This window comes from Peromyscus eremicus, chromosome 2, assembly GCF_949786415.1.
Source record: "Peromyscus eremicus chromosome 2, PerEre_H2_v1, whole genome shotgun sequence".
Classification (NCBI taxonomy): Eukaryota; Metazoa; Chordata; class Mammalia; order Rodentia; family Cricetidae; genus Peromyscus; species Peromyscus eremicus.
This window is the reverse complement of record NC_081417.1, coordinates 160,642,207-160,744,599: the sequence shown is the minus strand read 5'-3', so window position 1 is coordinate 160,744,599 and position 102,393 is coordinate 160,642,207. Positions and strand designations below refer to the sequence as shown.

Genomic DNA, 102,393 nt, shown 5'->3' with positions numbered 1-102,393 from the left:
GAGCAGGGTATCATGGGTCATGAGTGCTGCAGATCCATGTTTAAATTTAACTCCTTTGTATCCCCATGAACCCAAGAGACTTCCACGGGCTAGTACACGCTCATGCTTCTCAGACAAGTCCGCAGAAAGCTCACTGGGTAGGAAACATCTGCCGAATTACTGGGGGCTGCTCTAAAGACAGCTTTCTCATGCCTGCCGGGCCTGTTAGCACAGAAGCTGAGCTCTAAGTACCCCCAGTCAGAAGTACAAGACCTTTCTGTGACCTAGCAGGGGAAGTGATTTGATGTCATCTTTACCACACTGTTGGGTGAGGCTGTCCCTGGTACTTCCTGGTTAGAGGAGGCATAGACCTTGATAGGAGTGTCAAATACAGACACACTGAAACATCCCACCACCCAGGCTGGGTCAGTGATGGTCACGGCCCCAGAAACTGGAACTGGGCTTTGCCTAATCCCCTTGCTCCATGAGATGCCATATTCCCGCCTTTACACACACTAATTCCCCTGGCGTGTTGGGAGGCTAGGAAAATGGGCTTCACTCATAACACAGCTGACTCCCTTTCATTTCCTGGCCATCAGCGGCTGAGGGAGAGGCAATGTGTGGTTGTATGCATCCCAGGTTTGCCAGTACAGGCCTCAGGCTTCAGATCTGTTCTGAAGGTATTAAAGGCCACAGCTGGGGGTATGGTTCAGCGGTAAAGCACTTAGCACGGGTGAGATCCATAGTCTATCCTCAGGGATCCTAGCCTGCTGCTTTTCCAGCCCAGGCATTGGTCTCCTTGGGTCTGGATAGGCTCTGGGGGAGGAGAGTGATCCAGATGGAAGGTTCAGGGGAGGTCTCACAGCCTGATTGGAAACTCAAGAGCAGTGGTTCTCAACCTTCCTAATGCTGCCACCCTTTATTACAGTAACCCATGTTGTGGCAACCCCCCCAACTATAAAATTTTTGCTGCTACTTCTAACTGTAATTTTGCTACTGTTACAAATTGTAATACAACTATCTGGTTTCTGATGGCCTTTGGGGGCCATGACCCACAGGCTGAGAACCAGTGTTCTAAAGGCACACACCTCCAACCCCCCTCCCCGCCCGGTCCAAGGTCCATCTTACTGTGGGTAGGAGCCTACCAGTGCACTCTATCATGTGTGTATTTCACCTGAGGTGAGAAAGGACCCGAAAGGCTCTATGATGCTGGATTCCTTCCTTTACCTGCTGACTAGCATTCACTCTGCTGTCCAGGTCTGCCTCCCACCTCCAGTACTGGCCTCTGCACAAAGATTCTCAGAAGACAGAGCAGCAAGAAGATGAAGGCCAGCTGGGCGGTGATGGCACACACCTTTAATCCCAGCACTTGGGAGGCAGAAGCAGGTGATCTCTGTGAGTTCGAAGCCAGCCTAGTCTACAAAGTGAGTTCCAGGACAGCTAGAGCTACACAGTGTGACCCTGTCTGGAAAAACAAAAAATGAAAGCCATGACACCCAGCATATAGGAAACATTTTATTTTAAAAAGGAGGGGAGCACCCTAAAACCTTAGAATGCTGGACATAGAAGCCTATAGAGTAGACAAAAATAAATACACAAATCTGCCCCAGCCACTGGTGTGACTGAATGCTGGTTACCTAAGGAAGGCAACCTTCAGTACATAAGTCTCTGAAGTCATAAATATAAGAAATCCCTTACAGATCAGCATCAAAAACCAGGCACAGAACTTTTTATAACTTAATTTTATCCTGACATATAAAAGCTTTATACAAAGGCTTTATCCATGTGACAGGGACAATCCCATAGCCAAGTAACCCAGCTTTAATCCCTGTTAGTGTAGACATGAGTCAAGTGATGGGGGTACAGTCTAGAGCCCTTGGCAAAGGAGAAGCTGAGGGAGGGATCACAGTGAGTGCCTACTCTGCCTGTCCTTGGTCTTACAAACCCAAATATGGGTCGTGATGCGGAAACCTGAGCAGCTCTGGAGCACAGGTGGGCAAGCGTGCATTATAGTGTAGTAACCACTGCAGGTCAGAGAGTGCAGCGATACAGCTCTCCTCTGGGAAGGAAGCCTCCTAGCCTGTCCCTAAGAGGACTTCCGCAGCGCTGAGCTTAGTTCCTGAAACGCACACAGGACCCCACCCTGCCATGCCAAGGCACCCCAGAGTACCAACACCTCTGGGTGGCAGCTTTTAAGGCTCAGTGAAAGAGTTTACTAGGCCAAGAGAGAGGCACTACCGGGCTGGGCTGACAGCACCAGGAAACAAAACAAATTCCGGCTGCACACCCCACGGGAGCCCTAGGACACCAGTGGGCCTGGGCTGGGCCAGCACTGCCCCATACACTCAGTCTTTCCCAGGGCCAGGTGCCCAGCAGAGCATTTTAGAAATATGGATCTCAAACTAAACAGGATGACTTCTGCAGTGCATGGCACTGAACAGGAAGTAGGTAGGTACCCTGGAAATTAAGGCAGCCTCCTCTGCCACCTGGCCAAGAAGAGGACTGTAGGTATGTGATAGGGCAGGCTCTGTTCCTAGAGCCTCACCCACCCAAGTTCACCAAAGCACCCTGAACCTTGGCTTCGTCTCCAATAAAACTGTCCTAACGTCCTCTTCCCCAGAAAGAGGCATGATGATAAACTCCAGCAGAGAGGCCACTGGGTACCTTGAGCAGTCCCAGCCCCCAAACCCATGAATCCACTCAAAGTCAGGAAGAAATTCTGGGCTCCCCTGAGCTATGGCTCAGGTGCTCTGGTATTCATACACCTGGACCTGAGCTCTTCGGAATCTGAAGTTTTCTACACAATGGCAGGAAAATTCTAACAATGATGACCTGTACATCTTAAAGTCAGACAAAGACACTCGTCTCTTACTTCTCCCAACTCTCTACTTCTTTTAGAGTTCAAACTGCAAACATTTCAAACCTAGAACCAAGCCTTGGGGCCGTCCCGCTCAGTCTCCTTTAGAAGCAGGGAGTCTTTACTCCTAGGCCCAGCATCTGTCCACTCAGCCAAGTGTCAGGGAAGATTCCCGAGGAGCCACAGCAATCCAGCTTCGTGAGCTTTGGTCTTCTCCTCCAGCCTTGCCTCTGCAGGCTTGGGACAGAACCCCAGGGAGGGCCTCCTGGCCAGGTGAGACCATGGGCTATGAAAACAGACCCCTTCAAGCTCACACTGTGGCTCAGTCAAGTCCTGAAAGCCTACCCTGTATGGTGAGACCCCAACAGACGTGCGGAGCTAGGTGGGCTGACACCCCTCGGACTTGCACTGGCTGCAGGGATCCTTGGTACTAGGTGGAGTTTAAGCTCGCTTTTGTAGCCTTTGTCTTCCTGGGTCCCCAGTGTTCCAGGCCAGGCCACTTTCTGTCACAGGGACCCTGCCCTCTGCTCTGGGATCAAGCAGGCCCAGGAAGTGGCTGCAAGGAGAGGCACACTGCACGGTGAGTTGGATGCTACAAGCTGGAGGTAACTTTCCGGAAGGCAGAGATACGCGATAGTGGGGAAGCCACTGGTCCTTGACCACACAGGTCACCACCAGCTTCATCCCTAGAAGCTGTGACGTCAGCTCCGAATGTACAGAAACCTTCACATGACACGTCTAGGGGCTCAGTCAGCACCCAGGAGCCACTGCTCTTCTTGGTGACCCATTCCTCTGTAGGTGCCAGGCCCCCTGCTCCAAGGCCCTCCCTTGGGCCAGGCCTGGGCTAGTGCAGCTCGTCAGGGTTCTGTGGCAGCCTGTGGCGGCCTGCATCCATGTCACTGCTGCCACTGTTCAGCTCAAAGCCACGGCCCCCGGCTGGTGTCTGTGGCATGAACTGGCGGAAGATGCTCACGCTGCCATGCCAGAAGGTGGGCTCTGGAAGCCGCCCCACCACACTCCATGCCCGGGTCTCGGGGTCATATGCCTCCACCACGTCCGAGAGTTCAAATGTATTGTCATATCCCCCAGAGACATAGAGCTTGCCTCCCAGGACAGCCAGGCTGCCCCCGACATGTACCTGCAGGTCAAGGCAGAGGAGTGAGAGGCAGGCAACCGTGGCAAGGGAGACCTTCCTCTCTGACTGCTCTAGTAACTTCCAGGGAGCAGTCCAGCACATCATAACCACGGCACTGAGAACCACCCTCAGCCAGCTTTCCAGGGAGTATAAACGGGCTAAGCCAACACCTTCCTGTTCCCCAACAGGGAAAATGGGGCTTCCTATGGGGTCAGCATGGTCTCCAGGTGTGGACCACACCCAGCATCCCGCATCAGTCCGTTAGGGCAGGCTCATCTGTTCTTTCCATCTTACAGAAAGTATGCTGGGACAGCTATCAGATACAGCTGGGAACTGAACCTGGCAAGCAGAGATAGGAGATCCTGCCCAGACAACACCAGCATCAACGCCCCTGTTCATGGCACGCAGCACGTGTCCAACAAATGTATTCCCAAGGTCAATTCCTCAGGAAGTAGCTGGGGTAGGTAGTTCCCAGGGACCTGTCTGAACCTACTCCCTGTAGCCACAATGGCGGCTGGTGTTCACATAAACACACCAGCCCTGGGGCCTCTGCACTTGCTCTCTCTCTGCAGGGAACAACTTGTCGATTCCTCACCCTCTTCTGCTCAATGGCTTAGGTAAGGGTGCAGTGACCACAGCCTGATCTTGAGATCCTTTTTACCACCTGGACCCGGCAAGTTTCAAATGTAATGAGCTTCCATTAACTGAGAACACCTGGAAAGGACTAAATACAGGCCCCACCCACCATGACTGTCTCCCAAACGCTCCACCTTAATGACCACAGTTCAACTGCAAAAGCAGGACCAGCCTGACGTACAATCGCTACCACGCCTGCAAATTTACCTGATTCATAGACGGGATCTTGTCCCACTCATTCTTTGTGGGGTTGTAGACATCCACCTCGGCGGAGTCGTCCCTGTGGAAGGGATGGAGGGAAAGAGCCAGTCAGACCAAAGCAGCAGAACCTCAGGTGTGAAGGGTCCTCAAAGTTGCCGACTCTTCCGGGGACTTGTATGTACATGTTTGAGACAAGGTCTTGGTTGGTGGCCCAGACTGGCTTTTTTTTTTTTTTTTTTTTTAGTTTTTAGTTTTTCGAGACAAGGTTTCTCTGTGTAACTTTGCGCCTTTCCTGGATCTTGCTCTGTAGGTCAGGCTGGCCTTGAACTCACAGAGATCCGCCTGGCTCTGCCTCCTGAGTGCTGGGATTAAAGGTGTGCGCCACCACCGCCCGGCTTCCAGACTGGCTTTGAACTCACCAGGTTACCCTACACTCTGCCTTCTTTCCTGTTTGCCAGCAGAGACCACAGAGCCACACCTGGAAGGGGCTGGACAGGGCTCCCCAGCTCCTCTCTTCAAGGATGCTACCTGCCAGCCAGAGTCAATACCTTTGCCTTTTCCAGAAACAGAGGAGCATTTGCACAGTAGGGTCACTGATATTTATTGGTCACTGATATCCAGGCATTTAGGTGGGGCTGAAGTGGCCTCCTGTGTGGATGGCACATAAGTGAACCACAGGCTGGCAAACCCTCCCACTTCCAGTTGGAGGGCTGGCAATCAAAACTGATCACTGTCCAGGAGGAGAGCCAGCAGGTGTCAGGATCCTGCCCTAGGACAGGAACGGTGTTCTCAAAGGTGCTGGGCCAGCAGCCACTCCAGAGGGGCTGAAGCAAGGACCTGGCACTCTTCAAAGCTGTATTTATAGCCAGCCCCTCCCCCTTCTTGAAGGCACCAGGGAGAACTAGGGACAGGACAGGCAGTTTTATAACAGGATCCAGGCTGAGGAAGGTTCCAGGGTGTTCTCAAAGCAGACCTTCAGGTCCTGGCATTTAAAGATTACCAGGCCCCTCAGCCACTTAGATGACACACAATAACACTTGTGTTCCCTTTAGACCTTTAGACTCCTCAGAGCTCACCCTGAAGAGCGGCGACCTATTTTGGGGGCAGGGCAGGCAAAGGTCACAGTGCTGCTCAGCCAGAGAAAATGCAGGCCCAGGGCACACACCTTTGGGCTTCTCAGATCAAAGTCCAGGACTGAATGCAACTGTCATTCATTCATTCATTCATTCATTCATTCGTTCGTTCATTCATTTCCTCCCAGCCCCACAGCTTCAAGCAGACTCCAGACCAGGGAGGCTGGAGCAGGGAATATGCATGCACATGCATGCACGCACACGCACACACAGTACACAGGGAATCCAATTACCCACCCAAATGTTCAGTAGCTAGTCAGTCAAGGCACAAAATTTGGCTGTGACCAGATAGGTCATCAAAACCAGTGGATGGGGCTAGGGTAGAGCTGAGACATCTATCTCTGTCTCACTCAGACACATGCATGCTGCACATGTGGCTGGTGGATGCATGGGAACCCACTGGCTGACTAGCTAGGCACTGCCAAGACTCCACTATCCTTGAGGTAGCTTGATTAATTAAGGTAGCTTTCCTCATCTATGAAATGAGCAGTACAGGGATGCTGAGCCAAAAACAGTGTACCCAGGGGCTCACCTGACGAAGTACATGAGTCCATTCAGAGTCACGGTCTTGGGTGCAAAGGACCAAGGTGGGAGCTGGCCACAGTCCACCAGTGACCACAGGTCAGTGTCCGGGTCATAGCATTGTATCACCATGGTTTCCTTGCCTGCCAGGGAGCCAATGGCGTAGAGCCGGCCTCGGCAGGCAGTGGTAGAGCAGTTGTCCATGGGGTAGGTCATGGGCTGCAGAGCCTCCCAGGAGTCGGTGGCATGGTCATAGCGCTCTGTACTGTCAGCTGCCACTACATACAGTAGCCCGTCCAGGACAGAAGAGCTGTGGTACTCTCGGGCCTTGAGCATGGGTGCCACCTCTGTCCACTCGTTCACACTTGAGTTGTATCTCCACACGCAGTCATAGAGCCGGGAGCCATCAGACCCGCCTGTCAGGGCACACAAAGGGCAGATGGTCAGCCCACGTGCAGTGAGTCACCCACCTGTGCCTTGGGCTTCCGGACAGGCCTCTCCCTGCAGAGGAATTAGCCTCACTCCCTTCACCCAAAACACATCTGTCTCTGGCCTCGCCACGCTGTCACTGTCACTGAGGCAGTGCACAGGCCCACTAATTGCTGCCATCAAGGCCAAAGGATGCCGATCCCAACAGTCTAGACTGGGGACACGGCTAAGCTGGCAGAGCGCTTACTGTAGCATGCAGGAACCTTGGGCTTGCTCTCCAGAGAGCAGCACATGGGCAATCCCAGCACTCAGGGGTTCAAGTTGCTCTGGGCTATGAGACCCCATCTCAAGAAACAAAACAAGGACAGAAAGCACTGGCTGCTCTTTCAGAGGACCTGGGTTCAATTCCCAGCATCCACATGGCAGCTCATAGCCATCCATGACTAGGGAATCTGATGCCTTTTACTGGCTTCTGTGGGCACCAGGTATAAACATGGTGCAGACTACATTCAGGCAAAACACTCATACACTAAAAAACAAAACAAAACTGGGCAGTGAGCCAGACGGTGGTGGTGGTGGTGGTGGCGGCGGCGGCGGCGGCGGCGGCGGCGGCGCACGCCTTTAACCCCAGCACTCGGGAGGCAGAGCCAGGCGGATTCTCTGTGAGTTTGAGGCCAGCCTGGTCTACAGAGCGAGATCCAGGACAAGCACCGAAACCATACAGAGAAACCCTGTCTCGGGAAAACAAAAAACAAAAAACCATTCCCCTCCCCCCCAAAAAACAAAAACAAACAAACAAACAAAAAAACCCAAAACCCGGGCGGTGGCACTGTACAGCTTCAATCCAAGCACTCAGGAGGCAGAGGCAGGTAAATCTCTGAGGTCCAGGCCAGTCTGGTCCAGGACGGCCAGGGATAGGCAGAGAAACCCTGTCTCGAAAAACCAAAAATAAAATAATAAAAAACAAAACAAAGCCAGGCAGTGGTGGCGTATGCCTTTAATCCCAGCACTCTGGAGGCAGAAGCAGGTAGATCTCTATGAGTTCGAGACCAGCCTGGTCTACAGAGCAAGTTCCAGGACAGGCACCAAAGCTACACAGAGAAACCCGTCTCAAAAATCAAAAAAAAAAAAAAAAAAAAAAAAAAAAGACACCCCCCCCCAAAAAAAACCCACCACCACAACAAAACCAAACCACCCTCCGCCACACAGCCTTAGGTTTTTTTCTCACCCAACATCATCACACCTAACTAACTCAGACCATCCAGTCTCAGGTCTGGGCAGCTCTTCTGAGCAGATACTAAACATGGGATTTGGCCACCAAATTCTAGACTTCCTGGACGCTTTCAAACCTAGACTGTGCCAGAACAAGATAAGAAACCCACACTGTCACACAAGAGACCTAACACAGCAAGCCACACTGTCATACACCTCTGGGGTTCTAGTTTTGACCTTAGTGGCGGGCACAGGGGAATGTTTCACTTGAAACACTTAGCAAGCTACACATGTAACGGACACTGATTTTCTGTGTGTCAACAAGTCTTTAAAAAAAAAGAATAGTAATAGTGTAAAGTAGGTCTAAGATCATGAAACCCTCATGGTATCACAAGACTCCAGGAACCCTGGGGGCTGTGCCCTTGGCGTTCCTGGCTGGTGCCCTGAACAGGGCAGAGACATTCTGTCTTTTTGAGGGAAGAGTCTGAGGCACCTTTCACAGGGACGTTGTAAAGCAGCTGAAGCAGGCTTCCTGACTCCTCAGGAAAACCCCCACCAGCAGCTGAAGGGAATGGCGGAGCCACCTGCCTCAACCCGATTAGCTGTTCAGCTGTGACACTTATCCAAGGCGAGTCTGGCCAGTTCGGGGAAGCTCTCTGCTCAGAGTCACCAGCCAGACTTCAGAGGAGGTGGGGGCAGGGCGGCAAGGGCGGAGCCCTAACCAACACAGAGTCAGCCTCAGGTTGTTAAAGAGGGTTAGATTCCAACGGGCTGGCAGAGGGTTGATTCTGAGGCCAGTCAGGAAGGCTGAGGCCAGAGCTGAGGCTGTTCCTGAGACCCACAGGAAGATCAGAGTGGGCTTTGTGTGGAATGTGGAACACAGCCCCTGTGACGGCCCAGCCTCACGCCTCACGCCTGCCAGCCTGATAATGATAAGGGGCAGAGGCCCCAGTGGTCTTTCCTTATATAGCAGTTCCAGAGGCCATTCCCGTTGGCTGAAGAAGGAGGTAGCCTCAGTGTGACTGGGATTCATCCTTAGTGAAAAACGTGGGAGAAGCCCTGCACTGAGGCAGGCTGGGGCCCGCCTACAGTGACTTGGCAGTGTTTTGGGGTTTCAGCCAAGTAACTGGAAGAAAATCTCTCAACATGTGACCATGTTTACAGTCGTAGACTAGTGCAGCCTAAACACCATGTGATCCACAGTGCACCGCCTAGGTGCAGGCTCTAAGAAACCTTGTCACGGGTGACAAAGCCAGTGAGTCAGGAGGCCCCTGTGGCTTAGCAGGGAGGGAGAAATGCCCCTGCTTCGGGGAGGGAGAGATGCCTCACCAGGCGCCAGCCTGCAGCCTGTCCCCGCATTCCTTGGGGATTAAAAGAAAGCACCCATTGTGCCAGGTCAATGCCGGGTCTCTTCCAACCCAAAAGGGGGAGGCACCTCCGGGGCAAGGAGTTGGCTAAGCAAGGCAGGCTGCACCACGTAGGGCACAGAGATCCACAAAGCAGCTATGTCTCTGCTCCACAGGGGGCTCTTCTGGCTTGAAAGCAAATGGAAAAAGTCCCCGCTAAGGGCTAGGTCTGGCCACAGGATTCCAGGTCTTGAGTGTCTCTTTTGGAAAGCCCCCAGCACACTCACCCGTCACGTAGATGTCGTTACCCAGAGCCACGATACTGTAGCCCCCACCTAAGTGGTCGGGGAACTCGGCCAGGTAGCGCCACTGGCCTGTCTGCGGATTGTAGCAGTCGACGGTGACCAACTCGTCGCAGTCCTGGTCGCAACCTCCGACCAGCACCAGGATCTCGGCTAGGCCGGTGGACGGGCGCGGACGCATGCGAGGGCAGGGCCCGCGGTCGTGCCGATCGTAGCGTGCCGCCTGGAAGTCGCGGGCCTCGCGCAGCAGGCGCAGACAAGGCGGGCAGCGCGCCACCAGCGGCTCGGCCTCCACGTGTGCCAGCAGGTAGAAGCGGCGCACGAAGGGAAGGCGCACGGCCTCCAGCAGCTGCGGCCAGTGCGCAGCGCGGCGCGGCGGGTCCGCGCGGACCCAGCGCAGCGCCAGCTGGTAGGCCGCCTCCTCCTTGGGCACGCACAGCCCGTCGTCGCGCAGGTAGCGCAGCAGGCGGGCCAGCGGCAGCCTCTCCAGCTGCTCGGCGCCCAGCTCGCCCACGTGGCGCAGGATGAAGCGCTGCGCCGCGCTAGCCAGCCCGGAGCAGCTGAAGGCCTCGGCAAAGTCCTGCATGTCCAGGCAGTTGGCCAGGTCGAGCTGCTGCTGCAGAAAGGCGCCGCACGCCTCCTTCACGGCGGGGAACTGCAGCAGGTCCGCGGCGCGCAGTAGCGGCTCGGCGTTGTCGCCGCTCACGGCCACTCGGCCGGTGTAGCTGAAGTCCAGGAGCAGCTGCAGCATGTCGGGCGGCACCCCGTGCAAGCGCACGCGCTCGGCGCGGCTCTCGCGCAGCTGGCCCGCGAACATGGCGCGGAAGTAGGGACTAGCGGCCGCTAACACAGCGCGGTGCGCAGGGAAGTCGCGGCCACCCGCCGCCTCCAGGGTCACGTCCAGAAACTTGCGCTCGGCGCGCAGCTGACTCAAGCCGCGCAACAGGCTCAGGGCGTGCGCGGGATCGGAGAAGGGCAGCACGGCCAAGGGCGCCGGCCGCTCCATGTCGTGGGACTGTGGGCACAGGGACGCCCCGGCGCTCCCGGCACCGCCTCTATAAATACGCAGGCCAGCCGCGGCCTCCGTAGGCGGGGCCTGTCGGGGCGGAGCGGCACATGCCACGCCCACTTAGCCCATTTGTCCCCAGGGCTGCAGGCTGAGTCACCTCCGCCTACGCCAGCTCCCTCTCCGCCCTTCCGGGGGTTTCTAACCACCTCCGCTGACGCTCAGCTGGGAACAGCGGGTGACAAGTGCGGGCTCCTAGGTGTGCTAACCACCCTCCAGCCCAGTGGTTTGCAGAGCGAGGCCTGGAGGGTCGAGCTCGGCGCCCGAATCCGCAGTCACTCCTTCGGTTCCAGATTCCGTATTGTGCCCCTGGGAACCTCAGGACATCTGGGTACGATGACCCTGTTTTAATTCCTTTGGCTCCAGGAGTAGCTACTTAATCTCGTCAGATTTCAAAAGTAGTATTCGCACAATTCAGCACCAAAGCACGAACAAGTCTAAGGGTTTCCTGGTCGCCTTTTTTTTTTTTTTTTTTGGCGCGTTTAAGAGAAACCGGGCCAGATTCCAGGAAGGCGCTCCACTGTGTTCATGCCGGAGTTCAAAGCGCATCAGCAGTCAAATTTAGTCAGCTTAAAAGTAGTTTTACTTTCCGAGTCAGACTCCTTCAGGCTACTCACAAGGTGTAGGAGCAGGTCTGCTGGGAGTGCCCAGGCTCTCAGCCCTCCGGGTGGCCCAATGGCTCACGGTCTGTCAGGGGGAGTGCCTTAAAAAGCTGGAGATGGAGCAGTTTGGCATTCACAGTTCTTTTGAGTGGTGATGCAATGGGGGCTGGATGGATAGATGTAAAAGCAACTCTGGGAAATGGAGCCTACACTTGGAAGACATGTGAGTTTTGCTTTGCTTGGTTTCAGGGAAGTGTGGAGAAAGAAACATCAGGGGTTTGCTAACTAACTGTCCCCTACCTCCTTTCTGAAAGCATTCCAGCCTCAGGCCCTACCCATGGCGCCCTAGGGGAGGCCAAGCACCCTAAAGTCAGTCCTTTGTGATCCTTGAGCTGCTAGGTTGACAGCCTCGGCAGGAGACATTTTGTTTTATTCCATTTCTAAAACCTTTCAGGCTTCCTCTTCCACTCAAGAACCTCACCTCCTTTTCCTCTGAGAATTCATCTGCTCTAAATTTCAAGGTCAGCATGGTAGACACAGACTCTAAGGACGAAAACATGCAGGTACCCGGGCAACCGCCTGTTGCCCATAGAAGGACTGTTCACACAGCTATTAAAGGCAGTGCAGCATTCCTGGGCCCAGGAGCCTGGCCAATAGCTTACAAACACAGGCCTTCCAACAGTCTGAGGAGCCAGGAAGTGGGATGCTGGTAGAGGGAAGTAGTGAGTGTGGATTTTCTGTCAGAGATAGCACCCAGGGCCTCAGACACTCAAGGAAGGCACTTTATCATCCGAGATCTCCTCCTCTGCTCCCCACACTCCTAACATCAAAGGGCCAGCCTGCTTATGTACCCTTGAAGAATGATCCTGTACTGAGATGGGAAGATGTGCACGTGTGCATGCTAGTTCTGTCCAGTCAGATCACACATAGTGGGAGCTAATTATACAAACTGAGCCTTCTCTGTTCTTGGAGTTTCTCAGGCTTGGGCTTAATTTATTATATAGCTATATTAGCAACCCTAGATTTCAGTTTCATTTTGAACTTTTGTGTGTTGGATGTGTGTGTTCATTCATGTGCCACAGTGCTTGTGTACATCAGAGGACACTGGCCTCAGGTGCTGACCCTTGACTGTACCTTGCTTTTCTTTGAGTCAGGGTCTCATGATGTAACCTGGCTGGCCTGGAACTCACAGAGATCCACCTCTTCCTCCTGAGTGCCCGGACTGAAGGGGTGTGCCACCACTGCTGGCCTCCCACCTTGCTAAAGACAGGGTCTCTGTTATTTTTTTCACCATAGAAACCAGATAGGTGGGCTCTAAACCTGCCGGGATTCTCCTGCCTCCACCTCTCACCCCCAGGTAGCGTGCTGCGGTTACAGTGGTATCTACTAATCAGCTTTTACGTGGATTCTGAGAATTTAACCTTAGGTCCCCATTCTTAGCGGACAATCACTTTTACCTACTGAACCACCTTCCTGTTCTGTTTTTGGGATTTTGAGACATGTAGTCTAGGCTGGGCTGGAACTCACTATGTAGTCCAGGTTGGCCTAGAACTGGTGATCTGCCTTGGCTTCCCCAGAGCTGTGATTGTAGACATGTGTCACCAGGCCCATTCTGTATTCTTTAAGATGTAGGTTATTTTTGTTAGAGAAAGGAAGTGCAGGCAAGCAAACACAAGACCTGGGTAGGGGATATAGCTCAGTGGTAGAGCAGTCACTTAGCATATTTGAGGCCCTAGGTTTAACTCCTGGTACCGCACAAACAAAAATAAATAAGTGGCCGGGCGGTGGTGGCACACGCCTTTAATCCCAGCACTTGGGAGGCAGAGCCAGGCGGATCTCTGTGAGTTCGAGGCCAGCCTGGGCTACCAAGTGAGTACCAGGAAAGGAGCAAAGCTACACAGAGAAACCCTGTCTCGAAAAACCAAAATAAATAAATAAATAAATAAATAAATAAATAAATAAATAAGTGATAATAATAATTAAACTGGACCAGGCCCTTTGTTTGTTTGTTTGTTTGCTTTTTTCGAGACAGGGTTTCTCTGTGTAGTTTTGGTGCTTGTCCTAGATCTCGCTCAGTAGTCTAGGCTGGCCTCAAACTCACAGAGATCCACCTGGCTCTGCCTTTCCGAGTGCCACCACCACCCGGCCTGCGTCAGGCCTTTAATCCCAACACCCAGGAGGCAGAAGCAGGTAGATCTCTGTGAGTTCCAGGTCAATCTGGTCCAGGCCATCTTGGACTACCAGCCCCCAAATCATGACACAGAGACCCATCATCAATTATGAATGTTCCACCTTAGCTTAGGCTTGTCTCTAGCTAGCTTTTTTTTCTTTTTAACTTAAATTAACCCATTTCTATTAATCTATATGCTGCCCTGAGAATTGTTTACCTCATCTATGTACTGTCCATCCTCTTTCCTGCTTCCTCCATGTCTGTGTGGCCCCTGGTTGGCTCCCCTTTTCTCTCTGCCCTCCAGTCCCACCTATCCCTCTTCTGCCTAGCTACTGGCCATTCAGCTTTTTTTTTTTTTCTTTTCTTTTATAAAGACAGAGTTTCTCTGTTGTAGCCCTGGCCGTCCTGGAATTAGCTGTATAGACCAGGCTGGCCTCAAACTCACTGAGATCTGCCTGTCTCTTCCTCCCGAGTGCTGGGATTAAAGGCTTGCACCACCACACCACTGCTTTTTATTAGACCAATCAGATGCCTTAGGCAGGCAAGGTGAAACAGCAACACATATTTACATAGTTAAACAATTATTCTGCAACAAATGAATATAACACATCTTTATTTAAACAAATATTCTATTCCACAACAGTCTATATAGCTAGTTCCATGACAGGTAAGGTTACAATGAGACCTTGTCACACAAAAATTAATTACACCCCATTACCAATTTCTTTGCCCACAAACCTTGCTCCAGACAAACGGCTCACAGACCCCTCCTGGTTCTTGAGCCGCTGTCTGTTCTGGGTAAGTGCGGCATCACCCCTGTAAGAAGTTTCCCTTTACAGAAAATGGAGAGTATCACAGAAAACCACAACTGGACACAAGGATAAGCAGATTGTGGGGAGCCCAGCCCAAGGGTACATCAACATCACAGCTGGGGAGCACCCCAGAAGAAGGGCAGAGAGATTTTAAGAGCCAGCAGCACACCGGGAAGTCGACTGTCAAACAGAGTCTCCTGGGAATGGCTACGTCAGCAGGCCTGGAACAACGGCAACATCAGTGGACGTGCTAATATGGAAAGGGGAAATTTCACGAGGTCTTACCCCTAGACAATACAGGAACTGATGATGGCTTAGAATTAGTCCTTCCCAGCAGTGCCATGGTGGCACATGACTTTAATCCCAGCATTCTGGAGGCAGGGGCAGGCAGATCTCTGTGAGTTTGAGATCAGCCTGATCTGCAGAGCGAGTTCCAGGACAGCCAAGGCTACACATGGAAACTCAGAAAAATTAAAAAAAAAAAAAAAGAATTAAACCGGGTGGTGGTGGTGCACGCCTTTAATCCCAGCACTCGGGAGGCAGAGCCAGGCGGATCTCTGTGTGAGTTCGAGGCCAGCCTGGACTACCAAGTAAGTTCCAGGAAAGGCACAAAGCTACACAGAGAAACCTTGTCTCGAAAAACAAAAACAAAAACAAAAACAAAAAAAACCAAACAAACAAACAAACAAACAAAAAGAATTAGTTCTTTCAAGGGATGATTAACTGGTTGTCCAATACAGAGTGGTCAACCCTGAAACCATATACACACAATCAACAAACGACAGACTCAGCAGGTTATATTCATGTATTTTTGCGTGCAGGTGCACACACCCACACACCAATAATAACCAAGAAGAGACTATCAATTTGAGAGTAAGGGGGAGACAGAGAGGGAGTTGGAGGGGGAACATGGGAGGATCTGGAGGGAGGAAAGGGAAAGGGAAAAGTAATATAAGTAAATTTTCATTAACAATGTATAAAAATTAGGGGCTGGTGAGATGACGCAGTGGTTAAGAGCACTGGCTGTTCTTGGGAAAGTCCAAAGTTCAATTCCCAGCACCCACATGGTGGCTCACAACCATCTCTAGTGGGATCTGATGCTCTTTTCTGGCATAAAGGTGTATGTGCAGATAGAACACCATATACATAAAATAAATAAATAAATCTTAAAGAAAACCAATATATAAAAATAATTAAAATGGTAATTTCTTAAAATTTTGTTATTAAGCCAGGCGGTGGTGGCGCACGCCGGTAATCCCAGCACTCGGGAGGCAGAGGCAGGTGGATCTCTGTGAGTTCGAGACCAGCCTGGTCTACAGAGCTAGTCCAGGCCAGGCTCCAAAGCTACAGAGAAACCCTGTCTCGAAAAACCAAAAAAAAAAAAAAAAAAAAAAAAAAAGTTATTAAATATGTACAATTTTGTTAACTATATAGGACCTTTTCTTTTTTGTTTAAATTTTTATCAAATTTACTCATTTGACATGTTTTGCCTTCACGTCTGTCTGTGCACCACGGACTTGCTTGGTGCCTGAGGTGCTCAGAAGAGAATGTGAGACCCTAGAACCAGAGTTACAGATGGTTGTGAGCCACCCTGTGGGTGGTGCTGGGAACTGAACTTGGGTCCTCCAAAAGAGCAGGCAGTGCTCCTAACTGCCCAGCCAACTCTCCACCCACGCCCTGAGTTCTGAGTCCAGCCTGGGCTACAGAGTGAGACCTTGTCTCAAAAATAAACACAAACCCTTGTGACTTGTCTTCCTTGGGCTGCAGTGCAAGGCACTGGCCTCCAGGCCTTACATTTAGCTGGACAACATTCTAACTGAGCTCCACCCACAGCCCTTTCCTTTTCTGGCAGGAAGGAAAGTCACTAAGTTGCTCAGGTTGGCCTAGAACTTGTATACTTCCACCTCTGATGGTCAAGTAGTTGATATTATAGGCATCAGCCGTTACTACTGGCTGAAGCTAACATTCTTCTCACGATTTTTAGGTCTGCTGTTTTTTTTTTGGTTTTTCGAGACAGGGTTTCTCTGTGTAGCTTTGGTGCCTGTCCTGGATCTCGCTCTATAGACCAGGCTGGCCTTGCACTCACAAAGATCTGCCTGCCTCTGCCTCCTGAGTGCTTGGATTAAAGGCTTCACCACCACCTGGCTTTGTTTTTTTTTTGTTTTGTTTTGAGATAGGCTTTTTCTGTGTAACAAGCCTGGCTACCCTGGAACTAGCTTTGTAGAGGAAGCTGACCTCATGGTGCACCACCACTGCCTGGCTTAGATCTGTTTTTAAAATTATTAACAGTTTAGGGGGTGAAGAGATGGCTCCGGAGATAAGAGCACTTGTTCTTCAGAGGACCCACATGATGGTTCACAACTGCCTGTAACTCCAATCCTAGGGGATCTGATGTCCTTTTCAGACCTTTGAGGGTATCAGGCAAACGCATGGTATATACATACATACATGCAAGCAAAACAGTCATACATGCTGGGCGGTGGTGGCACACGCCTTTAATCCCAGCACTCGGGAGGCAGAGGCAGGCAGATCTCTATGAGTTCGAGGCCAGCCTGAGCTACAGAGTGAGTTCCAGGACAGGCTACAAAGCTACACAGAGAAACCCTGTCTCAAAAAACAACAACAACAACAACAAAAAAAAAACAAACCAAAACCCAAAACAAGTCATACATACCAAATACTAAATAAATCTAAATCTTTTAAAATAAAAAAAAATTATGACACCCTCAACTCTACAGGCAGTCATTTGAGACCATCCAAGTCAGTGTAGGAATGCAGTGAGAATAGAAAGGCCCAAATTTAGACCTATCAGCTGTGTATGGAATTTGAATGGCTTACTAACCCAGGCACGCTAGCTGGTTCCTCCTCCTCCTTGGGAGTCTCAAAGGTTCAACGTGGCAAGGTAGGACATTCACTCTGTGCAGCGCAACAATGACATCACACAGTGAGACTGAATCTGAGGGAATGCTGGGCTGTACTAAGGTGATTTAGGGCCTCGTTATCCAGGACCCGGTGTGCTGCAGGCTCCTGTTTGGAGAGAAAGGTGTAAACTATCAGATCAGCAGGAGTTCAGACATTTTAAAATCATGAAAATTCTAGTTTATCTAGAATAAAATAAAAATAAAAGATAATAACATTAAAAAACACAGGGCTGGGACTATATAGTTCATTGGGTGGAATGGTTTAGCATGCATGGGCCCAGGGTTCAATTTCTAGTACTGGGGGAAATTATAAAAAGTCTGTCCAGACGGCTGCTGCCTTTTTCTTTTTCTTTTTTCTTTCTTTTTTTTTTTTAGACAGGGTCTATGTGGCCCTGGCCACCTAGAACTTGCTATGTAGACCAGGCTAGCTTTGAACTCATAGAGATCTTGCATGCCTCTGCCTCTCAAATACAGAGATTGAAGGCATGTGCCACAATGACTGGCCCAAGTACCTTGGCTGTGATAATGAAATGGATGATATGTGTGATTCAACAGTGGTGCTATCTAAATAAAAACAAAACAAAATAAAACAAAGAACCTAGCCAACCAGCCAGCGAGCCAGCCAACCAACCATCCATCCATCCATCCAGCCATCCATCCATCCATCCATCCAGCCAGCCAGCCAACCAACCAACCAACCACCAACCAACCAGCCAACCAACCAACCAAACACTGGGCCTGTGAGGTAGCTCAGTGTAAAGATATTTGTTCCCAAGCCTGATGACCTGAGTTTAATCCTTGGAAGAGACAGTGGAAGGAGAGAATCAACTCCCACAAGTCCTCTGTCCCCACCCCTATTATGACACTCAAGCCCACCTACACTAAGAAGCACAAAGTACAATTAAATTAAAAAACTACTTGCACAGGCTGTGGTAGCACAGCCTGTAATTCTAGCATTCAGGAGTCTAAATCAAGAAGATTCTGAGTATGAGGCAGGTTGGGCTATATAGCAAAAGTGCCCCCTCACCCATCCCCCAAACACTCACTCATTCACATATTCCAAACTCTCAGTTTAGGGCAACCTGCTTGCCTGGCAATCCCTGGTTAAAAGAAAAACAAACCACTCCATTTTGGTGTTTGAATTCTAATTTTAGATAGGCAAGAAGTAACCTGGGGCCGGGCGGTGGTGGCGCACGCCTTTAATCCCAGCACTCGGGAGGCAGAGCCAGGTGGATCTCTGTGAGTTCGAGGCCAGCCTGGGCTACCAAGTGAGTCCCAGGAAAGGTGCAAAGCTACACAGAGAAACCCTGTCTCGAAAAACAAAAAAAACAAAAAAACAAACAAAAAAACAAACAAACAAACAAAAAAAAAAAAGAAGTAACCTGGGTCATTGTGAAAAGTTATCTTCATTTTTTGTCTCAAATATTTATTTTTTTGGAAAAGGGTCTTAGCTGGGCGGTGGTGGCACACGCCTTTAATCCCAGTACTCAGTAGGCAGAGGAAGGCAGATCTCTGTGAGTTGAGGCCAGCCTGGTCTACAGAGTGAGTTCCAGGACAATTGAGGCTACACAGAGAAACTCTGTCTCGAAAAACCAAAAAAACCCCAAAAAACCAAAACCAAAACCAAAAAACAAAGAAAGAAAGGAAAGAGGGTCTCCTTATTCAGTCCTGCTTGGCTTGGAGATAGACCAGGCTGGCTCCAAACTCAGAGATCCACTTGCCTAGGCCTTCAGAGTGCTGGGGTTAAAGATGTGTGCAGGGTTCTCTGTGTAGCTTTGGAGCCTGTCCTGGAACTCACTCTGTAGATCAGGCTGGCCTTGAATTCAGAGACCCGCCTGCCTCTGCCTCCTGAGTGCTGGCTGGGATTAAAGGTGTGCACCACCAATGCCTGGCTCTTTTTTTTTTTTTTTTTTTTTTTTTTTAAAGGGCTGGAGAGACTGCTAAGCAATTAAGAGCACTGGCTCCTCTCTCAGAAACCAGGTTTGTCTCCCAGCACCCACAACCTTTCGTTACTCCAGTTTCAGGGGATCTGATACCCTCTTCCAGCCTCCAGGAGCACCAAGCACATGTGGTACACAGAAATACACAGACACAATACTTGTGAATACACATATAATAAAAAATATTAATTTTGTTTTCGTGCATGTGCATATTGGTGTGGGTTCGAGGAGGCCAGAAGAGAATGGCAGACTCCCTGGAGCTAGAATTACAGGTGTTGGCCACCTCTCCAACTTTTCTTATCTTTGTAGTCTGCCAGTACGAACCTAACATAAGGAACAGACTTGATTTCTCTATGCCTCTGTACCAGTTGATGAGGCAGTTTGCAAAGTACTGACTTTAAATTATTCACAGACATTCTCATCCTATAACCCAGGTACTACACACTAAAGAAAGTGTGATTTGATGAGTCTACACCTACATCTACACACACACACACACACACTCTCTCTCTCTCTCTCTCTCTCTCTCTCTCCTGAGCAGGACGGGCAGGAGGATTCCTAAAAATATACTTTAGCTGGAGCAGGTGCAGAGCCATCAGAGAACCACTACGGGCAGAACAAGCCTCTGGTAAAATTTACACCCACACTCCAATCGCACAGTAAAGCGGAGCAGAGTGTTCCCCCAAGTGAAGGTATTGGAGCAGTGAGATCTAGGTAGGTGAGGATATACTTGGGAACGAAATTAAAATAACCACATCCTCAAATGACTGGGAAACCCGGGTATTCCTAGTATTTGAACTTGTCACAGCCTGGGCTAGTGTTGGGCCTCTTCCCCGCTCTTTCATGAGCACTTACAATGGTCTGAGAATTAGCATTCAACAAGCAGACATATGGTGACTCATGGATCTGGAGACATGACTAACATTGCTACTCAAGGAGCTGTCGGTCCTCTCGCCATGGGAGCCAAGAGTAGCAGTACAGTACACCTCAAACAAGCAGACACGGCAAAAAGCAGACTGTTTCCCGAGAGAATGAGCCTCTACCACAGCGGGCCAGTTTGGGTCAAAACACCTAAAATAAATGTAGGGAACCGAGATGCAGCTCAGCAGTTGAGAGCCCTTGCTTGGCTGGCAGAGGACCAGGGTTAGGTTCCCAGCAACCGCACCCTCTCCTGACCTCCAAATCACTGCACACATATGGTGCAGATGTCCATGTAAGCAGAAAACACCTATAAAAGCAATTTTAAAAGGTTTAAAATATCTTCAGTTACATGTATGTACCTGTGTGTGGCTAAGTACATTGAATGCAAGTGCCAGGGAAGGCCAGAGGCTCTGGACTTCTCCAGAGGTGGAGGCACAATTGTGAGCCACTTGATGGGGTGCTGGGGACAGCACGAAGCCCTCCATAAGAACAGTATGCCCACCTAACCACGGAGCCATCTCTTCAGCCTCCTCCCTTTTAAAGAGTTTAGTCGTGTGTGTGTGTGTGTGTGTGTGTATACACATGTATGTAGATATTCATGGTTGAGGATGTCAGAATTGTGAGCTTCCTGCCTCAGGTCCTTACTCTAGACCACTGAGCCATTCTTCCAGCCCCTAGGATGTATGGCTTTGAAAAAATTTAAGCAGTTTTTAGGCATGAACATACGATTTTATTTCACTCATACTAGGAAAGTACCAAGGACCTATATCCCGAGCTAGAGACCAGGGTTTTGAGACAGCATTTTGCTTTGTAATTCAGGTTGACCTGGAACTAGGGAAATTCTCCTGCCTCAGACTTCTCAGTGCTAGTACTTGGGTGAGCCACCATGATAGGCTGAGAATCATTTATCCACTTATTTTTAAGCAATGTTAGACAAATCCAGGGCTTTCTGCATGCTAGACTGCCATCGAATAGACAACTTCCTGTTTATTTTCCTTTTGAGGGAGGGTATTAAGACAGCCTCAGTATATATGTAGTCCAAGCTGTCTCAGAACTCCTGACTTGTCTCCATTCTCCCAGCTCAGCTTCCCTGATGCTGGGATTATAGCCATGAGCAACCACGACTGGCCTTAACTAGTCTTTTTCTTAACTTTTATGTTTATGTATGTGTAGGAATATTTTGCTTGCACGTGTATTTGTGCATCATGTTCATGTCTGGTGTCCAGAGAGGTCAAAAGAACACACAGGACCTATTGGAATTGGAGTTACAGGTGGTTGTCTGCCACCCTGTGGGTGCCATGAATTGAACCCAGGATCTCTGTAAAAGCAACAAGTGCTCTTAACCACTGAGCCATGTCTCCTTCCCCCGTTTCCTATTTTTAGAAGTTTTTATTATTATTTTTCTAGGTTTTTTTGAGACAAGGTTTCTCTGTGTAACCCTGCTGTCTTGAACTCACTCTGTAGACCAGGCTGGCCTCGAAATCAGAGGTCCATCTGCCTCTGCCTCCTGCGTGCTGGGACTGGAGGCATGCGCCATTGCCCAGCTCAGATTTTATTACTATTAGAGACAACATAGCTCTAGTTGGCCTCACATTCACAGAGATCCACCTGCCTCTGCTAATGAGTGGAGATTAAAGATGTTTGCCATTTAGGTTTACTATTATTTTATTTATTATTTATGTTCTTTTCAAGACAGTGCCTGCCTCTGCCTCCCAACTGCTAGGATTAAAGGCATGCAGCACTAAGCTCCACTACTTACTTCTACTTTAAAATACGTGCATATGTGTGTTTCTGAGTGTGGGTTTGTGCATATTGAAAGTATTACCCATGGAGGCCAGAGGAGGGTGTTGGATCCCCTAGAGCTACACTCAGCTGTGGGGTGTCTGATGTGGGTGCTGGGGACAGAGTCCTCTGGAAGAACAGTGCTTGCTCTTAACCACTGAGCCATCTCTGCAGCTCTTCAGCCAGTTTCTTGATGTGAGAATGACTTGATGTGAAATATTTACCACAGACATTACATAACCAAGATTGACCTTGTTGTACTCCCAATTCTTTCCTCTATCTTCCAAACTCAGATTACAGGTGTGCATTATGCTAGTAGTGCTCTTTTTTAGATTTATGTGTAGGAGTGTTTTTGCTAGCATGCATGTCTGTGCACTATGTGTGTGCTTGGTGAACTCTGAGGTCAGAAGGGGTGTTAGGTTCCCAGGAACTGGAGCTACGGAGGGTTGTGAGACCCATGTGGGTGATGGGAATTGAACAGAGTCTTCTGCAAGAACAAGAAATGCGCTTAACTGCTGTTGGTGTACCTTTGAACTACCAGAGATAACCATATCCTAACCTAGAGCCTTGCACATTATAGCTAGGCAAGTGCAGAATTTCTAGCCACAATCTTAGGTGCTCTACCCCCAATCTCTTGAGACAGGGTTTCCCTAAACTGTTCAGGTCAACCTTAGGATCTCTCTGTAACCTAGGAGGGGGTTTGAACTTTCAGCAATCCTGCCTCAGCCTCCTGAGTGTGGAACTGCAGACACCACACCTGACTCTTAGGTCTTTTATACAGGAAAAACTAAGTCACATCAGGTGAGTCTGACCATGGGCAAAACTAGTCAATCTCCAGACATTTCTCTGGACACAGACTATGTAACATCCTAATTCTTTATCTACTTGCTTTTGACCACTCTGAAGGAAGTTATTAATGAGGTCCTACGGGCTAAGCCCACATTCACTGTAGTAATTTCTTCTGTGCATTACTTCCCTCAACAGGGCTTCAATATCGCAGAAATCACCAAACAACAGCAAACTACCTTTATTGAGTCAGTCACTGTGGTAGAGAGTTTATTTAGGTTTAGAGAATTGAGGCTGGTTTCTGAGATGAACTCCGTTTTTGTTAGGGTCTCTGATCGCTCAGGGTGGGCTCAGGGTGGCCTCCGGTTAGGTAGTAACTCCCTCTCTCCTTCCTTCCCCCTCCTCCCTCCCTTACCCACAAAGTCTCAGCATGCAGGCCTGACTGGCCAGCAATTCACTGTGTAGACCAGGCTGGCCTCAAGTCCCGCGGGCTCCTGCCTGCTGGGTATAATGGGTTACCACACCTGGCTAAACCTATTCTCTTAATCACTGTTTACATAAAAATTGGCTTAACCACGGAAACAGCAATAATCGCTGATAGAGCTGTTCACAGGCTCTCAACCTCGTCTTTCTCATTCGGATTTAAAATTTTACGTCGCTCTTTTGACAGCTTTTAAAGTTGTCAAATACATGACTGAACAATGTGTATTCTGCATACGTACATTTTCCCTTCTAAATGATCATTAACGTTAAAATAGCAGTTACAGCCTTACGGTAATGTCACCCAGGCGCTCCGCTCAGCGTTCCGGGCCGATCTTCCACACCCACGGAGACCCTGGTCTGGTCTCGGTGCACTGCCCACTCACCCAACACCACGGCCCCCGGAGTCACCGCGGGCACCACGCACCTCGCGCGTCTACACCGCACCCGCCGCCTCTCGGATCCCAGGAAAAGCGTTTAACTCCGGAGGCGAAGCCTTTCCCGTCGCCGCAGCCCTGAGGACAGCGAGGAGGAAAACAAAAACCCGGCGCGTGTGTGGCGGCGCCGCGCCGGCCCGGAGTTCGGTTCCATCTTAAGCTGCTCCCACTGGGTGCTCGCCAGTGACCCTCCAGGCCTAACGCCGCGGTCGCCCGGAACCTCCAGCTAAACGCCCGCGGCCACGAAAACAAGTGCGCTCCGCCCCCGCAGACGTCAGCGGCCCGCCCCCATCCCGCCTTAGGCGCCGGGACACCCCCGCCCCACAAAGGCCGAAGCCGAGGCCCCACGGGAGAAAGCGGAGCTCGGGCCACCGCCCTCCGAGACCCAGGCCGCCGCTCGACCCCGCCCCCGCGCAGCCCGCGGCCTGCCGCCCCTCCCCCACCAGCCGGGAGGTGGGAGCCCCCGCGCCTCCCCCGCTCCTGAGGCCTCGGGAGTCCTGTCAGCGCCGCCCCGCACTCGTCCGCTGCCGCAGAGCCTCTTGGGAGTTGGAGTTCTGAGACAGCCTCTGTGCACCGTAGCGCCGCTCTAGGGACTACGATTCCCACAATGCTGCGCGCCGCGCGCGCCACACCCCCACATTGACGAAGTCCAGCCATCCCGGACTACAGTTCCCGACGACCCTCGCAGCGCTCCCGCCCTCCCTCCCGAGACACGAGCCGAACTGGGCGTCAGGTCGGGGAGCCGGTCGGGTTCCCGCTCGCTGTCGCCGCCGCCGCCCCCCTCAGTGTCTCTCCCGCCTCTCCACAGCATCGGTCGTGGGAGCTGCATCCTCCACTCAGTTCGCTGTGGAGACTCCAGTCCGGGATCAGCGAGCCTGCGACGCGACACCCCGACACCCCCGTCCCCTCCGGCCCGGGCGACCCCTCCCTGGACGGGTCCGCCCTCGCCCTCCGCGGTGCCGGAGCCCCCTGGCCCTGAGCGCCCTGCGGGCCCGCTCTCGCACTCCGGCCTCGGCACTCCCACAGCCGCCGCCCCCCACCCGGAACATGGACTCCGACTCCTGCGCCGCCGCTTTCCACCCCGAGGTGAGTGCGAGCTTCGCCTCGCCGCCCCTTCCCCGGCCTTGGCTGCGCTCCTGGCCGAGCGGGACCCCGGGAAGCCGTCTCGAGCCCGGCCGCCCTCCCCCACGTTCGCCCGGCGCCCCCAGCTCGGGCCCGCGCTTGTGCTCCCCGCCGGTCCTCCGCGGGCGCCGCGCCCACCGTCCGCCCCGAGGACATGGCCCTCCGCCGCCCCGGCTCGGGCTCGCGGGGTCCTTCCCCCCCTCCTCCCCGGTGCGGCCCGGCCCCCTCGGAACGGCTACGCGCGCGGTCCTGCCGCCCCCTCCGCCGGCCAGGCCGCGCCCCGCCCCCACGGCTCCCACCTCCGGGGGGTCCGCACTCGGGAGCCGGTCTCCCGCGCCCGCCCCTCCCCCCTTCCGGGGAGCGGCCCCCGCGCCGCGCCTCCGGGCCGGGGTCGGTGTGCGGGGCGTGCGGCGGGGGCGGGGCGGGGCGCGGAGGGTCCGCGGCGTCGCAGCTGCGGGCGGGAGGCGTTGGGGCCTGCGCGGCGCCGGGACACCCACCCCGGTCCCGCGGGCGTCCCGCACCCCGCGGGGTGGGCCCCGCACCTTCCGGGGCCTGCGCGGGCGGGCGGCGCGCGCCATCTGCTCCGGGAGGGAGGGCGGGTCCGTGGCCTTCGCGGCACCGCCCCGCACTCGCGTCCGCGGCCCTAACCGCCCCCCCCCCCTCCCCGACTGCGAGGTCCCTCGGGGCGAAATTAAAGTTCTCCCGGAGTTTGGGGCCCGGTTGCGCGGCCTTGTGGCTGCCCGAGTGCCGGGAGCGCGCGGCCCGCTCGGTCGCCTGCGGGGCTGGCCGAGGGGCGGGAGCGAGCGGCCTTTCGGAGCAAGTTGGAACCGTGTTTAAAAGTGCTGCGTTGCGCGCCCCTTTGCGGGAGGCTTTCGGAGGTCGGCCCCGTGCCCCTCTTCTAGGTGGCCGAGCACCTGAGCACGGGTGGGGGGTGGTGACAAGTTGCGCGAGCAACCGCAGGGAATGTTCCCGGAGCCTTCGATGCTCCGCCTTCTCGGGAGAAATCCCTTTTTGTGGTGGGTGCTCTGGCCGTTGAGAATGGCCCCTGAGCAGGCTGATTGGGCTTTCGTCTGAAGTGCGCACCTAAGCGGAGCAGTAGGCTCTCCATTCCGACTCAGTGCAAGGGACACTTGGGTGTCCGCCATCCCGCCCCTACCAGGAGAGCAGGATGCCCCCCTCCCTGCCTTGGCCTCATGGGAGTCAGGTTTGGAGAGCAAGGAGAGATTAAGCAGCTGGTTTTTGAAATCACTTAATTTTTGTTTAGAGCCGCAGCTGCAGTTTGTTTTCAAAGTGGAAAATCTGTAGCAAAAATGGAGATATTGGAGCTCCTGATAGGCCTGCAGGGACAAACAGATGAGGCGAGTGCCAAAAGGTGGACTGTAGACAAGCTTTTTATCTTCTAGCTAGTTTCCCAGTGTTCTTGGCACAGAATCCTAAAACTCCTCTTTCTACCTTAAGAACACTTTGTTGTTTCTTGACCCCAACTCACGTTATCTTGTTTCTAGACTGTAAATTCTGCCGTGTTGTGTGAGTTGGCAATAAAAGTTGCAGCTTGCTTTGTTTTGGTCAGCTTCCCCTCCTGGAGTCTCCTTCACATATCCTTTGTTCCCCTCAACAGGAGTACTCCCCCAGTTGTAAGAGGCGCCGCACTGTTGAAGACTTCAACAAATTCTGCACCTTCGTCTTGGCCTATGCTGGCTACATCCCCTATCCGAAGGAGGTAATTACTCTAGATTTTGGAGCATCAGACCCCCAGCACCTTGGTTTCCTGCTACAGGTGCTTCACCAGTCGTGGGTCTGGAAGCGCTTGGTGCCAGGTTTGGGTGGTAGCCTGGCTTCAATCAGTTTTTTGGGGACCTAGATGAGCTCAGACAGGGAAATGATTCCAAAGCTTTAGTAAGCTTGTCTAGAAGTAATTTAACAAATAGATTTTATTTATTATTTATTTATTTATTTTTTATTTATTTATCTATCTATCTATTTATTCATTCATTCATTCATTATTTTATTTATTTATTTATTTATTTATTTATTTTTTATTTATTTATCTTGGTTTTTCAAGACAGGGTTTCTTTTTGTCGTCCTGGCTGTGCTGGAACTTGCTCTGTAGACCAGGCTGGCCTCTGGCTCCCAAATGTTGGGACTAAAGGTGTTTGCTACCACGCCTGGGTTTTTTTGTTTTTTTGTTTTTCAAGACAGGGTTTCTCTGTGTAACAGGTCTGGCTGTCCTGGAACTCACTCTGTAGACCAGGCTGGCCTAGAACTCAGAGATCGCCTGCCTTTGCCTCTTGAGTGCTGGGATTAAAGACGTGTGCCATCACTGTCCAGCGATTTAACAAACTTACAACATTCATTACGTTCACTCTAGTACTCCCCACACTCAGAAGGATGAGACATGGGAGGTTTGTTTAAAAGTTTGGGGCCAGCCTGGGCCATGTAGTGAATTCCAGACCAGCTTGACTAAGGGACTCCTTTTCAAGTGTTAATGGCAACAACAAAGAAGTTTGGGGTTTTTTTTTTTGTTTTTTTTTTTTGTTGTTGTTTTTTTGGTTTTTCAAGACAGGGTTTCTCTGTGTAGCTTTGGAGCCTGTCCTGGAACTCACTCTGTAGCCCAGGCTGGCCTCGAACTCACAGAGATCTGCCTGCCTCTGCCTCCCGAGTGCTGGGACTAAAGGCGTGCGCCACCACCGCCCGGCCAGAAGTATTTGTAAAAGCTGTAGTTGGTTATGTGCCTGTGCTGTTTGTTTTTGTTTTGAGAAGGGCCGGTACTCGAGTGGCCAGGCCAACTGTCTTTAGGAAGAATGAACCAAGTGCCATTCTTTCTCCCCTCTGCCTTGAAGATGAGGACACCCAGGCCACAGAGGGGACAATCTCTTGCCCTAGGATTCACATCTTGCCTAGTTGCTGGGAATACCAGACAACTGGGTCTTGAGGGATTCTTACCCATGCCCCATATTCTGTGTACATGGAGGAGTTTTTTTTTTCTTGCCAAGGAAAGGCCGAAGGGGAGTGGGGATGTCAGCCTCTGTGGGATTCAGACTGCTGGGATCCTGTATATATCACACTAAGCTACAAACAGAATCTGGTAATTGAGGAAATAAAATCATGGCATGGATTTAGTCTTACTGCTGTATAATGCATACTTTGTACCACATAGAATGCTGCCAGTCTTGGCAAATAATTGAATGGTACGAACTGCAGCATTTAGCTTGCTATTTGGGGGCACTAATTATCTACTTAGATTTTGCAATATTTTGGGATGTCTCCAGGGTTTTTTTGTTTGTTCGTTTTTTTTCTTTTTTCTTTTTTTTTTTTTTTTTCCAGACAGTTTCTCTCTGTAGCCCTGGCTGTCCTGGAACTCAGTCTGTAGACCAGGCTGGCCTTGAACTTAGAGAGCTGCCTGCCTCTCTTAAAGGCATGGGTCATCATGCCCAGCTGTTTTTTTTTTTTTTTTTTTTTTTTTTTTTTTTTTTTTTTTTTTTTTTTTTTTTAAAGAAGGTCAAAAATTTGAAACTAACTTAAATTCATTTAATTATAAAAATACCTGTTGGGAGCCAGATATAGCAGCACACGCCTTTAATCCCAGCACTCAGGAGGCAGAGGCAGGTGTATCTCTTGTGTTCAAGGCCAGCCTGGTCTACAGAGGGAGTTCTAGGACAGCCAAGGCTACACAGAGAAACCCTGTCTCAGAAAAACCAAGAAAGAAATCTGTTAGGAGAATAAATGCAGGAGTACTTTTGCTTCTTCAGGGAAGACTAACCCTGAGTGGGTGTTGGTAGCAGTTTTTGTAGGCTCTTGGAGGGTGGGAGTCAACTCACGGCCCCTTGCATGCTAGGCAGAGCACTCTGCCACTCCAGTGCCCAGTTACTCCTTAGCCTTTTAACTGTGAGCTTTGTCCTGACTGCAGGACACACTCAGGAAAGGTGTCCTTCCGGTCTGCTGGCACCTTAATGCTCCTGAGGTTGTACCAGTGTGATGCTGGTTAGAGTCCCGGTCCAGTTGTACTTGATGAGTGCAGAAGGACTGACCTGCTGGGGGAGGGGGGCTCCCAGCCCTGGAGCCTGGTGAAATGACCACCATGCCCCTGTTGCTCTGTTTCAGGAGCTCCCCTTGAGGAGCAGCCCCAGCCCCGCCAACAGCACTGCTGGCACCGTCGACAGTGACGGCTGGGACACTGGTTTCTCTGACATTACGTCCTCAGTGCCCCTGCCAGTATCGGACCGCTGCTTCAGCCACCTGCAGCCTTCCCTCCTGCAGCGAGCAAAGCCCAGTAACTTCCTGCTGGACAGGAAGAAAACTGACAAGCTGAAGAAGAAGAAGAAGAGGAAGCGAAGGGACAGCGACATGCCTGTGAAGGAGGGATACAGAGGGGGCTTGCTGAAGCTGGAGGCTGCAGACCCGTATGTGGAGACCCCCACAAGTCCCACCGTACAGGATATTCCCCAGGCCTCGGCTGACCCCTGCTCAGGCTGGGACTCGGACACTCCCTCCAGTGGCTCTTGTGCTACTGTGTCCCCTGATCAGGTTAAAGAGATAAAGACTGAAGGAAAACGGACTATTGTCCGGCAGGGAAAGCAGGTGGTCTTCCGAGATGAAGACAGCACCGGCAACGATGAGGACATCATGGTGGACTCAGGTGAGTGGTTCGAGCAGAGGGCTAGGTCCTGGGGTTGGCTCAGGGTGCTTAGGATCTTTCAAAGGAGAAAGTGTGGAAGGGCAGATAGGTGCTTTTTTTTTTTTTTTAATATCCTGATATTCTCTGTAGCCCTGGCTGTCCTGGAACTCACTCTGTAGACCAGGCTGGCTTCAAACTCAAGCGATCCACCCGCCTCTGCCTCCCGAGTGCTGGGATTCTAGATACGCGCCACCTCTGCTCAGATAGATGCTCTTAAAAGAGTTGTTAGCTCCTGAATACAGCCCAAGACTTACTTCTCTCTAAGTCTGAGTGCAGAAATGATGTAGCCCCCTACATGGATCTCAGCATCATTTGGGGTGCAGTCACTGCCTTGAGAGAGGAACACTGGCTCAACGAGTTAAGCTGGAGTGATGGTTTGGCCACACTCAGACCATTATGTGCAGCTCCAGGTAGGAAGGCCTCAGGAGGTCCCCACATCTGAACTGTTGTTTCCTTCCAGATGATGATTCCTGGGATCTTGTCACCTGTTTCTGCATGAAGCCCTTTGCTGGTCGCCCCATGATAGAGTGTAATGAGTGCCACACCTGGATTCACCTGTCCTGTGCGAAGATCCGCAAATCCAATGTTCCGGAAGTGTTTGTCTGCCAAAAGTGCCGGGACTCCAAGTTTGATATCCGTCGTTCCAATCGTTCCCGAATGGGCTCCCGGAAGCTGTTTCTGGACTGATTTGGAGCTGGCAAGGAGAGGCGGGACTGGAAGGGCCTGGGCTCTGTGGCCTCCCTAGTTGAACACAGACCTCCTGGCTCTGGTGCGGGCAGACCCTGCCACTCAGGTGCCTAAGCAAAGGACTAGCTGTCCAGATAAAACTGTACATAGCCAGTGAGCAGATAAAATGGTGGTCAAAGCTGCTGCTCCGGCTGTGTTCTCTGTGTTGGAGGCAGACTGAGCACCAGGTCTGCTTCCTCTGAGAGTGCGGGCATAGTCATTGTTAGCCGGTTTCCACCGTTGGGAGCTGCTGCTAGCTGTCAGTCCCGTGTCTCCTCTGTGCTTGGGAGTGGTTCTGTTTCCCTGGCCTGTTTATTCTCCAGTGTTGGTCTTTTATCACAAGTGTCTATACAGCAGCCATCCAAGTTGCCTGCCCCTTTGTGATCTCACTGCCCCTGCCTCGTTGTACTTACTGGGCTAAGGAGCTGCTTCCTTAGTGGTCTGGTGTCCCCAAGAGGAGCCCTTGGTGGTGGGTGAGCGGTGATTCTTTGGTTTTTCACTGTTTGTTTGAAGGGACAGTATGTAGCCACTTCTCCACAGAGTGGGGGTTGAGGGTGGAGGTGTCCTGTGTTCATAACTCAGTTTCTTGTTTTGCACGATATAAAAAAGCAAACCATTTTTTCGCACGATACAGCCCAAAGTACTGGCCAGTGTCTTCCTAGATGCCCTTTCTGTGCCGTTGGTCCATGCCCCAGGGTGCCCAGCGCTATCCTCTGGAAGCCCTTGGTTCTCTGTTCTTCAGCTGCTCCAGTAGCAGCCCACAGATGAAGGTGTCCTCGGGACCTATGTGCTGTTGTTCATTTAGATAATGGCTCAAAAGAATCCGCCCTCCACACAGGCTGGCCTGCCTGCTGGGTTCCTGGGGCAAGGCGAGGGTTTGATAGCGCTGTACCATCGTCAGCTTGCAGCAGTCTGCAGTTTCCCAGGTGTGAACAAGAGCTCTAGCCTGGTGGAGGGCTGCCTCATCTCCCCGGACACTAGTGGTCCTAGGGGTGAAGGAAGAGGGAGGCCCTGGCTCTGCAGTGGCCTCCTTCACCACTCCAGTGCATGTTCTCAGGAGGGTTAACAAAGCAGTGGGTCCATCTCCTAAGTACTGTTTTCTGTTAGGCCTGAGGCAGGGAGTGTCCAAGTGGGTCCCATTTCTTTCCTGTGTAGCACCTGTGTGGGGTCATCAGGCACTCCCACAGTATCTTAAGACCAAAGGAGTTCAGACTGTGACTGCTAATCAGAGCTGGGAGGGGGAGGGCCTCAGTATATTTACACTTGTCCAGTTTAAGTAACTGTCTTAGTTTTTTGTTTGTTTGTTTTTAAAATCCTGTTGCTCATATTAAAGTACAGAGAAATGCTCATTGCTGAAGCTCAGTTGGTCCCGCAGACCTCAAGGGAGAACTTTGCAATAGAGAAGGAGCTGTTCCAGAAGGTCCTGTCCCCAGGCTATTGTCTGACTCTGAGAGGAGTCAATACCTAGGACAAGTTAGAGGAATTTGCCAAAGACCCGCCCCATGACAGTACTTGTCCAGTGTTTTCACCCTGACAATAACCAAAGTTCCAGTAGTTCTATTTTTTTTTTAAGTGCATTTAAAAATAAGTGGTTTTGTTGTGGAACGGTGTAGCTGGCCATTGTTATGTGTGCTCAGAGATTGATGCCTCTGGGATACATCGACCCTCATCTCAGTGTTTGCTTGCTTTGTGTTTTTAGGGGGCTCTTTCCCTGTGGGTGGTGTGGGAAGGCAGACACCTTGGCTTGGGGGTTTACTGAGCTGGGCAGCTGGAATCAGCTTCTTTATGCAAACTGGGCATGACCCTTCTAGGGGCTCCTGGTTGATGGCTGATGATGTGGGGAGGGAAAGGTGTCACCCCCAAAGTAGACCTCTCCCATCGGCTTTGGCCAGGCCAGACAACATCGTTTACATGGTTCTGTGTAATTATAAAGTTTATGTGTATAAAGCAAGCTGTTTCTGTGAAACTGTATATTTTGTAAATAAAGATATTGCTACTTTGAGGTTGGTGTCTCCTAAGGTGTCCTGTGCTGAAGGACACTGTGGTCCTCTCCAGTCACCAGCCCAGGTAGTGGCTGTGGCAAAGCTGATTGGGTTTTGGCATTTGGCACAGTGAAAAGGATCGTGACCCGTGGCCCGCTTGTCTGGTTAACTCCTAGATCCAGTGTGCACTTGTTTGAAAGGCTTCCCTTGTTCCTCAGTCACACTGGCTCTGCTCAGGTGGTGTGCCCACCCCTGACTGATCTGTACTCCCAAAGCCACAGTCTTTAGGCTCTGCGAGTTTGGGGTTGGGACTTTCCTTGGCCCCGGCATGGTGACAGGCCTTTAATCCCAGCAGAGGCAGGCAGATGTGAGTTTGAGGCGAGTTTCCAGTGCTAGGAATCCTCTGTCCACCAAGCCGACTGGTGGTCAAGTGGGTCCCTTATCTGGGAGGCTGATGGAGGAATCTCATGAGTTCAGGCTAGCCAGGCTCGGTACCTGACTTTGACCCAACCCCCCCACCTGCCTATCACCTCGGGGAGTTTTAAACTATTAGCCGAGGTGGGGGTTGACACCTTTTCTGGGTTTCCAAGGTTCATTGGGATTAAACTCTTGGAGGCATCCCTAGGCTCCCAACTTCTTCAGAGAGCGGAGCAAGCCAGGTCCAAGCACCGGGAACCTTGCAGACCCCGCCCCTCAAGCTCCGCCCCCGAGGCCGCGTACCGCCATCTTTGTTAGGGGCAGCGGGCCCATCTCCGAGATGCCGAAGTCGTGCGCGGCCAAGCAATGCTGCAACCGCTACAGCAGCCGCAGGAAGCAGCTCACCTTCCACCGGTGAGGGATAGGAGGCCGGGACCCGACACTATGGAGTTCTTACAGGCCCCAGTGCACCGGGCGGGAGCTGCGGGAGGCCCAGGGTGTGCGGGCGAGGTGGACCGGGACTGCAGGGAGGGGACGTCCAGGGCGTCAGTGGTGCTCCCCCAGCCTCAAAGCCTGAGCCCCGTCGGACCCTCTCGGTGCAGGCTTGGGCTGGCCCATCTCGCCTGGAAGCATTAGGTGCCCAGTGTGAACAGGCGGAGAGTGGCTGGCGTCTGGCCGTGTCCCTGCTCTGGCCCCTTGCTGCCTGCGTCACTTCGAGGGAGGCCCAGGCGGAGGTACATGGACTGGAGGAATGAGCTCCCTCCAGGATGGCCGGGCCGCGTGGCAGGGACTTTGATCTTGCGAAGGTGGTGGATACCCAGGCCTGTAGTCCCAGGACTCCTTTTCCCAGCACAACTAGTGCGTAGCCCTTTCCAAAGAAGCACCCGTCAAGGCTTCCAGCAATGTCTGTGCCTTCAGGCCTGGCAGCCTGCTCGCACCTGGTGTTCCCCTCCCCACCCGCCCCCTCCTCGGGCCCCAGAACGCTGTTTCAGTGCTTCTACTCAAGATTAGCAACCATAGAAAAATGCACACATCATTTGACAGTTCACAGAAGACTCTCCACTTACAGTCTCTTCTCACCCACCCGCAGGGAGATAGCTGTGGCCAGGTTTGAGCCTTAAGTCATGGAATCGGAGCGTGTGCTTTTCTTCCTTCTGGGCACGGTCCTCAGAGTCATCCTTGCCTCACACGCACAATCGAGCTCTTTTCTGCACAGTAGTCCATTGAACGAACACGTGTCAGAATTTATGTCCTGCAAATGAAGGGCCTCTTGGTGGCTGCATGGGCAGTTACCAAGGGACCTGTGTCTTCTGGTCATGTTTCCGTTTATTTGTGTGTGGGCACAGATGTCACAGTGCATGAGTGGAGGTCACAGGACAACTTATAGGAGTTGGTTTTATCCTCCCACCATATAAATTCTGGGGATCGAACTCAGGTCATAAGGCTTGACAGCAAGTGCCTTTTCCGCCTGAATCATCTTGCTGGCCCTAAAATGTGTTTATTGACATGTAGTTAGTGCACATACCGCTCAGCTTCCTAAGGACATTTTTCATGTGTGCATTCTGTGCCTTGCCTGCTCACCTGTGTCCCTTCTCCTAGGCAGTGTTGCTTCTACTTTTTTGTGTGGCCCAGGCTGGCTTTGAACTGGCCCCTCCTGCTGGAATCTGAGGCACGCACTGCCATGTCCAGTTCTTCCTTGTATGGCCATGTCATCTGCCTTTGTCTTACCTGACTGCTCATTAGCTTCTGACCGGACTGGTCTTTTCCCCATGTCCTAGGGCACATCTTGACCTCTGTCAGACTCCCTGTCCTTCCATTTGCCGAGTCCTCCCCACTTCCCACACATGCGCTGACATGTTCAAGATGGAGCCATCCAGAGCGTATCCAGAGTGCTGAAGTCTCCCAGGCTGGCAGGTTCTGCAGGGACGTCCCCAGGCACGTGTGCCCATCTGCCACTCCTGTACTTGGTAGTCTGAAAAGCACCTTGAACTTGACACCTAACATTTCAAACTTCTCTTCACCCAAACCTCCCCTTCTCTATGGCAAACACGAAGCTCCTTTTCATTGTTTCATGATCCGCAGGCAAACCTTGATACTTGGCTTTTTCTTTCTTTTCTCTTTTTTTTGGGGGGTGGGGTTAGGGGGAAGACAAGTCCTTGGCTGGCCTGGAACTTGCTATGTAGATGAGGTTTGGAACTCATAGAGATCTACCTCTCTCTGCCTCCCAAGTGTTGCGGTTGAAGATGTTTGACATCACACCTGGCCTTTTGTTGTTTTTGTTTTTGACACGGAAGTCTCATTGTGGTACACCAGATTGCCCTTGAACTCAAAGCTGTCCTCCTGCCTCAGCCTTCCAAGTGCTAGGATTGCAGAGTCAGCACTTTCTCCTGCTCAATCCTAGTTCTTACTGCAGCCTGGGTGGACATAGGCCCCCTCTCCTTCCCTCATTCAGAACCTACAGAGACCTCATCTATCTATCTAAAGTTCTGCGTCATGTGGCCGGTCCTTCTTCCTCCAGGTCCCTCACTCGCACCCATCCTCTGTAAAGGCCACAGGGTTTGTCTTCCACTTGCTGCAGGGTCTGTTCAAATGTTACCTTGGCCAGCTGTAACTCCCACAGGGCTTCCTCCGGCTTCAGCCCTCACAGTCCATCTCAGCTTGGTTTGCTGCTGTTTAGGATGTAGGATCCTGAAGGGCAGGGACTCGGTCCTGTGCACTGCCATGTTTTGGAAGGAAACCAGGGCCTGGGAAGTGGTGAGTGACAGGAAGGAGTGGTAGCTCCTGGCATGTGCTTTGGACAGATAGCTCTCTTGGGCTCTTTTTCCATGTTCATGATCTTGGGCTTCATATATATATGCTGGTAACAGCCATGGTGAGTGTCTGGATGTTAGATACGACTAACAAAGTGGATTACTGAGTTTACAAAGCTGTGCCATGGAATGCTGTGCCTGTAGGTTCCCATTCAGCCGCCCAGAGCTGCTGAAGGAGTGGGTGCTCAACATCGGCCGGGCCAACTTCAAACCCAAGCAGCACACAGTCATCTGTTCCGAGCACTTCAGACCCGAGTGCTTCAGTGCCTTTGGGAACCGCAAGAACCTGAAACACAACGCTGTGCCCACCGTGTTCGCTTTCCAGAACCCCACGCAGGTATGGTGCTGGTCTGACATCCAGCCAGTGGGACTGCGTGTGTGTGTGTGCTGAGTGAGGAGCTTAAAAAGAAGCTGGAGCTGGGCTGAAGGGGTCGCTCAGTTGGTAAGAGTACTGGCCCAGGATGGAAGCAGCCCTGGGTTCAAGCCCTCGCACTCTGTAAACTATGGTGGTGGTACTGTAATGTGGAGCCAGAGGCAGGAGGGTGAGGCCGGCATGGGGTACATGAGACCCCTCCCACGCCCCAAAAGAAGTGATTTAAAGCTCCTTTAACACTAAAGCACGTGTGCTGGGCCTGGGGTGGTTGTTCCTTTGGCAGAGGTGCTTGCCTGGCATGCACGAAGCCCAGGGTTGGATCTCCAACAAGACCTGGGCTGTGCATATGTGCAATCCTGTCATTCCAGAGGTGGAGGCAGGAAGATCAGAAGGTCAGTCATTCTTGGGGTTTGAGGCCAGTCTGAGGTACATGAGAACCTGTCTCAGAACAAACCAAAAAGCCAGGTGTGATGGTACACGCCTGTAATCTCAGCACTCAGAAGGCAGAGGCAGGACTGCCACCATCCCAGCCTCAAGTACATTCAGTGCATTCTAGGCGTGCTTAGAGTGACAGTGGACAGAGGCTGCAAGAGACCTGAGCAGGTTTAGGAGGTCCAGGGCTTCACTTCACAGCCCTCAGGGCCCCCAGGCTAAAGTGGCATTAAGAAGCTGCGGATAGCCACTGTGGGCACAGCCAGCAGCTAACAGAGACTTCAGATCTGCAAAACCTTCTGATTACATGGCGCTCGCTGTAGGGCCAGTGTTCACTGAGGATGGTTGCCAGTCTCCAGGGTCCTTGGAACCATGGGGACCCGGTCAGGTGCTGCTGACCCCGGATTTGGGAACGTATCTAGTGAAAGCAGGGGTAGGCACAGCTGGGTCCAGTCAGTATTGTTAGGTGTGCCCCACTTCAGGCTGCGCAAAGGGACTGGGGTGTCCCAGGCCCCTGTCTGGCCCACTGTTAGGTCCCACTGTGTCCTGCCTGAACCAGAGCTGTCTTGTGGCTGGTGAGGGAGGAGATGCTGAGTGTACCAGCTCTCCATACATCCCAGGGTTGCTATGGAGGGCAGCTCCCAGTCAGGCAGTGCACTCACAAGCTTGAGTTTGGTGAACTCGGAGTTAGAGCATCTGAAGACAAAGCAGAGTGTTAGGTTTGAGTTCAGGGTACTTTCCTCCTCAGAGGGAAGCTGTGGCCTCGGGCTTCCCTGTCCTCTGGCATCAGACCTCAGTGGGTCACAGGCTGGAGTCCTGGAGTAGGTGGGAGAATGAGACAGGGCTCTTACTGCGGATGCACAGGACTTGGTCACAGCCCCCATGTAGGGATTACTCAGGGATGGACAGTGGCAGCTGTATGAGGATCCGGTGTCTGCCGGCTCAGCCATCTTGACTCCGCCTGCTGTTCCCAGGTCTGTCCTGAGGTGGGGGCTGGTGGGGACTGCACACTGGAAGAGTTTCAGCCTCCAGACACTGAAGGCCCTGTGAAACAGGTAAGACCCGGGGTACAAGCTGGTCTCAGAAGTGCCCCCCAGAGGACCCCACAGAACAGGAGCAGAGGGATAGGTGGCGGACTTCAGAGCTTCTCCTAAGACCACCCAGACGGCGGTCAAGCACCACCAGGATTTCACCAGGGAACGAGGGCTGGGGCTCAACCCGAAGGGTAATGGGCATTTGTGACCCCAGCTCAGATGCCTTCTTGCTGGGGACACAGGGCCACCCGGACAGCTTTTCCTTGGCACTCACTGACCTCTGTCCTCAGGTCTCACCAGAGAGAACAGAAGCAATGGAGGCTCCTGGACTGCCAGCCAGCCCCACGGGGTTGAGAAGGCCCCCTCTGGGACAGCCCTCTGATCACAGCTATGCCCTTTTGGACTTGGATACCCTGAAAAAAAAACTCTTCCTCACACTGAAGGAAAACAAGAGGCTCCGGAAGCGCCTCAAGGCCCAGAGGCTGCTGCTTCAGAGGACGTGTAGCCGCCTGAGAGCCTACAGAGAGGGACAGCGGGGACCGCGGGGACCGCGGGGACAGCGGGCCAGACGGCCAGCACAGCGGAACTGAGCCCAGGCCGGCTCTGGGATGTGCGGATGGTGGCAACACTCTGGCAGGAAGCGGTTTTCAGCTCTGCTGTGCACATTCCCACTCGCTTCTGATGCTGCGAGGTGTCTTGAGACGGTGGGACTGGATGCCTTGACAGGCAGTCATCAGGGGAGGGGCCAGCGCCGGGGGAGGGGCCAGCGCCGGGGGAGGGGCCAGCGCCGGGGGACCGGAGGCACAGCCTCAGGTCTGCTAGGCTGAGGACCGCGGCTATGGGGCCAAATGTTAGGAGTTGTCACAGTCCTGCCAGAGTTAACTCCAAGGGAGAGGTAGCGGTTCTTGCAGTCCACCTCCAGGAACATGTTTAGCCTGTGGGGTCTTCCTCACCTCCCCAAAGGTCCCCCACATTAGCCTGTATTTCTGAGTGACTCTTTCTGGCTTGGTTTGTGTAAACATGGAATAAATTATCTGAACTCTAGGTTTAGGTGTGCTGCTTACACTCTTTCCCTGATACAGGACAGACAGGGTGTGACTACCACTACTACAGAACTGACTTAAATAAACATGGGGTGTGGGCTGCAGAAACTTTTTTTTTTTTTAGGTCTTTCGAGACAGGGTTTCTCTGTGTAGTTTTGGTGCCTGTCCTGGATCTCGCTCTGTAGACCAGGCTGGCCTTGAACTCAAGAGATCTGCCTGCCTCTGCCTCCCGAGTGCTGGGATTAAAGGCGTGCGCCACCACCGCCTGGCCCAGAAACATCTTAATGGTTAAGAGTACTTACTGCTCTTTCAGAGGATCCAGGTTCAGTTCCCAGAACCCATATCATCATATGTAATGATGGCTTGCCACCATCTCTAACTCCAGTTCTGGAGGATTTTTCTGCCCTCTTCTGGTCTCTGAAGGCACCATGTAAAGATACGGTGCACACATGCAGGCAAAATACCCACACATGAAGAATGTGTTAAAAAGTGAAAACGATAAAAATCTATCTGAGAAGAGGTAACTCCAGCACTCAGGAGGCTGAGGCAGGAGAATCATGAGTTCTAGGCCATCCTGGACCACACAGCCAGACCGTGATGAAAAAGCAAGCACAAACCTTGCATCTAGCTTCCTTCTTTTGAGGTTCTGTATCTCAGGTGAATAGTTAGCACAGACTGGAAGGAACCCCAGCTTCAAGCTGCAGCCAGTGGTCTAACTGAAGCAGCAGGATGGGAAAAGGCCTGGGGCACTGCGGCCATCTACTGACCCTTTCTAAACACACACACACCAAAGCGGCCTCAGCTTTCAGGTCAGGTTTATTGTCGGGCAGGGCTCCCACAGCCAGCGTCACACAGAGGAGGTGGCAGTGCCCAAGAAGCCACAGCACTGAGTCTGGCTCATGCAACGGTGCAAACCGCACACCAGTCTGTGGGGCAAAGAAACATCCTCTAAAAAAAAGGAGATAAATACAACAGAACTGAACCGCTTACAACTGAAGGGTTGTGAGAATGTGAGGCAATACCTGCCTTCAGCAGTTACTGCTGCGGGGCCAGGTTCAGAGCCACTGCTGGTGTCACACCTGCTCAGAGGGGTAGAGCCCGCAGTGACATCTAGCAAGTGTGCGACAGAAGAGGTCTGGGAACTGAGACTCCTTAGAAGGGACCCCGTGAGGGCCTGGCCCGGCGAGCAACAGCGCCACCTGCTGGGGACTCACTAGAGGTGCAGGCACCTGGGCCGGCCTTGGGTCCACACCCAGGATTTGGCAAACTGGCAAAGCTCCCCTCCTTCCAACACCATCTTCCAGAGGAGTGGTTGTAGGCAAGGCAAGACAGGTGTCTCGTGGTGTGGGGTGAAGGGGCCACCGGCAGCAGCAGGGTCTGTTTTCTTAGCAGTGTGGGCAGTGTGCCTGGACAGTGCACCCTGGGACCTAGGGTCTCCCCATTCTGTCCCAAGCCAAGGCCTGGAGGAATGATTTGAGAAGCTCTGAAGTGGGAAGAAAGACACTAGTTTCCAAAGCTGTTGTTCTCAGATAAAAAGAAGTTTTATAAACCCACAGTCCTCTCCAGTCCACTCTGTAATGTTCCAGAAGAGAAAGGTGGTTTGTGGGAAGTCTACTGAGCAGCCCGTGACACACCTTCCTCCTTTCCATGTTCCCCATGTGCAGCGTGGACTTCAGGAAGGACAGTCTCAATGTGAGGATAGAATGTTCCAAACACCTCCAGAGAGCTGCTGTGCACGGCCACTCGTGGTGAGGACCAGGACTGGGTGACCTGAAGAGTCAGGTTGGGCCCTGCCCTCCAGGAACATGATCCTTGGGGAAAGATATGGCCGTGCTGTGGTCTGGCCAGGGTGGGGCTCCTCAGTCCTTACCCACAGTACCCACGAAGCTAGGCTGTCTGCATGTCCCTTCACATAATTGATACAGTGCCACCTTCTTGAGGAATAAACTAAAAACATCTCATGTCTGGGTTTTCCCTGCTTCCAAATTTGTAGACTCCCAGGAAAGTATTTCTGTAGCCTTTTTGCTCAGGTTCTCAAGTAGTTTATCCGTCTGTATCGATCCTGTGAGCTGGAAAGAAAAGCACAGCGAAAGGCCAAGTGAGCTTCCTCCACACCTCCTGCACCAAGGCTGGGCTAGGAGCACCTGCTGCTGAGTTTCTCAGGTTTTGAGGCAGGGGTTTTCTATGTAGCCCTGGCTGGCCTGGAGCTCAGAGCCCGCCTATCCCTGCCTGCTGCCTCCCACTACACTCAACTTGAAGCACCTGCTTCTGCACCCAGGAACAAGGTGTCACTTCCACACAGCCTCTCATAGCTGCGGCAAGAATGGGCCTCCTGCCCCGTTTACAATTTCTGTGTACGAGTGTTCAGCCTCTATGTATGGATGTGCACCACATGCATGCCTGGTGCCCATGGTCAGAAGAGGGCGTCAGGTCCCCAATAACTGGAGTCACAGATGGCTGTGAGCCACCGTGTGGGTGCTGGGAACTGATCTGGGTCCTCTGCAAGAATAACAGGTGCTCTGAACTGCTGAGCCGTCTCTCTAGACTCTGTTTTCTGAGACGGGGTTTCTCTGTGAAACAGTCCTGGCTGTCCTGGAACTCGCTCTGTAAACCAGGCTGGCCTTGAACTCACAGAGATCCGCCTGACTCTGCCTCTCAGGTGCTGGGATTAAAGGTGTGCACCACCACTGCCGGCTAGATTTTTTTTTTTTTTTTTTTTGAGACGAGCCTCACTACGTAGCCCAGGCTGGCCAATGGTGAGCTCCAACTCCATCTGTGACAAGGACAATACAATCACCTCACAAACTCAGCTGTCACTGATGAACCTGGAGAGGGAAGCTGACACCAAGGGGTAGCTACTTACACTGCTTTGGTATCCTCAGGGCCTCACTGTCGGGCACCATCACCTGATGCAGCACACCTCGGAACTGGTAGAGCACGCGGAGGCTCTTCTCCTCCCCAACACATGGGTCGTAGAAGCCTGGCAGCCCGGCCTGCAACAAACAGAGGGTCAGCCCTCAAGGCCTGCTCTGCTCCCCTCTGCCAACAACTGGGCACAGCATGGAGGAGGAGACACACTTTGGAGCTGGATGAAGGAAGGAGAATTTAGACTTGTTTACTCAGGTAGTGCTAGACTGGCCCTCAAGCCCCTTTTCTCACGTCCAGATGAGTCCACACCCTCTTTCTGGAACTTGCAGACAAATGACATGCAAGTGCCAGGAAGAGAGGTACTGCTGCTGGGTGGCATCTGGTAGCTCAGTGGACACTTTCCAGGTGGATTTCAGGGTCCATGGAAGCAGGCAGTGGCTCCAGGACAGAAGCTATCCAGACACTCTAAGGAAATGGCCACTGCAGGCCTGACTGTCCTGGGCACATGGAGCTGGAGCCCAGACTGCCTTCTGTTGTAGATCCTGGGAGCAGGCAGCCTTGGTGACCCGTCTGCATACCTTGGAGGCCTCGGTGAGGATGAGCTTTGAGTCCTTCACCAGGCACTGCAGCGGCACAGTCACATCGATCACCTTCACCTTCTCGTTCCTCCTGCTCTTGTCATTGACAAATTTCCCGTACCAGGCGTTCACGATGATAAGCCCTGCGGACAGAGCAGCAAGGGCTGCCACAGCTCGTCCCGCCACTTCGCTTTGGAGATTGGAGACCCCAGCGCCCAGCCCAGCCCAGAGAGGTGCGCATCCTCACCCATTCTGGACTCCTCTGCTTCGATTATTCTTCGGACAGATTCCTGCATCAGCCGAACCTTTGAGAGAAGACGGACATGTCGGGGACCCTGGACTTGTTTTGGTCAGAGAATGACAAACACCCAGTTTGTGTCCATGTCAAGATGCCTGCTCTTGGACGCAGGGAAAGGAGCACACGCCCTGAGCTCAGCTCACCCATCACCAAGTTTGAAGCCCTCAGCCCTACTTGAGGTAGTGTTGGGGAGTCACCTGACAAGGCACACCCCACACTGTGGTGATGTGTTGTGTGCCCTAATAAACTTGCCTGAGGATCAGAGGACAGAGCCAGCCACTAGATTAGACACAGAGGTCAGGCAGTGGTGGCATACACCTTTAATCCCAGCACTTGAGATCTCATGCCTTTGTTTGGGGAGCACACACACCTTTAATCCCATGAAGTGATGTCTGGGCAGAGAAAGGTATATAAGTTGTGAGGAAACAGGAACCCACTCTCTTTAGACTGAGGATGTCGTAGAGGTAAGAACTAGGGGCTGGCTGCTCTGCTTCTCTGACCTTTCACTTTCACCCTGATATCAGGCTCTGGGTTTTTTATTAAAAGACCATTTAAGATTCGAAGACCACCACATGATGACCCCAGAGGAAGGGACAGCACCTTTCTCCCTTCTCAGTGACTCTGCCCATGCAGGTGATAGATGAGAAAATACTGAACACACGGTCAGTATTTAAGAACAGATATACACAGTGATGAATTTCAAGGCTAACCTGGGCCACATAACAAACATGAGGTCGTCTCTAACGCAGAGTAGGATCCTGCCTTAAAACAGACACTTCAAGTGAGCAGCTGGAGCCCCTACTTTTCTTGAGAAGGACCTGTGTTCTTTGTGGGGAGGGCCGTGTGCGGCCCCCCAAATGAACATGTTTGCCAGGGAACATAAATGGCCTCACGTGGTCTCTCAGCCATGTGCCTTTGTAGCCTTTCCTCTGGTCACAAGAACCCCATGGCACCCTGCTGTTCAGCTGTGACATTCTGCTCCCTCACCTCCGTAACAGTAGTACAGGGAGGGAGGAGAAGAAATGCCTGCTGCTTTACTAAACCTCGTTAGGCTTTTGGAGGGCTGTGTTCATCTCAAGGCACAGACCAGGCTCCAGAATGTGCCCCTCAGGTCACAGAAAGGCTGTGGGTAAATGAGGTTGTTGGAAAGAGAAGCCCTTGGGCTCTGGGACCAGCACTGGACAGTAAGGAGTTTCCTCCACAGTCCAGCTCCAGCAGGACGGGCTGGAGCAGGGTGGGGAGGCGGCCGCCCGGGCGCTGGTCTGCACAGCGGCAGTGGGGTACTCACAGCAGCTTCCGCCTCTTGCTTCTTCTGCAGGATGTCACTGGCTGTGCTCTCCCTTTGCTTCTCCAGCTCCCTTTCAGAGAGAAGCGGGCACAAGTGACTCTACGGCGAACGCACTGCGCCCCCTGCTGGACTAAGCCCAGTATGCAGTCTGTGATGGTAACCTCCAAAAACCACCCCAGGCCGGCCTGGCCGGCAGAGCTTCCTTTAGTTTGGGATTTCCTTCCCTGTCCACCTCCTCCATGGAACTTTCTGAACTGCTGTTTCCTTGGGAGAAGACTCCAGCAGGCAGACAGCTCAGACTACTTAGGATGCAGAAATACCCGCTCCTACAGCCAAGGGAGGGACTCAGGGTCTGCCCACACAGAGCTGTCAGATGGAGCACGTTCTTTGCTCCAGGACTTAAACATCCATGGGAACTGAGTCCCTACACTGCAGTAATAACAGAGGTCATGGGCAGCTCCGAGGCTAACAAAGGGCCTCTCCATCACTTGGGTGTGCGAGGGATGCTTGGACTCAGCTTTGGCTGAGGGGCTCTCTATAAGAAACTTCAAAGCTAGGTCTGTTCTGTGGTTTCCATGACTACAGTTAGTGTGCATCACAGAACAGACCCATTCTACTTCAAGTTCAGTGCCAGGGTGAGATGTCTACGAAGGAGAGAGGGAAGCGGCATTTGTGCTGGTCCTGTTTGAAGCCGATTTTATAAAGCAAATCGAGTCACTTCTGGGGGGTGGGACTGACCGGCCAGAAGGGAAGGAATACAGTTCCCTGCTGCTGCAGCTGGCTAACAGCGACTAGGACCTGTCAGGACCTGGACGCCATGCTTAGCACTTCCCAGCATTAACCTGTCTTCTTTTTGCAGGGTAGACCCAGTCATCTTTCCAGTTTAGGAGACCAAGGTAGAGGTTCTTAGTGCAAAACTCACTTCTCCTTCTGAGCCCTGAGGTATGGTTTGATGATTAAACGGTGCATCGCCAAGTAGATCACCAGTGGCCCCACAGTGGCGTAGAACACGGCACTAGGGAGCAGTTGATCCGTCAAGTGAATAGGGAAGAAGTAGGTCTGACTGGCCCTGTTCAGCCTGTGGGAAGCAAGAACAAAACACACAGGGTGTGTCAGGTCTCCCACGGAGTAGTGGGGTCTCAGCCATTGGGAGCCACTTCCAGAAACCAGCACAGCAGCTCCAAAGCTGACCTCAAGGGCAAATGGAGAGTGAACGCTTAGCTGGAGTCAATGTCCCTATAGCTGTGCTTTGCTCCAGGAGAGGAAAGCAGCCCTGGAGACAGCCTGTCTCAGTAAATGAGGTGTTCTAAACAACCCCAGAGACTTCAGAGGCCGAGGGGTTCCTGATTAGTGGCTCCACAGAGCAGCTGTGAACGTGACCACATATGAGAGCTAGGACTGGGTCTGGAGAGATGGCTCACGGCTACAAGCACTGGCTGCTCCTGCAGAGGACCCACTTTAGTTTCCCAGAACCCCACACTGGACAGCTCACAGCTGCCTGTAACTCTAGTTCCTGGGGACCTGAGGCCCTCTGTTGACTTCCAAGGGCACCTGCATGTATATCTACATATAAACAGACATTCACACATAAGACATAAAAATCTTAAAAATATAGTAACAGGGCTGTATTCATGTTTTGAGATGAGGGGCAGGGAGGAGGTTTGTCTCGCTATGTTGCTCAGACTGCCCTTGAACTACTAGGCTCAAGTTATCTTCCTGCTTCAGTCTACCTCAGTCAGTACCACCACGCTGGGCCTCAGATTAGTGTTTATTTTATTTTAAAAGAAAGTGTTGTGGAATAATCTTTTTGTACACTGTGAAGATGTGTCACTCTGATTGGTTTAAAGGGCACTGGGAAGAAGGCAGGGACGCCTGGAGATGAAGCAGCAGCAGCATGGGCAGTACAGAGTAAAGGTAACTGAGTCATGTAAAAGATATGAGTTACAAGGTAATAAGCCATGTACTTAAAAGATATGGGTTAAGTTATAAGAGCTAGTTAGTATCAAGCCTAAGCTATCAGCCGAGCATTTATAATTAATGTCTTGGCGTCGTTTTTGTGAGCTAATGGCACAGAGAAAGATACAACAAAGACAATGAAGCACTGACCAACAGTAGGACAGGTGAACATGAGCACATGGGACTGGCATATTTCCATTGTACTCCTGGGTACTTCAACAGAACCCAGGGCCTTGTGTGTGCTAAGCACATGCTGTCCCATTTAGCTACCCACCTCATTCAGGTATGTATGCATGAATGCATTTGTTTAAGACAAGGTTTCCCTGTGCAGCTCATGCTGGCCTGGCACTATGTAGCCCAGGCTAGCCTTAAAATTGTAGCAATACTTCTGCCTCAGCTGGGATTATAGGCATGAGACACACTTGGCTCAAGTAGCAGTCATCTTTCCTTTCTTCCCTCCCTCCATCTGCTGGGCTTATTGTGTATTCGTGGCTGGCCTGCTGGAACTTGATATGTACCTGCCTCTGCCTCCTAAGGATGGGATTAAAAGCATGCACACATAAGCAAAAGCAGAAGCATGCGATAGCACCGTGCACAATTAAGCAACACACTCCTAGTGAAACTAGAAAACAGCTTGAACTAGATAGTGAAAATACAACATCAAATGTGTAAGACGAAGTAGACTGTAAAGGGGCTTCATTGTTGTAAAATGTTCTTATTAGAAAGGACTCAAGTGTGGCATGGTCAAGCACTCCTTTAAGCCCAGCAGTGGGGATGCGGAGGCACTCAGATCTTTTCGAGTTTGAGATTGGCACTATCTAGTAAGGCCCTGTCTTTTTAAAAAAAAAAAAAAAGGGTGGAAAGGATGTACCTTGCCAATAGGGTGACCACAGAGGACAGGCGGGTAAGAGGAACAAACGAAACCAATGCTTAGAAGTTTCACCCTTATTATGCATCAGTTTGGCTCCCTGAATATCAGCTGAATTCCTCTGTGTGTGACAAAAAAAAAAAAAAAAAAAAAAAAAAAAAAAAGTTTCACCCTTAGAGAAAGAGACACACTGCTTCAAACACAAAATAGCCAAGTTGACAGAGGTGAAACAGAAAATTCTTAAAGCTCTATGTTTGTGAAAGAAACTGAATTCATTTAGATTTGGGTCCTATCCCCAAGACTCCTCTTTACATACAAGTATTTGAAAATATGGACTATAACATTTATGTCAAGGGTAAGGGACATCCAACCAGCATAAAAATTTAGTTTGAAGGAGCCAGAGAGGCAGCATAGTAGTTAATGCCATATGGAGGACACGAGTTCAATTCCCAGCACCCACACCTGGAGGCCTGCAGCTGCTCCAGGGATGTGACACCTTGGGCCCCTCACAACACTCACACTCATGTGGACAGACCCCCACACAGTATTAAAAACAACAAATCTTTAAAAAGTTTAATTTGGGCAGCTTAATACTGTCACAGGAAACACAGGGTGACAGGTGACCTACCGTCCCTGAGAAGCTAATTCAAAGTAAGTCATCATCACAAGTGCTCAGACAGAACCTAGCAGAGTATGGGGCCTCAGCCTCACTAGTGCTCTCAATTCAGATAAAAGAGGGTTAGAGTGCATATAATCAGCGGTATCCAGGAATTGCAGCTCAGAGGTGCAAAATGGTAGTGTGTCTGCAGAATCCTACGCAATCTCACCAGTACTATGTTTTAAAAAAATTATTTGATCCTTGTGCATGTGTGACTGTATCACATGCACACAATACCTGCAGAGGCCAGAGGGGGACACCTGATACACTAGAGAATTTAGTTCTCAAACTTTTTGGTAGATACATGTGCACATGGAGGTCAAAACAACCAAGTGTCATTCCTAAGGATTTGTGTTGTGGAATAATCCTTCTGTACACTGTGTGACTATATGTCGCTATGATTGGTTTAATAAACAAGCTGACTGGCCAATAGCTGAACAGGATAAAGTCAGGCGGGAGAGCCAAACTGAGAATGACGGGATGTGGAAGGGCAGAGTCAGAGGAGTTTTGAGCCAGATGGAGAATGAGTCAGACATACAAAATGAGATAGAGGGCCTCAGTGTAGTACATGGATTAATAGAAATGGGTTAAGTTGTAAGAGCTAGTTAGTAATAAGCCTGAGTCATCGGCCAAGCATTTTGTAATTACTATAAGCTTCTGTGTGTTTATTTGGAACTGGGCGGTCAGTACAGAAAAACTGCACCTCAGTTTACAGAGTTGTTCACACTTTTGTTTTCTTAGACAAGATCTTTCATTGGTCTGGGAGTTGGCTAGCAGGCTAGGATGGGCCCACCAACAAATCCCAGGAATCGGTCTGTCACTGACTTCTCAGCCCTGGGACCAAGCATCTGCTGCCACACTGGACTTTTCACATGGGCTCTGGGGTCAAACCAAGACTTCATTGCAAACACTTTCCTGAGTCATCTAGTCCCAGGCCTCCCTGATGCTAGGATTACAGACCTGACTGCCGTGCCCACAGACTTAAATACCAGCTTCTTATGGTGTCTAACATGAATGCTGTACAACACAGCTGCCTTACTGCACTGTTTGTGCCTGTGCAACTTTTCCTCCATGATTTCTGATTCAGGGTGGCTTAAATCCACACATGTGATATCCACGGATAGAGAGGGGACACCTGCATATAAACTGGAGACTTAGGAAGTGGCCAGGATGAGCCCTTAAGGCAAGGACATTGGAAATACAGTACAGCCATTCCTTGGGAGTCATGGAGCACAGGTTCCAGGACTCCATCCAGATACCAAAACCTGTAGATGATGGTACTAAAAAGCACGGGCCAGACTGGGCCACTGTGGAAGAGTCTGCACAGACAAGGACTGTGCCCCACAGAGCTGCTTCTGTTTGCAAGGCAGACAGAGAGAGCCAGGAAGAAAAGCAGAGCTCCAGCGGGCTGTCCAAGAATCCCAGCACAGAGAAGCGTAGGGTGGGATGGAGAGGCAGAAGCTATCGACTCCACATCAGAAGAGGATGGACAGCTGCCCTCTGCCGAGAAGGAAGATGCCCAGGTGGTCAAAGGCCCCTTCAGAGAGGGCTGGGAAGAGGCCCAACTGCAATACAACAGAGAAGGAAGCAAACCTATAAGCCAGATGTGTCCATGTCTGAAATCTCAATACCGAGGTAACTGAAACAGGAGGATCCCAAGTTTGAGTTCCAGGACAGCCTTGGCTATGTGAGACCACATCTGAAATAAAACACCCAAAGCCCAAGCACTCAGACAGCACTTCTGAATGACTAGGCAGTGTAGAGAAAGAGTGCACGTTGACATGCTATTAGACAAGAAGGAATCTGATGCTGTGGATGCCTATGGTGGCACTGGGTGGGAACAGGGCTGCTGAGGTGTGAGGGACGCAATGATCAACACATTCCCAGGGAAGGTGGGGCAGAGCCTAGGCCTCCACCAACTCACAGCTGGGTTTATGTTCTCCTTGACCTCTGCTCATGCAGCTCAGAAGCAATGGCACACTCAGGAATTAAACCTCAGCCCCTGGTTAGCAAGAGTCAGGCTCAACTTACTTGACTTTGAGAGACACACCCTGTGGGACGCCAATGCTCACAGCAGCACCCAAGACACTGTGTCGGGAGATCTTCCTCTCAGCTCCATACTCCACTATTGTTCCAAAGAAGCCTGCCCTGTGGGGGCAGAGCACAGCTGCTGGCACATGTTAACCTCCAGGCCACACGGCCACACACAGGAGCTGCTTGAAAATAGAGCCAAGTCCCTATGCTTCCCCCTTCCCCCGCCCATTATCCACGGGAGCAAATGCCATGATGCTTCCGTGGGTATCAGCGGCTCTGGGACATCTTGGAGGTTCTTTAGCAGCAGAGCCTCTCAAGGCTGGCTACAAAGCAAGGGGCAGTCAGGAAGCATCCCAGGAGTGACAATAACATAGTGCCCATCATAGCTCCACCCTGAGGGTCCTCCACAGATCTGGCTCGTCTCTGTTGAGCAAAGCCGAGACTTACTTGAGGGATCCTTTCACACGTGTCTGGTCATCATCCTGGAACTTGTGCTGATAGCTGATCAGTGCAAAGGAGTGAGGGATCCCCAGCTGAGGAGAGGGGAGAGGGATGCAGGTTCAGCCTCACCATTCTGGAAGAATGCCTGCAGGAAGCTTCATCAGGACAAGTGTGTGAACATTTACCAGCAGCTAGTACAGCCTCTACTGATTGTGTAATGGCATGCTGAGAGATGACAGTGATCTGCAACTGTGTGAATCCCGGACAAAATAAGGTTCCAGAGAACCACAGGGTGACATGGTCTTACTATGAAATCTACCATTAATAGGAACGTTATGAAGCACATGACAATAAAAAAAACTGAAATTTCTAATGAAAATGCAGTTTACTAGCCTCTCATGAGAAACAGAAACCTCTGGCAACACTGAGCTAGGACAAGGAGCTCAGGAGCAGTTACTCTCAAGAGACCTGCTTCCTACCAGCTTCTTCTCTCTCTCTGCCTGGCCACGGCACCCAAGAGCACCATTCTGATATAAGGATGTGAAAACGCTACTTTCCTTTCAGATGATCGGAACACAGCCACCTGGGTGCCCGAGAACATCCTCCTTCCACACTAGAGCCAAAGTCACTGCTGGTGTACCCAGAGCTGCTCCGCAGGGTGGAGGTTATGAGACAGCTGCCTCGGGATGCATCTTCAAGAGACTGCAGCTCCTTTCCTCACCTGCAAGGCCACAGTGAAGTGGCAAGTCTTAGTGTCCCGGACGATGCTGGTGTTCATGGCTGACTGGATACCCCACCGCCACTGCAGGTAGCCCACGGTGTTCTTGTCCAGGTTCCGAGCTAGGACAGTGGTAAGGCCGGGCCGGATTCCACGGGATGAAAACTGCAGAGCACAGTTTGTCGTCACAAAGCTGGGGGACAGACAGAAAGGGTCCAGCTGACACAGGCTCTGAGCGGCTCTACTGTGTCCTCTTGCCAGGCTGAGTCACTCCAAAATCTCTGGGCCAGCTCTCAGCAAGGAAAGGAGCAGGGCAAGGAGAGAGAGGGAAGTAAGTCTGTCTAGGATCCTCCCTGGTGACGCCCACTCCCTGCCATCCACTCTGCTGGAGTACCTAAGTGCTGTGTGCTGAGCCAACAGAAGGCAATCTTGGTGACACTTTCAAACACAGTGCCTCAGGACGGTGGTCCCCAAACCTGCCGAATGCTGGAGACACCTGGCTGATCTGCAGCCACTGACAGCTGTTCCTATGTCAGGCATTCCGGTGTCTTCAGCATGGGCGTGGAGCATGGACAGCCTCCAAGTGACATCAACTTGAAACCCAGAGTAGAGCCGCCCACTTCAAGCACACACCAGGCAGGTCAGAACACACACACACACACACACACACACACACACACACACGCACGCACGCACGCACGCACGCACACGCACGTACACTAGACAGGTCAGAACACACACACACATCAAAAAAAAATTTTTCTTTTACTGTATGAATATTTTGTCTACATTCAGGTAGTGTGCCATGTGTGCGCCTGTCCGATCCTCTGGAACTGGGGTTCCAGATGCTTGTGAGCTGATATGTGGGTGTTAGGAATCAAGCCCAGGTCCTCCACAAGAGCAACAAGTGCTTGTAAATGTCAGGCCATCTCATTTTTAAAAAGTGCCCAGAGATCCTATGTTCATCCTGCTGTTGAAAATCAGCTTTCCAAGCAGGGCTCTGAAGTCAGCGTCCAAAGAAGAGCAGCCCCACCTTCTGGTTAGAGAGAGCACTTCACCAGTACCACCAGAAGGAGGATGACGAATAACTGGTACCCAGGAGACAGCCTAACATTCACTGTGTTGTCTAGTCATTTCTTTCTCAAATTTCTAAGCTCTGGAGATAACACTTGTGCCATTAAGGTAACCATGACACTTTTTTTTTTTTTTTTAAACCAAGACAAGGTTTCTCTGTGTAGCCCTGGCTGTCCTGGAACTCAGTCTGAGTACCAGGCTGGCCTCGAAGTCAAGAGATTCTTCTTAAAGGCATGTGTCTTCATGCCCAGCTAACACACTGATGTTGTAGAATATTATAAGGTGTGTTACTCTTGTTCATGTTGCATTTGAATTTGCATGCTGTGTTACTGTGCCTGTGTAAAACACCTGATGGTCTAATAAAGAGATGAACGGCCAATAGTGAGGCAGGAGAGAGAAATAGGCGGGGCTGGCAGGCAGACAGAATATACAGAAGGAGAAATCTGGGAGGAAAGGAAGAAGGAGTGAGAAAAGGAGAGGAGGACATCAGGGGCCAGCCTACCCAGCCACAGAGAAACAAAGAAAGCTATACAGGAATAGAAAAGAAAAAGCCCAGAGGCAAAAGATAGACAGGATAATTTAAAGTTAAGAAAAAATGCCTAAAAACAAGTCAAGCAAAGGCCGGACGTTTAGAATTAGTAATAAACCTGTGTGTGTGATTTGGGAGCTGGGTGGTGGGCTCCACCAAAGAGCAAAAACAACTAACAACATTTTGGCACACCAACTTGTTGCTCCAATTTCTATAGTGCCTGAGAAAGCTTTTTTTTTTTTTTTTTTTAAAGGGGTGGGGGTATGGCTCCTTTAAACGTTTCTGCCTGGTGGCAAGCCCTCGAACAGCGAGTACATTAAGAAGGAACAACAACAACAACAAAAAAAAAACCCAAAAAACAAAAAACTATGCTGTCGGTGGCGCACGCCTTTAATCCCAGCACTTGGGAGGCAGAGCCAGGTGTATCTTTGTGAGTTCGAGGCCAGCCTGGCCAGTCTACAGAGCAAGCTCCAGAATAGGCAAGAAAACTACACAGAAAAACCCTGTCTCGAAAATCCAAAAAGCAAAACAAAACAAACCTAAGTAAAAATGCCTGTCATAGCACAAGCCTAGGCAGGCATTCGAGAGCTCTAGGAAGGTTGAATGCAGTTCTCAGTCAGGAACCTCTGACCATTAGCTTTGGGCCTGGTTTTTATGACCCGAGACGTCGGCAGAGGCAGCTAGCTGAGAGCCGCAAGCAGAGGATCCAAGTGTAGGTTAGAAGTTTAAAGCCTCCAAAAAGGCTAAAAAATATGCACTAAAAGAAGTTCAGATGGGAAAAACCTCTGAGCAGGTTCCAGTGTGTTTTACAATGTACGTAGGCTTAACAAAGAATGAGTATAGACAGTCGTAGAAAGAAATAGTTTAAAAATAAAGTCTTTAAAGAGAGAGTAAAAGTAATATAAAAGAAAAAAGCCACATAACATGGGAAACACAGAGGGAGTCTGGATCCTGTATAGCATTGATATTGAATTTTTTTTTTTTTTTTTTTGGTTTTTCGAGACAGGGTTTCTCTGTGTAGCTTTGCGCCTCTCCTGGAACTCACTTGGTAGCCCAGGCTGGCCTCGAACTCACAGAGATCCGCCTGGCTCTACCTCCCGAGTGCTGGGATTAAAGGCGTGCGCCACCACCGCCCAGTGACAAATACATTTTTTTAAAACTTTTTAAAAGTTAAAGGATTCCTAATGTGTATAGGCTGGTTTATTCTCTTTCAACCCCATGTCTCTTAGCAGCTGTTGTTTGTTTATTAACAATCAAAAAATTCAATATCGCCGGGGTGGTGGCGCACGCCTTTAATCCCAGCACTCAGGAGGCAGAGCCAGGTGGATCTCTGTGAGTTCGAGGCCAGCCTGGGCTACCAAGTGAGTCCCAGGAGAGGCGCAAAGCTACACAGAGAAACCCCGTCTCGAAAAACCAAAAAAAAAAAAAAAAAAAAAAAAAAAATTTGTCAAATGGAGATCAAAAATGCTTTGGAGTTTTGTTCCCACAGGAGATGAGAGGCTGTGGATTCCTTCAGGGTTAATATGGATCAGGTTTGATCAGGCGAGACCTCCTAAAACTTGACAGGTGATATTTATCAGCTGGTCTTCCCAGGACTTGGTCATTATCTCAACATTTCCTCTCTGGAATCCTAAAGATACTTTGTTCACAGAGAGCAGGAAGCAGTTTGGAGACGTCCACACTCCCAAGAGGGGTGGGGAGGTTTTTGGTTGTTTGGTGGGTTATGGATGTTTGTTATCATTTAGGGGAATATATAATATTGATACAAATTTAAAGTTATTTTTGTATATGTATATGTACAGAAACACTGTATATGTGTTTCTACTCTTGTTTAAAGAATTTTTGTATATTGATAAAAATGTAAGGTTATTTTTGTTACAACATATTGTATGTATGTTTCTATTTTTGTTTGAGATATTGTGCCTATGCAGTTCATTGGAAATGTAAGGTGAAGTTCTAGTTTTTGAAAGCTATTATTATAAACTATATAGGATAATCAGGAAACATAGGTTAGTCGTTAGTCAATTATAACAATCAAAATTGTAGATATGTTAGGTATGCTTTCCAGATCATACAGAGATATATTATAAATAGATAGATGGTCTTCAAACCTTTCAAAGACCTACAGAATATGGCATTTAAAATGTTTTGTTAACACAGGCTTTTCATGACAATGAGACACATATATGGCTGGCAGCACCAATTTACTTCAGAGAAGATGATGGGCATTGAAGAAACTCCTTATGGAGTTTGCTTTCATTGTGGCAAGATTATCCAATGGGCAAAGAAACTGCTCTTGCCTTTTACTGCTGACAATATGCTGTGCAGACTGGACATGCAGGACACACAGGGAAAAGACTGTTGAACTTTGTCAAAACAAGGCAGGACAGTTCTTCAAAATTCCTGCTTCACAGAAGAGTCTGCCAGATATTCTGCAGAACACACAGGAAAGTGACTGCTGAACTTTGACAAAACAAGGCAGGACGGTCCTTTGAATTTCCTGCTTCACTGAGAAGTTTGCCAGATACTCTAGGCCTGTAGGCTGAAGATGGATGCCCTAATGTTGCAGAGGAACTCTGGGTGACTGTCCAGGCAGTCAGATGTCTCTGTCATTTTGAGAGTTTTTGGAAGTTGTTTGCAATGCACTTTTTGCAATGCACTTAATAATATTATATCCTTCTGGGCCTTTGATGGAGTTGAAGACTAGATAGTTATAGTTGTAGTTTTCCTTAGTTATGATAGAAAGTAAATTATGTATAAAACTTTGGAGTTACTAAGATGAATGGATAGTGGAGTGCTTTCTCTGAATGTAAATTTTGCTAAATGTGAATAGACTGAACATTGGAAATTAATTCTTTTCTTTTCTTTTATTTATCATGTATACAGTGAGTGTTCAGCCTGCAGGCCAGAAGAGGGCACCATATCTCATTGTAGACGGTTGTGAGCCACCATGTGGTTGCTGGGAATTGAACTCAGGACCTCTGGAAGAACAGCCAGTGCTCTCAACCTCTGAGCCATCTCTCCAGCCCTGGAAATTAATTCTTACTTGATAACAGTTTTTGTTGTATGTAGTTATACTATGTTAAAGTTAAAACCTTTCTTTTTATTTAGACAAAAAGGGAGAAATGTTGTAGAATATTATTTTAAGGTGTGTTACTTTTATGTTGCATTTGTTTAATTCTGTGAAGCTGTGTTACTGTGCCTGTCTAAAACACCTGATGATCTAATAAAGAGCTGAACGACCAATAGCAAGGCAGGAGAAAGGACAGGGGCTGGCAGGCAGAGAGAATATATAGAAGGAGAAATCTGGGAAGAAAAAAAGGAGGCAGAGAAGGAAGAGGACATCAGGGGCCAGCCACCCAGCCACACAACCAGCAATGGAGAAACAAAGAAAGGTATACAGGAATAGATAAGGAAAAGCCCAGAGACAAAAGACAGATGGGATAATTTAAAGTTAAGAAAAGCTGGCTAGAAACAAGCCAAGAAGCTAAGGCTGGGCATTTGTAAGTAAGAAAAAGCCTCTGTGTATTTATTTGGGAGCTGGGTGGTGGGCCCCCTAAAAGAGTAAAAAACAACCAGCAACACACTAACTTTTAATCAGTATTACTCTATACTCCCTTCCAGTAGCTTCCCTCAGCCATGCTAGAAAAAGGCTACATTTTCCTGCTTCACCTGCATGAGCTGGGGGAACCAGCAGGGAGAATGTCATTAGTCAAGTTCCAAGAGAAAGCTCAGAGAAGCTGAAAGAAGACAAGAATGAGATCCCAGGTTCTGTCCCAAAGGGAGGGAAACACTGCAGATAAGCAAGGCAGACACTGGACAGAGAGATGGACACCATTCCACAGGGCTGTCTGCTTTGGGGGCCAGGGTCTCCTGTAGGCCAGAGGTTGGCCTCTGATGTGCTATGCAGCACAGGCTGGCTTTGAACTCCTGATCCTCCTGCTTCTATCCCCTCAAATGATGGATTACAGGTGTTTACAACCATGCTTGCCTGTCCTATTTTCTTTTTGAGACAGGGTCTTACTATATTGTCCACACTAGTCTCCGATTTGTAATCCTTCTGCACCAGTCTGCAGAGTAGTGGGATCGGAGGCACACACCACTAAGCCTGGCTTTACCAGCAATTTTGTTTGTTCTGAGACAACAGTCTTCTGTATCCCAGAATGATCTCAACCTCTCCACAAGTAGCTGAGGATGACCCTCAACTTCTGATCTCCCGGCCTCCACCTACCTCTGCACCACCACATACCTGGTTCTATACAGTAACTTTAGGGCTGAGCTTTGATTGGTCCTGGAGTAAAGAGACATGGCTGATTTGGATGCTGTGCACCAATGAGGACAGATTATCTCTGGCTGGCCTGGAACTCGGTATGTAACCAAGCTGGTCTCAAACTCACGGAGACCCATCTGCCTCTACCTCCTAAATGCTGGGGTTAAAGGTGTGCACCACCACACCTGGCCTCTCCTGATTATATATGTGATGTGACCAGTTCCCTCAAGGTCCAGCTGCTGTAACTCCCCACTACAATGGACTATTCTCTGGAACTGTCTCCCCTAAGTTGCTTTAAGCAGGGTATGGTGTGTTACTAGCTGGGGAAGAAATTAGGACCGAAGGCTGGAGGGTGTGTCCTCACTGCAGCTACAGAGGTGGTAAAACTCTGGTGTGGCCAAGTCCACCCAATCACCAGGTAGTACCAAGGCTCTGGGAGAGACACCAACATATCCACAAATGGCCCCAAGTTGGACAGCTTCTCAGTATAGAACACAAAGCCTGGTGGGGCTGAGCCCTGCTTCCCAATGCAGAGCTCTGCCCAGCTTGCAGGCTGCCCACAGCACTTGTCCTACTGTGCCCACACAGCACAAGTCACTTCAAATGTCCACAATCACAAGAATTCACAGGTTCTAATACAAGTTAGCAAAGATCACCAAAAAGGCGCTATCTCATATATTTACCATCTTGGTGTGAGATTACGGAACAGCTTGAGACCAAATAAAGGGCCCTGGAGGTCTCCAGCTCCAAACTCCAACTGTTTGGAAAAACAAACACAGAAAGCATTACTGGCATTCTTTCTACAGCAGCAACCCAGGTCTCAGCACGAACCCGGCCAGGCTCTCAACAGAGAGCTGGCAGATTCCTAATGTCTCAGCACCACCACTGCCCCAGATTCACAGGGAGCCCAGACTGTAGATAGGGATTCCTCCAAAGAAAACGTCAGTCCTGCATTCTGACCTCCTTTGGCTCCGGTCAGAAGAGAAGGAGACTAGCAGTCCACACTCCTCCCACTGTACTACACCACCGCTGCATGTTATGTTCAGCGGAGCAACTCCATACTGCTCCTGTACTGCTGAGCCCTGACAGTAAGTGGTCTGGCTGCCTCATTTATTACTGACCTGGGTGACTTTCAAGCAGCATTCCCCTCAGACAGCGAAGGTTAGCTTGCCGTATGACTACTCAATAACGGGACCATGTACGGACACCACAATCCAGCTGGTCTTACCTCTCCCCATCCCTTTGCAGAAGTAACTCGTCGGAGTGCGAAGTTAACAGAGCCACCGCCATTGCCATTCTGGGTGGAGAGACTTCCGGAGAGGATGGCTGTGTCTGTGGCTGTCAAGGGTGCCTAAGAGAAGACAGCCACTGGTAGCAAGTGAACAGAGGCAATGGGGACACAGAGACAGGTAGCCTCCTCTCACTTCACAGCAATGGCATGTGGCCATGAAAGCAGTAGTTTATTTTACAAAAATTTTTTTGAGAGGGTCTCACTATGTCACTCTGGCCATGGGACTACACAGAGGAGGGTAGCCTCCTTGTGGGATGATGTTCCTGCCTCTGACTCCTGAGTGCTGGCATGTACCATCATTCCCAGCCATGCATTTATGTGTGTATATGGTACTGGAGATCAAGCCCATGGCCTGCGATGATCAGGCAGATGCTCTACCTATGAGTTACCTCTTGAGCCTCGGAAGTTTCAAGGGGAGAATCTCCAGAACCCAAAGCTCCTCCAGTGTGCTGAGGCAGGAGCTTCACAGAGACCCCACCATGTGCTGTCCTAGCCCTCTACTCCCAGCCTGCCACCAGGGATCTGGCTGTCCTAAAGGGCTCGTCAAGGACAGCAAGTTTCTTGGCGTTAACTCCATGGGGCAGGCTCATGCACTTGATAACAAATGAAGACACTGGGGTGCCCTAAGTAGAACAGCCTGTCCCTACTGCACCAGGGACGGGAGGGTGGTGTTCGAATCCCTGGCTCAGGACCAGAGCTGCTACTGTCTTCCACAGTCAAGTACTTAGAACTGAGAACTGTCTGCCAGCCAGGGCTGCTTTCTTTCCTAAAATCACTATGACCCTGGGCATCCATACTTACACCATTAGCACGCCTAATTGGCAAGACCTGGGACCTTGGGAGTTGAGTGCCAGCATTCAGCCACATTGTGTGTAGGGGCAAAGCAGTATCAGACAAGGCCAAATGGAGCATGCTCGCATGTTCTCTCATCCTCCCTTCCCCCTCTCTCAGTGGCTAATTGCAGCCCTTCATAAATAAAGATGAGGAGAACACCCCCCCTCCCCAGCCAACTCCCATCCAGCTGCTCCGGCACTGTGCCTCATTAACTCAGGCCCAGGCTGTACTTGGGGAGGTGTCTGTGCTTTACCTCAATGGACTGGGATATGTGCATTTTATTAATCTCAATCTGCGGAAAGCCACTTCCGGACACATCTTCATATTCCTCATCATAGCGATCAAAAAGGTCAGTAGCGTCGACTCCAACGCTGATGGTTCCCTGGGGCAGAAAAACAGGCCGTCAGGACCAAGTGCTGGTGTTTTGTGGAGTGAAAACACTGAAGCAGAATGCTCAGGCATCTCACTTCACGGAAGGACAGTGCTCCATGAAGCCCACAAAGCATGGATGTTATAGTTCAAATAAAAAGCTTCGGCATGCCTGGGACTGCTAGAGCCAGAAAACACCAGCTCTGTGGGAAGAGCAGCCTGTCCACACCTGCAGGGTGAGCATGCACCAGAGAAGACACAGGAGAGAGAAGCACATGACTTGACATGCAGGGACCACACAGGACCCTGGCTACATTGCCTAGACACCAGGCAGTTGGACGAAGCACCTTTACTTCAAAACCACCTCTTCATTCCACATGTAGACCCGAGAGTGCCCTCCAGAGCAGGAAGCAGGTACATGACGTGCACACATGGGATGTTCGCACACTGCTGCCTCTAAAAACTACGGTGAGCCACAGGAGGCAGCATGTTCACAAGATTCACTGAGCTAAAATTTTGCTGTCTTAGTCAGGGTTACTAGAGCTGTGGTGAAACACCATGACCAAAAGCAAGTTGGGGAGGAGAGGGTTTATCTGGCTTACACTTCCATATCCATAGTCCATCACTGAAGAAAGCCAGGACAGGAACTCAAACAGAGTGGGAACCTGGAGGCAGGAGCTGATGCAGAGGTCATGGAGGGGCACTGCTTACTGGCTTGTTCCCCATGGCTTGCTCAGCCTGCTCTCTTGTAGAACCCAGGACCACCAGCCCAGGGATGGCACTGCCCAGCCTGCTCTCTTGTAGAACCCAGGACCACCAGCCCAGGGATGGCACTGCCCGCAATGGGTCTCGTCCTCCCCCATCAATCACTAATTAAGAAAATGCTCTACAGGCCTGCCTACAGCCCAATCTTATGGAAGTATTTTCTTAACTGGGGTTCCCTCCTCTCAGATGACTCTTGCTTGTCAAGTTAACATAAAATCAGGCAGCACATGGATAAAATCCTTCACAGAAAAACAATGTGTATCATTTTCTTTCAAAGTTCTAAGACTTTTCTCATGGTTACATATCTTAACCGAATGTATGTACACACACACAAAATCACGCACATTTTTATTAATTTCTCTTCAGCCTATTTATTATTTTTCAAGATAGAGACTCACTTTGTGGCCCCGGCTGACCTAAAATGTACCATGCACACTGGCACTGAATTTGAAGCAGCACTCCTGACTCTGCTTCTCAGGTGCTAGGAGTACATCGATGGAGCAGCCCAACTCCATCTTAAGATTATCTTGTTACAAGGTCAAAATAAGTTCATTCCTGTTTTCTATAAAACTTGGGTTTGATTGTGTCTTGACACACTTTCTGGAATTTGACATGTTCCATGACCTCCACCCTAATCAAGTAAGATACTCTGCCAAATAATTCTGAAACGTTCAGCCAAATTCCTATATATATAAAATCAAAATTCCTCTGGAACCCCCCCCCCCCATCCCGCCCCTAACTCAGTCCTGCAGTTTTTTGGGCTATATAAGCTTCACCTTTCCCTGGGTTCGATGCTATTTTCTCAAACGCCACTTTAGGAAGACAGCTGTCTGACAGAAAATAAAGCTTGCCTAATTTGACCAAAGAAGTAAGGTAACAGTCTTACTCTTGGTTGTGCAAATAAATCCCTTCCTGCAGGGTACTTAAGAGTTTCATGCAGCTTAGTCTGGTTCAAACTCATTATGCAGTCAAGGGATGACCTTGAACTCCTGATCCTCCTGCGTCCACCTCTAGGGGCTACGATTATGTGTGTGCTATCACCCCTACATGACCAATGGTTGGACAGATGAATATATTCCTTAAACAATGTATCAAGAAGTAATTCAGCCGGTTGTGGTGGTGCATGCTGGTAGGATTTGCTGAAGGAGGCAGAGGCAAGAGGATCACAACTTCGAGGCCAGCCTGGTCTACAGAGTGAGATCCAGGACAGGCTCCAAAACTACACAGAGAAACCCTGTCTCAAAAAACAAAAACAAAACAACAACAAAAACAACAAAAAGTAATTCAGTGTCCCCAAGAAGGGGAGATATGCAAGCATAGACTTATGACAGACATGAGTGATGGCCTCAGGGGTACCTAATGGAGGAGTCAGGACAGAGGCCAGTAGGGGCTGAAGAGAGCTATTGTTGGAGCTGGAGCATAACTACAGCCTGATGCTGGGAGGCTAAGGCAGGAGTATCCTTTGAGCTCAGAAGCTAACACAGTGGGCACTAGCCCCTGAAAAAAATGTCTGTCCCTAGCTTTGTGCTTTCAAAGTGGGGCCTAGTGTGACCTAACTCCTCTCTCTCTCTCTTCTTGGTTAAAAGGTGAAGGTCTGCTCCACACAGCTGCCAGGATGTGCTGCTACAGGCCCCCAAAGCAGCTTCCACAATCAACTCTGGACAGATTGTTCTCTCTCTTTCTTTCTTTCTTTCTTTCTTTCTTTCTTTTCTCTCTCTCTCTCTCTCTCTCTCTCTCTCTCTCTCTCTCTCTCTCTCTCTCTTTCTTTCTTTCTGAGACAGGGCTTTGCTTGCTATACAGCCCTGGCTGGCCTATTACTTGAATGGCAGCCAGACAGTCTCAGAGGGTATGCCATGTGAAGTTTGTCTAGGACCATACCACCTTCACCTTGTTTTTGTTGGCTTAGCTATTAGCCAAGATTTCCCACAAAGTATCACCAGCAGGAATAGTTGCGTTGAATCAAGATTCCAGAGTGGGGGCTGGCAAAATGGCCTAGAGGGTCACGCGTACTGGCCGCCAAGCCCAACTACCTGAGTTCCATCTCAGGAATCCACAGGACAGAAGGAAAGAACTGACTGGAGCGAATCACCCTGATTTTCACACCATGCATCACATCCTCTCCAAATAAAGCTGTAATTTACAAGGAAAAAAAGACAGCAGAGTGGGTCTGACGGTCACCCTCACCTCTGCATTTGTGGACAATGTTTCTCCCATCTAACACGCGAGGCGGTGAAGTGCCCAGCAAGGGCCCCACTCTTCTCCTATCCACACTGTCTCTTGGCTTTAAAAAGGTGTTTATTTATTCATCCGTGTGCCCACGCATATGCACACACCTGGTCTCTGCACATGAAGAAGCCAGAAGAGGGCATCAGGTGCCCGCCTCTATTTTTTTTCACCTACTCCTCTGAGGCAGGGTCTTTCCCTAAGCCCAGGACTGGCATTTTCTTGGCTGGGCTGGAGGCCAGCAAAGCTCAGTGACCCTCCCGTTGCTGCCCTCCTTGGAGTTGGGGTTATAGTCATGTTCAGAATACCCGGCTTGTTATATGGGTGCTGAGATCTGGAATCCAGTATGATTTTGAAGCAGTGCTCTTAACCCCAGCCATCTGTGGTGACCCATAGAGGCTTCCTAGTGAGACCTTACTCAAGGTCAGAGAATCTGAGCTTGCTTTATCCAGCAGGGCTGCATAATGGGATGATTTGACCACGGGCGTAGGTACCGAGTGTTTTAAAGGGTCTACACTTGGCTGCACATTGTGCTTTGATCTTGATAGGAAGAGGTCTTTTGCTTCTCCCCTTGGCATATTATAAAAAGACCTTTTGAATAAAGCTCGGCATGGCTGGTACGGACCCAGGGCCCTCCCGAAGCTATCCTGTATCTCTCTATCTTTCTTATCGTCTCTTTCTATTTCTGCCTAGTATTTCCTCATTCCCCTTTCTTTCCCTCAAGAACCCTTTGACAGGTCGGAGCTGGACTCTGGCAGACTCCCACAGCCATCTCTTCAGGTTCTCTCCTCCCATCTATTTCAAGATGAAATGAAACAGCATGTTCTTGCCTCAGATGGCCTACATAGTACTGGCCCATGTGGTGCTTACTTAGCTCGGTACAGCTAACTCCTTTCAGGCTCAGTGGTGGTGGGCGGTCTCAGATGTGCCTTCTGGGTGGCAGGTGGCCAGTGCGTTAGCCTGTACGATGCAGGAAGTTGTCAAGCTATTGTCAGCCACAATCACAGGACAGTGATGGGTAGCTGTGACAGGTGGGAAATGAGGGTGGGCTTGCTCTGCAGTTGGATCTACCACAGTCTATCTGTCATCTGCTGCTGATGTCATCAGGACTGGCATTTCCAGTGAAGGGCTGGAGTATGTAGTATTTCTGTGGTTTAGGCCACATGGCTGCTGTCCTCAGTGTTCCATTCTGCTGTGTTGTGAGAGCAGCAGATAACAGCAAGTAACTGCCTGTAGCTCTGCTCCAAGAAAATTCTGTCCATGAACCTTGCAACCTCAATTATACATAATTCTTATATGCCACTAAGCAGCAGTCTTTTTTTGGGGTGGTGGTATTTTTCTGACAGTTTCTTACCTCGTATGCCATCAAAAATAAATAAAATCACTAACTGTTTTGTCAGTTCCTGAGACACACACAGGCTTTTGTTGTTTGGTAATGCTTGATGTCCTGACATGACACATTTTTCAGACAATGATGTAATAATTAAACTGTGTTTCATTAAGAAGAAAAACTAAGCATCACATTTTCAGTTTCTCAGAAAGATGTACTTACTTACAAGGCCTCTCTCTTCCTTTTCTCTTTTCTAGTACATTCGAGGCAAGTTCTCTACCACTCAGCTATACCTCAATACTTTGAGACATTTTTCAAGATGAAGTAAGTTGTTCAGACTGGCCTTGAACTTTTGGTCCCTGAGCACGGAGGACTACACTCCCAAGCTGCCAAGTCTGGCTAGACTAATTTTTTAGATTGTCATTTATTACTTTTATTATTATTTCTATTTTTTTTTAATGTTTTCTTCTTTTGAAATAGGGTCTTGCTACACATGTAAGCCAGAAAGGTCTCAAACTCACATACAGCCTCCTGTTTCTTCTTTCCAAGTGCTGAAATTCGAGGTGCATGCTCCGACCCCATTATTATTACTGTTGAGGTGGGGCTCTCACTGCCTTGCTCAGGCTGGCCTAGAGTTCCTGGTCAAACAACTTTGGCCTTTGAGATCAGTGGTATGTGTACACCACTCACTCAGCCCGAAGAGCTCACCTGCCTTGAAACACCAAAGGGATTGTAGTCACTGAAAACAAAGGGACATCCCCAGATGCATCTGCTCATGAGGGAAAACCTGAACCAAATATGTTCTCCAATGGTCTGAGTGATGTCTCCACATCTACTGATGGTCTTTTGGCATGTCAGCTTTGGAAGGTGGAACTGGCATTTTCAACTAGTTAAACTTTTACTCCATTCTGTGGAATGGAAAGGCCTATAAGTTTAGTGTCTATATTGATGACACATTCAAAAGATCGTAAGTACAATTTGTTTAAAAATCATCAAGGACAGCAGGGTGGTAGTGGCACATACCTTTAACCCCAGCACTCCAGAGGCAGAGGTAGGTGGATCTCTGAGTTTAAGGCCAGCCTGGTGTACACAGGGAGAGTTCCAGGACAGCTAGGGTTACTCAGAGAAACCCCGCCTTAAAAAAACAAAAAAAAAAAAAAAAATCAAAGATTGTTCTGAATGGAGGCAAAAAGAAAATGAGCACGAGCAACACCTCCATACTATAATATGAAGAAATTTTAAATGGAAAATAAAAATTTTTTTTGAGACAGTTTCATGTCACCCATAATGGCTTTGAACTCCTAATTCTCTTGCCTTTCAAGTGCTGGAATTACAAGTGGACACCACCATGAGTGACACACATATACCCCACCTCTCCAGAGCAACATATCCATAACCACAATTTAAAAACCAGGAAGACGGCTGGAGAGATGGCTCAGAGGTTAAGAGCACTGACTGCTCTTCCAGAGGTCCTGAGTTCAATTCCCAGCAACCACATGGTGGCTCACAACCATCTGTAATGAGATCTGGTGCCCTCTTCTGGCATGCAGGAGTACATACAGGCAGAATATTGTATATATAATAAATAAATAAGTCTTAAAAAAAAATACATCTTTAAACCAGGAAGAGAAAGGAGGGCGGGCGGGAGGGAGGGCATGGATGATGGTGCTGACCTCAAGATCAAGTCTGAGAAACTGATTCATCTGGGTCTCTGGACCATCCATGGAAGACCAGCTATGCAAATCAAAGCAACTACTCAGGGACATATCTGTTGGGAGGAATTCCAAGCTGGCTAACAGCTTCATGGAAAAGCCATCAGGCCAGGGCATTCTGCCAGCTACCCCAGCTGAAGAGGGACTTACTTGTTTGCAGAAGCTACTGTCCATGGTTCGAATGCTGGAATACTATCACTTGGGAAGCTGAGGAAGGGGGATTGTTCTAAATTCCAGACTAGCCTGAGTTACATACTGAGTTCAAGGCCAACCTGAGCTACCTAGGAAAACCCCTGCTCAAAAACAAACAAACCCAACCAACCAACCAACCAACCAACCAACCAACCAACCAACCAACCAAGCTTTCTTCAATACCTGGCCCAGTAAACCTCTGAATGTTAAGACCCAGCTGCCATCGGACAATACCTGAGGGTAGGTTGTCAGTTTAGAGCCAGCCATCAGAGTCTAGTCAACCTCAGAAATCACGAGAAGAATTCAAATTGTTTCAGGCTGAGGATGTAGCTCACTGATAGATCCTGGATCTGCAAGGCCCTGGTTCCTTCCTCAGCAATTCTACAACAGGACAGGTGCAGGCCGAGTGTGGGGACACAACTTTAATCCAGCACCATATCTGGCTCTCAGAGTTCTGTAACAGTAAATATGCAGCAAGGGACACTGGGACAGGAGGATCACAAGTTCCAAACCATCCCAGGCTACAAGCAAGACCTGTCATAAACAAACCAACAAAGCAATGACACCAACTCCACATGGACAAGCAAGTGATTGCCTCAGCAAAGGACAAGTGACCACCATAAGTCTGAAACGATGGTCTGCTCATCACTTTTCAGCCACCCCACTATTTTTTAAACAAGGCTACACTAACTGAAAACTCCAACGAGCCAGTGACTTTAGACTCAACAGCCTTTGGTTGACCAAATCTATGGAAAACAACTAAACCAGATGGTGACAGTGGGCCGAGGAGAATGTTGGGCTCCGGCAACAACTCACTTGATGAAATTAACTGTCCTGAAAATGGCTAGTCAGGTCACCCTGAGTTGACAAGGGCATTTCTTCATTTCTGGGAGGGTCCAGATGCCACCTTCTGCTCTTCTCTCACTTTGGGAAATAACCATTTGCAGATGGCCTGCTACAGCACCAGAGTAGGATTTCTTCCCTATGTGCCCAAAGGCTGGCCTACAGTTTAACAAGAATTATTCACCTTCAACACCCTATGTTTTCTTCCATGAGATGTCCTATCTGAGTGCTGACAGAGACTCCAACACACAGAGCTAATGCAAAGTATTGGTTGCTGCACACACCGCATGGCTCAGAGGTTAGCTGAAGCTTCTGACAAGTGTGTGCGGGCTCTCTCTATTAAATGCCCCAACGCACACTCACATAGAGTAAAAAAGCATTTACCGCTTAATCTCCCCCACCAACTCTAAATCACAGGCTTGGTTCTCTACAGCTCTGGTTGTCTTCGAACTCAGAGATCCGTCTACCTCCTCCTCCCCAGTTCTGGTAATTTTGTTTGTTTGAAGGCAGCCCTAGCTGACCTGGAAGGCAGGATTAATGTAGGCTGGCCTTGAATCTGTGGAGCTCCTTCAGTCTCTACAAGGCAAGCCATAACCTTGCATTCTGTCCTTCTGACCACCAAGCTTCCATCCGCGTCTCACGCTTTCCCAGAGCGAAGATGTCACACTTACTTTGTAAAGAGCAGCGAGTCGATCTAGGCACTCACTGGTGGGGCTGAGCACTCAGCTCTGGGTTATAACCAAAACCAGGCACAGATGACGCGGCCTGAGCTCTGGCAATCCTTCACTCATTTGTAACCTGACTTTCATGTGTTACAAAATATTCTTCTTTCGAGTTTTACACAACTCCAAATGAAAGCATCGTTCTTACTCTTGGGCTCACACTGTTTAACGGGCTGCAGCGTGCTGACATGCTGTAGAGCCCCGAACTCTGCCATCAGTGTCTAAAGAGGGCCACTGGAGAAACCATGACATGGTCGTCACACAGTAGGAGGGGGCTACTGGAAACTGACCTGCTGTGCGGTGGGCAGCTTCAGATCCCCGACTCAGACCTCCAGGACTCTGGGTGTGTATGTCCACAGTAAGGACACTTAGTTCCCCCTTTCTGCTGGTGACAACTAGTCTACAGGACTTCACCCCGTTTCCTGTTTATTAAGTCACACCAGTCAGAGAACAGATGAGCACAGCCAGCCAGAGAGCGCTTCTTTCACAGCCAAGTGGCCCTGCTTCTTTCCCCGACAGGCACCACTGTCCACAGACTTGTAATGGTCCTCTTTTGCTCATTAATGGTTAGGGATAAAAAGCCCGCCCCCATTCCTTTTTGAGGCAGAGCCTTAGAATTTCAACAATGACTCTTTACTAACCGAATGTCTCCCCCAAAGGCAATGTGGTGGTTTGAATGAAAATGCCCACCCCAATTGAACACTCGTCCCCAGCTGGCTGCACTCTTTGAGGAGGACTAGGTGGTGCAGCCTGGTGGGAAGAATTTAAAGCCTCACAAGACTCCAGTCTGCCCTCCTAGCTTCCTACTCCAGCCATGCCCAAACCCTGCAGCCAACACCTCCTGTCCTCCGTCGACTCTCATGCCTCTAAAACCACAGACCTAAACAAGCCCTCGTTTCTGAGGTGCCCTGGTCTGCACGGTCTGTGTAACAGCAACAGAGAGTAGGCGGCGCAGGCAGCTGAGGGTGACGGGACACTTGTCTTTTCTGCGCTGGCCTCAGGACAGCTCTTGTGGTGATGAGAGCAGCCACAGAATCATTTCATTTATCTGAGAACCACAACGTAGACTTTACAACTCTGGGGGGGAGCAAACTAGACTGTATCAGCATTTGAAGACTCTCAGCCTACTGCAGCCTTGAATTCAAGTCTTGCTGACAATGATTCTGCACACACAGCAGCCCTTCATCAGATATGTGGCCTAGGAACAGCACAGCTTTTCCAAAGCTCAGTTCTTCATTTGACAAATTCCTAGATGGAATCAACCAGGCTTCTGTCCCCTCTCCACCACGGTCCCAATTTCAGTTGCAGCCTACTTCTGCGGAGCCTCTCTGGCCCTCTGCCATTGAGCACGACAAACATATGGGTTCTAAGGGGTTCCTGCTGTCCTATCCTGCAGCCAAGGAAGGTCAGCTTTATGACTCTAAAATCACCTCCACAGAACAGACTGGAGCCACGAAGGCTCACTCTGATGGTTGTGCTTTGCCATGGAAACCTAAACATTCACCTTAAACTTTCTACGTATTTAGTGTGTGTGTGTGTCTGTGTTCATGGAAGTCAGAAGACAGCTTTTGTGAATCAACTCTATCACATGGCCCTGGGGATCAAACTGAAGTTGTCAGGATTGGCAGCTAGTACATTCACCCCTGAGTCACTGCTTTAGCCCTATCAAACAATTTCCTGAAAAATCTTTAAAAAATAAGTGAGCAGGCCAGGTGGTGGTGGCACATGCCTTTAATCCCAGCACTCGGGAGGCAGTGCCAGGCAGATCTCTGTGAGTTCAAGGCCAGCCTGGTCTACAGAGTGAGTTCCAGGACAGCCAGGACTACACAGAGAAACTCTGTGTCAAACAGGAAAAAAAAAAAAGTGAACAATGTATTCATGTCCTTAGGAAAGCATTCTGGGATCTAAAAGTATATGGGTATATATATTCCTCGATATAATCACTATTCAAATATTTCCTGATAAAGCTGAATTATGTTTCTAAGCCATTATGTGTGTGAAGACGATGGAGCCTTTCTAACTAAGAAAGGATGCTATGCTAGCTTGTGTCAGCCTGTGTAATATGGAGAGAACAGAGTGGACTAGGAAGTGATTTAATACTCTCTGTCACATCTATGTAACAATCTACACAACCAGGGTTAAAAAGACAGCAGCCTCAGCCCATGAAGAGAGTCAAGCTCTGCAGGCCCCAGGGGCCACACGTGCTTGTGGAAGAGGCAGCAAGAGCTGATGGTGGCTGCTGTCCACAATGGCACAGACAAGAACCAAACCAGCTCACACGACAGGAGTACAGCAACTCTATTCCAGACTCGCAGTCTCTACAACCAGTGTGGTGGATTATACAAACCAGAGACTCAACCAGGATGGAGGGCAGAGTGACCGTCAGAAGGCAGTGCCACTAGTCCATGTGAATGACCTCTTGGCCTGCTAGCCACAGCCCTCTTCTACTCTGGCTCACTATGAAGGGTCCCAGGGACACATGACCCCAGCACCAAGTTTTAGCTTTCTCAGTGGGAAGTTACAGACACAAGGTTTTATCTGAAAAGGGCAAATTGAAGGCGGGTAAGAGGCAGTGAGAACTGGGGACCATGGGATCCAAAGACACAACTCCACGGGATGGATCTCCAGGCAAACCTCCCATTTCACACTGGAGATAAAGTCCTCTTCATACTTGAATGTCTTAAAAAGCAAATGCTAGAAGGAATGTGATCAGAGGTTCACTGGACTCTGTTTCCCAGCCTCAGCTCACAGTGTTCGACTACGAAGATTTAAGAAAAACAACAGTGCCTTGATCACCAGCATGACTTCCTTCCACCCACATGGCCGAGAGGAGGCAGGCACCTCAAGAGGGCATGGGAAGGCTACCAGCTTCTTATCATGACAGGGACAGGCTGTAGCAGGGCCATCTAGACACACCCACCCTGACAGTAAACCGCACCCAGTCACTGCTAGACAGGACCAAGGCACTCAGTACAACGGGCACCTCAAACTTCAGGAGATACCCATTTGCCTCCTGGCCAGGGAACAACTCAGAACGACCTCCCGAATAGCAGGAAAGATACTGCACAAGGGCTGACTGGGGTGACGAAGGCAAGGCCCCCATGGTGCCATCTGGATGTGCCCTCCACAGCCTAACTGCACAGGGGACCACTGCCTCAGTGCTGAAGCCGTTAGCTGGGTGCCCTTTCTCACTGACCCTGACTGCCAAGGGCTCAGGAAGTGTAAGAGGGAAGGTCTTGGAGAACTATGAGCCAGGGCTGTGCAAACCCAAGGCATCCTCTATTCTTCCCTGCACAGGGTTTGAACGACTGTCTCCGGCTGCAGTTCTGTTGAGCACCAGGAGGTCTCACCCTCCAGAAAAACACTGCTCAGAGGTAACAGCAAGGTTCTGCCCCACCCAGTTTTATGCTGCCATCTGAAAAACACTGGATTCTTTTCACCCTGGCTTCCTACCTTGGGGTTGGTTCTCTGCTGCAGTCTCCGTTCCTCCCGCTCTCTCTGGAGCCTCTCAAATTCTTCTCTGATCTCAGCTGGAGTTCTCTTTCTTTCCACCACCTGTGAGCAGAATTGAGAGAGACAGTTGAGGGCCCAGGACACTTAGAGAGCTGGACTCTAGTTTGATATGCACACAATAGCCAGGGGCCAGTTGGGCAACCCCTGGGCTCGAAGAGATCCAGAAGGAGCTGCAAAGAGGTTCCTCCAACCCTGAGAGGAAAGCAAGGCTCTGCTGGCCTCTGTGCTCTCCAAAAACTGACCTTTATTTTAGTAACCTCTCAGAGGCTGCAGGAACCTCACAAAGATAATCCTACAGTCCAAATTTTCTAATGAGAAATCAACTGTCAATGAGGTACACCTTGGGGTTATAAAACTTGGGATCTGGGGCTAGAGAGATGACTCACTACTCAAAGAGTAGCACTGGCTACTCTTTCAGAGGACTCGGGTTCAATTCCCAGCACCCACATGGCAACTCACAACTGTCTGTAACTCCCAAGATCTGAACACCCTCACACAAACATACATGCAGACAAAACACCAATGTACATAAAATAAAAATAAATTATTAAAACAAAAACAAAAACAAAAACTTGGAATCTCTAGTCATGTGAGGGACAGGTAGTGCCTAAGAATCATGGGCCTGTCCTCTTACGACATTGAGCTGCCAGTGATGCTGTAGAATCTGAGGTCCAACACCACTGGAGGATCAAATAGCAGATGACATGAAAGTCATAGGTACACCATGAGATCAAGTCTGTGACAAACTAGGGCACTCTAGCACGGCCTTTCATAGTCTTAGTGTACATGATAGGAAGGCAATAGAGTTGACATCAGAGGTGGAGCTTCATGGGAAGGGCAAGGCCACTGTGGACATCGGTACCTCACCTCTGAGGACACTGTACCACACGACTTCTAAGGACCCTGCTTCCAAGTGCACAATCCTGAGCAGAGCCTGGGGCACGATGGAGCATGGTGCTGAGGCTCAGCCTGTAATGTGCTGCAGTAAAAATATCGAGAGCTGCTGGGTCCTTCTGCTTCTGCTCACGCTTTACACAAGTTCTGCACACAGCTGATTACAATCAGAACCAACTGCCAAATTAACATGGCTGGTCCCTGTGGTGATTGTTTGTGCTCTAACAAATAGAAGCTTGCTTGGAGGTCAGAGGGCAGAGCTAGCCACTAGAGGCCAGGCAGTAATGGCACACACCTTTAATCTAAGCACTTGGGAGGAGGAAACAGGAAGTGATAAGGCGGGATGGAGGAACTCGGCCCACTTTGGTCTGAGGGTTCCTGGAAGTAAGAAGTCTTAGTCTGAGGTGGTGGCACATGCCTTTAATCCCAGCACTCGGGAGGCAGAGGCAGGCGGATCTCTGTGAGTTCCAGGCCAGCCTGGTCTACAGAGTGAGTTCCAGGACAGCCAGGGCTACACAGAGAAACCCTGTCTCGAAAAAACAAAAAAACAAAACAAAACAAAACAAAAAAAGAAAGAAAAAGAAAAAGTCTTTCTAGTGGCTGCTGCTCTACCTCTCTGATCTTTCAGCTTTCACCCTGATATCTGACTCCTGGTTTTATTATTAAGACCAATGAAAATTCGTGCTACTGGTCCTTCCTTCCAGAATGCTGATGACACTTACCGGGCAGCCATAAGCCTCTGCCCTCAGGGCTTCACCTGGCACTAATCAAGTACGGAAGCTGGGGGGGTCCATCGTGAGGCAGCCTGGGTGTGGGAGTCTACAACCTTAGCTACGTGCTGGATAACCCCTGCGCTGCACCCCTAGAGTATATCACACACAGCCTGTGAACCCACAGAAACCTAGTTCATCTAGACCAGTCACCAGTCACCCATCCTGGGCTAGTCAGGAAGACTGATCTCATGAGGAGAAGCGTTATGGAATAATCCTTTTGTACAGTGTGAAGATTTGTCACTTGGACTGGTTTAATAAAAAGCTAAACTGCCGATAGCAAGGCAGGATTGTTGCAGTGGAAAGGATGCTGGGAAGGAGGGCAGAGAAGCCAGCCACACGTAGAATGAGTCGGATATACAAAATGGGAGAGAAGTAAAAGCCACACGGTAAAACATAGATTAATAAAAATATGGGTTGTTATAAGAGCCAGTTAGAAATAAGCCTAAGCTATCGGCTGAGCTTTCATAATTAATAAGAAGTCTCTGTGTGGTTACTTGGGAGCTGGCTGGCAGCACAGAAAGAGTCCCAACTACAGGGAAGGATAGGTCAGGTGGGGGATGGGCAGCTCACCTCCAGGAAGAATGTCCACCGTTAGAGTCCTGGGTGTTGATGGGTCTGAAAAGTCTAGGATCCTAAGTCAACTTTTTTTTTTAAAAACATTCTGAAATAAGGTCTCTCTCTGTAGCCCTAGCTGTCCTGGATCTTACTGTGTAGACTAGGTTGGCCTCAAACTCAGAGAGATCTGCCTGCCTCTGCCTCCCATAGAGTGCTACCATGCCTATCCCTGGTTTATATTAACATCTTTTTTTTAAAAAAATATTTTTAACTTTTAAAATTTTGTTTTATGCATAAATGCATATCTGTACCACTTGTGTGCCTGAAGCCTGTGGAGGTCAGAAGAGGGCATCAAGTCCTCTGGAATTGGAGTCACAGACACTTGTGAGCCACCATGTAAGTGCTGGGATTTGAACTTGGGTCCTCTGGAAGAGCAGACAGTGCTCTTAACAGCTTAGCCATCTCTCCAGCCTCAACGGCAGCATCTCAGGTGGCCATGGATCATCCGTCAAGGCTATCAGTACCGCACACTTCTGCTGTAGGATGGTCTGTATGTCAAATGTGTTGCTGATTGGTCAATAAATAAATCACTGATTGGCCAGTGGCCAGGCAGGAAGTATAGGCGGGACTAACAGAGAGGAGAATAGAGAGAACAGGAAGCTGGGTGAGGGAGACACTGCCAGCTGCCACGATGAGAAACAGCATGTGAAGATGCTGGTAAGCCACGAGCCATGTGTCAAGGTACAGATTTATAGAAATGGATTAATTTAAGCTGTAAGAACAGTTAGCAAGAAGCCTGCCACGGCCATACAGTTTGTAACCAATATAACTCTCTTGTGTTTACTTGGTTGGGTCTGAGCGGCTGTGGGACTGGTGGGTGACAAAGATTTGTCCTGACTGTGGGCCAGGCAGGAAAACTCTAGCTACACACTTCTACTGGCCAGATCCAGATTTTTCAGATTTGTGAGTTTCCCGCGGACATTTCTTTCTCATACCTGCCTCTGCTCTGCGGCAGTTTGGAAGTCCCTTCTCATGACACTGGCTGCATCGCTGCTCTTCAGAGGTTGACTTTCTTAGACATTCTCTGCACAGGGCCACAGACTGCAGCTGACTCAGCCAAGGCTGTGCCTGTGAGCGCAGTTTGCAGGCAAGGCGAATGGTGTGCTTTCCACTCCACCTGACAGCCAGGAGTGAGTGCCGAGACTGTCTAAGAGTTCACTTTGACTTTCTCAATTCTAAAGAAGAGATAAACTTCATTTTCAACATGGGCTCTGGCATCAACATCCCAGCCAGCTCCAGGCACTCAAAGGATTGGGATCACAAGCTGGGGGTGCTCTCTTGGTCTACACAGCAAGTTCCAGGCCTTCTAGAGCATCATAGTGGGACCCTATCTTGGGGGGGGGGAAAGGGGCCCAATTTCATTCCTAACATCCTCTATTAAAGGGAAGTGGCATTACAGCTGAGACCCAAGTGTTTTGAAGGTCCGTCATATACTCTGTATCCACAATTACCTTCACCCTTTACCAAACCACCTAGATGTTTACTCAAGGAACAGGCTGTGACAGATAACCTTCAGCCACCAAAGACTGGTATTCTGGAAACATTAGTAACACGATGACAAGAACACAGCGAATACAGTGTCCTTCATGGCCAAAGCCACCACTGTGGAGAAAGAGCCCATGGCAACACTCGGACGGACTGCAGTCATTCCTCGAAGGATCATGGGAAGAGTCATCCCATGCGCATTAAGGAGCTGGCATCCTGCTGCATGTCTGGCACTGTTAATACCTGAGGATGCTTTAATTTCTGGTTTGCCTGTTTTGCTTTTTCAAGATCCTCTGGGGCAGTGGTTCTCAACCTTCCTAATCCTCCAACTCTTTAATACAGTTCCTCATGCTGTGGTGACTCCTGATCACAAAATTACTTTTGTTGCTACTTCACAACTGTAATTTTGCTACTGTTATGCATTGTAATGTAAATAGTTTTTGCACATAGAGGTTTGTTACAGGGATCAAGACCTACAGGTTGAGAACTGCTGCTCTATGGAGCCAAGGCTGGCTTGGAACTCACTACACATCCTAGGCTGGCCTCCAATTAATGCCATTCTTGGTTCTGCCTACCAAGAGCTGAGATTACTCCTGTGAGCCATCATACCTGGCCGTTTTACCTGCAGACTTACTGAGAATTTTATTTCCTTAAAATAGTTTCCTAAAACTACGCACATGAAGTTTACCCACTCACCACTTGTGACTGGCTACATCCTGTACAATTGCAGCTGAGTCTGGCTTTGCTTCATGCTAGTGAGAGATATCCTGTTTTGGTGAGAGGTAATCATGTAATATTTTGCCAGAGGATCCCACCATTCCAGGAGAGCTGAAACAACTCCAGAAACCAAAACCCCAGTCTGTGATGCAGGTCACCTAGCCAGTGGCCCTGACTGCAGTGCTCAACTCTAGTAACTAAGTGGTATACAAAGTCTGAGAACAGTCTGGACACACAACTGAACTTGTTTTTCCATCTGGGTAAACAATGCAAAGTGACAATGCAATACTGAGATTTCCAGTAAGCTAGAGGCCCTAAATCAAACATCCTACGAGCTAGGCAGGACACGCAGAACCTGCTGTGATAAGGGCCCGATAACAACATGGGGTGGAGGGAATGGGACCAAGTGTGAACACAGCCTAGTTCAAAGGGCAGGGCTTCCTCAGAGCTGGCAGCTACCTCGCAAGGGGACTCAGGTCCTGTGCTGCTAATCTGGTGCTTCAGGCGACAACTGCTGGATATTCACACAAAGCCTCCTAGGCTTCAAATCTTAGCGGCTACCGTTCACCGCGATGTGTCCATCAAAGCATGGCTACAGGTGGAAAGTGGTGCACAAGCCCCACTGGGACTGGTCAGTTCTGCTTTCTTCCCACCACACTTCAAGCCTTTGATGGGCTTCATGTCGGGGACAGAAGGGACAGACAGCGTGAGATCAAACACCCCAAGAACTTCCAGGGGAGTTCTGCAGGATGAAGGCAGGAAACTGGATCCGCTGCACATCTCTCAGTAACGTCTGATGGGATCCCACGGCACTAGCACATTGGTCTTCCAATACCATTAAGTAACAACACCTACATACTGTGTAGCAATTTGGGGTCTTACAATTAATTTTCACGCTCATTTTTCTACACAACTTCATTTTTCAGGTAACATGGAAGCACAAGGAAGTGAACGGCTTGCCACACTTCTGCTACCAGACAGGGGCGGAGTGGAAGGTGCTGATGCCACAGTGCATTATAGCTAGAAGGCCCATCACAGGCCCCAGGAGGCCTGCCACGGTGTGTGCATCCTCCTGTGACTCGGTTTCTCTTACCTCCCATCCTTCCATCTCCAGCCCTCTTTTCCCATAGATGTCATAGATGGCCCTTGTCTGGGGATCGCTAAGCACTGCAAGGAAAAAAAAAAAAATCAAACATGTTCACTCAGCACAAACTCCCCTTCAGTCCTGACAACCCAGTGTACAAGGCCATGAGGTAAGTCCTCCTCTGCCTTTCCTTCCTAGCCAGTCTTCATGGAGACTGTCTTTCTTTGGCTGCATCTTCCTAAGGCTTTCTCTTTCCATCGGAGGGCGTTTAGAGGCTACAGATGGGAAAAGCTGGGCTTCTCCAGGGTCCAGCCTGCTCTGGAAGCTCCAAAAGACAGTGGCTTTTGTTTGGCTTTAGGTTTTAGTTTTCTTGTAGACGTGGCTGGCCTTGAATTTGCTATGTAGCTGGGGGTGTCCATCAACTTCCGGTTCTAATGCTTCCATCTGTTAAGTGGGGGGATGCTAGGGGCAGAGCACCACGCCTCCCCGCCAAGAACAGCCTTCTCTAAAGCTCTGCTCTGTAGTGTACTCTGCAGGACACTGTACCAACAGCTGACTTACCTGAGCACTACTAACTAACCCCAAGACCTCTGTAACTTTTTTTTTTATGCAACCCAGGCTCATCCCAATTCTCCTGCCTCTATCTCCCGAGTCCCAGGATCACAAGTGTGAGCTACAACACCCAGCTTTGAAATCTGTTTAAAAATACATGAGTACCATTCACAATACTGTTGGCCACATCACCTAATGAAAAGATTCCTCAACAAGGGAGAGAATTATTCCAAGGCCCAAAAATAGACTGTGAGCGAGACTGACAGTTGCCCCTGCTCCACTCCAAGCTCTGTTGGGGATCTTTGCATACTTTATCCACTGAGGTTCCCATATATTTTTAAGACCAATTAAAAAGCGATGCAAATGAGTCTATCCATATTCAAATCTAATGGAGAAGAACGAAATGCTGACCACTGGAAAACATGGAGCCAAACTTGTTGAGCAAAACTGATTTAATAAGAGAAGCCAGCACTTGCTGAACAGAGTGCGGCCAGGTCTGCTGCTGTGGTACTTTGACAGGGAGGCAGGCTTTCTGTTCAAACTACAGAACACAATGGGCTTTGGTGACCACCAGCACTCACGCAGCCTGTGAGTCACGCTGGGTGACACAGCACAGACTCCTGTCTATCATGTGCCACTGCCCACTTTTTACTGGTCATTAAAATATAACTTCTTGGGCTGGAGAGATGGCTCAGAGGTTAAGAACACTGGCTGCTCTTCCAGAGGTCCTGAGTTCAATTCCCAGCAACCACATGGTGGCTCACAACCATCTGTAATGAGATCTGGTGCCCTCCTCTGGCCTGCAGGCAAACATGAAGGCAGAACACTGTATACATGATAAATAAATTTTAAAATATATATACATACATACATACATATATACATATATGTATATATATATATATATATATATAAAAACTTCTTGGTAAAACTCAAGGTAAAATATGCCACCTGCTATCCTGTCTGCAGTGAAGAGGCCTGTTATTTCATAGAAAGGCACATTATCTAACTTTTGGCCTCTAGTTAAGGAGCAGATCACAGGGATCTGGAATGAGTAACTGATTTTTCCTAATCTATAAATCTATGAGTGATTAATGTTTTTGCTTTTGCTTTTTTTTTTTGCTTTTATTTCTTAAATCATGACAAAACATTTTACCATTCCAATCTCTTTAAAATGTCCAACTTGGTAGCATGAAGCTCACCTTCACTCTTTCCAGAGCCTTCCACCTTCCCAGAGCCAAACATTCTATGTTTTCTTCATTTATTATACGTAAGCCATAAATCTAAGCTCCTGAATGACTAGACTGTACTTCCCCACCAAGCTCTCACACCAGCTTTTGTAAGCCCTTTCTTTCACCAACTGATACAAAACCAATACAACCACTAAGGTTAAAAAAAAGTCTGTAGCTTCTCACAAAAAAGGGAACAAAGTGGCTTTGTAAGTATCAGCCCCACCCCACCCCACCCCCACCCCCAGAAGACACTGGGACCAGCTGGAGCTCCAGTACCCTCCGTTCAGACCTGGCCCATTTCTTCAATTTGACTCTCATTTTCTTCTTACTGGACATATATTGATTTCCAAAGCAAAATACGACTCTTTCAAAGGGCTCTGTCAGTACAAAGTACCAAACCAAGCACCTCTTTTATATACCTCTAAGGACTCCATCTCTCTACTTCTACAAATCACGTCGCTTACAAATCGAATGTCTGTGCACATGAAGCCAAGGCCTCCACCGACCTTCATAAGCCTGGTGAACAAGGTTAAACAGCCGCTCAGCTTGTGATTTGAGCTCTGGGTCCCTGTGCTTGTCCGGATGGTAAAGCATACACAGCCTCCGGTAGGCAGCCTTCAGCTCTTCAGAAGAGGCCTAAAGAAAAAGAAATTCAATTAGAGGACAATCAATGGTACTTAAACACTATCATTATCAGAATCAGCCTTGAAATGGGGACCTGCCAGCCACATTCCACTGTATCTGCCCTCTGCACAGGACATAATCAAGTTATGCTTTATTCTCCAATAAGGCTTCGTTTCCACAGTTAATAAAGTGATCAATTATGTACATCGATAGCAACTGGGTTTGCTGTGGACACTGCTATCTGAGGGAATTCGAATGGCTGTCTTCACCTTGGCTCACCATACTCAAACACCAGACCCCCACTTACCCCTGAACCCAAGTCAACTAAGTCACCCCCACCAAACAGCACGCAGGAGGCAGGAGAGTTATGTGCCACAGGCACAAGTGATGTCCACGGAATCCATCTTTGACAGGGAGGGCTTAACAAAGACTAATTCTTGAAAGCCAAAGACAAGGCTGTAAAAGTAACACACTCTTAACCTGGCCTCTAAATGTAAACGTGGAAAATGCTCCATTAGCTTGGAGCAACCAGGAGGTTATACAGGAAATGCTGTATACAGATGGTCCTTCCTGACAGACCTGTGGAGACACGGGCTTGAGCTGCAGGAACGAGGCCAGCATAAACACTTTATCCTTGGCTAACAGCCACCAAAAGCCCCTTCAGGGTCCTCCAGGGCCCTGGGAACACTGTCTGGCTTAGCTGGTTGTTGGTCTGTCTCTGGGAAGACCTAGAATCAGCATCCAAGACCAATGTGGTCTATCACAGGTGATATTCAAGGAGTACCTCTCCCCCATTCGACAAGGGAACCATCCTGTGGGGTCACCGACAATATGCAAGAAGGACCCGAGAGATCAGCCATCTAGGTGGAAATGAGTCACCAAGGATGACCATGCTCTAGCGTCAGGTATTGGGATGCAGGTCTTCAAGAAGAGGTCACAGGACACACAGGGGTAGTAATAAAGTGACATGACATTTCTCCATGAGCTATCAAAAACTTTGCATTCCAGAACTAAGCTTTCTCTTTCTTCTTTTTTCCTCCTACCCACAAAGACGTGAAACTGATTTGTGTGTTAGTAATAATCTCTAGTATGACTTGACCCATTTCCCATCAGCACCACCAGGCAGGTGCTGAAAACCAGATCCTGAGGCCCCCCCCAGAGGGAGACAAGGTGCTGGGAAGGTGTGCAGTGGGCACAGGGCTGGCCGGCCCAGGGCTGACCTCCCCAAAGCCGGATGTAGCTGTTACTCAGAAAAGCAGCAGCAAGGCTGGAGCCTGCAGCTTGTCCTTTAGGCTAGCCACAGAGCCCAGCTGTCTGCTGGACAGACTCCGCTGTACCACTGCCACTCTGAACCAGGAGCTGCCGAAGGGTCCCAGCTGCTCCATCAGAGAGTCAGCGATCTCAAGACTGAACACCGGCTTACTCTAAGAACCGGGCAGACCTCTGCCCTGCTGTCACTCATCTCTACCCTCTCTCTGGGGTAGCCTTGAGAATGTGCTATCCAGCAGGTCTTAGCCGACTGCCTCTCCTCCATCTCCGGCTGGTTATCTCTAATTTACTGGGCGGTTCTATGCTGACCTTCCATTCCAGTGGCTGGGAAGGCAGGCTTAGGAGTCCAACGGCCTGTGTCTGGACCCAGGAGATGCCACTTCCAAGCCCTGTGATCCTGGGCAAGGGAGCTTTCTGATCATTAGCTTTTCCTCTCAGGTTTAGTGTGACATTGCAGTGAGACGCTGCACAAGGGCTTCCACACAGTGCCCGACACACAACACAAACTTACAAAGGGTGGCTCTTCAGAACCCATTTCCTCCCTGTGAAACCTGGAGACAAGACTGTCCCTTAGCTATGGTGGGCACACACCAGCTCCACTTCCAGATCCCTCTGCCAGCACTGGGGTGGTCAGAGGGGGCACTCACTGGCAAAGTGGACCTGCACCACACCCACCAACTGTGCTTAGACCTCAGCGGTCCAATCGCCAAGCCTTCTCTCGCTTCTTCCTGCCTCAGGCTTTTTCCCTGCTGACACTAGTCAGGCAACACATTTCTTGCTGCACTAAACATCACCTGCATGAAACCCTGGCACTGAATTACAATAGTCGACAACAGAAAATAAAACATACACCCTTCAGATAGCTCGATGCTTTGATTTAAAAGAAGCTGTTGTTTCCTAAGTAGCGGTTACACATTAGCTTCTTCCTATACATTTTTTACTTCTTAAAGATTATTTATGTGTATGTGTGTACACATGTGTGTAAGGGTGTCCATGGAGGCCAGAAGAGAGAATCAGATCTCCTGGAGTTACAGATGGTTGTAAGTCACCTGACATGGTTGCTAGGAACTAAATTCTGATTCTCTGAAAGAGAAGCAAGCACTCTTAACTACCGAGCATCACTGTGGGCCCTGTATTTATTTGGGAAAAAATGGTATTATTGTGTACAGTGTGTTTTTATATATGGTATGTGGGTACCACAGTGCACATGAAGGGGTCAGAGGGTAATTTTGACATGGATTCTAGGGATCAAACTCAGGTTGTCAGGCTTGTGAGGCAGATGACATCAGGGTCTTCCTGTGCAGCAGAGGCTGGCCTCAATATAATCCTCATATGCATCGTCTTATGTTAGCTCTCTCAGTGCTGGGATTCTAGGTGTGCGACACTAGGTCTGGCCTTCTTCCTGAAAACTTTCATTTTTTTTTTTTTGTGTCTTATAAAAGTTACCAGTACAGGATTAAATGAGTTTGAGTGATCTAAGTTAGAAGACACTTCCTGGTTACTAAAATTAAGCCAAGGGTCTGGGGGGGAAGGACGGCAGAAATCTAGTCTGCAATGCCACCTTTAATCATATTAACAAACGGCTTAGAGTACTATTGATTAAATGATGGAAATGAGAAGTTTCATTTTTAATAAATATCACATTCAATAAAGGTTAGATTGGGCCTTTCATCACAACTGAACAGCTAAGGTCACTGGTTCGATATTTCATAAGTGATAACCTTTCCCACTACCATTTAGCTTCTGACACTATTCAGAAGGTAATGAGATCTCATTAAGAAGGACATTTAAACTACACATTTATCTCAAAACTTCTACAATAAAATCCACATGTCCCAAGTTTAAAATCCAAAAGTTTTATTGCCCAGTCAGTCATCCGAAAAGAATGCTGGGCCACAAATTAAATCTCAATAGATCTCTTTATAAAATTTCTATAGTGTACGTGTGTGTGTGTGTGTGTGTGTGTGTGTGTGTGTGTGTGTGTGAGAGAGAGAGAGAGAGAGAGAGAGAGAGAGAGAGAGAGAGAGACAGACAGACAGAGAGAGACGGAGAGACAGAGGTGTACAGTGCCCACAGAGGCCAGAAGAGAGCTACGGGTGGTAGTGAGTTGCCAAAATGGATGCTGGGAACTTAACTCGGGACATCTAGAGAGCAGCAAGCACTCTTAATTGCTGAGCCCTCTGTCCAGGCTCTCAACAGATCTTCAAAGCTGGACACTACACAAAGAATCATTCCTATCACACAGCATGACATTAGAAGCCTATTACAGGCCAAGCAGTGGTGGCGCACACCTTTAATCCCAGTATTTGGGAGGCAGAGGCAGTGGATCTCTGATTTCTAGGCCAGCCTGGTCCACAGAGTGAGTTCCAGGACAGCCAGGGCTACACAGAAAAATCCTGTCTTGAAAAACCAAACCAAACCAAACCAAACCAACCAACCAACCAACCAACCAACCAACCAACCAACCAACCAACAACAACAAGAAGCCTATTCCAGAAGGAGCCCGGAAGCCCCCAAACCTGTTGCTATTAACAACACACCACTCAGCCATCAGGATCAAAGAAGGAATGGCAAGGCAGGTTAACTACTTAAAACACAGGAAAACAAAACACAAAAATCCAAAACCTCCAGAATAAAACAAAGGCAGTGTTAGGGGAGATATTTTTAACTATATACCAACACATTAAAGCCTGAAGGAGCACTGGACAGGTGGCTCAGTGGGTAAGAGAGCTTACTGCTCAATCATGAGGACCAGGGTTCAGCATTTGTGTGACAAGCGGGTCATCCCTCCCACCCTCTTGTAGCCTCTGGGAGTGTACAGTACATTTACCCATACTCACATGTGTGCATACACTCACATAACTAACTAACTAACTAGCCAAAGAAGCCAGGCATGGCAGGATCCCAGCACTCAGGAGGCACAAACAGGACTGCTGCAAGTTCAAGGCCAGCCTGGTACACATAACAAGTTCTACCAAGCTGGTGTTATACAGACAGACTTTGTGTTTAAAACAAAAACAAAAACAAAAACAAAAACAAAAAAACAAAAACAAAAACAAATGAAGAACAAACCAGGACTGTGCTGTAGCTCGGCAGTGCAGAGTGTGTCAGCACACACAGCTCTGGTTGTGCGCCCCAGCACCATAAGAGGCAGTACCAACAGCAAACTATGTTCAATCAGTATCTGAGTTTACCACTTAATGCCATGGTTTGGCTAAGGTGTAAGTGTGTCTCCAAAGGAAGCTGATGTTAAGAGACTAGCCTGTTGGAGGCCATGAGGTCGCTGGGGCATGCCTTGGAAAAGATGAGGATCCTGGCTGCCCTAGCTCCCTGCGGTCACCCTCACCTGCTCCACATGTTTCAATGCCATTCGCCATGAGGCCTTTACCAGAGACAAGAAAAGCAAATGTGATGCCTTTCCATCTTCCCAAACATCGAGCTATAGCAACTTTTTGTTCTTTATAAAGTCCCCAACCTACAGCAGCAGAAAATAGACTAACACAAAAACTAAATAAAGAAAAAAAAAATTTTAAGTGAAATCACAAACTGAAAATTGGAACAGGCTGACAACTAGATATTAGAAAGGAGCTAGAGCCAGAATCAAAGTCGCCCCCCTCCCCCTTTTTGGCGAGACTGGGTTTCTCTGGTTAGCCCTGGCTGTCCTGGATCAAGCTGTAGACCAGGCTGGCCTTGAACTCATAGAGACCTTCCTGTCTCTGCCTCCTGAGTGCTGGGATTAAAGGCACGCGCTACCATCACTGGCTAGAAACCAAGGCCTCTTAACAGCCAGGCAGGAGGCCTGCTATGAATTCTGGGACAGCCTGGGCTACAAAGTGAAACCCTATCTCAAAATACCAAACAGTATCCCTCAAACAAATGAACAAAAATCACACAACAAAGAAGAGCCCTGACGTCACAGGTTAACTCTTCCACACAATTTCTTCTCAACATTTTTAAAAATTGAAAGGAAAGAACACGTAAACATTCTGTAAGGTGGTACTCCATGCCAAAGCCTTCTCCAAAGAAAGCTGGGTGGGTTGCAGCACTCATCAGCATCCAGCACAAAGACACTAAATGAGAAAGGACAGAACCCAGAGGTAGCACTACAGACGCAGCACATGCCCTTTCAACACAAAGCAACACTTTGAGACAGAGTCACACTGTATAGTCCAGGCTGGCCTCAAACTCAATGGCTTCTCCTCTTCTGCATCTGTGCATGCAGGATCACATGCCATGGAGCACGTCTATGAGCCAAGAGCCACTGTTTGGAGTTCGTTCTCTCCTCTCACAGTGTGTGTGTGTGTGTGTGTGTGTGTGTGTGTGTGTGTGTGTGTGTGTGTGTGTAGGGGGGAATCAAACTTAGGTTGTCAGGATTGGTAACAAGAGCTTTTCACAAGAGCTTTTCTCACTGGGCCATCTCAGCAGCACCGAGATGGTTTTCCATCTTGACTGCTTGACTTCTCTTTCTTTCTTTCTTTCTTTCTTTCTTTCTTTCTTTCTTTCTTTCTTTCTTTCTTTCTCTCTCTCTCTTTGTCTCTCTCTCTCTCTCTCTCTCTCTCTCTCTCTCTCTCTCTCTCTCGATACTTGAACATCTGAGGCTCTATGTAACATGTCACTCCTACTCATGACAGCCTAGAACTAGTGACATGGTCACACACCAAATAGGCACCAGGAAGTGCCAGACAAAGAGCCAATAATATTTGGTGCAAGGTGCTTATGATAGCCATACTTATGCTCTTGATTCAATCCTGCCAAGACTGAATAGAGCATGCTGAGCATGGTCAGTCACTCTTCAATCATACAACACTTTAGGAGAAATTTCGGAGGAGAGAAAGAAAGAGCCAGAGAGGAAGATGACTCCAGGGATAAGCAACCCAGCTACCCAGCAAGCCACGGAGTAAGAAACAAAGAAAGGTATACAGGAATAGAAAAGGAAAAGCCCAGAGGCAAAAGATAGACAGGATAATTTAGGTTAAGGAAATCTGTCAAGAAATAAGCCAAGCTAAGGCTGGGCATTTATAATTAAGAATAAGCCTATGTGTGTGATTTATTTAGGAGCTGGATGGTGCCCCCCCAAAAGAGCAAAATCAAACACCAGTATCCCTACTAAATAGGCACAGTTTACTTAATCCCCACAACTGAAGACACATCACTGCCTGTATGCTCCACGAGACTCTGATGGGGAAAAAGCAAAAAGTAAAAAACTAAAACCAAACACACACACACATCAGCTAGTAAAGGCCTGTACACTGGAAAACAATCCTAAAGGGAAGAAGCAGCTGACTTGGAGCTAATGAATACCATGCCAGACAGGAGCTGCTACATCAAGAAAGAGGCCACATCTGACCATCACTAACAGATCCTGACTGCTGTCAGGGCTGGGAAAAAACCTGTAGCTGGACACGGCACATTCTCTACTCCTTCTGTAAAACATACTCTGCAGCCTGACCCTTTACACAGACCCTTCTCACACACAACCTCACCACATGCCGACACCATGAGCCACCTCAACACAGCCTCCTCTTCTCTTTCCCTTTCCTTTCCCTTCTTTTCCCTTTCCCTTCCTTCCTTCTTTCCTTTCCATTTCCTTCCTTCCTTCCTCCCTCCCTCCCTCCCTCCCTCCCTCCCTCCCTCCCTCCCTTCCACTAGCTCTGGCTAGAACTCAGAGAGCTGCCTCTTTCTGCCTTGGTGAGATTCGACTCCCCTGACTGGTTCTCAGGGGAGGGACTTATCCACAACCAGTAACATCCTAACCTGGCAAGAGGGAACATCCTACGCACAGCCAGACAGCCCAGCTCTGCTGCCTGCGGTCTGTGAAGGGCCTGTCGAGTAGGAAAAGATGGACGGCAAGGGACCAGCCCCTATGCACTGCGGAATGCAGCTGTGCCGACAAGAAGAAGTGTGCAAAAAGCCCCCCACCGTGCCAACTTGTTTTCTTTTACAGACACCATTACTGGTCCTGGTGCAAAGAGGACAAGCAGGCACCTTTCTCGCCGCAATAAAGAACCAGAGAGGGAGATAATCAATATCTGCCAGACGGAAAGGCCAAATCCAGTAGGGAAGAGTGGCGTCTCCTCCTCCAGGCACCCTTCCAGGCCTGCAGCAGGATGCTGCTCTGGGGCTGGAGCATCACTGTGTGTGGGCCAGCCCTTTCCTCTGACTTTAGACAAGTGTTACACGTGAAAGCACAGACTTACCAAAACAAAGATGAAGAAATTCCTTCTGGTAGCCAGTTCCTCTAGAGCAGGGGTTCTCAACCTGTGGATCCTGGCCCTTTCACAGGGGTTACACACCAGGTATTTACATTATGATTCATAACTGTAGCAAAATTACAGTTATGAAGCAGCATTTTATGGTTGGGGGTCAACACAACCTGAGGAACTGTACTAAAGGGTCGAAGCATCAGGAAGGCTGAGAAGGCCGAACCTGCAACTCATATCTCAAGAACTAGAGAGGGCGTAGTGGATGCAGCCCTTGCTGCACTTGTGTGAGAACCAGAGTTCAGATTCTCACACTACATAAGCCTGCAGGAGGGTGTGGCAGTCTGTTTGAAATCCTGGCCCTCAGGAGACAGAGACAGAGACAGGACTCCCAGGGCAAGGTGGCTATCTAAACACCGCTCAGCAAGCTCAGGGCTTAACGACCAACACCAACCACAGGCAACAACACATCCACATGCAAAACAAAACAAAATTCCAAGCAGGGGGCCAATAGATGCACACTGCTGGGGATGACTGCTGTCAGCTAGGTTCTAGGTACCACCCAAGACAAAAGAAACACACACAGTCCCTTCCCTCAGGAGACAACAAACTAGATGTGTTCTCACTTTTAAGACCCATGAACAAGGGCCGAAGAGATGATTCAGCAGTTAAAAGCTTGCATGTACTGCTCTTACAGAGGACCAGGGGCAGGTCCCAGCACCTACACCTGGCAGCTCACAAACACTTGTGACTCCAGTTCTAGGAGGATCCAACCCCACATATTAAAAAAAAAAAAAATACATCTTAAAGGAAAAAAAAAAAAAAAAAGACCCCCACACATACGGACTTAACTAGGCACAGGAGAGAACTGCTAATGTGAGGGGCACAGAAGTTAGGGTGGTCAGAAGACAAGGAAAAGAGATCTAAATGGGACACAAGATGACTTTAACTCACATCAGGTCCTTGAGAGGCTGAGGTGTACCACCAGGAAAAAGGCCAGAGGACGCAAGCCACTAGGAAGCCAGTGGTGCTGGGGATGGATGGCAAGACAGAATGCTGGGCACAGCGGGAAGAGGGAGGGAGGAAGTGGGCATGCAGTTCATCTGACATCTGTCCATCTGCTCAGTCTTTAGCAAACATTTGTTATCATCGGTCCTGCACCGTTCAACAACAGGGATGTGTTGGGGAAATGCACTATGGCAACTGCATCAGCACCCAAACATCAAATATATTCTGACAAGCTCAGACGGCTAGTGGCATCTTCTGGACTGTATCCTATTGCGTGCACCGTGGTGACAGACAGGTGCAGTCACTGACCACAGAGTTTCCTTGCAGTGAAAGAGGTAAAATGTCACATAAAACATGGCTTATAAAACACTTTTAAAAATTCCAGAGGCCAGTGAGATGGCTCAGTAGTGGGGACTTGCTGGGATTAAAGGCGTGCATTCTTTCTTTTCTCTTTTTGAATACACACACACACAAACACACACTTATACACACACACACACACACACACACACACACACACACACACGTATATGCATGCATGCATGCCAGCTGGCCTTACCCTCACAGCAATCCTCAATCTGACTCAAGTATTGGGATCACAGGTATACACTATCACACCTAGCCACCTCTCTGCACAGCTCAGGCTGACTCTGACTCCTCTGTGCTGGGATTCTGAGGTGTGACACCATACCCAACTCTCTACAAGGCAGGCAGACTGGCTTATGAAGAGCCATATGCCCATCTCCACAAGAAGTATAGGATAGGCACTACACTTCTTTGCCTTGCAGACTGTAAAACTGCCTGACCTTAAGGATGAAGAAAGAGGTTTAGACAGGGCAAGTCGTCTCCCCAGCTGAGGATGCCTTACATCACACTTGACCCCACGCCAGAGACTGTCTTCATTAAAGCCAGCTTGCCCACACACCCTTTGAGGCTCAATTGCAATCTGTGGCCACTTCAAGACATCACCAACAAGTGCCCAGAGGAATTCAACCTGCAAAGTGCTGGGCTACATCATCAGACCCCCTTCCTGTGTGTGAGCTCATCGCCAAGGCCCGGGGTCTAGTGGACATAACCACATGTCACATGTCTTTGGAAGTCTGCTTCCTCCAGTCATTTCAAGACTTGGATCAGGAAACCTAAGAGCTAGGGAGAGACACAGTCAATGAAGGAGGAAATGATCAAGTAGCTAAACAGACTGACCAAACATACAAACCTCTGCCTGACAAATAAACTGTGTGGCTCTGGGCCCTACTTAACAGTTAGAGGAACCCACTAAACTCCTGAGACATAATACCCTCAAGACGGCAACACAAACTCTCAAAAACATGACCAGGTAATCAGTAACGACAAAATTCTAAATAAAAAATAAAATTCTCTGGGCCCAGTAACACAAGCCTGAAGTCCCAGCTACTTTGGAAGCTGAGGCAGGAGGATCAAGCACAGCTGGACAGCTTGCTAAGACCCTATCTAAACTAAAAAGAGGACAAGGCTTAGGGGTAGTTCAGTGGTAGAGACACACTGGGTTCAATGCCCAGAACTGGAAAAGTTGGCTTAAAAAAAATTGCTTTTAGGGCTAGAGAGATGGCTCAGCGGTTAAGAGCACTGGCTGTTCTTCCAGAGGTCCTGAGTTCAATTCCCAGCACCACATGGTGGCTCCCAAACATCTGTAATGAGACCTGGCGCCCTCTTCTGGCATGCAGGTGGAACACTGTATACATAATAAATAAATCTTAAAAAAAAAATATTAAAAAAATTGTTTTTAAAGGCAGGACACATGTGACCTTTAAAGTTCATGGACAGAGGGGAATCCTATCCTCCAGCAGACTTCTGCTCAGAGCAAATGGACCAAGGGGCAGAAACCGCCTTAAGCCATTCCAAGGACAAAGGAAACCCCTCCCTATTGTGACCCAACTTGGGTTTCATTATCCCTCCTGGTCATGCCTCCATGTTACTCTGGTGCCTTGAGACACCGCTACAAACAGGGCACGGTCTTTTGAGACATGTTGTAGATCTCCCATGGAACTCCTGGGTTCCAGCAAAACTGATGGTTCAGATCCTATTTCCCCTTAGGAATTTATTTGCCCGGTTCACTCCTGCTCCACCCCGCCCACCCAGGCACGCTCCCAGCAGTTCATCTGTTTTAGCCTGGCATTTTCCTTTGGGCGAATTCTCTGGTTTCTACTCCCGGGGAGGACACACTGTACACTCCTGACACATAGGAGTAGTTCCCACAGTTCAAGAGCCTTAAGGTGGCCGCTCCTTTCAGAGTGGAATCAGTATGGCCCTTACAGCAGCAACATTCCCAGTGGCCGCCTCTTTTAGCAATGTGCGCCTGCTCCTCTTCAAAACGGGTACAATTTATTAATCTGTTTGTTGTTTTAAATCCTTAAACAGAAGAGGTACAAATGAAATAAGTAAAATTAAAACACTTAACCGAAGTAAACACCAAACTCCATAGCTCAGCAAGGCATGCTGCCCACAGGTTCTTATTTTCTATTGTTTTATTAGCAAATTTACAACAGACACACACACACACACACACACACACACACACACACACACACACACACTTTCAATCGAAATCTCTCTGAGAGAAAAGGAAAGTGTTTAGCTGCATAATACAAAACCAGAGTAAAAAAATTTCAAGAACCTATTACTGAAGTGCTCAAAGCAGGAAGGTATTAACTGGCATATGGTTCATTTAAGAAGTAAATTTAATTTTGTATTGTTGGCTAATTACACCAAGATGACATTGAACCTGGCCAAGCATCCTCCATGGCTCTCTCCCAACTCTACAGGCAGCCTCTCCTAGCCACCCCCATGCTCCTCACTTCCTCTCATCTTGCCCATCTCTTCAGAGCATCTTTGGGTCCCTCTCTATTTCTATCTCAGACTCCAATTTCTAGTTTACCCTCTGTGGTACATTTTGTGCTCATGCTCAACTTCCAGCAGAACCACCCACCCCAGGTCAACTCTGCAGGAAGCACCATTCAGAAGGACAGCAATGCCGTTTAAAAAGAATAAACTCAGCATTTTGAACAGTACAGAAAGCTCTGGGCACTCAGAACCTAATGCTTGGTATACACTGTGGCACAACCTCTCTCTTGCTGTGGCACTGGAGATAGAGCCCAGTCCTTGTGCACACAGGGCAAATACTCCCTCTACCAAGCCACATACCCAGCACTGATTTTTGGTGGTACATCGGATGAGCAACTTAGCATAAGGCACACTAATGCTGTCTATGGACACACTTTTTTTTTTTGGTCTTTTGAAACAAGGTCTCACGTGGCCCAGAGTCTCCTCAACCTCACTATAGAGACAACATGGACCTTGAACTCCTGACCTCCAAATGCTGAGATCAGAGGTGTGCTTCACCATGTGTATGTCTTCACAATTAGCAGACCCTCACCTCATCAAAAGCTGATAAATACTAACTGGATATCTATTTATGTTAAGCACCTTACACAAACTACCCACACAACAATGTGCACCACACATTGCTAGTTTACAGAAAGTGTTTAATACATGTTATTATCATCTGTTAGCTACTCTATTTATTTGAGACAGGGTCTCACTCTGTAGCCTTGGCTGTCCTATGTAGGACAGGCTGGTCTGTTTCTGCCTCTGGAGTGCTGGAGTTAAAGGCATGTGCCACTATGCCCAGCCTGTTAAGCTACATGTTTGTATCAAAAAAAAAAAAAAAAAAAAGTGGCAACCAGGCAGTGGTGGCGCACGCCTTTAATCCCAGCATTCAGGAGGCAGAGCCAGGTGGATCTCTGTGAGTTCGAGGCCAGCCTGGTCTACAGAGCAAGATCCAGGACAGGCACCAAAACTACACAGGGAAACTCTGTCTCGAAAAACTAAAAAACGAAAACAAAACAACAACAACAAAAAAAACCCCAAGAGTGGCATGTAAGATAGCTCAGTAGGGCCGGGTGGTGGTGGCGCACGCCTTTAATCCCAGCACTCGGGAGGCAGAGCCAGGCGGATCTCTGTGAGTTCGAGGCCAGCCTGGGCTACCAAGTGAGTTCCAGGAAAGGCGCAAAGCTACACAGAGAAACCCTGTCTCAAAAAACCAAAAAAAAAAAAAAAAAAAAAAAAAAAAACACCCAAAAAAAAAAAAGATAGCTCAGTAGGTAAAGGAATTTGATGTCAAGTCTAATGACCTGTGTTCTTACTTGATGAAAAGACAGAACTGACACACAGAAATTGTCCTCAGACCTCCACATGTACTCCACGACACACATGTATACATACAATAACCAATACATGTAATTAAAAATAAAAATAAAATGGTAGAAAGGTTAAGCAGAGCAACAGAACTCTCAACAAAAACAGCAGGGGAACACAGGGTAGCCACTCCAAAAGCCACACTTCCCAGGTTCCTCTAGCTTCAAAGGCTCAGGTACAGCACTGTTATCTCCAAGGCTAAGTAAGCACTTGCAGGTGAGCGGCAGCAGGCAGAATGGGCTGTAATTCCTGGTCCTCAGCCTCTTGGCTTACAGGCTGACATAAAGAATTCTGGTTGTGGACAGCCAGGCCTGACCCTACATGCCCAGTGTAAGTACTTACTCATAATCACTACTATGAATGTTACACTTTGAACATAATGTACATGAGACAATCAAGAGTCAACCCCAGACTCTTTACTTACCTCATGAAGAGGAGAAACCCATATGGCAGAAGGAGAGAACCAACTCCTGCAAGTCGTCCTCTGACCTTCACACCAACACCAAAGCACACGTAGACACAATAAATAAACGTTACCAAAAAAAACCAAACAAACACCAAAACAATCCCCCTCCCCAACTAAAACCTCCAGACAGCCTTGAAAAAGAGGTTGGCTGATCTACAGTAATTAAGACCAGTGAGGGTTTGTTTTAGACAGGGTCTTGTTATGTATGTAGCCCTGGCTGGTTTTGAACTCATGATAATCTTAGTGCTTGGCTAAAATGAAATTCTTTCAAGTGTAATAAGATAGTGATAAGGAAAGAATCAGACTACATTATTTAGGAATAAACTAGATTTAAACCATATCAGTTAAGAGTTCTATAAAAATCAGCCACAGAAATAGCTCAACGGTTAAGTGCACTTACTGTTCCTGCAGAAGACCAGGGTTCAGTTCCCAGTACCTCATGGTAGCTCAACTATCCACAGGAATGCAAGTGCTGAACATACATACACTCACGCATAACACCCACACAAATCTAAAAAAAAAATTTCCACAAAAAGCTTAAGGATCAATAAATCAAAGCTAATTTGCTGTCAAGGAATCCATTCTCCAAATAGTTTGGAAAAATTGTCCCAGACAGCAGATGAGTTCAATTTTAGTCCCGATCATGCATCTAACAACACAAAACCACAAGGCCAACCTGGTTTTGGTGAGCTTAGTGACTGGTAAATCACCACAGATAAGGGCACCACTGGACACTAAAGAAAGGGGCCTCACTGGGGCCATGGGTCTTGTTTACAGCAGGATCTGGTGGTCCTGGCTAGCCAGCTACCTCCTGGAACAGAAATTCAAAGATACAGTGTACAGTTTAAAATCTGAGAAGGGAGATTCTTAGGAGATTTTTGGCATTTCTTCATTATTTTAGTTGTTTAATTCTCTTATTCATCTAATTTTTACTTCACTTTTTTGAGACATGGTCTCATGTAGCCCAGGCTGGTCTCAAACTTACTGTGTAGCTGAGGATGACTTTGAGCATCCAAACTTTCTGCTTCTACTCCCAAGTGCCACCATGCCCAGTTTGTGCAGTGAATGCAGTATCTGGTATAGAACATGGGTCCACGCACGTTAGACAAACACTACCAACTGAACTCCACCCCAGCACAGTGCTTCTAACCTGCCAACAGAATGTCCTGTTCTGTAGAGATGCCTCCACTTGTGACTTCTAAGGAAAGGCTGAACTGGATGGAACACTGAGCATTCTGAAGATGCCCTCTGAAGGTGCTTCCAAGTGCTGGTGGGAAGAGGAGTGCCCTCCTACGGTACACTTAACTAGGGTCAGAACTGACAGCAGATAGAGCAGCTGCTTAGACACTCTTCTAACATTAACACACACACACACACAAAATTAAGATTCCTTCTGTTTTGTTCTCCAGCTAAAGCATGTTATTTTAACTTAGAGTTTGAAAAAACAAACAAAAACTCGTAGTAAACACCAGTGTTCTCATCTTTAAAGCCAAGCCACAAAGTCAGGCACTCAACACTGTTGACAAAAACAGCACCAGGCAGGCTTGCTTGGTGAGGACTTCATCTACGGCTATAAACGAAGGGAGTGCCACACTCACTGGCATTCCTTTAAAAGAAGTGTTTACTTGGCTCCTATCCCAGGCTAATAGCAATGAAAGGCCCTAAAATCCCAGAGGGTTCAAATGTCCTTCTGAACACCTACAGTTACCTAGGTTCAGTAGATCTGGCACACAGGTAAACGGCAGGTAGGCTCTTCAACTACTAACCACTCAGTCCAGTTAGGAGTGTGAGGGGTTTAAAACAAACAAACAAACAAACAACTGGATCCCAGAAAAACTAGCTTCTTTTAACACTTTGCTTCCTCAAGAACCTGGATATGGCCATGCATCGTGGCTCTTGAGCCTTTAATCCTAGCACCTGAGAGGCAGAGGCAGGTGATCTCTGTGAGTTCTAGGCCAGCCTGCTCTACACAATGAGTTCTAGGCCAGCCAGGGCTACACAGTGAGACCCTGTAAAAATAAAACATAACAACCCAGGGTAAAATTTATAGCTTCATTCAACTGCTAAGTGACTAAGAGTTAAAGGAACAATTTGTTCAAAGTCTGAGTACTGTTCAGCTATAAATCCAGGTGCCTCGCTGTAGTTTAACCTGAAAGTCCTGGAGACATTGCATGGAGTGTTTCTATAGTAAGCAGTGGTTGATACAGCTGAGAAATGCATACTCAGGGTGTCCAAGAGCATTGTATCAGAACAAAGAGCTTTGTAGTATGTGGACTGGTAAACTGAGGCAGCAGCACAGTTTCAAGAACCGGATTTCTGGAGTTGGAATGCCCAGGGATGAATAACATCTGTCTGTTCCCTCGAACAGACATAATGAATTGTTGCCACGCACACCTTTGGTCCTAGCACTCGGGAGGCAGAGGCAGGTGGATCCCTGTGTGTTCAAGGCCAGTCTGGTCTAGATCAAGTTTCAGGACAGCCAGGGTTACAGAGAAACCCTGTCCCCTTCCCCCGCCAAAAAGTAAATAAATAAATAAAATAATGGATTGTTATGAGGACAGCTATGACAATTTGATGAGGCACCAACCTCATTTAGAGTTCTTTCAGCAGGTGGCAGCGCATAAAACAAGCACTCAAAAAGACGCTGGTTATTAGCACGCAGACCAGCTTTGCTGAGGATAGTCCTGTTCGGTTACTTTGATCACTACCAGAAAATTTGAAAGATAGGATTGTCCGGCAGGGCTGGACCTAGCAGCATAGACATTTCTAACTGACCCTATGACCCGACCTTGGAAGCCTTTTCGGAAACCCTTCTCCGACATATCTCAACTGCCGACTAGCCATTTCGAATGAGAACCTACGAGAAATGTACATGTGTCAGACACTGCGGGCCTCTCGGGTTACTTTTTATTCTCGAGGTGACAGCGTGAACACACTTGACCTGGACGCTGAAGTCCCAGTCTGAGCGCCGTTGCGTCTCTGGCCTAGCACTTCTTGCTCACCCTCGGCCCCTTGAGTCGAAGCTGGGGAGGTCCTGCTTTCTAATTTCTGGGCGGTGGCTCAAGGGGACGAAGGAGGGCACGAAACGCTAGTGTCTGAGGCAGATCCAACTTCAGTGGCACCAGAGACGTAAGGGTTCGACTGAGTTCCAGGGAGGCTCCCAGGTGGCTTTGACCTTGGTGTCTCAGGACTCAGTCTGCCCGCTTGCTGGCTCAGGCCGCTGACCCTAACCCCTCGTCTCAGGCAGGTGTGTGGAGGGGGAGCGCGGGACCGGGTCGCGAGGACCTGGGAACCCCAATGTAGCGGCTTCCCCGGGGCCCTTGTCCCCCCTCCGGCAAGTGCGTGGGCTCGGGCTCGGCCGGGACACGGTGCACGCCACGCAAGGGCCGCGGAGAGCCGGGCCGACGCTGCACCTGCGCCAGGACGCGAGGGTCGCGACAGTGCGGGCAGCTCGACGGCGGGCGGGCGCACACGGCAGCGGGGTCACGCGGCCTCTGAACCGGGCCGCGGCCTCCCCGGGGCGGCTGCGGGGCCAGAGCCGCCCGCCCGGCCCTCCAGAACCATGGGGCCCGGCGTCAGCCCCGCCGACGCCGCGCCGCGGGCCTCACCTCCCTGCGCACGTTCAGCAGCGAGTAGTAGTCTTCATTGTCCAGCTCCTCCTCGCTCAAGGCCGTCGCCATCTTCGCAACCTTTCACCCCGCCAAACCGGCGAGGCTGTACTCAAGAAGGTTCGGCGCTGCGCGGCGCTCCCCGGGCGGCTCCCGCTCGCACCACAGCGGCCCCTGGCGGCCCGGAGCCGCATGGCAGCCCGGGAACGCGCCTGCGCACTACGCCCCCGTGCGGCCGAGGCCGGAAGCTAGGAGGCGGTGGGGGACCTTGCTTGTCCCAGCCAGCAGGCGTGTGTGTGTGTGTGGGGGGGGGGGGGGGGAGGGTGTGTGTGTGTGTGTGTGTGTGTGTGTGTGTGTGTGTGGGTGTGTGTGTGGGTGTGTGTGTGGGGGGGGGGGGTGTGTGTTATCCTCGGGTTCTGGGTGGCCCCGAACCAGGGATGCCTCCAGCTCCCTCCCTTGGTTTGGTGTTGGTTGCCAGACCACCCAGAGCCCAGGCATTCATCTCACCTGGCTCACACCCACGGAAGCTGCTCATGGACCCACCTGCTGACTTATGTGTGCTCAAGATACCTAAATGATTGCCTACACCATTCTTGGTTCACAGAAGCCTTCCTTTCTGTTCAGAGAATAGGTCGCCTCCGTAGCCTTTTTTTTTTTTTTCTTCTTTTTTTAATGCGTTGCCCTAAATTTAGGAGCACCTGACCATTTTTTTCTGCTGTGTAAATGAGGAGGCAATATCCATTTGGTTCTTAATTGTGTCTGGCATGCATATATACCTGGGGTTCCTACCTCAGAGCCGCTCTGCTGTAAATTTCTCCCGTATAATTTAGCAGTGGAGTCTAATTGATTTCAACCTGGTGCCTGCTGTTTGGTGCATTATTAAAAACGTCTTGGTTACAATAATCTAAATAATTTAAATGTCTTTGAAATGATGTTATCAAGTGGTGGGCAACGGCCTAGGCTCTCCCACCTGTTGGTTCACGTGACCTGTCTTTTCTCGGGGTCTTTGTGGTTCCTCTCCACAGCCATCCGTTTGCCCTTCATAAGCTGGTATCCTGGGAAACCCTAGCACCTGCCTGTAGATAGGAGAGGTTGGTTTCTTTCTCTTCTTAATTTTTGGCCAGATGTGCACCATCTGGGCCTGTGTAGCGTCCCTTCCGAGTTGCCTGCTTCTCTTAGGATCTTCTGGCTGGAGATGTCTAGGTGTGCAGAGTCAGCCTGCAGTAGGCTGTCGGCCCAGGTTGTAAATTAATAGCTCAAAGAAAGAAAAAGAGGCTTGGTAGGCATCCACAGCCATGATCCATCAGCTCTTCCTGCAGTTTTTATAGGCTTTTCTTTTTTTTTTTTACTTCCTTTGCAGAGCTGTGATTAGGGCTAAACCACCTGCTGACATTTTTCTGGTCTTTGAGAATTTCATACAGAGGCTGGGGTAAAAACTACAATGTTGAGATGTTTTCTTTTCCCTGCATTTGTAGATGTTAACTGGGCCGAGGAGCTCACTTGGGGAAAGGAATTCTTTACCTCCCTCCCTGCTTTGGAAAACACAGCTTTTAGGAGTTACATAAATGGAACCTAACATATGTTCCAATACGTCCAGGTCTGTGTTTCTATGATTGAGAATGACCTGGTTTTATCACCACTCACACAAAATAAATAATGACTCAGGGATGCTCTGGGCCTCTCCTCTCTGGGGCCCACAATATTTTGTATTGTGGTTCCTCGGAAGGTGGCTGTGATAAATGGAGAGCCGACTGCCATACACCACAGGCCCAGGGAATGTATTTACTCCAGGGTCAGCTGTTCTCCTTTCTCCCGTCCAAAAACCCTGGTGTTCTATGGGAAAAATAATGGAAACTGAGGGCTGTGCAAATTTATAAGTTAAAAAACACACATCCAACACACTACTGGAGCCAGAGTAACTTCCAAAAAGCCACTGTCATTCAGGGCCTTGCACTTTCTAAGGCAACCTGTAGGAGCAAGCAAAATCCAGTATACTTATGTAATACATTTTTGTAAGTATAAATACATACGTGATGTATTTTTAAAGGTTTATTTTATGTGTATGAGGTCCCCCCCCTCCCCCGTACATGAATGTATGTGTACCACCTCCATGCTTTGTGCTTGAGGATGTCAGAGGATGGTGTCAGATCCCCCAGAACTGGAGTTATTATAGAGGGTTGTGAGCCATCATGTGAATGCTGGGAATCAACCTGGGTCTTCCTCGAGAGTAGCCAGTGCTCTTAACCACTGAGCCAGCCCTCCAGCACCTTGTTTTTGTAACTATGGATACATGTGTCCGTTTAAGGCACACACAAAGCTATTCTGAGTTCATCTGTAGAACATGCACACACAATGCGATGGTTGTTAAATGCTTTCATTTTTATCATTTGTTTTCTAGGTTTTTTTGTTTGTTTGTTTGTTTTTTGGTTGTTTTTGTGTGTGTGTGTGTGTGTTTTTTGTTTTTTTTTTTTGAGACAGGGCCTCATAGAAACCAGGCTGGACTTGAATTTGTTACGTAGCAGAGGATGATCCTCCCACACTAACCTCCCCCATGCTGGGACTCCATTGTGACCACCATACCTGGGCTCCCATTTTCAAACAGTCAAGCTAAGGACACTCATCTCCAGTGTCACACATTCATAGGACACTGACCCTAAAATGTGTGGCCCTCACTTAACCATTCTATGTGGACACTCAGCAATATGGCTCAGTGAGTGAAGGAGCTTGCTGCCAAGTCTGGTGATCTGAGTTTGATCCTCAGAACCCACAAGGTGAAGAGAGAGTCCTATAAGTTGTTGTTTGAAGGCATGCATGGACACACACACACACACACACACACACACACACCAGTGTAGCGCCTGTCAAGTATTGATATCACATGGGGTATATTCTGAATAATTGTTTATCTGAAATTCAAATTCAGCAGGGTACTACAGTTTGGATTACAAGTGTCCCCAAGAGTTCATGTGTTATAGGCTTGCTCCCACCATGTTGTAATTGGGAATCACTGGGAACATTCAGAGGCAGAGCCTGGTGGGCAGGCACAGGTCTTGGTTGGTATGCCCTCAAGAGGGATTACTGGACTGTGCTGACCACTCTTATGTCAATTTGACACGTTAGACTCACCTGAAAGGAGGAACCTCAGTTAAGAAAATGCTTCTATAAGATGTGGCCATAAGGCATTTTCTCAATTAGGAATTGATGGGGGAGGGCCCAGCCCATGGTGGGTGGTGCCATCCCTGGGCTGGTGGTCCTGGGTTCTGTAAGAAAGTAGGCTGAGCAAATCGTGTGGACCAAGCTGGTAAGCAGCACCCCTCCATGTGCTCTGCATCAGCTCCTGCCTCCTGGTCCCTGCCCTGTTTGAGTTTCTGTCCTGACTTCCTTCAGTGATGGACTACAATGTGGAAGTGTAAGCCAAGGAAGCCCTTCCCTCCCCAACTTGCTCTTGATCGTGGTGTTTCATCGTAGTAACAGAAACCCTAAGACAAGAACCCCAGTCTCCTCTTCTGTGAGGTCAGTGGGCTTTCTCTGACACATTCTTCTGCCATGATATGTGACAGGCCCAAAAATGTCAAGGCCAATTAGTCATGGATGGAATCTTGCAGAACTCAGCCAAAGTACCCTTCCCCTCTCTGTGCTTGTGGCCTTGGTGTATGTCACAGTAGCAGGAGGCTGACTGACAGACAGGTGTTCTGTGATTCATTTGCAACCCTCCACCAGAGGCTCCCTTGTCCTTCCCCACTCTCATTAGTAACAGTCCCGAGAGGAGAGACAAGCAGCCTGCCTGCCCTGCCCTTTCTGTAACTGGACTAAATCCTCCTTCTCTGTCTATAACTCAGGAGGAGGAATTACCTATAATCTTTTTATTATTCCTCTGTCATCGAGTCTGGGCTGGGATTTAGTGTGCGCTTGCCATTCACAGCCCATTCTTCCTGCCCCACACAGCACTGATAACCCTGTTAACCGAGAGATAGGGGAAAAGCCTTAGCTACAGCAGAGAAGAGGGAATTTGCAGGCACTCAAGAATTAAATTTTCTTGATGTTATCTGCTCTCTGAGCATTCAGTGACTTGTCACTGACATCTTTAGCCACAGTGATAATTGCAGCGGGGTCACCCAGAGGAAGAGTTGCACCTGTCTCTGCCAGCCACACAGAGAGGCTGAGCCACACTGGTTGAGAGCTTACCCTCAGTGGCAGCTTCAGTGGCTGTGGAGACATGGTATCAAGGCAGGGATATGCTAGACACTTCCAGAGCGACCAGCTTTGTCCTTTGCCATCCCAGGAAGTACACACACTCCAGATCGCTAGTTCAGAGCCTCTGCCCTGGGGGCTCAGTATGTTACCTGCACTGTCACTCATCTGGTGTGTTCAGGGAATCTCCTTCCACCACGTGGGTCCCAAGGACTGAACTTGGGTCCTTAGACACAGGGGCAGATGCCTTTACCCACTGAGTCATCTCACCAGCCCCAGTCTGCCACAGGCTTTCTTGGACCGCCAGCCTCCAAATCATGACACGGAGACTTATCATTAATTTTGACTGCCTGGCTAGTTCAGTCAGTTGAGCTGAGTCTCATAGTCTCATGGTTGGGTTCTGGTCCCATTGGGTGCCACTTGTAGCTGGAACTTTATTTGGGAGCTGGTTGATGGCCCCAAGAAAATTCCGACTACACCTGTCTCTACCTGTTGATCTATCCCAGCCCGTCAGCTCCCTTGGGAAGACCCAGGTAGGCCCTTTTCCAATGTGCCTTTTTGGACAGTCAGTGATCCAGCACCTTCACCTTTGGTCCTGTCCACCACATCTGTACCCACACATTCCTTCTGTCCCTGTCATCTCCCTCTCACCCATCCCAGGCTGTCAGGAGTAGCTACAGAATCTTGGCAAGTTGAAGTTCATGCTAGCTGACTTCCGCTGGGCCCACGGTTACTTGACAACACTTTTATGTACACTTCTTTTTAAAACCCTGAGTTCTCCCACAGTGTCTGCCCCACTTATCTTTAAGTTTGAAGTACAGAATGGACATCGGAGTTTCAGCAACTCACAGAGAGAAGAGGTTTCTGTGCCTCTGTGTGTGTGTGTGTGTGTGTGTGTGTGTGTGTGTGTGTGTGTACATACAGACAATAAACAAGTCAGTTAATATGCAAGATGGTTTGTGGTAGTAAGGGCTCTATGCAAAAGACTACATGATGAGGTGAGGCAGATCATCTCAGGTCAGGGAGAAGCTGTCTGAAGTCAGAAATTTGAACTGCCAACAGTGCAAGACCTGGAGGAAGGATGTAGATGAAATTCTGAATGGTCTTAGTAAATAAGAAGCATAGAGCCTGCTGGGTGGTGGTGGCACATGCCTTTAGTCCCAGCACTTGGGAGGCAGAGACAGGCAGATCTCTGTGAGTTCCAGGCCAGCCTGGTCTACAGAGTGAGTCTCAGAACAGGCTCCAAATCTACACAGAGAAACCCTGTCTCAAAAAAAAAAAAAAAAGAAAGAAAGAAAGAAAAGAAAAGAAAAAAGAAACACAGAGCCTAAAAGGTCAGAGCAAGAGCCATGACTCCCTTTAGCATACCACTCACTGCCGTCACTTCCCCTGAGAGAGAGACCTTCTTCCTGTGTCCTGTCCTTTTATTGCCTTTCTGTTCTGCCTCCTCATTGGCTCTAAACCCAACCACATGACTTCCTCGTCACTGCCTGTCTATACAGACCTCCAGGTCTCTATGGTTGGTACTGGGATTAAAGGCGTGTGTCACCATGCTTGGCTGTGTCCTTGAACACACAAGAGACTCTGCCTGCCATGTGATCGGATTAAGGGTGTGTGCTACCACTGCCAGACTTCTGCTTAATGGTTATGACCTCTGATCTCCAGGCAACTTTATTTATTAACATACAAATAAAATCACATTTCAGCACAAATAAGATGTCACCATAGAAGAACCTGTCTGGGCAGAGGCTCTGAGGAGGTGGGGGTTTGGTGATCTTTGGGGCCAGGTGGAGAGCCAGGACACATGCAGCTGATGAGGAGGGGCCCATGCAGCTGATGAGCAGGGGCACATGCAGCTGATGAGGAGGGGCACATGCAGATGATGAGCAGGAGCCCATGCAGCTGATGAGCAGGGCACATGCAGCTGATGAGGAAGGGCCCATGCAGCTGATGAGGAGGGGCACATGCAGCTGATGAGGAAGGGCCCATGCAGCTGATGAGGAGGGGCACATGCAGCTGATGAGGAGGGGCCCATGTAGCTGATGAGGAGGGGTACATCCAGCTGATGAGCAGGGGCACATGCAGCTGAGGAAGAAGGGCCCATGCAGCTGATGAGGAGGGGCCCATGCAGCTGAGGAAAGCCGGAAGTAGCAGGAAAGTTAGCTGAACTAGCGTAAGTCATAAGTGGGGCTTAAGTGCACTGATTAGGAACTGAAATTTTGTTCTGACTGCAATGGGGAGCCATTGATGGGTTTTAAGTTGTGCGATGACTGTGAGTTCTAAGTTTTAGAGTGGGGGTATCCAACCTCTTGATGTTGTGACATGTCGTCGTCACTTACAAATGTATTGGGTCATGTTCATAGCCTTTTGTGATGCATGCGGCCTATGTGTCATAGGTTGGACACATAGAGTAGAAGAACCAAGAATGGAAGCACCCTGTCACTCCTGTGCAGTGAGTATATTGAAGTGTCTTGGGGAGGGATGATGGTGGCCTTAAGACAGACACATGAGCCATGCAAATGGTCAGACACAGGCCATCCGCTTCTGTGGTTTCATGTTATTTACTCCACAAGGGTGTGTGTGTTAGAAGCTTGGTCCACAGTGGGACGATATGGGAGGGCACAGGTCACCTGGCCGTACTGCTCCCAGAAAGGTCACAGCTCTTGTGGGGCATCAGTGAGTTCTGAACCTGGCCCCTCCCTCTCTAGTCTCAGGCCTCCTGTCTCAACTCATGACTTCTGCTGTGAGCCTGTCTACCATGATGTGACATCCCTAGAAGACCCTCACCAGGCCAACACTCTGCCCTTTGGATGCTTAGCCTTTCAGACTGTAAGCTATGCAAACCTCAGTTCCTTGTACGTCACCTGGTCCAAGAGTTTGATTAAAGCAACAGACCACAGACTGACATCCCATCAGCTGCTGGCAGTGAGTCTGGTAATGAGGGCATGAGAAGAGCGCCCCACTCCTGCATTCCAGTTTGAGCCAGTTGGTAGCAAGGCCGTTTGCGACCTCAGGAAGCCTTGGCAGGAGGCCGACTCGGGAAGGGACAACCAAGAACTCAAGCTACGTGTTTGAACTTCAGGTGGATATGGCTTTTAGTTTTGCATCCTTTGCACCCACACTTTAATTCTGGGCAATCAGGACCTGGCCTATCATTTCACTATGACCACCTGTGACATCCTGAATGCCAGACCCATCTGAACTCCAGGCAATATTAACAATGTCACCCGCCTTCTCCCCTTGGGACTGCCAGGGGCTTTTTACTTTTCTCTTGTTTCTATGTTTTTCCTAAGGTTACAGTTTCCCCCTGTTGCCGTGATAAACACTTTGAACAGAAGCAACTATTGGAGGAAAGGGTTTGTCTGGCTCCCACTTCCAGGTGACAGTACATCACGAGGGAAGTCGAGGCAGGAGCTTGAAGCAGAAGCCATGGAGGACACTGCTTGCTGGTTCGCTCTCAGGTCCCAGACCTCAGCTGCGGACGGTCCTGCCCATATCTAAGATAGGCTTCCTCTTGGTGACTTGTTAAGATGGCTTGTCTCCTGTCAAGCTGGCAAGCAATATTAACTGCCACTGGCGATCTGATTCATGTGTCCTTCAGCACGATGCTCCCTGACTTTCCTTCTGGAATCTTTGATTCCAGTGAGAGAATTTTTCTCTTTTGCTTATTTTCTGAATGCTCCCTGAACTTCTTTGCTCTTGCTCCCGTGTTGAATTTCTGGGGTCATTGGCCCTCAGCCTCAAAACTCCCTGTGGAATTCTCTGGGTGAGGGTTGCTCTTGGAG

At 49.3% G+C, this 102,393-nt stretch overlaps 4 protein-coding genes across 4 annotated transcripts; 2 read left to right on the top strand and 2 right to left on the bottom strand.

Annotated features, from left to right (window-relative positions):
- Nucleotides 1-3,168: 3,168 nt before the first annotated feature.
- Nucleotides 3,169-10,775, bottom strand: Klhl21 (kelch like family member 21). Its single transcript, XM_059256293.1, has 4 exons — nt 9,738-10,775; nt 6,474-6,879; nt 4,815-4,887; nt 3,169-3,974 (listed from the first exon to the last, which is right to left on the bottom strand). The coding sequence occupies exons 1-4, from the start codon at nt 10,756-10,758 to the stop codon at nt 3,681-3,683; spliced, it is 1,794 nt and encodes a 597-aa protein (XP_059112276.1). The 5' UTR covers nt 10,759-10,775; the 3' UTR covers nt 3,169-3,680.
- A 13,537-nt stretch (nt 10,776-24,312) lies between these two features.
- Phf13 (PHD finger protein 13) lies at nt 24,313-32,194 on the top strand. Its single transcript, XM_059255456.1, has 4 exons — nt 24,313-24,755; nt 26,410-26,511; nt 28,893-29,427; nt 29,927-32,194. The coding sequence occupies exons 1-4, from the start codon at nt 24,717-24,719 to the stop codon at nt 30,151-30,153; spliced, it is 903 nt and encodes a 300-aa protein (XP_059111439.1). The 5' UTR covers nt 24,313-24,716; the 3' UTR covers nt 30,154-32,194.
- A 224-nt stretch (nt 32,195-32,418) lies between these two features.
- Thap3 (THAP domain containing 3) lies at nt 32,419-37,830 on the top strand. Its single transcript, XM_059255927.1, has 4 exons — nt 32,419-33,005; nt 35,546-35,738; nt 37,181-37,261; nt 37,531-37,830. The coding sequence occupies exons 1-4, from the start codon at nt 32,932-32,934 to the stop codon at nt 37,828-37,830; spliced, it is 648 nt and encodes a 215-aa protein (XP_059111910.1). The 5' UTR covers nt 32,419-32,931.
- Nucleotides 37,831-39,081: 1,251 nt separating this feature from the next.
- Nucleotides 39,082-94,612, bottom strand: Dnajc11 (DnaJ heat shock protein family (Hsp40) member C11). The gene is made up of 16 exons (XM_059255455.1): nt 94,418-94,612; nt 77,516-77,645; nt 75,235-75,308; nt 69,598-69,699; nt 58,242-58,370; nt 57,092-57,214; nt 56,547-56,620; nt 49,994-50,183; nt 49,279-49,364; nt 48,829-48,945; nt 44,238-44,393; nt 43,316-43,385; nt 41,977-42,034; nt 41,730-41,872; nt 41,147-41,276; nt 39,082-40,352 (listed from the first exon to the last, which is right to left on the bottom strand). Exons 1-16 carry the CDS (start codon nt 94,487-94,489, stop codon nt 40,327-40,329), a joined length of 1,680 nt encoding a protein of 559 aa, XP_059111438.1. The 5' UTR covers nt 94,490-94,612; the 3' UTR covers nt 39,082-40,326.
- Between the last annotated feature and the right edge of the window lie 7,781 nt (nt 94,613-102,393).

Excerpts from the sequence above, each read along its gene's own strand:
- Klhl21 (XM_059256293.1), bottom strand. The coding sequence starts at position 10,758 with ATGGAGCGGCCGGCGCCCTTGGCCGTGCTGCCCTTCTCCGATCCCGCG. Across the intron at positions 4,888-6,473 it reads GGACTCATGTACTTCGTCAG|GGACGACTCCGCCGAGGTGG; the intron begins GTGAGCCCCTGG and ends TCCCTTCCACAG. Across the intron at positions 3,975-4,814 it reads AGATCCCGTCTATGAATCAG|GTACATGTCGGGGGCAGCCT; the intron begins GTAAATTTGCAG and ends CTTGACCTGCAG.
- Phf13 (XM_059255456.1), top strand. The coding sequence starts at position 24,717 with ATGGACTCCGACTCCTGCGCCGCCGCTTTCCACCCCGAG. Across the intron at positions 24,756-26,409 it reads CCGCCGCTTTCCACCCCGAG|GAGTACTCCCCCAGTTGTAA; the intron begins GTGAGTGCGAGC and ends TCCCCTCAACAG. Across the intron at positions 29,428-29,926 it reads GGACATCATGGTGGACTCAG|ATGATGATTCCTGGGATCTT; the intron begins GTGAGTGGTTCG and ends GTTTCCTTCCAG.
- Thap3 (XM_059255927.1), top strand. The coding sequence starts at position 32,932 with ATGCCGAAGTCGTGCGCGGCCAAGCAATGCTGCAACCGCTACAGCAGC. Across the intron at positions 33,006-35,545 it reads AAGCAGCTCACCTTCCACCG|GTTCCCATTCAGCCGCCCAG; the intron begins GTGAGGGATAGG and ends CTGTGCCTGTAG. Across the intron at positions 35,739-37,180 it reads CTTTCCAGAACCCCACGCAG|GTCTGTCCTGAGGTGGGGGC; the intron begins GTATGGTGCTGG and ends TGCTGTTCCCAG.
- Dnajc11 (XM_059255455.1), bottom strand. The coding sequence starts at position 94,489 with ATGGCGACGGCCTTGAGCGAGGAGGAGCTGGACAATGAAGACTACTAC. Across the intron at positions 69,700-75,234 it reads TGGAGATGGAAGGATGGGAG|GTGGTGGAAAGAAAGAGAAC; the intron begins GTAAGAGAAACC and ends TTCTGCTCACAG. Across the intron at positions 40,353-41,146 it reads CCTGAGGATACCAAAGCAGT|CTCACAGGATCGATACAGAC; the intron begins GTAAGTAGCTAC and ends TTTTCTTTCCAG.